Source organism: Gymnodraco acuticeps, unplaced genomic scaffold, assembly GCF_902827175.1.
Source record: "Gymnodraco acuticeps unplaced genomic scaffold, fGymAcu1.1, whole genome shotgun sequence".
Taxonomy (NCBI): Eukaryota; Metazoa; Chordata; class Actinopteri; order Perciformes; family Bathydraconidae; genus Gymnodraco; species Gymnodraco acuticeps.
Window position 1 is genome coordinate 3915531 of NW_022991180.1, and position 144179 is coordinate 4059709.

The following is a 144179-nucleotide window of genomic DNA, read 5'->3' on the forward strand; positions in this document are numbered from 1 at the left end:
GTATTTCACACACATTAATGTACCTCCCAGGCAATAATCCCAGGCAATAATCAAAGGTTAAATATTAGCTATGAGTTGTGATTCAGTGTTGCAGATATGAATGGATATACATACATAGAAAATCTCTTATTTTGCTGCAATCTGTGGCTTTGAGGTATGCAGAAGTCCAGGCGTAAAAGATGGCAGATGTGCCTCTCGCCCTTATGTCCTGTACTGTATCTGTGTGTCTGTCCGTCTTTCCCTTTGCTCTCTCTCGAGACTCAAGCTCTCTGCAAGATGGAACTAAACATTGGGATGTACAACCACCATGGATGGGCTGATAACAGCTTTCAATGATTAAAGGTAACTTATTCAAACAGCATTGCAATACATCCTTGGGATATACAAAGTCATCAGATGTTCATATTCCATTCCATCTTTGCATTATTTTCCTTTTTCATTTCCATCTGTTATTATAATCACCTTTTTCTGCATTAGCCATGTTTTGTAATCAGGTGTGTTGAAACTGGGTCATTTATATCAGGCACATTTCCAAACTCATTTAATTAATCCTTAAACACATGAAACCAAGAGGCTGTTTTCATAATAAATATACCCATCTCAAATATTGCACTAGTAGGAAATTATTTAGAAAGTTCCTTTTATGCAAATTAACAACATCCTTAATGGAAATTGAGTATTTGACCACTTTAATTCTGGCTTTACACGCCGAAGACAGTACTGATTAGGTACTAAATCACTTTATTTGTATTCAGAATATAGAAAGCATCAAGATGTTCAAGGAAATGAATGCACCTTTTGATAGACCGGAAGGCATGGAGCCATGTTGTATGTTATCCTGAATCACAGCAGATCACAATGACATGCAGATTTTTCCAGAGCTCAGTTCATAGGCCTCTCTTTTAAACCCACTGTATGAAGACCCTGGACTACTAGACCAAACCGCAGAGTTGGAAATGTTAGTGTTATAATGGAATCAGATTTGAGCTCCTTTGCAGCAACATCAGGGATATAATTTCATCAGTCCATAAAAGATTTAGAGAAACTTGTTCATGCCTTCATCTCAGCAGGGTGGACTCAAATAACAGACCCTTGTTTGGTTTCTTAACAGATCCCTGCAACCCCCTCCAGGATGCTGCTGCAACAACTTTTCTCACACCCTCACACTGACCTCCTTACAGAACTGTTTTCAGTGATGGTTTAGTTTATAAATCCTTTTACAGCTTAGGGCAAAATTACATCACTGATATGCTCGTATAATATAAAGCCACCATGCAGACCCCTTAGATCATTCAGAAGTCAGCTTGATATGCCTCGAGTCAAAACCATAGACTGTATAAAGGTCAAAACCCAACAATATGTTGGATTTAGCCACTGCAGACCAAAGAAACCAGCTTCCTTATTACCCTCTATGCACCCCAATTTTAACCACTTTCAAATCTAAATTACATTTTACGTTATTCTCCTTTGATTGATTATATTCTCTACAGCACTTATATTTTCATTATAGCATTTGGGGACATTTATTACTGCTCTGAATTATTACTGTACTTATTACTCATGATGGTTCGAATATCAAATCAAATAAAATCAAGTTTTATTTATATAACACATTTATAAACAATTTTTGGTCAAGCCAAAGTGCTGTACATATAATAAAAATAGCCTACAGTAGAGACACTTTACAGCAAATACAACACACTTTACAGCAAATACAACTATCTGTTATATCTGTTAAGCTCGAACCGTAAGTGAATCGCTGCAAAGTCTGCAGAAACCTCTAGTATCAGTTTGGAATATTTGACACCCTAAACACCTTTGTAATGATTAAGACGGGTTGAGCGTAGTCACCCTGCATTATTTTTGTTTTAATAATGAATTGTTTGTGTAATTTTTTGACTTAAATTCATACTATTTCAAAATGTTTGCATTCATTTCAATGTAGTTATTCTTTTTATTTATTTATGCTGACGATGATATCAGCCGTTCATCTTCCCCTCTCATTAGTGAAGCTTACATCATAGTGAGGTCTGGCATTTCACATACCGTATGTTCCTTAAAGGTCAGACATCACCAGTGATAACAGTGATGTTAGGACACCTCATACAGAATGCCACTGTCTCTAATGCTATAAATGCAATTAATATATGGCAATAGACACATCCATGCAGGAACTACAGATGGAAATTAGAATGAGTTTTTTAGATTAATATATGTTTGTACATGGCCCCTGATATAAGAAATGTATTAATAAAAGAAAAACAATCTAGCAGGGTTATACACTATAGACGTGCAGTGAGTAGCCTAGACCCAAGCTTTGTTTTAAATAAAGGCTGTCTTTGTTAACTAATGTTACTTTAATAGTAAAAACGTTTTTAAAAATGTCAATAAACTGTAATTCAAATATTTTCCTCTGGATTCAGGATTCATAATCAACCTAGTTTTGTGTGGTATTTTAAGATGTTGTTCTTAACTTTACTGGGTTTACTATATATATTTATTTATACATGTATTTACATTTATATATATTCACACATATATATTTAGAAATGTAGACATGTATTTATTTAAATGTATATGTAAATGCAGATAAATGTATTCATTTATATATATATATATATACATACATACATTTATATATGTATATATATATGTTTATGTATATATAGAAAAGTAATTCATACATATAAATGTATATATATATATGTTTGAATTACTTTTCTGTGAACGCCTTAACTGAAAACTCAAATTCCCACAATGCACCGGTCCATTCTTCGTCGACGAACAAAAACGCGGAAACAAAAGAAATAATCAGTTTGTCAAAACAAATAACAACGAGTCGGCATAAAGTGAGCGTAGCGGTAGCTGTCAGCTCTTAAACTTAACACCACAGCTTCGTTTGACCGATCTGAAAGACTTCCCATGGCTCTGAAAAGAATACAGAAGGTAAGAATTCGTCCTCTTTTATTTAATGTACAGAAAAGGTTAGGGCGATGCGGAAACGTCGTTATAGCGTTAGCCAGTCATCCGTCTAGCTTGATAGCATCTGTTTGCTAACCTAAGGCGGTTGATTATTGTAACGTACCTACGGGTTTTTGTACATTTTTTACGATAGATTTAGCTAATTAATTCACACGGCAGATTTTTTACGACAGAGAATCTGATATTTATTCCACTGGTGATGTCTTTAACGCTACACCGAACCCAGTTAGCGATAGCTTACGTTGAGCAGTTATACTAAAATGAGCTAACTTCAAGCTAAGTGGAAGCTAAATCTGGCCTAGCAAACGAACATGGTGAACGCCCTGTACGTTTGTGTTTCTGGCTACTTGTTAATATGATTGAATTTCCTCAAGTTTTAGCTACTCGTCCGCTAACATTGGTGTACAGTTAAACATACTATATTCTCGCTTTTAGGCAGCACATTTAACGTTACAATGCGAGCATATCTTTCAAACTCATAACATTTGGTTTATTCCACTCAATTATTATACAACAAAAACATGTACACTTTACGCAGTTTTCGTAGCCCGTGATGAGAAGAACATGGTATTTTACCTGCCCCTTATTAATAAAAATGAAACCGAAATCAAAAGTCAACCCAACAATCTACCATCAGCAAAACCGGTTAACTGACATCTTCATACTGCCTAATTATTCTTTCTTTATATGTTTTCTTAAACCTAACGATCTTCATACAGCATAAAAAAGTACCCAAAAATGATGACTTACTATTACTATTTGTATAGGAGTTGCAAGACTTGGGAAAGGACCCCCCTGCCTCATGTTCAGCTGGACCTGTAGGGGATGACTGTAAGTGTGAGAATACGTAACATTTTTTAATGTTTAATCTACCAAGGTCATTCTTGTTATCAATATTGTAACAATGTTCTCACGGATTATGTTATCCTCTTTGTTTCTTTTAGTGTTTCACTGGCAGGCTACCATCACAGGACCGGTGAGAGTTTTTCTGGATTAGTTTCCTGGATTTTTTTTAAAACCAAGTTTCTTCTGGATCTCTAGAGACAATAGTGTTTTATGTTGACTTTACAACCCTTTCTGTTCTGTATGGAGAGCACAGACTGGCACACTCTATCCCAGTGTTAGTCTCTAAAGCTAATGGCATTACTTAGACAATAGGAAGGGGAAATACCATAATGCCATTTATGTTAGCAAAGAAAAATCTGAAAACTATCTTTTGAATCTCAATACATATAATACAGTATTTTATTGCATACATGACAAGGCATTATTTAACAATCCTTTTCCTCATTATTTTCTAGAATGACAGCCCTTATCATGGCGGAGTGTTCTTCCTTTCTGTCCATTTTCCCACTGACTACCCCTTTAAGCCACCAAAGGTAAGATTGTTTTCTTACAGATTAATTTTAGGTAAAATACATCATTTTTCACTGTTTTCTAGAACAAACAATTAGTCAATACAAGATTAAAAGGTTATGTGATCTAATAATGCTTTGTTTTTTTCATAGCTTGCCTTTACAACGAAGATCTACCACCCAAACATCAACAGCAATGGCAGCATCTGCCTTGACATCTTGAGGTCGCAGTGGTCCCCTGCGCTCACAGTATCAAAAGGTAACTACTCTCCATTTCACCTGTACATTAAAGTGTAACACATTTCTACAGCACTGTGAAGAAAACTGTTTTTTATGTCAGCTTAACTTTGAAATCACAAAGGAATGTATTTTTTTTAATAATATGATTTCACACGCTTATGGGTAAATTAGGAGCTTGAGCTAAAACAGAACATGGAAAGGGAATGCCAAAGACGGTTAGGTGAATTGGAATAAATATAGCCAGGAAGGGAAGCTCTCAACACAATTGGATTCTTCCAAATGAATGATTTTCAGTCTCTATGGACACGCATTACAGGATTTTCAGGGTTGATTATCCAAGAATAAAACTAAAGCTGTGTGCTTTTGACATTTAGAAAATTGTGAAATTGCAGGCTTTGTACTGTATAATTGGAGAGGGCAAACGGGGGATGTTCAAAAGTTTTAGAACCTAAACTTTTGGGATTTGGCTTTAAAGGTGCATGAAATGAAAGCTTGTTTATTTGCGTTTAAATTGGAGAACATGTTCAAAAGTTGTTCAAATTAATTTAAACTAGGGATGCACGATATTGGTTTTTTGAAACCGATACCGATAACTTCCTGCTTCTCAAGACCGATACCGATAACCGATAATAATATAATATATATATATATTAAATGTACCTATAGTTTTTGCACACCGGGTGGTAAAAAAAAGACTAGTAGTGAGCAAATGACATGAGCATTACTACTATGAACAAAACAAAGCCAAGAACAGTTTTGACTCTTCAAAGTGACCATATTTATTTTCCCAAATAAAGTTCTTGCCTTTTTCAAAAGCCTCGTGGATAGGTAAAAGCCCCGGTGCCTTTGCAGCTGGCTTTGGATTCGCCGCTAGTTTAACAGCGCAGGCGTCTTCGTGCGCTTTTAACACACCATCGTAGCGATGGCGATGTTTCAGGTGACTAATCAGGAAGTATTATAGCTCGTTGCCTTTTTCCCTCCTCGTGGAACTTCTGCATTTGTTAATACAAATAGCAAGCGAACTATCTAACTCTGAAACTTTGAAATAGTCCCATACTACCGACGACATGTTTGTTTACTGTCCTGGCTTCACGGCCGCACACCATTTATGTCACAGCCAGGCATGAGTTAGGGAGAGCTGGATTTGTGAAGAACTCCCCTCTTCCTAAACCACTAATACCACAGTACTGGCAAAACGGGAGGAGCCAAGTGAAAAACAAGCGCCCCTCATCCCAATCCACCCACACCGCAGTACTTTTTCTTTTTTTTACCCAAAAAATATATTGTATATTATCGGGGCTATTAATACTGTTATCGGGTTTATCGGGATGACGTCATAATTCCTAATATCGGACCGATAATTATCGTGCACCACAAATTTAAACCTATTTGCATAACATTTTCTTTTTTCCTTCCAGTTTTATTATCTATTTGCTCCTTGCTATGTGACCCGAATCCCGATGATCCGTTAGTCCCAGACATTGCGCACATCTACAAATCAGACAGACAAAGGTGAGTACAAATGACCCAAAATGTGGAATGTGGACACACTTGAATTCATCATCTATTTTGGAAATACTCATCCTGGTTTTCATATCTCCTTAGGTACAACAAAGTAGCCAGGGAATGGACCCAGAGGTATGCAATGTGAGGGACCCAAGTTTCAGCAACAAAGACGCATCCCTGAACGGCTCAGAATATGACAGTACTGTTTCAACTGCTCATTCACACTGGTTCTAGTTGAGGTGTTTTATTAGCTTGAAGCACGTTCTCTACTTGGACTTTACTTGACTTTCCTGTTTTTACTGTTTTATTTTCCCCTTAAATTGGCGTCATTATTATTATTATTATTATTGGTTGTGGTGAGATGGCCTGATTTCTTTTAAGAGATATATATTGTACAAGACCATACTGAATTTATTTTTCATTATTTTTCATTAAAGACATTAACCAAGTGAATTGCAAATTGTTTCTTGGCAACATGCATAAAAACCGAAATTATGAACCATTTGGCATTAAGTGTTTCATTCTGTGAACAGTACATTTCTATTACCAACAAATTAGTTGCCCTTACTTCTACTATTCACATGGCCACTAGGTGGTAGCCTTTAGTTTTTACAGCTCAAACCTGGGCAGTCAAATATTCTTGTTTGTCTTACTTTTAACTCACTTGCTCTTAAAGCCCGTTTATTGAGTAGTTATTCATGTGGATAACTTTTATAATGTTGTGATTTAGCAATTAAATTCATAACAAATGTTCAGTCCATTGAAATGAGACCATCCATTATATTCACCTCTACTGGTTTTACACACAGTAATTAAGCAGCTCATGTCTTCTTGATGTCTACATTACAATGCAAATATGCTGATATTAATTGAATGACTGGCATGAACATATTTAATCTACATTGCTATGTTGATGTGACCTCACAAAACTACTGAGGGCATGTATTGTCCTGATAGTATAAGGTTGACCCTCAAATGTTTAACTCTGATAACCTGCAAGAGGTTATCAAAGTTAAACACTTGGAGATTTGACTTTGTCATACATTTTAAATAATAGATGACTACCTTAACCATTTTGGGTTTAGATTAAGATATCAAATGCCAAAGATATCCCACAATTTGAGAAAAAAGGAGAATGATTTTCACAAGACTAAAATCAAGTTGATGAAGTGTACCTTCCAAATGGACAGAAAACCAGGTCCTGTAGTAACAAGGTGATTTTGCTTTAAAATTAAAGCACCAGCTTTCAAACTAAGGTTAATATCAGGCCATATATTGAAACTCAATCATTTCCTGAACACAGCCGGAGTATAATCCTGGAATTGTACAGGGACTTGGAAATATTGTATTGCATACATCTCTGGCCTCTAGTTTTTGTATAACTTTATATGGCATTAGCACATAAACAATATCTTTGAATTTTACCCCTTTTGAGGCTGTATGGCATAATGTATGATTGCTCTACATTTGTTTTGGTTTCTCTTTCCTGTATTGCTTCCCTTCACCCACTCAGGATGTGTAGTGTTTCCTCTACAAACCAATAAACTGGTTGCATGGGGTGTTATTACAAAGTGCTGGCTAAGTGGGGGGGGAAAGGCATAGAAATATTCATTTATACTCAGGCCAAGCCTCTCTTTATGTTTCATGGTTTATTTTCATATCTTGTGGTGTAAAATTAACTTGTAATATAATCATCATAGCTCATAATAACTGTGCTTTTGTTTGCTACAATTGGCTATCATAGCTGAACAGTTTCCCATAAATGAGATATAAAAGTTGTCTCATAGACAGAAAAAAACAGTGACTTTTGGAGACTAACCAGGAGAGGGAAGATGTTTTAAAAAAAATATTGTCTGGGAGGAGCCCCACTTTTTTTGCAGGGTGACACGTGAAACTTTCTCGAAGAGTTGGTTGCTATGTTTGCAGTGTGCATTAGGAAGCTCTGTTAACTCCATACACGACCTATAGCGAGAGGAAGAGTGTGCTTCTGCCTATTTTTAGGAAAGTCTGCCTGTAATGGGGGAAAACGAAGGGGCTTAAAGAAAGTGCAGAGGAAGGTCTCAATCGCGCTGCAATGATCCCGCGCAACACCACGCAGTGACGGAATAAAAAAAAGTTTACAGAAGTTTACCCGTTTTGCTTCAACTCGACTTAACTTTGTTTTAAAACGCAGTGGCCACTGGAGAAGTTGCTGAGCAGCGCAATGGCTGCCCAGTGCGACACTTTAAGCGGATACTTGCAGCAGTCGGACCAGGGCTCCAACAGCGAGCGCAGCGCCGACTCTCCCCTCCCGGGATCAGAGGACGACCTGAGCGGGCTCCATCCGCTGCCAGACCCGGAGTGGACCGAAGAGAGGTTCCGGGTGGACCGCAAGAAGTTGGAAGCCATGTTACTAGGTATGATAAACTTAGTAATTAAATAGAAACATATCAGTAGCCTATACTGAAGTATTTTTCAATATATTGCATTTAATCTTTTTTTATCCCGTCTCTTGTAATTGTAGGCTGTCGTTGTTTCCGAGTAACTGCACACGTTTGCAACCCTCTGACGGCTCTTTGTTTATGTTATACTCGTAAAATGAAATGTACTATCCATAATTAGTACTTTTTGTGACCTAAACATAGCAGGGTTCCATTTTAGCATGCTCAGAAAAGTTGACCATGTCATGGTCGGGCGGCTGTGGCTCAATGGATAGAGTGCTGAACTTCGAATCAGGGGCTACCAAGTTCGAGTCCGTCCGTCAGTCAGCATGTCGTTGTGTCCATGGGCAAGACACTTCAACCCAAATTGCTCCTGTGGGGATTGTCCACAGTACTGAATTGTCGCTTTGGATAAAAGCTTGGCGATTGGGCTTGACGAACCAATTAGCTATTGGCTTTCAATTAGTGATAACTTGTCAAAAGCATAGGTCAAAAGTAAGTTATTTGTTACCCAAGGAAGTAAGTTGCTTGATTACAGTCATATTTGCGTACATTATTTCGAAAATAAAAGTTTTATGGAAGGTTAAAAGGGGCAAAGACAATAACCATAATTTCTCTGATGGAAGTAGTAGCATGCCCCGACCACATGCTGTCGCTGTACAAACTGCATGGTGTGCATTTGTTTATAGAAACTGACCTAAACATGCAGTCCGCTTACTTTTCAGTAAACTTGGAAAGTCTGTAAACAAATATTTAACAAGGGACATTTTTAGGGTTCAGTCCGCCTCTAAACAAATCCCAGATTGCTTAAAAGAGGAAAATCTAATTGTTAAACATCATTGATTTACTGTATTTTTTGTTTTTGTGATGCATTTGATTCCCAGTGACATTTATTCAAATGTATACAAAAACTGATGAGAGGCTCATTAAGACAGGTCAGTCTCTGTTGAGAGGCCCCTATACTCACAGATTGAGGTCATTTATCACATTTTTCAACAGTAAAACGTGGAATATAATTTAAGAGACTTTGGGTAAATGGGCTAGATTATTTGTCATTTCCACGAATGCAGAGAAGCAGCCAAAACATTCTTAGGAGGAACATCAGTCCTAATCATTCAATGTAATTCATTATAACAAGCCTGATTAATCGTGCTGATGAATAAAGCTTTGAATTTCATCGGAGTAGTTTGGGGAAAAGCTGTTTTTTTGTTAGGTTAAAGTTGTGATTTAAATTAGTGACTATCATTTGGAGTAATCCTCAGCAAGCGCCACGTCTTGAAGTTAGTTTATCCTTTATCCTATACACACAGACACAAGTAGTTCCCCTTGAGAATGTCCTGGTTGCTGCTCCGCTGCTCGGTGCATTCCTCAAAGCTCCATGTCATCCCTAACTCTTCCAGGAAAACAACTTAACCAGAGGCCGGCCCTAAATCTTAGTGTCCTGGACAAACCGTGCGCTATGTCCTATAAGAGTCTATGTGCATCTGTATGTGTTATGTATAATCTATCCATTCTACCGGGTCTTTAAAAATGTGTTAGTTTTGTCTCGTATTGCTGCCAACATCTTGTTTTACAATTTCTGCATCATGACGTCATGGGCGACATTGCTCATGTTGACATTGCAGCTAGGTTTGTGGCTGCTGTCTCCTGGCCTTCTGGTCAGTCATTGGTTCAGGTTTAAATACCATGCTATCTCAACTGTGAAAGTGCTTTGACCTTTGGCATCTGGCTGTCAGGAAGAATCCAGGATGTCTGGTCGCATTGTATGTAGCTACACAGTCACATATGTTGAGTTGTGCACATGATCCTCCGATGAGTTCCATAAACTACAGACATATTGTAGATTTGTTTCACTCACTAGATCAGGTACTGTACTAAAGGTGTAAATGAAAATCTGATGAATATCTATTTTAGACAGTTCCATTTGGGTCAGAGCTCTGTAACATCTGGTTCTGTTTTGATTGGATGATCTTGTGACTTTGACGGGGTACATCATGTTCTGAAGGCCACAATCTGGATTCTCGTGAAATCATTTAATAGGTACTCCAGTGTATTTTTGCTCAGTGTTTTATTGTCTGTGACTGTATCCCTGGCTTCTCTTTTCTGGAAAATTAAGAGCGCTTCACCCTCGGCAAAGAGCCACGGTTCAACTCATGTTGCGATCACTTCCCAAGCTTCAAAAGCTTAGCACCTTGACTCTTTACCAAGTTATGTTTGTGCGCTAGTATGTAAAGAAACGAGACCAGATTCAAATTAGCCTGCATCTAGTTATTAATTATTTCACATTCAATCTGCCAGTTGTTTGTTTGATTTATCAATTGAATAATTGACCACAAAGCTCATCAAGAATTCCCAAAACCAGAGTTGACGTCTCTAAATGTCTTGTTTTGTCTGACGAGCAGTCAAGAGCGCAAAAGATATTCAGTTCATAAATAAAATATTAGATAAACCAATGGAGATTTCACATTTTTGCTGAGTATATGGCTTATAATTATTGACACTATCAAGTAGTTTATCATCATTTATAGTCTTTAATTAATATCCTGTTGATTGTCTTGTCATTAATGGAATGATTGTTGCAGCTGAAATAAAAAACAGTTACTACAGCATTTCTATTTTTGTTATTAAACACAATCTTGATGCATGGATTACATTTGATTGATGCAGTTCGAGTTAATTTACTTACCAGTATATGATAATCCAGTTTATTGATCAAGTCCCTTAATGTGGTGTCCACTGTACCGAACTCCTGATTGGCTGATCAATGCATTAAATCAATTACCTTTGCTGTCTCAGTGTTGACATTGTTTAGATAAGAAGATGGCTAATTTCTATGATTAGGGTTTATTTTGTGACGCAAATAAATGGACAAATAAACCTGAAACGTGTTATTGCCAGATTATAGCTTTGGTCGTGCACCTCTTGGCCGAGAGTTAGGGTAATTTTAAGTTTTACAATACATAACAAAGGCAACCTTTTACTGAAGGGCAATCAAATTGCTCCACTGATGACGGATGCTCCCTGATTTTATGTGGTGTATTATCTCATAGAAGATCTGTGATGTTGCTGTGAAATCTCTTTAATCCCATTTTATTTATGTCACCCTCAGCATTTTCACTATTTGGTTTATTTTGATATGGCCTGGGACATCTGATTCCCTCTAAGTGCCATACTGGCAATTATATTGGCTTTTAGTCTAATGATAAAGCTGTCTGTACTCAGAAAAGGGTCAGTGTGTTACATCACAGCGATAAAGAGCCATATAGTCAGGGTACATTTTGGAGAACAAAAAACCCAGAAGCACTCTGTACACATTCAAATATTTTAGCAACTCACCAGCATCTCTCCAAACAGAAGTCAAATCCCAGTGTACATACTTAAACTACTCTTTTAGTTTGGATCTGCCATGTTTCATGCCCCTGTTCTGGCTCTATTTTCATCAGGAGAAAATGGTAATAGTTAACTACTTAGCAATTACAAATGTACGGTCCCTCTCATTGGCAGGGATGCAGGTTCCTGGGCGTAAATCAGCAAATAGAGTGTAAACTGACAACAAAATCTCACCCTGACAGCCATCTGAGTTTAACTGTTGTACTGTTGGCACCCTAGGATACAACTCTCACATTAATGGCTTGGATACCTCGACACAGGCATGAACGCTTGAACGATCGCTTTATGTGTTCTGGGAACCCTGTAAGAGAACTTTTGTGCCTTTCTTTCGCTTTCATTATGGAGATAATAGATCAGGAGCAAGTGTGGGAAAGAGGTAACATTTCTCCAACTACAGTGATAGTGTCTAAATGTGCATTGAGGTGTTTTTTTTTTTAAGCATACAGGCCAAGTGTTTTCAATTGTAGGTCAGTTTGCTGAACCTGGCTGTGGGTTTCCTTGCAAAGACTAGCAATGATGAGTTGTGTGGTGTTTGTGAGGGTGTTTGGGCCTGCTGCAGGGCCAGTGTGTACACACATCGTAACAACATGTTTGCTGAGTAACTGCAACAGCAACCTACAATTAGGTTAAGTGAATCATTTTCTTCATTGAACTCATTTGTTTTCCCGCTCCTTAACCACAGACTATTATTAGGTAGCTGTGTCTCAGACTGGGAAATACTGTTACATAAGGTATTGAAAAAGTACAAGGTGTTCACAGGTATTCTCAGTTAGAAGTGATAATGTTGTCAGTGCTGGAATATTGTATAAAACGGGCCGCTTCTTCACCTCATGTAGTATGTGTAGGGGAATATTATTCTAGTTGTTTAGGATACATTTCACACACAACTTTATTTGCTGGAAACACAAATTACAAGTACATTTATCTGGAGGCCAGTGGAACTCTGCCTCTGGGAAGGAAAAATTGCCCTCTAGTAAAAAAGTAATTATAATTTTGTACTATTTTCCTCCTTTTTATTATTTAGAGGATTATTTTTCTGGCTACCATACCCACATAATGAGGGGAGTATGTGTGAGGGCCTCATCCTCCTCTTCCTCCCGGGTGCTGAGTAAGACTCACAGACAGGAAGTGAGTCTTGTGGGGAATGTGCTGCAGGCTTTCTCTTCTCTCTTTCGTTCTCCCCCTCTATTGCTCCCTCTCGAGCATTCAAACACTGCTCTGTTGTTCCAGCTTCCATCAGATCGTCTGTGGAGCTGTTGGACTTTCCCTGATCTTTATCCTGACACTACAACACAATCCTCACCCCTTAACCTTAACAAACCCAGGCACAATCTGTATTGAAAACACTGAATTCTGTATCTCAACCAAATGCTTTTAAAGTGAAATAAAAGATGGAGAAGAAGGGAACTTTGAGAGAAGCCTTACACAAATCACCTTTTGGAAAAATGCTGTGAAAAGTGGAAAACAATAGACGGTGCCAGCACTTGAGAGGAAAATCCTATCTGGTGTATAATGGTGTATTCCCTCAGATGAGGATGACATCTGTCATTTTGAGAAATTGTAATGTTTAAACCAGATCCTGACTGGATTCTTTACAAAATGTATATGCAGGTTGTTAATGTGCCAAAGCAGCAAATGTTCTTATTTCGTAGTTGTCGACCACGAGAAGAGGAGTAAGTACTTCCCATTCCTTTTTTCCAGTCACGTTGAGTGGGAGGGGTCCTGCATGGCGTACATTAAAAGGAATGCAAAAGATATAAAAGAAAAATAAGCGTTGGATTGCAGAGGTATATCATTTTCTATTTCAGCAATACTAAAGTTAGCTTGCTACGCTTGCTAGGGCCAGAAGTTCATGTTTAAATGTTTGTGTCATATTATCAAACTCTTTCCCTTTTTGTGTCTCACATTTTGAGAATTACTGCTGTAGCGGTCCAATGGAAACCATTGTTCTGCAAACGGTCAACTTGAACTTGAACAACTTGAAACTTGAACAACTCAAAACTTCACTTCTATGCTTGTAAATATATTACAGGAATAAAAGATTTAATCTGCTTAAGGTTATGCAGAATGATATTCACCTGCACACTGCCGGCAATACAAATCTTTATGGAAAGCAGACGTATACCAGAACATTCAAAGAGTAAATGGTTGGTTGAACTTCATGTATTTGGCCAGTCCCTGGGCTTCGCTCAGTACCCTCTGGCCACTTTCCCCCTCTCTCCCCTTTCCTCTTTCTTCAGGTTTTACTGAAACATGCTGATACAATTATACAATTCTATTGGACTTTGCTTACACGTTGAATTCCTTCATCCTGGGCATGATGAAGCTTTCAGGAGCTGTAATATAATTGAGCTTCAGTCGGCGGAAAAACCTGTAATTCATTACTCAAGGAAATAAAACCAGGAGTCCTATTTCAGCCGTCCGAATGGAGCTGGAGTGCTGTGACCCATTTCTCTGCTCCTGTAACTGTAAAAGGGCTGAAATGAATACCTGTTTTTCTACGTCGCTCAAAGCTCTTTTTCTACAACCCTTTTCAAAGTGCAGATTTACATTCTGTCTGGTTTGCGGTTGCTATTTTAGAAACTTTTCTTGGGGACGGCACCCTTGACTTATCCTGCACGCGTGCGCACTCACACACTCAATACATGTAGAAAGACACACACACACTCACACATACACCACCCAGCCCTTGACCACTCCCCCCAAGAGCTTTCAATGTTTATCTTTGGAGAACCTCGGCTTTTGGTTTGTTGTTCTCTCTCCTCATTCAACATCTGCCTTTTCTCCACTTGCCTTTATTGTAGAAAAAGCATTTTTATAAAAGTACCTTCTTGATCGAGCATCGGCTGTTGCCAGAATATTCTTTACTTGAACAAAAGAGAAAGAATGAAAAAAAGGAGTTTGTCCAAGGGCTGGGATTCATAAAACACTATAACTGCATTATGTTCATCTCCTTGAAACTGCTCTGTTATGGATGATTCTATTGGACATATCATGGGGAGATAACTCAGATGTAGTATTAAAAATGCGGTAATCAAGGAAAGAATTCCCATCACTAAAATCCTCCACAGATTCCTAATGTCTCTTCAAAGGAGATAAGTATGACCCCATGATTGAAATGAATGTGAAATGTCAATGATTTCCCAATAGCACAATGTAATGTTTACAGTGCAACTCTCCCCTGTTAAGTGAGAGTGACTCCCTACGCTCCATGGGGGATCTCACACAGTAGATACCAGGCACCAGGAATGCACAGCGTTGTGTAATCACTTTCAGCGTTCTCACAAGGGAGATAAAGGAGGAGATGATAACCCAAACATATTACTAACAACAGCTTGATGTATTATTTCCTGGACTGCAAGATCCTGCTGTAAATATGCTCCTTTGTAAATAAAATGTGCTGTTGTTGTGAAGACATAATGAACCGTGTACGTCATAATGTAAAAACCGTTAAGGATGTACAACTTAATAACTATTTCTAATCACGTTAGACCTTCTCATTCATGTAACCTGGGCTTGGTGAGTCTGGTTTCTCTAGCAGGCTGTCATCATCTGCCAGAAAGTAACATTTGGCACTAAGTGCATTTATTTGATGAAACAGTTGCTTGGCAACCCTTAAGGAGTTGAGAGAGGATAGCTGTTTCGAGTACAGAGGGAGACCTCTGCGCAAAATGGAAATGTTGTTCTCTTCGGTTACCAAAACTAGAGATGTGAAGTGGTTTAAAAGCATTAAGTTATGAGGTTTAAACGCGTGAGTTAATACCTGGCGGGAAGCAACATTTTATTTTCAGATGCCTGCTAACCAGCTTTGTGAATTTTTTTGTCAAAAACTGAACTGTAGACAACCCTCAGTATCTCAGCTGACATTACATATTTAATCATTCAAGACATTAAGTTAATGGTGAAAAATCATTTGTTGATATTACTTGTTAAAAAAAAACATGAAATTGTTTTTTAATAAATTATATTTATTGTTAATTTGTTATATAATGAGCATTAAAATATAATTTGTCAAGAAACCAGCTATGGTGCAAAGATAAAATATGTTTTACTGAGCCGCAGACCTAGTTATTTATCCCAGACTGCTTTACAAGTGTCGATAGCGAGTGTGAAGTAAATCCTAAGAAGCAACTATTAGCTTAACAAGTGATCTCACAGGACAGATAAATGGCATACCAGTGTAATCTCAAACAATTTGTAGAAGGAGTTCTACTTGTCTGTCACAGAAATATTAAAAGCCTCCCATTTCTCCTTTAACATAGATAAAGAAGTGTTGAAAGCCCAAGAAGCTTCTCTGGCAGTGTTCACATGAAAGATCACGTTAAGAAAACAGCCGGTTCAGCTGTAACTGTAAACCTTACCAATCCTGACTTGTTGATTAGATACCACTGTAGTCTTGGAGAAGCAGTTCAAGATTTTCTCAGGCATTGAAGGCTTTTGTTTAGGGGACAACTTGTTTAGGGGCCAACTTGCGTAACGTATGCCAAAGCAGTTCTCAGGGACACTTAAGTGTTGGCTTTTGTCTATTTTAATTTAGACGTGACGCCTATTGCTCCCAACTGCGTGTCAGCTGCAAGGTGATACACTTGAAACATCCCGTCTTTGAAGTGAGGCGTTTAGGCTTGATTGATGACAACAGCCGGGGGGGCTGTTGTCATCAATCAAGCCTAAACGCCTCACTTCGTCACTGCATGACAACCTGACTGAATGCTAATGAATGCACTGTTTCCTTTATAGGGTAAATGCTTACCTTTAAAACCACCTTTTTCATTTAAAGGGCTGTGTGTCAATGTGTGTGTGAGCGCGATCGAAGTGGATAATATTAATATGAATACTGTGAGACATTATAAACTATTTTTACAGAAATAACAGTATTTCTGGTTGTATCAGACTTGTTGCAGTGAATTGTCTTGTATTTTAGCCCTTGATAAGCATTTATAATTCACTCAGAACTTCCAGGAAATATGCTATATCAATATCGCAATGTAACAATACACACATTCAAGTTTCATCCAATTGACCAAGAGTGAATGAGTAATATTATTAATTGATACTGATTAAGCTGTTGATAATAAGTCAGTAGGTCTTTATTTATTTTACATTAAACAGTAATGACATTATGAAGGTTACGTTTTGACTGCAACATCTGTTGTTAATCACTAATTGTTGTTGATTGCGTATTGTTTATAGTATTCAGACATTTTGTCTAAAGATCTGGATTTAGGATCAATAAAGTCCTGTGTTAATCACGCCTGAAAACACCCTTTCTGCTAATAACAATAGAAAAGTGAACATTAATGAGCATGGGTGCACTGCTTACCCAATGACTTTCCTGCATTGCGTGCGTGTTTGTGTTTTGCTAGGTCTCTGAGGCCCTCTTCCTAATATCATGTTGAAACAGCTGAGAGCTGCTGTGTGCAGGGAGGGAGGGGCATTGGAGAGCTAGTGTGAAAACATCATGTTCTCCATCTCTATATGGTAAATGTAGTTCTTCCATGTTATGGTAAATGTAGTTCTTCCACACTAGCCGCTGTGATCACCGCCAAGAGGCTCTTAAGTCTTACAGTTATCTCACTTTAGTAAAGGCATGTGAGCATGAGGTGGACCGAGACGTCATACCTTTCATGGATTAGAGTTGTCATATGTTATGAAATTATATCCTGGGGAAAAAGGAGTTGTATAACTTTTCTAATTGAAAAGCCTGCGTGTACCTTTCTCTGAATGTCCGTAGTTTCACCTTAAGTCCTCTTGTGATTATTGCCAGTGCAGATGATTGTGTCTAAGCAGCTGACTTGAATGAGTCACTGATATAGCTTGTTGAAGATAAATGGATATTGGCTTACATCTGAGCTATGAGGTATTTGCCCTATTGTTATTGGAAAGTCTTTGTGGATTTGTCCACCTTTCCATTAAACCTGGATAGTGTACTGAAACTAATAGTGAAAATATTCATGTCAAGCTGTCTCATTTGTTTTTTTACGATCTGTCTGTATTGTTTGCTTTAATGTTGCATGTGTGGATTAAAGCCATGACCGTAGGAAACAACGCTGTTTACATTCCTTCAGTGTCAAAACAGCGGAATCTCCCTAAAAGTAAGTCTGTCCACAAAATAATGGACACCAGACCCTGCTCCATCTGCCATCATCGAGGCCTTTATGCTTTTACACCTACAATTTCTTAATTTAATCCTTACTGTGACAGTAATTAGATACATTAAATAATTACATGGAAAGAATTAGAGGGTGTGAAATCAGATTAACCGTAACCATCATGCTTTGTCGAAATTATTAGACAATTGAAATGACTGCCTCAAATTAGTGCCACATTATTTGCTCCATATCTTTGAAAGAAAAGCAGAGAGAGAATTGATTGCGACATGTGATATGTGCTCAGGGGTCTTGTGTCGTTTTTCAGCTGTGATGTCTTTACAGTCTGCTGTGCTGGAAGGGAGGAGTGCTGCATTGTCCTCGTATAACCTGGGCCATTCTAGCACTTCAGAAACAAATGAGACAAAGCATTTTTAATACAAATCCAAGCTACTAAATGCTGAAAAATATATGTTTTAGTAGGGATATTTTTCTCAACACTAATGGCGCATTTCCACTGCAGCGGGTAGCCCCGTTTAAGCGTCCTTAATCGTCCTCAAGCAGCCAGGCCAGTTTTTGGTGGCCTTTCCATATAGCGTAGCACCGGCTAGCGGGTACTTTTTCCCTCTTTTTCCCTCTTTTTCCGGCCCCATAAAATCGTGGTTCCCTCAGAGCAGGGCCAGGGCTGAACTAGTGACGTCAACACTCTCGACTGCTGATTGGTCAGAGAGAATCGTCACAAGATCGCGCGCGAGTTCATCCCTAGCGTCGCATATATATCTAGAAGCAAGCTTGCAGCATTTTTATACACAGCATTTTTGTAAACGGAGGAGCTACAAAAATGGCAACGTCAAAGAAAAGCACACCGTGGTCGACCGAGGAGGTGACGATGTTCCTACATCTCATTGGGGATGATAAAATCCAGCGGGAGCTCGACGGAACAACTCGAAATGTGAAAAAAAAAGCCGATCGCCCCGCCTACACTGCGTTGCTACCCCAGGTCCTAAACTGTGATGGAAATGCGCCACGCCCTCGGACGGCCAGCAAGGCAGCCCGAGGCCTGAGCGAGGACGCTGGACACTTAAACGGGGCTACCCCGTTGCAGTGGAAATGTGCCATAAGTCTTAAGGGAGGCTATAATTTAAATGTGGTTTCTCGGTTGACAGACAAAATAATAGGTTGTTTGGTTATCTAAGTAATGAGGCAAAAGCTATGCAATTTTGTGGTAAAATGTCTGTCAATTATTTGAGAAAATGAGCGAAACTAATTTAAAGAATCTTAGAAGAATACAATGTGAATTTGAGAGCCACCATTTTTTTTAATGTTGTGGTTTCAGCATTGAAAAGCATTGTCAGCAGCCGACATTCAAATGGTATATGTTGATCTTGAATGCAACAAAAAATCTGTCAGCAGGGATCACAAAATATTGGCAATGTCAGTGAACTCAAAAATGCAAAACCATCATGGCGGTTTTTAAATGATATCAGATTTATCTGCAGTCATATGTTTATGTACAATTAACATGACACGTAACATGTAATGTAATGTAATCAGTTTTCTGGTTGGTAGGAGAATGACTTTTTCTCTGTAATTCACAAAACCTGAAGTCTACATTACCCAGAATGCAGTTCAATCCCCAACAGTTCAGTCATAGATTTGTTTGTGTTGTGTGAATTGTGGTCCTGAGCTGATGGCCTCAAGCAGAGATGAGGAGCGGGCTTCAGAGGAAGAGCTCAATAACCCAGATCTGTTTCATTTTCAAATTTTTCATTTAAATGTTTTTCAACTTTCATGTTAATCAAAGAATAGTCTAGAGTTTTGTTTTCTGTAACTCCTCTTACCTGTGTAGTTGGATGATCTAATTTATTCTGCCACCATTTTTATGGTACTTGCAAAATCGATCACTTACCTGTTCTTAATCCCAACCAACAAAGCTCTCATTGGCTCAGTTTTCAAGCAGGGAAACATTAGATATGTTGAACCAGGCTTGTGCTTGTGGTAATGAAGGAGATCTGTCTGCCCTCGAGATAGCTACAAGAGCTTCAAGTAGCTCTTGCCTCGTAGCAAATTCAAATCTTAAATTGAAAATGTTGTCATTCATTTTAAGAAAGCTAAACTCCTCTGTACCTTTGTAACCTGTAGTACAGTACACATTTAGAACAAGTGCTTCTTACGATGGGACTGTCAGTTCCCATATCGTTGAATATCCCATATCTCAGAGCAGACACCTTGCTGTCTCTGCTCTCCCACAGCCGGCTTACACACCACACATGTGCCAACAGGATGTTTTGCTCTCAGCACATGCTTCATGTTTTCATTCATGTTCCATATCGGATTCTTTTCGGCTTACTGAGCTCACATGCCAAACTTATTTTTGCAGTTGTGTGTGTGATTATTTGGTTTACAACACATTGTATTAATCAATCGTGTCCTGAATCATGCAATTAAGCCTAATTTAACCTTATTATTTAACCTTAGCGTTATGACTTCTAATTTAATAGTACTGACATAGTAAAACAGCAAACACGTTTTATAGTTTGTGTGTTGTTTTAATAATCAGTTGGCTTCATAGTCTGCTTGGAGGAGAAGATTAGATATTTGCTCGTGTTTATGACTGCATCTCCCAGTGGAGGCAAATAAAGTACTTAAAAGGAGAAGTCCTCATGTGTACAGTAATGCATGTCTGCATGTTTAATGAGAAGAAGTGATTGCATTGTCTACAATGTAGTGTTCCTGTGGAAACATGTGGATAGATCCTGTCAAAGTATAATGGCATTAGGAACGCTTTGAATGCAGATAAAATAGACATTTGAATTCACTCTGGCAGTGTTTTTGAACTAGTATTAAAATATAGTTATCGTGCCAATGCTACCTGCACCTGCCTGCCCCGTTGATGGTGTGTGATGTTCAGTTAGTGGCACTAATTGTTGTTCTGTGTTTGCTGAGCGTTATAGATGCAGGTTTGCTCAGTCACATCGTTCCGTCTGCCTGACTGCATCCTCAAAACTGGAGGCAAACAAACAGCAGAAGTTTTTTTTCTTAATCCTTTTCAGTAACTGTTTTCTCTGTGAATAATAACAGACCTCTGTTACATATCCAGTAAGTATACAAATTAACGACAGTTCAAGTAGAGTTTATAATTCAATATACTGTAGAAAACAAAGTGTTACTTAGGAGGGTATTATGACCTGTTTGTTAGTGGCTTTTAACCTAGCACACCATGTTTTATATCTGTCTTTTGAATTGGCGACTGAAAGAGGATTTACTTTAGGGATTTGCTTTGATACTTGATAAAATAATAACACGGACGGAAAGGCCCAGTGAAATGCTCTACTTACTGTTGGCTGTTGTTACACTTTCTTTGTTTGTCTTAGTTCTTACAGGAAACGCCAAGTCTTTTATAAACTTGGATAACTTCAGGCCACGTAAGAACAAGTAAGCTTCAGTCAGAGCTGGTCTTAGTCATCCTATGTCAAAGCAGAAAGTCATCTTAACTAAATATTGGATGTAAACACTTACTACTACTTAGGATCATTAGATTAACAGAAAATATTAGATTTTCCACCCACATTGATTTACTCTGAGCTAGTGCTGTCACTAAGAATAACTCCTAACTCTGTCAGTTACTTTTTAATCCTTTAAGTGTCTGTCTATTTCCCACAGCTTCATATTCTTAATATTTAAAATTAAATATGTTGATGATGGTTATCATATGAGAAAAAGAAAAAAATGTGTACTAACACAAACAATCAATTATCGTTGTAGTTTAATTTTATCTTTAACAACAAACAAAGAATCTTTTCAGCTCTAGCCCTAACCATTTTTTTTTTTAATGTGTGATAAACTCAGTCCACATCAGTGTTTACGGCTTGCTGCATGCCTTTTCCATTTACTCCACCATTTCTGCACAGCATCTGGCCGTGAGCCGAGTGAATCACTGTGCATCAGCCACTCTAAAATGACTGTAATTTAAACAAAAAATCTGAGGCCCTTGAAGCAGCTAAACAGGAATACAACATTGCTTTGGCAACTTTGTTATTTTCCCTTCTGTGACATTTTCCATCTGTTGTTGCAACTCTTCCATGAAGTCCCAACAGTTGGCATTTTCTTTGGTCAAATGTGTTTCCAAAGCAAGCAATGCGTTTAAAAAAGATTGGTATAATTTGATGTGTCGTAGCTCAATGGGTTGGCAATATGTATCTTTACTTTGTGGGTGATGTTTTGAATTAGGTATTGTCTTATTTAAAATGTAGGCTAAGCTGGTAATTTATCTAAAGTGCTAGTTGTTGGTGGGCGTATTCCTTACGTCTTTATAAATAGACACTGAAATGCTGTTAAAGGGTTTTTTCACCCATACCTACATATACCATCAGTTTCAAACCAATATAGATTATTCATACATTTCCCTTCTGTTGATATTATTCTGTTGTTGAGCGATGAGCCAAAGAGTAGCCAGCATCTGTTATCAGTGTAATGTGGTGGTGTGTGTTTGATGTACACAAACTTTATCTGAAATTGACTTACCCTTTGAGCTGCGGCAGAACTGTCTACTCTCTTTGTCTTCATTAACTGCGGCCTGCACTTGTTTACTGGGCCGTGTGCATAAGTACACGCATGTGTTAAACGCTCATGATGTATCGCCATAGGCCGTAATGTCGGGTCTGGTGGAAAATGAAACCGTGTTCAGTGAGGGTTTTCATTTTCTGTGTTGGGGCTGTTGAAATGTGAAATTGATGGGTAAAGTCATTCTGTAACAATGCCTCTACATCGAGGATTCACATCATACAGTAGTGTGCACTGCAGTCCTTATATTATTTCTAAGGAAAACAGATTGTATAGGTATAAAGATTAGGTGAACTATATATACATTTATCTACAGCTGAAATATGTGCTTTGCAGAATATAAAACTTTACTTTTTTGTAAAACAAATGCCCTGATAAGATTTCTGTCTCTGTTCCAAAAGAAATCCCCTTTTCCCTCCCTAGCTAATATTTGCCTATATATGTTCACCGTGCAAAAATATATACTTTTTAGTAGAGATGTCACGATCCGAACACGTGATCGGGGATCGGAGCCGATCACGTGATTTTTAAAAGATCGGAATCGGGAGGAAAAAATCGGGGATCGGGAATTATTTTTATTTTTTTATAAAATATTTTTATTATTTTATTTAATGTTACAAAACTAAAATGACCTTGTTCACGTCTTGAAGTCATCCTGAGGCCTTAGTTTTGGTTTAAAATTACACAACATCATGTATGTGTTCTCTTCTTTTGGGCTTGTTTTCAGACCTGATTGCTTATTTCTCTCAAATCTGGCAACAGAGTGGGCGCAGTGTCTAATAGTAGCAGTAAGCTAACGAGAGGCTACGTTCAGCTGGTGACTCGGGAGTCAGGACAGAGAAAATGTCAGGAGTTTGGAAGTATTATAAAATTGAAAGCGAAGGCAGTGTAACAGCCAGATGCAACGTTTGCAAGGCGGAGGTTCCGCGTGGTGGAAAGAACAGAGCTACGTTCAACATGACCAATCTAATACGCTACCTGAGAAAAAAACCCCAACAACACGATGAGTACACAGCGGCCACTCAGGTAACGGTGTTGCAGTATAACTTGAGTCATGACAACTGGCGACATTCTATTATTTTCGTCATAGGAATCCGGGGCGTGTACATTGAGGACCCATTGTTGACTTACCAGGAAATAAACATGTCGATCGCCTCGTTTGTCGTTTACGTTCATCTTTTGCTATATCTGCCTTCCTACGATCACTTTGATGCACATTCAGTACTCGTATGTGAGGTTGTGGGTGAGAGGTGGATATCGTTATGCTTACAGGGAGGTATCGAACATTACAATGTAGGTGACTGTGTGGATGCCTGTTCAAAATATTGCAAACTTGAATAAATCATTTAAATTATATATTTGTGTCCGACTTTCATTTGTACATCATTCTTAATGTGATGTATAGTAGCTTTGATAGCTGTCCATACCTTCAGACAGCCTAAAAGTAAAACACAAGTTGTTTATTCACAGCCCGAACGCTCATCGAGATGACTGGATCACTCATGACAAGTTGTGATCAGCTCCGATTAAATTGTGATATAAATTCTGTAGCTATTCTCCAGGGAGCATGTTTTTTTAATGAAATACCTGTATCCCTCTCATCACAACAAGACTCTATACTGTGCAGGAAAAACAATTAGGCTACATGAAAATAACCTTGATGCATGGGAATGAAACACACAAACTATCTTCCGTGCTATAGTGATATGTCACAGTAACGGTCAACCACAGAAAAGTAAGTCCAGCGGGGCACAAGTTGAATATATATTATATACACTAGTTCTATTATGCCTTTAAGCCTATACATTTAACCCATAAGAACCCGGACCCATTTCTACTTTTGGGGAAATTAAGGGGAACGTCATTTAGACTAAATAGACCACCTAGAACACACCTTTCTGACAAGTAACCCCCCCTAGTGTCAAATATCTGCGCTTCAATGGTAAAGTAACTCTTATTTATAACTTAATTAACGAGGATGATTTTTTGGTTTACATTTGTTTGAACATACTTTGAATTGAAGAATAAAGAATATGTTAACTAAATATAATTGAATCAGCTAAATTAACTGACCAGATCATAATCTTATTTCTAATTGTGCATATATGTCACTCCGGGTTTACTGTGAATGTTTAGGGCTAAAGTCCCGATGTGACACCAGTGTCACAGCAATATTTATGGCATTTGTTTCATATCAATTTAATCAAGAAATGTTTCCACAACAGGTTAAATGTAATCAGAATACCTTTATTCGTCCCACAGAGGGGACATTTAAATTAGTTACAGCCGAAAAGAGCCGAAGACAGCTTAATGTTTAACAAATGGCATGTAAGCATTTTTATTCTTAAATGGCTTGAATGTTAACTTTAGCAACAAAAAACCTTTCCAAATGTAGCTAGTTCTGTCACATGTGTTAGCCTGGCACATGGACATCTTGTACATGTTGTTATAGGAACACAAAAGCAAATGACAAGAACCATGACCCACCAGACTGTTCAGGGTGTGTCACTTAGGGACTTCATGAGATAAAAAAGGCTGAAGCTGTATAAGGAACTTTCCAGAACATTTACCTTTCATGTGACACCTGTGTCTTAGCAATTCTGTCTGCCTTCCGTGTTGCACCATGAGGACCCACTGATATAAAATGCTTAACTGCCTAAGTTGCAACTATGCACTTTTTGGTGGGCTAAGCCCCAACTTGACATATTTTTGGCTTCATTTATAGTGCCTGAATGTAAGTTTAAATATTATGCAATGCAAAGTTTTTCTTGGCCTACATTACCGTTATAGAAGGAAAGATAACTATAGGTTACTTGCGTAACCCCAGTTCTCAGAGTAACATGAAGTGAGATGTCTCACTATGGGATGCGCCTCATCGCGGAGCAAACAGAAGCATCAATCTCATTACGCCAATCCTGATTGGCTGGAGATCTTGACGTCAGCGTCAGGGAAATCACCCCCTATAAGTAGCTTGCGCCACAACGCATGCGCCATTCAAAATAAGCACCTCTTCTCGCTTCACCATAGCAAGGAGGGCCGTCTGGTGAGACATCTCACTTCATGTTACTCTGAGAACTGGGGTTACGCAAGTAACCTATAGTTCTCATTCATAACACTCCGTTCGATGTCTCACTATGGGAAATTGTAGCTCCCGTATTGCCAGACGAGCTTATCTCGAAAATCACCAAACCAACCAGAACTTAACAGGTAGAGCTCTGACTCAACCAGGTGCCCAGCACTGCTTGAGTCACACTGGGAGCAGAACGTCCAGCCTGTTAGGAGGCGGACAAAAGTGAGCGGCGAGGACCAGCTCGCCGCTGCACCAATGTCTTGGATGGGAGACATCCTGGACAGAGTCCAGAATGCAGCCAGACTCTGAGTCGAAAGAGCTCACGGACCCGAGGGTGCCTGCGAACTCTGACTCGTATGAGCCCCAAAGCAATTGCTTCCACAGACCAGTGGGAGAGCCGTTGCTTAGTAACAGGCTTGCCCTTATAAGGGTTAGCCCAGGACACAAGGGGTTGGTCATTATGACAAAGCACCCTTGATCTGTCCCTGTACGTGCGTGAAGCACGGGCTGGACACGGCAAATCCGGCCGCTGTTCCCCGGAGGAATACAGTGGCGGGGGGGATGCCTTAATGTCAAATGTGGTACCCGAACCAACCGCCTTAAGATAAAGGTAGGGTTGGGCTTCAACCACACTCTGTTTGCCCTGGGGCAAACTGAGTGCATGAAAACTGTACAGATAGTGCATGAGTGCCACTGGCTCGCTTGGCAGCTGCCAGGGTCAGCGCCATGTCACACTGTATTTAGATTGTACCACTCACGGGCCAGGCCCATAGAGCCAAGCGCTCTGGGTGTGGGTGAAAGATCGCCCCCCCCGCTTGGGACAGTATGTCCCTGCGTAGTGGGAGCTGCCATGGCTGCCCGCACAGCAGCTGATATATCTCCGCTAGCCAGTACATAGCTGGCCAGTGCGGAGCTATCAGGATAAGTGTGTGACGTTGCTCTCTCACTCTGGCCAGAGTTGGGGGTATCAGAGCCAGGGGTGGGAACGCGTACAGAAGGCCCGGGGGCCAATTGTGCGCGAGTGCATCCACGCCTAACGGTGCATTTAGATCGCGCATCGAAAAGAACAGCTGACACTGAGCGTTGTCTTTCGATGCGAACAGATCCACCGCGGCTCTGCCGTAACGCACCCACAGCTGGCTCACAATCCTTGGATGTAGAGTCCAGTCTGCATAAAGTGGTATACCTCTGGACAGTAGATCTGCCCCGAGGTTCCTCACTCCCGGTACGTGCGTCGCTCTCAGAGAGAGGAGACGCCTACCGCTCCATAGGATAAGTTTGCGCGCCAGTGTGTGTAACTGGAGAGAACGCAAACCCCCTTGGCGGTTAATATACGATATTGTGGTCATATTGTCTGTCCTCACGAGGACGTGATGTCCCCTGAGGAAAGGCAGAAAGCGTTTTAGGGTGAGAAACACCGCTAAAAGCTCCAGGTAATTTATGTGCGCCCGCTGGAGGTCTCTGCTCCAGAGACCCCTCACCGGGCGACCTTCATAAATACCTCCCCAACCTGTCAGACATGCGTCCGTGGTGACCACTTTCCGTGAAAGGACAGCACCCATAGGCACACCTCGTACTAGAAAAGTCGGGTGCAGCCAGTGGCGCAGTGCCATTACGCATTTCACAGTAACCATCACTCTCCGCGCGCCATGGCGCGCAGGGTTTAGTTTTAGGGCGGCCACCCAGCGCTGAAACTCCCTCATGTGTAAGCGTCCCAGTCGTACGACCAGGATGGCTGACGCCATGAGCCCCAGCAATCGCAGGCATGATCTGAAGAGAACATGTTTGCGCAGCTGGAAAAGAGCGAGACAAGCTCTGAAAGCTTTCACTCTATCCGCTGACAAGCGAGCTGAAAAGGGCACCGAGTTCAGGCGTAAACCCAGGAAGAGTATAGTCTGCGCGGGGCACAACATGCTCTTCTCTGTGTTTATTATGAAACCCAGGTTGAGCAGGTGCTTTACGAGGACATTTGTCTGCGTAACAGCCTCCTGCTCCGACTGTGCGAGAAGCAGCCAGTCGTCCAGGTAGGTCGCCAGGCGAATACCCTGTTGTCTTAACAGGGCTATCGCGGCTTCCGTACATCGTACAAACACCCTTGGACTGAGAGACAGACCGAAGGGGAGTACTCTGTATTCATAACAGATCCCCTGAAATGCGAATCTCAGATATTTCCTGTGTGGGTAATATACTGGGATGTGAAAATACGCATCTTTCAGGTCGACTGATGTGAACCAGTCGTCTTGTCGCACGAGCCGCAGCAGAGATGTGTGAGTGAGCATTCTGAACTTATATCTTCTTAGATATTTGTTCAAAGCCCTCAAATCAAGTATTGGCCGAATTCCGTTCCCTCCCCGTTTGGGAACGAGGAAGTACTTGGAATAGAAGCCGCCCTGACTCTGCTCGGCGGGTACAATAGATATAGCCCTCTTTTCTAGAAGAGAGAGAATCTCTTTCTCCAGAATATGGGCTGACTCTCCTCGGGCCTGCGAATGCAGAATGCCCGAGAAGCGAGGGGGGGTGACGGTGATTTGGAGTCTGTAGCCCCGTGTTACTGTCTTGAAAACCCAAGCAGATGATGTGAGCATCTTCCACTGCATGCTCCTTAGAGCCAGTGGAGATGTCACATCTCTTCCCCTCTGAGTCTCTATTTGTTGTGTTATGGGGCCCTCTAGTGTCTGAACACAGTGGTGCCCCCTTTCGACAATCCCCACCGACACTGCGCATGCGCATGACGGTGGTGCCTTCACAACCCCAGCCGGCACTGCGCATGCGCGTGGCGGTGGTGCTTTTAAAACCCCAGCCGGCACTGCGCATGCGCGTGACGGTGGTGCCTTCACAGACCCGCCTGTAATCCGCCTTTTGAGAGATGCCGAAGCTGCTCTCAGAAGGGGAACAGTTGACGGGCTGTTTATTGGTTTTATTGTTTTTCTTATCATTTTTTTGAGCTGCGCCCTCGGCCTGAAGCCTGGATGCGTCAGCGGCAAATGTTTAATGACAGAGGAACAAACAGATTTGTGACATGTGTTTTTGCGGACTTGAGGATGGTGTTGAGGCATCTCTCGAGGCGGCGGGAACACATTTAGAGCTGGGGAACCGTGGACTTCCAGCTCTGTCACGGAGGGGAGAAGGAGGGGCTGTCACGCCGCTCGCTTCTTCTTCCTCGCCTGCTGGCCGAAATTCTGGGTTGGCTGCGCCTGAGCTGCAGCCGGAACCGGAGATTTTCTGGGCCAGCTCGCCCTCGTCTCCAGCCTGGGCTGGGGACTCGGGGCGGGCTGCGACCTCTGCGTTTTCGGTGTTTTAAACCGAGCAGGGTTCAAGGCAGCTTGGGCGAAGGACTGCTGCTGCGAAGGCAGCGGCTGGACCCTTCGAGGGAGGCAGAGGTGGAGTGCCTCGTCCTCCCTCTTTTTCGACTCATACCTCCTTTGCATGGAAGCAAGAGCGGAGCCGAAAATTCCCTCGGGAACGATAGGCATATCCAGCACATCCTCCTTTTCCCGGTCTGGGAGGTTGGTGAGGTTGAGCCATCTCGCTCTTTCCTGCACCACCATGATCCCCATTGCTTTACTCGTGGCCTGGACGGCGCAGCGTTGGACACGGAGACAGATGTCTGTGACCGCCGCCATCTCGTCCAGAGTGGCTGCACCCGGGTTACCCGACAGGTCCTCGCAGAGCTCCGCTTGGTAAGCGGTTAGCAGCGAGGCCACATTCAGGGCCCTGGCGGACAACGCTGCGGCTTTGTAGGACCGTTCAGTCATTGTCGACTGAAATCGGTCCGACTTTGCCGGCAGCGTGGGGTTCCTGCTTGGTGACGGGCCCATCCTCGGTAGGAGGTGGGCTGCTACCAGCGGTTCCATGGGCGGTATGCGGAGCAGGCCGAGCTTCTCCATTCCGTCACAGTCTAGGGAGGAGGCACCCTGGATTGGGACCTTGTTGCTGAAGGGCCGGTCTCTCCACGAGACCGACACCTTATCCAACATCTCCGGGAAGACCGGAAGGAGTTGTCTCTTTGTCCGCGCTGCTTGGGGAAAATGTTTCCCTTCGTAGCGGGACCTGGAGGTCTCCTTGGCCATTTCAGGCCACGGGATGTCGAGTCTGGCCGCAGCGCGTTTGCACACGGCCTGCAGGTCCATACTCAGACAGGGCGAAGCTGGTATGCTATCGTCTGGGAGAGCAGCCCTCGCTTCAGGCTTTGCAGCCTGAGCCGATGACATGAAGATGTCCTCTTCATGTTCATCCGACTCGGACAGGAGGAACACCGAGGCGTCCTCTTCGTCCTCGTCGTAATCCAGCTCGAGGACATCCTCCGCGGGTGAGACCATGGTGAGGTCTAACTGGGAGCCCCAGCTCGGTAAAGCGTGGGGTCCCGTTCCCGCGTGTCTTGCCGCCACCGGGTCCCGGCCTGCCAGGGCGCGGGAATCCGGTTCTGCGGCCATCGCAGATACTGAGCCCCAGACCGACATGGAGAGGGGTTCACTCTCTGTGGCAGATGCCCCCGCGTCTTGACTGCCGGCCGGCAGGTCAGAGGACATGGGGGGGGTCCTGCTCCGACAGGCTAGCTTGGCGTGCTAGCCGTTGGCGGAGGCTCTTTACGGTGAAGCGGACACAATGTCCGCACGAGCCGGGGTTGTCGATAGCGCCTCGGGCGTGTTCCAGCCCGAGGCAGGACGAGCAGACCTGGTGTGTGTCTGTGCCCGAGATCTTCAACCCGCAGCCGCAGAGTCGAGCCACCGAGTCGAGCCACCGAGTCCCTGACTCCTCTGGTGTGAGGGAGAGGGGCGTCCATCTTGTTCGCCTCGTGGCGTGGAGAGGACCCGCTCTCAACAGGTAGGTTGGGAGAAAAAGAGGTAACCACCCTGTCCTTAATCCGGAGAAAAGGACGGTGTGGGTCTTTTATTCCCAGAGAATACTGACTGGTGTGGCAGTATGCTCCTTTTAATCCTTTCCTCCTCCGTGGGGAAGAGAAAAGAAAAGACTTCCTCGCTACCGTGGTGTCGGTAGTGAGGGAGCAAGCTAACGCTAGCTTGAAAAAATCAGACCTAGCTTACTTTCCGGGGAAAGAGAGCGGCGAGGTCGATTTCAACAATAACTAGCGTTAGTAATTACCGTCTTCCTGCGAAGCAGAAGGAGTAGCCGGCAAGCGCCCGTCGACCGAAATGGATATTTGGGTTCAGTCTGTGGACCGTGAAGCTTGTCCGGCTACCATAGAGATGTGCTCTGAAGCGAGAAGAGGTGTTTGAATTGCGCATGCGTTGTGGCGCAAGCTACTTATAGGGGGTGAATTCCCTGACGCTGACGTCAAGATCTCCAGCCAATCAGGATTGGCGTAATGAGATTGATGCTTCTGTTTGCTCCGCGATGAGGCGCATCCCATAGTGAGACATCGAACGGAGTGTTATGAATGAGAACAAGGAACATTAGCTTGGCCTACATTACCGTTATAGAAGGAAAGATAACAGTGATAGTTATGTTTCAGAATAACCTTTATTGGAAATTGTTAGAACAATCTCACTCGTCACAGGCTTGAGCTTCAACCTCAGGATCCATGTGTCTGTGATCCTCTCCAGAATGGAAGTAGTCGTCACATACAGAGCATCAACTAGTTCCTGAACAGTGTCCTTCACATGCTGATATCCAAGAGAGGGAGTTACACAGTCACAAGATGGAGGAATAGAAAGCAGTATTCAATGTTTACTTCAGATTAGCTCCACGTCAGAAATGATCATGCTTGTCATATGTCCATCTCCATAGAGGCTGAATCATCATGTTAATCACATAGCTATCATATGCCTCAAACAGTCCTGATGCTCTTTTGGTAAAGTAACTCAAAAGTAGGCTAATATAAAAGTAGTGTAACTCATTACATTTAAGAGACAGTAATATTGTAATGTAACGTAGGCTATTACTTAAAAAAGACAGTAATAAGTAATTGTATTACATTTTGGAAGTAACTTGCCCAACACTGCAGATGATCCAGTCATCTCGTTGCTGCTTTCGGGCTGCGAATAAACAACTTGTGTTTTACTTTTAGGCTGTCTGAAGGTATGACCGCTATCAAAGCTACTATACAGATCACATTAAGAACAATGTACAAATGTTATATATGTATTCAACTTATGCCCCACTGGACTTACTTTTCTGTGGTTGACCGTTACTGTGACATATCACTATAGCCACGGAAGATAGTTTGTGTGTTTCATTCCGATGCATCAAGGTTATTTTCATGTATGTAATTGTTTTTCCTGCACAGTCTTGTTGTGATGAGAGGGATACAGGTTTTTCATTAAAAAAAAACAGAATTTTATATCACAATTTAATCGGAGCTGATCACAACTTGTCATGAGTGATCCAGTCATCTCGATGAGCGTTCGGGCTGTGAATAAACAACTTGTGTTTTACTTTTAGGCTGTCTGAAGGTATGGACAGCTATCAAAGCTACTATACATCACATTAAGAACGATGTACAAATGAAAGTCGGACACAAATATATAACTTAAATGATTTATTCAAGTTTGCAATGTTTTGAACAGGCATCCACACAGTCACCTACTTTGTAATGTTCGATACCTCCCTGTAAGCGTCACGATATCCACCTCTCACCCACAACCTCACATACGAGTACTGAATGTGCATCAAAGTGATCGTAGGAAGGCAGATATAGCAAAAGATGAACGTAAACGACAAACGAGGCGATCGACATGTTTATTTCCTGGTAAGTCAACAATGGGTCCTCAATGTACACGCCCCGGATTCCTATGACGAAAATAATAGAATGTCGCCAGTTGTCATGACTCAAGTTATACTGCAACAACGGCACTGAAACAACCGACACTTTCAGAGACTTTTAAAAGGAAAGAGAAACTGCCCCAGAACAGTGAAAAGGCCAAAAAAATAACAGCCAAGATAGCTGAATTCATCGCGTTGGATGACCAGCCGTTATCTGTTACCTTTTTTTCTCTTAATGCATTGCATAAAGATCGGATCAGGAAAAATTGGTATCGGCAGATTGTCAAAATCAAATGACCGGAATCGGATCGGGAGCAAAAAAAGGTGATCCGGACATCCCTGCTTTTTATTTTTATAATTCTCCCTGTGGTTGCAATTGTGATGTTTTGAAAATGATAGGGCTGCAAAACACAACTACTCACTTCACAATTGATCAATTTGGTAACTAAAACAAAAAATGAGGACAAAGGGTCATCATCATTTCCAAAAGAACAAGGAGACCACTTAAAATAGCTTGTTTTTACCCACCAAAAGTCCAAAACATTATTGAATTAAGATATTGAGTTTCCTATCATATAAGACAAACAGAATCAGCCCATAGTTACAATTGCGAAGGGGTAACTAGATATGCCTTAGCCTATTTGCATGAGAAACAACTTACACAGTTAATCCGTTGTAAAAATAGTTGCTGATTTATTTTCCGTCTCAATTGATTGGCTAATCTTGCTCGGCCAACGCTAATTTAAATATATACAGTTCAACGGTTCATTGGATATAAAAGCATTGTCTTCATAGGATGACTTTGATTTTTTTTATAATCATAACATCGTTCTTGAGGCAAGCCTTTATGCCTGAACTGTGCAACCCACAAGAGATATACTGCAGCTCCTGACCCAGATTCGCTCAGACAGCAACAGATCCACCTCGAGAACGCTGACTGCAACGCATCATTAAACCTCCATGTTCTCCCGAAAGGCAGAGGAACATGAGAGTTCTCCTTGGAGAGCAGATATGTATTTTGCATCAACAGAGCGGCCACAGTTGAAAGGACTTGCAGATGTGTTGGAGCAACGACTACAGGCCTCATTGGTTTTGGTCGTTGGCGCTCTTGTTTCTATCCAGCTTACCGTATCAGCTGAATTTCTTGGCTATTTCACGTGAGAATGTGACTAAGTGCTTATTTTGTTTACAGGTGCTTTTGAGCTTTTCATATACTGTAACCCCCAATGACCAAAGTGTGTACAGTATGCTGACAGATACATTACAAAAATGTTAAAGCCTTTTAAAGAAGTGTGAAAGGAACACCAGTTGAGCTAAGTATGGTATGAAATACTTCATTAACTCTTTCTCTCCAAAATACCCAAGTATTTTCCCTGTATCCATCAATTTGTTACACGGAAGCCGTTTCCCATCTCAAGGATTATAGAAAATGACTGTGAGCATTCCTACCTATGAGCAGTATCAGGATCCATGCCAAACACAATATCCAAAGAAATGGAGATCCACCATAAACACTGCTCTGAGTGAGGATACCGTGACATTGAGGTGACTGGATAATCGCTCTGTGATTGAGCTGTTAAGGTTACACTGCGTATAAAAACTGAGTTGGCTCTATGTGGTTTGAGGGATTTATTTGTTCTCTTTCTCTGTCTCATTCTAGCTGCCTCTGAGGGGAGAGTGAACGGCGGAGAGGATTTCTTTCAGGAGGTGAGTGTGTAGTCTGCACTTGGACGGTGTTTACTTTGTCTATGTGTTGCGTTCAAGCCTGCCGAGCATCACTTCTCTCTTGGTGAAGGGAGCAGATGTCAGGTGCTCCTCCAGTCACTCGCAATTACAAATCAAACCAAACAAAAACAACAGAACGATGCTGACGCTGAATCACTGCAGGGCTCTGATCCTATAACACAGCTGACACAACACAGTGAGCCTTTCTCCCTCAAATAATACACCATATTACACCAGATCATTTATTCAGTATTACATGAGAGAGAAGTTGAACACAGGCATGCTCCGGCCAGCTCTGCCTTTTCTTTGTCACGGATTTAATTAGTTAATTCTCTAAAGCCTCATTACATCCAATAAAACTAGGATCTGCCTCGGTGAACTTGAATAGTCTTGAATGGTTTTTCACATCACAACTTGCTCACATTGTGTCATTGCTGCTCCAAGATCAGTCAAGTGTGTGACCCTGTGTGGAGTTAAATATTCACTGTAGATGTTGTATAGTTATTTTTATGAATCAATTATCTTTTACAAAAGCTACAACTACAAGGATTAGTTTTTAGTACTTTCTATTAAAGCCTCAATTTCTCCAACAATTAACTTTGAAATGAATCTACATTGAATAACCTTTTCCCCAATTAAGAAATTATAAATGTATGCTGTCAATAAGATACATTGCTTGTCAGCACACTAACAACCAATCACATAACAGCATTAATCTGTTTTCTAACAATTATATGGCAGACCTTTTCAAACATTTCACAAGAGAATATTTTTGGGTTATTAATAATGTATCTATTTAAATAGATTATGTCTAAGATGAAACAGTCCTTGTTTTGTACAGGTTATACATCAATTGAAGGGAAATTAAAAGATTCTTTAGAAAAGTGAATGTAATTAGGATGATAAACACTTTTGCCATATTGCTCAACCCTAACACTGACACAGTTCATTTGCAGTTATCATTAAGAACATCCCCTTTGGTTTATTTCTTGTTTAAAATCCAGCTTCCTGTATACGTTAAATTCCCTCCATAGTATGTTAATGGCCTGTAATGAAATACATGATGGACAGCGGTTTGTTTTAGCATTCCCCTTTTGTCTATTTTCCGTGTTTGGTTTTGGAGGTTAGAAAGCTGAGTTTAATGTCAAAGAAGGAGGCAATTTAGCTGTCTCTGAAGCAGTTTTCTAAAACCAAGTAATGCAAACCAGGCGCCTCGAAATTCTCTTCCTTTTGGAACAAAGACTCAACAAAGACCCTTGATATACTGTAGCTCTGTCTCCACCTTTTTTGGTCAGGATATAACTGTAAGGTTTTAGATATCCAGTGTAGGTGTCTAACTCGTTACACAAAGATATTCTGACAAACTAAGGCTGTTCGTGTATTGACTTTCAAAGTCACATATTTTAAAGTCTCTGGCTTGAAAGACTCTCACAGCTTGTTCAAAGAAACAGAGGTTATTAGAGGAGAAATTGTAAATTAGTGTGCAGCTGTTTGGGTTTGCATGCTGGCGAGGAGCAGTAAAGTGCTAAAGTCATGTTTTTATTGTAGAATTTCCATTTGGATAACTCTATATAGTTTCCCTCTGATAGCGTGATCACTGTACATGCCCAATTAAAGTCAGGAAAATAAACACTGAGTGCGCCTGTGGAACGGTATTGTTGAAAGAAAATGGATGAGGTGTGTGAAATACCTTGGAGTTGCTGAAAATGGAAACTCTTAGTTTGGCTGCTTCCTTGCCCGTCCAACACACCCATGTACTTCACACACTCAGAGAGACTCATAAAGCACAGCCATAGCAACTCTCTCACTAGGGTAAGGTAATTTTTGACGCACAGGCTTTTAAATATTAGCTCTGGGAATGAGATTTAGAGTTCATTCTCCAATGAGCAACATAATGGTCCACCCCCACATTTTCTCTACAGGCGGTGGTTGATGAAACCCTCTTACTCACTGTCTGTTGGACTTCCTTTGAGTCCTGAGCAAAGCTTTTATAATGGAGCACAAACAGTCCTTCCTCCTCATGTTGTTGATAAGAAAGTTGAGAGGAAAGCAGAAAGAGTGGGACCACAGGAGGGTGCCACAGCTGGGAAATAAGCATTGTGCAAGTCACTCCAGCTCACATGGGGAATCTGGCCAGCTTCATGTCGCTCTTTCTGTACAGTCTTGTTTTTGCCTCCTAACTCTTCCTCCTGCTCTTCCCTAGATCCTCCTCCCCCTCCTGCTGTTATTTGATAATTGCATTTCATTAGACCGATGCCTGATGTGTCATTGTTATCAGTCTGGTATTACGAGGGATTTCTCTGCAAATTAATTGCTTCAAGTGAGCAGTTCATCGTACGGTTGTGCTTTGCCATTTTTGGATCGAGGACTGTTAGAGTGTAAAATCATGGCACAGACCACTAAGCTGTTTGGAGAGCTGTGCAGAAGTTGAGCCGCGGGACAGCTGAGTGCCGAGAAGCTCGGCTGGTGAAGACGATAACTGAACCACAGAAGAGCTTGGAGTGGATTTGAGTTGTGAGATGTCTATGAACCTCTTGCAACTTGCTCTCTGATCCCCCTTCCATCACTCTTTCCCAGGAGCTGTGGCTCTGTAAATAATGCCAGGCGGGATGTATAAGTGCCAGTTCACTCAGATCTCAGGCCAGGCATAATTCATTTGCTCTATAGCACTGAAGCTTCTTGTATTTTGCTCCTCTTGGGAAAATAGGAAAACAGTACCATCGAAACATAATGACAAATGTTTGTGTTTTTCATAGAGGTTCAATTAGTTTATATTGCTTTATAGTGTCGTTTTAGTTGTAGGCATAACTATGCATATGTTAGTAGTAGCCCGAGGTGTTAGGGGCTTTAGCTGCGAGTTAGCACTCAGGTTGTTAACATGAACTCAGTTATGGCTGTGGAGTCTCGTGGGGATGTTTCAGTGCATGCTGTTCCCTCAGTCGGTCTCCTAACTCTGCCCTCTTTACACCCCTCTGCAGTCCTCTGTGTCCCCCTCACTCACTCACTCACACACACACACACACACACACACACACACACACACACACACACACACACACACACACACACACACACACACACACACTCAATCCAGCTGAATCAACAGCTGCACCATTGCAATGCAGACCAGGAAACATGCCTCTGCCATGTTGATTGCTGCTGAGCTATAGTAGCACACACATCCAGAGGTACACACACAGTCACGTGTGTTGAACACATGTGCTGTCTTTCAGGAACTTGCCTGTTTGATTTCACGTGAAGCCCTTCACGGCTGCAGCTGGAAACCTATCATCGTGCCATGAAACATGATCAGAACCTTAGTCATTTATGTATTTATTCATCTCAGAAAGGGCGGGGTTGTTGAGAAGAAAGGGTGAAACCCTAAATATATAGGTAACGTAATTTGAGCAAATATCTTGACCCATTTGAGAGGTATTTGCAAGCCCCTCCATAAAAATAAACGGCTTCCACCCTTTAAAATGGTGTGTGGTCTGTCAGAAATCAGTCCCATCTGCACGTTGCTGCCAAGAACAGCAATGCTGGACAGGAAACAGGTCTCTCTGAACAAAACTCTTTCAGAGAAAAAGTTGATGAGGCATAGCCCCTAAAGTTTGATCATTTAGGGAAAGTATAATTGGAGTTATTTCAGATGTGTTGCTTTTGTCATTTTTATCAGAAGCTTTTACTTTACTGGGTTTTCTAAACTGCGTAGCTGCTAAAAAAAAGATTGAAAAGCACATTTCCATTGCAGCTTATCACTTTTTAATGACATATGTGGAACTCTGCCACACTCGTCTGCCATCCGCCCCCACGTTGCCACTGTAATTCCAACAGCCTCTAAGAGGTTGCGGAGGTGTCGTTTCTCTAACGTGTGGATTTTGTCAAGGAGGCGTTCCATTTAAAACCAGAATCATGTGTCATTGTCGCAGGAGAAGAAGTCAAAACAAGGGACATTTGGAGGCAAAAGAAAAGGAGTTACTTCTTATCACTGGGAACATAATGTCCTTTTAATGTTGTTATGATACTTCCAGCTGTTGGTGTGGGCACGTGACTTCAGTTTATAAAGAAAAAAGTTAGCATTAAGCCACAGGGTTTTTGTGATTTATTATGCTTTTACCAGATGACGGTGGGAGGGTGTCATGTTGTACATTAGAGTAGCTTGTGCCTCAAGGTAGTAGGAAACCTAATAACACAGAACTCATCCATTTTGGTTTCAGGCCTACATTTTAGTGTGTGTAAAACCAATCTGAGTGAATAGACTGATAATATTATGTTGGCACTGACTATATTGCAGATAGGAGGGAATGTTTCCAGTTGGAGCACATCAATGGGGGTCATTAGCATGCTGGATGATAAAAACTATTTTCAGCTTAGTCATATTAAATGATACCACAAAAGAATCCTTAACAAAAATAGTTGAGCGAGCTCATCTGAAAATAATTCTCATTTTATTTCATAATTGCACAAAATGATACTAAAATTCCTTTTGTTTTTGTGATTCACTCAAAAGAAACTGAGTAAATGCAGAGCCACACGCAGGATAGAATGACTGATAGCGTGTTTCTCTGCTGCTAGAACATGATGATAATACTCAAAGAAATCCATCTTGAGCTTAAGAGAGTGAAGGAAGAATGCAACAAAATATTAACTGTTGTACAAATGTGTTTTGCAATGATTTTGTTGGCTTAAACAGATCTGTTTTATGAGCGTTTCTGAGCATTGCAGAATCTTGTTTTTCTAAAGAACAAAGAAACTGCCTTTTTTTAAAGAAGAATTGTGTGTCCTAAAAACAATGAACATCTTGCTTTAATGAATCAAATGGTGCTGTTTAAACTAATTGCGTTTAAGCTTGCTCTTCTAGTGGCAGGGTAATGGCCTTAGCAGCTCATTCTGTTGCTCGCCTAGGCTGTCCATTTGTGTATGTGATTATAGGACGTTATAGGAAATCAGTGAGGCTTGAAAGGGCTTCCACTCAACCATCATGGACTCTGAGTATATAGCTGCAAAGTAAAGAGAGGCACGCATCAGGCCTTTCCAAGCTGTCTCTCTGTTTTACAGGTACGTGAGACTGACAGTGGATAAACTGTCAGAATGTGTTGCAAAAGATGCCAAACAGACCACGCTGCTTCCAGGAGAGCATATGGAGGAATTTAAGCACTTCCCTTTTGGATTTGTGCACCACATCCCATAGGAGTACAGGCTGTATTTGTTATTATTTGGCAAGAAAAAGTAGCGGATATATTTGTAAAAAAAGATATATTGAAAGCTATTGATTGCTGTGCTATTTAACGTCCTATCTTCTCTGGCAGTGCTGATGGCTGTTAATCCACCTTCTCTTTCATTTGGGGCTCATTGCTTAATGCACTGAGCCACCAAGGAAAATTAAGTGCTGCTCATCATGTAATGAGTGGAAGTCGTCCTCGGGTGAATGATCACATGGTCGAGGCTTAGAGAAATTCGAGAAATTCATATCTTCACCCTAAAAAGACAAACGCCTGGAAAGTAAAACCAACAAAAATGCCGCAGGAACTTTTTGAGAAAACAAGACTTGTTGAAATCCAGAGCATAACGTTAGGAGAGATCATTTCGGGTCCTAATTTTTTGGAAGGTTTGACAGTTTTTCCTACTTATTCTTTTTTCCACTCGCATCAACCACTCGTGATGGCGGGCATTTCTCATGGGGCTTGTTTGTGGATCTGTAGCCAGGAAACCAAGCAAGGTGAGCTTCCTGGTGTTCAGGGTGGGGAATAGATTTCCTCTGATTGGAACGCTGACAGCGTCTTGACCAGCTCCTTGCTGTTTTTATTTTGTGCTGCCAGCAGTTTTCTTTTTTCACATCCTTGCATGTGCTTGTGGTTGCGATGACGAGACTTGTCAAAGAGCTCTTACATAGATTGTTGTTGGCATTTTTCACATGCACCAAAGCCAAGTGTAATGTTTTGTTTTTGTTTTTTGGGGTGGTGTAAGGGTGGGAGGATTTGGTAGTTGAGCAGAAACAAAGAAATGTCTGGAAACATCATATTGGCTTATATCATCAGACATGTTGAAACTACTATTGACTTCTCTGGGTTTCATTACTTTTACTTTGACCATTCTAACATGCTCCATTTTACATCATCATTCATTTTAACTTGTTTTATAGGTTTACTGAAGAAATGAATATTTGTCAGTACAAGAGAAGCAGTAGTGAACAGTTGTCCACACTGCAAACCAAGCCAAAGCCACATTATCAATCAATCAATGTTTATTTATATCCTCCTGGGACCCAACCCATTGAAAATTTCCACTGTAGTGGACATTTTTTTAACATGCATCTCCTTTTACTCTTTTGAGCTACTCTATCAATCCCTGATGTGCTGTACAGAGGACATCCTGATCTTTCCAGTGATATGTCATTGGTAAAAATTGCATGCTGGGAAGTTCCTCTTTCTTTTCATCCAAAATGGCTGGCATACGAAAAACAAAATTGTATAGAAGCAGGAGGAGAAGTCAAATATTGTTGAATAATTGTAATTTTTACCATGAAAATCATATATATTATTGTTTATTAACATGTGAGGAACTATATAATTAGTTCTGAAAGCAATTAAATAATTCAAGTTTTCAAATAACAGCCCTTTTATAAATGTCCATTCTAGTGGACGTCAGGAACATCTTCATGGACTTTATGACTCAATATTGTTGCAGGAGACGGAACTGAAGCAGACATTTTCTGTACCAGATAGCTCAGGGAGATTAATATTTTGAGCTCTCAGATGATGAGAGAGATGAGGCTTTCACACCTGGGATAGAAGAGGGTCAAGAAGAAGGGGGGGAAAGATGCAGGAGGCTCCATGAGCGCACAGATAGATACATACACTGTAGAGACAGATAGGGACGAGCTGGAAAGACATGGCCAAGAGTAGCACTTATGTCTTATTGTTGTTTTTATTTTAAGTGGAGCCATGAAAAATGAGAATTGCCTCAGGAATGCAAGCTTTGTTTCTATGAGCATGGTCAAATGGAGACCACATCCATAAAACTAGTCAAAATGACCCTACAGCCCGTGCTGACTGGAGTCAATGAGGTACTTTCCCACTACATTGACTACAAAGTCTTTGAAGATCTGGAAAGATTCACCAAAAACCAAACTAGTTTTTTAGTGACCAAATAAACAGCAATGTTCAGATCAATTACTTATTCATGTTTTAAATAAAGGTGAATGTATTATTGTATTAATATCACTCTATAACCATAATACGTTACATAGTCCATCTGTTAATTTTGGCTGTCTTTTCAAACTAATATGGTCCCGACGTCCTCTACAGTGGACATACTGTAACATTTTAAAATAAAATAAAAAAAGTCTAAATTGCAAGATGTTTTTTTAACCCTAAATAGGTAGGAAATCACAAAAAAAAGGAAATTGGAAGACACTTTTTTTCCTCGGGTCCCAGGAGGATATAGCCCACTCTATATCACAAATGTTTGTCTCAGAGGACTTCACAGTTTGTACAGAATATTAGTATGACAATACAACACCCTCTGTCCTTAGACCAGAGTCCTGCACGGGTCTGATTTTCAAGACCCGCTCCCGCCCCGCACCCGCGACGTGCAATACCGAACCCGCCCCGCTACCCGCACATATTGCCAATTAGTTCCGCAACCCGACCCGACCCGTCGGCACAAGATCCGCAACCCGACCCGAACCCGCATAGCCTATGAGCAGTGAAAACATGCAATTATTAACACACGCAGTTTCATATTTGTCTCAGAAAGCGTGGGATGTTGGTTATTTCCTCCATCTAGGATGACACCAAAAGCCTCCCAGACGTTGGATTTCGCTCTTGAGGAAGTGTTATTGAAAATGCTGTATTCTCCGCTAGAGAGCTTCACCTCAGCCATTTCGAATGTGGCGCGCACAGCAGCAGATTGATGCGCTGCAGAGGTTATGATTATGCGCGGTCCCGCGGGGGGGAGGTCTGAGGATTTTAAACATTAAACTAATTTACTATTATTTTAATATATTTATTATGCAATACCCGCGACCCGACCCGCATCATCTTTGTTTTACCCAGAACCGAACCCGGAAAAAAGCGTTTGAAAAAATACCACCCGCGAATCACCTTTTTTGCAGATCACCCGTCGGGTACCCGCGGGTACCCGACCCGATGCAGGACTCTGCCTTAGACCCTCACATCGTACAAGGAAAAACTTCCAAAGAAACCCCACAGTTTAAAGGGGAACATGGGAGAAACCTCAGGGAGAGCAACAGAGGAGGGATCCCTCTCCCAGGACGGACAGACGTGCAATAAAAGATAATAGATTTACAACATAGGTAGTCCAAATGTTTGAAAATGCGTGTGTCTAATAAGACATAGACACGTTAAGACAGAGTAAAGGACCTTGATTATCCTGACTAGAGCCCAATAAAATGTGTGTATTTGTCTGTCAACACACTGCCAGTATTGATGATTGTGATAAGCTAATGTCAGCCCTCCTTCCCTCTGTTCCAGATCATGGATGAGACCCAAACGCAGATAGCCTGGCCGTCCAAACTGAAAATCGGAGCCAAGTCCAAAAAAGGTGACTAGTTTTTCCTTTTCTTTATATCCCTTTGTAACCCTTTAAGATGATATTCCTACAGGATCCATGTACTCCTAAACACTTTTTCCCTTATGCAACCATACATAATGTATGAATCGGTTTTAACCTGCCACAAGTCCACAAACTCAGGCAAACGTTTTTATGACTTCCTTTAACACATTCTTGAAATACTGTTGCCTACTGTGTATCTAACAGAAATGCAAAGTCCACAACTAATTGTAAAGATGTTTAACGACAAAAGAGCAAAACTAAACCTGATGTGTGAATGTGAGGTGACAACATAGCTGTGTTAACTCTCCACCAAACATAGGTTAATGACTATTTGTCAGTGTTGCTTTAACCAGAAATATGTTCTAAGGAAAGTAATTGGTCTCAGATGGACAATAAGGAAGTGTTTCAAGGTTGCACTATCATTCATTATTTAAAAGTTGAATTGAGTCTGAAAACATGAAAGCCAGTAACTTTATCTGTGCTAAGGAATTTGTATATTTTAGCTGTGGAGGAAGAGGAGGGTGGGAGTTGTATTGAAACCCGCTCGTTCTTTGGCCGAGTTGTTCTTGTTGCACTCTGTTACCAATAAAATATTATCACGGTTATTTAAAGTTCTTCCGGGAGGGGGTGAGACGGAGTTTGAGGAGTAGGTGTAGCTGTGCCCGTTTTGTTGTCCTCAGGAGAATTGCCGGTGTGCGTCTTCAAGCCAGATGTGGAATCCAATGACATTATGTAACTTCCTCACTCGCTCTGTATAGAAAATAGTTGACGGGGTTACATCAGAATCTGCAACATATTTTCCTCTAGATACTTAATCAACTGTAAACCCTGGCAAGCCACTCACACACAACCATCCATTCATCCGGGTCATTCATTCACAAAACCTGCCTCCAACACCACCTGGAAATGATGTTCTGTCGACGATATTTAAAATTCTGAACCATGACTTGTAGCCTGATGGATTTTTCCCTGTGTTGCGTAAACTGAGAGCAGCAGAGGGGAAGAATGTTGGCTAATCACATCTTACAAGCGAATGATTTTGTGGTAGAAGAGACATGTAGATTTGACCATCTGTTTTCGCAACCTGTACTCGTGAGAGGGAAAGAGAGAGTGCACGATGGCTAAAAAAAGAATATTTGACTCCTTACAGGGTCAAACCAACTTTCTCTGCCCCTAAAATAGCTGATGAAGTGCTATAGTTGGTTCAGATTATTTTGAGTTAGCCTAATCCAAACTCATAGGGTGTGAGTTTTCCCTGTTTTACTGGAATTCTGCATGAGTGCTGTCTTTTATGTTAGGTCTGGAATTGGTTACACCCTGCAGGATACCAGCAGATGTGGGGGATTTGTATGTTTGTGTCCTCTCCTCATGCAGGGCCAAAATCTACGGTATTTATCACCTGCAGCTAGCTGTCCCTGCCACCTGCATAAGTGTGATAAGGCTAGTTGTTAGCCTCTGTGTTGAGCCATCATCAGCACTCTGTTACTGATTTAATACAGAGAGGAGCTAAGTCACTCACACATGACAGGTCCATGTTGCTCTGAGTGACAGAATGGCCAATACTTTGAGATGTCTTTTAATGTATCAAGCATGTTTTTATCTCTGTTTTTTGTCTTTCTACTTCTTCTACTTGCCAGTTGTCCGATTCAAACTTCCCGCAGATGTTCTGAATGAGAAACGCCAAGCCAAATGGACTTAATTCCCTTCATTTGTGTGGTATTTTCGAATGTAGTCCTCAGCTGGAAAAATGCTTTAGCTTTGCCAGCACGGAGCTCTGGGTCAAAAGGTTTCTTCTCCGTCAAGTGGAACTGAAATGTGTGCGACTGAAAACATTCAAGTTTTGCAGCTGCAAGTTTACTCTTGTTTTTGTTTGCTTTTCCAGCTGTTGTGTGAGCCAAATTAAGACTTAAGGTGTTAATTTTTTATTCCACAATCAATCATCGAAAAGGAGCATACACCACACTCCATTGAAAAAATGCGGGGGTGTTTTACATCACGACTGCAACACTCGTTTAGGCTGGCTAATATTTGCCAGATGTGCAGTGCAGGTCAGTCACTGGAAGGACCATACTCCCTCTAATGGTCAAAGTGGGTGCCACAGGAGGAAGTGGAGACATTTCTATTGTTCACAGCAACAGCTGTATGATGGGAAATGTTCCTGGAACCAGCTCTGAGACTGCGATGGGTCTCTAACCACTTTTGCTCTTTTTTCTGTTTCCTTTGTTTTGTTTTTGTCTCAGACTACAGCTTTAGTTCCTAACCTTCAGGCCTTCAAAGAGCTGTTGTTCCGCTCCAATGAGATCCAGCATCTCTTGTAGTGTGCGGTGACATTTCCTGACCCCTGTGACACTGCTGGCACTCTATGGTCCCCGTAGACTCCATTAAATATAGAGCTGAACCCCCTTCACATACCTCTAAAAACTGAATTTCGTTTTAGCCATCCCATGTTCTTTTACGTTCTACAGGAGACTGAGATCATGTGTTCTCATTGTATTGTGGGGCTCCATAGAGAGCTTCTTGGTTTGGCTTTTGTGAGATATAAAACATTCTGGAAATCAGAAACGTCCCATGTCATCACAAACATATGTCCTGGCCATTGTTTTTTAAGGGTTCTTATTTTTGTTCTGTTCTTTGCTCTTTGAAACTCAAAACATGCTTCCATGGGGTTTGCAGAGTTCCCAACGACTAAGAGTAAACCTGCCTCAGTGAGTCCTGACTGGAGCCCATACTGTAAATCTCAGATGCTTTAAGTGTGTGTATGGGGAGGGGTATTCCTGGAAGGCGGCTTAGTTGACTTCCTGCTGCTCAGTACAGTTAACACAGAGGCGATGGACCATGAGTGTGTAGTACATGCGTGTGCACATTTACATTTGTGTGTGTTCATGCATTTTCACATTTGCGTTCTCCAGGGGTCCAACATGCGCGGAGCCAGATGTTAGCTTACCCAACGCTACACAAGCATTAGCTCTGAATGCTTTTGGTATGCAGTGTTTGGTTATTTTATCTGAAGTATTAAGAGGCTGGCAAGGCTTCTGGGAGCACAGGTTACTCAAGCTATTGGGACCTTTACTTCTGTTGTGTGACCACTGAGAGCATTTCAACAAGAATTCTAGGAAGTTTACTTTTTTTCTGTAGCGGGGTGCTAAGAGCACACAAAGTGTTCTGAAGGATTTCCCGAATATAATTCCACAGAGCTGCACTCCTCCTCCTCCTCCTCCTCCTCCTCCTCCTCCTCCTCCTCCTCCTCCTCCTCCTCCTCCTCCTCCTCCTCCCATGGTGTGGTTGCTCTTCGACTTAAATGAGACTCGGCAGATATCAAAGCAGCAATTACTGCTGCAGAGGTATTCTCTGACCTGCTCTAATTTGTTGACACATCCAGACTGCTGTGTCATGTTTGGATACATGGATTTAAATTGTGTCCCACACACCCCACGTTGTATCTCTTCCCTTTTGTATCAGCACTGACACTCTCACACATAATAACATCCACAAGTTGAACATGCCTCTCTCTTTAATGTCTGCATGTCTCTTTTCTTCCACTGTCATTCCCTGCAGATCCACACATCAAGGTGTGCGGGAAGAGGGACAATGTGAGGGAAGCCAAAGACAGAATTATGTCCGTCCTCGACACAAAGGTACGGTAAACATCTTTATCGAGGTAAAGATAAGACTGTGTGTCATTCTCCTTTTCACTCTCTTTTTCTCGCTGGTGTTCAGTTCGCATTAATGTATTTCACCTCGGCTCTCCCACTGGTCAGTGACAGATTGCACACAGCAGTGTGGTTTAAACTTGGCACTTATCTGGCCAGATACTCTCATCCCAAGCCTTGTCAGGGATTGTGGTGTGTGTGTGTGTGTGTGTGTGTGTGTGTGTGTGTGTGTGTGTGTGTGTGTGTGTGTGTGTGTGTGTGTGTGTGTGTGTGTGTGTCCGTTGCCATGGAAACACAAGAAAAATTGTACCTCGGCGACTGCGCTGTAGCACCCCCTGGGGGCCTGCAATCATCTGTGCACTTTGGCCGACACAAAAGAGCAACACATTATTGGCTTAGTTTATACCGTCTTGTATGTCTTTGTCACGAAAAGGCCATTTATTTGAGTCTGGCAGACAAAGATATTTATTAACGCGACTCATTTATTTTAATGTACTGCATACTTTGTTGCTTTTTGCCTCTTTTCAAAAGGGCTGCAGCATATGCAAGTGTTTAAAATAGGGCTTTCAGTGAAGCAGCATTTATAATAAGAGGAAACCAATGGACATACACCAAAAGCCTCTTTCTCTGCCAATTTCTTTTCTCTGACCTGCCAATCTTGAAAAATGGACTATGTGGTTTCAAGCCTCTCAAATATGAAGGTTTCTTGCTTTTCTCTCTTGTACTGTATATCATAATAATGTTCTGCTGACAATAAACACATTTAAACACATCACCTTGGATTGTGAGAACGACAGTGCATTTCTCTAACTGTTCTGACATTGTATAGACCAAACAATTAATTATTAATCTATAAAAACAACATCAGATTAATCGATAATGGAAAAAATGTCGGTCGCAGCCCATCTGTAGGGAGCGGAGAGCATCATTTATCCTGGTCCTCCTTTTGTTCATACACTTTAAAATGTCACAGTGATGAAGGTTATGTATTGAGTTTAATAAGCTTTCTGTGATGACTGCAATATGTTGCAACTTGAATGTATTGCATGACACCTTTCTAACTGTATTATGAAGTGCCTTTTCAAATAAACATATACAAAGATGCATCTTTCTCTGAGTACCAAGCTGCACAATCTGAGCATTATAAATCAAAGTTTCTCTCTTTTCTGCTCATTAGAGTAACAGGGTAACTCTGAAGATGGACGTCTCCCACACAGAGCACTCCCACGTTATCGGCAAAGGTGGCAACAACATCAAGAGGGTGATGGAGGAGACGGGTTGCCACATCCATTTCCCAGACTCTAACAGGAACAACCAGGCAGAGAAAAGCAACCAGGTATGTGATCTACAACATGGATTTACTCAGAGGCGTCTCATTGAGGCATCAGAGGTAGATGGATGGAGCGAGTGAGCCGTTTCCTGCCAGCTGATCAAAGACTCCTCCTCATCGAATATGTCCTTTAATCTCTTGAACCACACTCTTACACGATTGATATTTTGAGTGTAAGTGTTTTGAATTCTTCCACCTTAAGTGTTTACTGTCATCAGCCCTTCACAATTCACTTTCTCCAGTCGAAGCTCAAGTTGTTCTAAATAGTTGTTTTGATCTTTGCATGCAGCCCTCTAGCCAATTCATTACCTGTCGAAGCATCCCGGGCCAGACATTTTAGAGAGGGTTGGTCCAGCTGGCTGTTTTGATTGGCTAGCCCAGAGGAAGTCGGTGTGTTTTGGCTGGACTGGCTGTAGAGGAGCAGTCGGATCCTGCTGTAATTAACTTTGAAGTGTAGTGTGAGGAGTTCAGCAGTGCACTCTACCAGGCACGACATTAGATCTCTATCTTGGCCAGGTGCTCTGAAGTGCACACTGACAAGCCATTCAGTTTTAAAGGTCACTGATTTCAACCCTATCAGTGTGGATTTTGCATAATAAGATATGCCTGAAGTCATTATTCTGTATCTCATACACTGTCTGACCCCTCCAGTCTTACTCTGATGATGCAAGTCCGGGCTGATAAGTAGCAAGAGACTCTTTTTTTAGGGCTAAGACCACTTCGGTTGTTCCAGAAGCTTTCTGACTGCAGCAGAGCCTGGGAGATACAGTGCAGATACAGAGCATATTAAAGTGCAGTGCTGTTATATAAGCATATATAGATAGAAGTGGCTACTTACCTTTCCTTTATACTGCAGCTACTAGGATTCTGGCTTATTTTTCAAGCACTCTTCATGTTTCCTAGAATGAAGCATAAAAGGGTTTTTCAAGGCTTTTCACTGTGTATACTGTATATGCATAGTATGTGTGTGGTTTGTTCATTTGGCAGAAACGGGCCAGAGATGAAGCAGACTGCCGATATTTATGTTTGCTTGATCATTTCATTTTAATAAATGATGATTTAATGGCCTCCTCTCTTGGTGGTTGTGTTAAAAAAAATACTTCAATTGTCGAGGCCATTTTTATAATGCTGTGTTAGTTTGTGGTTACTGTAATTGTGTGGTTCAAGAATATAAAACATTACATTAACTGGAAATATGTCACAATGGGGTTTCAGTTAAGAGGAAGCCCTTAAACCTCTCCTGCTTTCATTATATTTGTTCTAGAGTTTTTCTTTCGACTTATAAATTAAGTGCAACTGTATGCAGCGATCCGAGCCATTATTTGTCTTGGATTGGTTTTGAACTGGCTAACTGATTTACATGTACCTTTTTATTGTGAACAGGTGTCCATCGCAGGGCAGCCAGGAGGGGTGGAGGCCGCTCGAGTCAAAATAAGGGTAAGTTGGAACCCAGCCGATATATTTTAAAGGGATACTGCACGCAACGTTTTAAGTGTGTTAAACGAATATTCCCTGCAGGCTTGTAAGTATTTCATTTTTGACCTTTTTGAGGCATGACAAGCGTGGTCCTCTATAATTTTTGACAATTGCAATTGATTGTATTATCAGAGACATTGACAAGTACCAACAGTATATTTATATCTCACCCTGTCAATAAGCCTCACCTTCTTGGCAAAAACTGTATTGTTTTTGAAGTGGTGGAGAGACAATGCACAGTTTTACCCACTGCTGTCACCCATGGCCAAAGCATATCTCTCTGTCCCAGCAACATCAGTACCAAGCAAGAGAGTTTTTCCCACAGCAGGGGATATTGTAAACGCCCAAACATCCCAGCTTCTACCTCGAAATGTGGACATGCTCATATTCCTAAAAGATAACCTTGATGATGCTGAGTGAGTGAGTGAGTGAGTTGGAGTTGAGTTACTTGAAAAACTAAAGTGAAACTTGATTTATTCTATTGCCGGGTCTGATTATTATATTGTTGACACTTTAAAATACTACTATCCTACTAAAATGCTGTACAAATCAGATTTATTATTTAATAAAGAAAAAAAATTCAAGTAAAAAATTCACATTTTTTTTCTTTATTTTTCAATATCGCGATAAATATCGTACCGTGGACTTTTTATCGCGATATTATCGTACCGTGAGTTTTTTGTATAGTTACATCCCTATTGTTTATTCTTTTCTACTATAACTGCACAGCAAAAATAATACTAGCAGCAGAGAAAGAGGGATGCTGCTTGACTGCAGTGTGACAGAGATTGATCACAGGAAAATAAAAGGAAAAAAGTCCTGCTGTTGTAGCTTTCTAACCTGCTAGCTCCTGAAGTTCATGTTTACAACTCCACCCACCCTATTTCCTGTTCCCCCTGCCTTTGGCAACACTCGCCTGGCCAATTTTGGACCGCAGTGCTTGTCTCCTGCTCTTACGAAAAACAACTCACAATCCTTGCCTTCTCATTAGCGATCCTGACTAACCCTTTCCAACTCATTTGTAACCCTGAAACGCTGTAGTAGTTTAGTCGTCCAAAGTGCATCACTCATTACAGTTACTTCCTCCATAAACAAAAAATCGGATTTACAGTAAGACAGCCTACTTCTCTTCCTAATCCAGCTGATGTGAGAGCTCCAGGGTTACAGTAGGTAATTGTGCACTTCAGGCAAAGTTTCAGCGCTTCCTCTTAGCCGCAAGCACCATTCCTCCTAAGCTACTCCCAGACCACTTCTACCAAAACAATTGTAAAATACAAGCTCGAGCCTCGGCTCCTTCGCCATCTCCAGCCAATTTCCAGCCTCTTCCCTGTCTTCAGTTTCAGTCTGACTGGAAGCCCGACCTCCAGCCTCAACTCTGTTGGCAGACGACCCCTCTGCTCGTGTGAAGTGTTAAATCCCTGAACTTTTGCTGTATTTCAACACCGCAGCAGAATGCTACAGCGAACACGTTCCTCCACTGTGGACTGACCAAAACTAACAACGCTTGTGAGAATGACTGAGTGAGTGGAGTGTGTGTGATGGAGAGCGAGACAGAAGGTCATGCTGGATATTTTTGCAGTGTGATTTGGCAAATGTCTGCATGTACGCATACCCCCACCTCTCCAAGCTCATTGCTTATTTTCATAAGCAGCACGCCGCAACCCAGGCCATCAAATCTTTTAGCTATGGGTGAAAAAAAGGATAATCAAACCAAACTGTAGCAGTGTTTTACAAAGAGGTTTATAATATAAGCTGTAGAGAACCGCAAAGATTGTTCTGGCCTCCAAAAAACACACAGTCAGCGGATGACGAGGGCGGATCAAAGCACAGGTTTCCCTCTCTGTCAACTTGGCTCTTTCTGAAGCAGACCTTGATACTCACCTCATCCCATGATTCCCAAATACCTTGTGTGCTGTTCCATAAAACACTCAAGTCTCACGACTAGACAGTCCTTCCACACATAGCCTTTATTATGTACGCGCTTCATCACTTCATTTGGAGCCAATTTCCCTTAACTGCGGTGAAGGAAAGTAGCCCATAGGAAAGATATATTTTCTAATAATTATTGAACTTTTTACTTTATCAGCACTGGCAGCTCATTTCCTCTCAAATAAAATATCTGGACAATAATTGGCAGTGATAAATCTGTAAATGTTATCAAGTACTGTACGTTTTGAAGTGTTTCCATTTTCTGCTACTTAATAATTTTACTCCACTATATTTAATTGACATAATTAAATAGTTTCTGCAGTTTCAGATTCAGTACAGAATATGAATCTAATATAATTATAAAACCAATAATATATGATACTAATACTTGTGTGTATTAGTTAAGCATGAAGATGGATAATTGCAACGAAGGACCTTAACTTGAAAGAGTATTACTGGTTACTTTTACATTGAATATATACCACTCCTCCTGGTGGTACTGGTCAACATATCAATACTTACATACTACCTTATCCAGAGTGTCTTTAAATGTACAGTTCTTTGTACTTGTCAGCAGTCTCCCTATTAGCGAGTTCTGCTATTTTACAATGGCAGGTATTTATTTTAGCACAAATTTGAATACCAAAAAAAACCTTTACTATAGTTCAGTGTTGCTTTAAAATAATAGCTAAAATGTGTGCTTTCTAGCTGAGAGTAAGATAAGATAGAGGCTAACGATATTCTCATCCAACTCTTACAAATAGATTTAAAATCTTTCCCAAAATATCCAACCACTGCTATCAAATCAGTTTGGAAAAAGAGGAATGAGGGGATTTTGGGAGTTTGTATTGTTTCAAAAATCAAAGCACCACATCATAAAAAGCAGAAAGAGTTTACTCCAGTTTGTTGACCCCCTACGGTTGAGGTCTCCAGTGAATAACAATATACAGTGCACTGTTAGTTTGGTTCTGGGTGGCCTTAAGACCACATCCTCCCCCATCTCTCCTGAAACCAGAAGTCAGGGCTGGTCTCCCTGAGGTGGATCAGCGATGAATGTAATGTCCCTTTAACATTCAGAAATACTACAGTGGCCTTGTAAGGTCTACTGTATTTCAGAGGCCCTCTTGGGTGGAGATGTGTTTGAGTCTGAAACAAGTCGGTTGTTGAGGTGATGGATTCTCGGGGGGGTTTCTTTGAGCTTTCAGAGGTGGCGCTGACAGGCAGGTGATGAAAGGTCTGGCTGGTTGCTTTACCTCGAAAGATATTTTTCTTCATCTCTCACCCTTATGCCGGGAGAACTGAGGCTTTCTAACAGCGCTTTCAGATTGAATTCATGTGAAACTCATATGTGCCAGGTAGACTTTTTGAGAAGAAAAAAAGCTGACCACCATATAAAAATCAGTCCATTCTTCATTCAGAACCCGACTCCTGCTGCTCTGCTTGTCCTCTCTTGCATTTCCCTCAGTGCTGACCTACATTTCTCAAGCCCTGAGAGAGCGAGTGCTGAAACGTGATATAAATGTAAGGCCAGGCGCATATGGGACTGATCAGGGATGCATTTCTTTGGTCAGAGCAATTCATGCTGCTTGCCCTTCACTGGCAGCCAAAACCATAGTGGCGCTCTGCCCAAGAGCCAGTGTTTGGATAACATTGTGTGCGTGTCTATTCATTCTCTTCTTTGTGTGTGTGTGTGTGTGTGTGTGTGTGTGTGTGTGTGTGTGTGTGTGTGTGTGTGTGTGTGTGTGTGTGTGTGTGTGTGTGTGTGTGTGTGTGTATGTGTGTGTGTGTGTGTGTGTGTGTGTGTGTGTGTGTGTGTGTGTGTGTGTGTGTGTGTGTGTGTGTGTGTGTGTGTGTGTGTGTCTGTTTGATTTCTCTCCCATGCATGCATAAGTATGTGTATGCTCGAAGCGAGGACCTTTCTGTCTGCCTCTATTTTGTTTGAATGGCTGCTGTGATACAAATGACAAAGGCTGATGTATGAAACTGCTCCTGTGGTTACATTTAACGACTTGAAATTAATGTATGCGTGTGTGCCAAAGAACATGCTGATTTTTTTGCCAAACTTTTAAATAAGTGTGTGTGAATAATGTTCAAATCTGTAGCAAACTTCATGTAACAAAGGATATCTGTAATGCTGACACTGCTGACCTCGTTTTAAATTAACTTCTCTGGATTTATTTGAGCGGACAGATTTACATTCCAAGTTTTGCCACCTTATGCTAAAGGCACTGTTGTTATGTCTGTATGTCAATTCACATCTGTCTCTACACTATGTAAAGAAATCACCATTTTCTTTCGTGTTTTTACTTGGTGCCATATGGTCTTAATCATTCTGAGTGACAGCTCAATGTGATAAAACAGTGCCTGTTTGTGATTTTTGTTAAAGAAATCTAACATTAAATGTTTTACTTCCTGGCAGAGGATATGGCAGCATAATGATAAGCTATAATAACTGCAGTATTTCAGCATGGTTTAGGTTTTTTTTCCTAAGTAATTTCACTTTCTTTTCCCTCCTCTCCTTAAATCCCCCCATGTTGTAGGAGCTGCTCCCTGTTGTGCTGTCCTTCGAGCTTCCTGCCATCATGCAGTCGGACCCCAGCTCCCCCACCGTGCAGCACATCTCGCAGACATACAACCTCACCGTCTCCTTCAAGCCCTCGACCCGCCTCTACAGGGCCACCGGCGTGGTCCGCGGCTCGCAGAACAACACCAATGCTGTCAAGGTGAGGAGGGTCTCCAAAATGTGGTGTCATTACTGCATAGTTGAGTGAATAAGCAGTAACCAAAACCCCAACATATTCAAATTTAAAAACCCATAAAAAAAGAAAAGCATCAAATATTCACGTAATCTGAGCTAGTTTGCTTGATAAGTGTTGAAACGATGAATCAAGACAAGATTGTTGTCAAATACTGTTCTGTCATTGTAATCATTGTTTTGTGCATTATTATTATACAGTACATATAGGCCCATCATTTCAGTACATATTGACTATATGACTCACATGATTTTGTCATCAAATTATTTCGATATTGATGCTCTAGTTTCCATTTTACAGTAAACCTCTATATGTTTAATGTTGCAATAATATCAACAATATAAATAATGTTTTTGTTCGGATGTTTCCCTTTAAATTGGACTGAGGTTATGAGGGGGGCAAATCACAAAAGTTGCAGTTTCAACACTCCCAAAAGCCAGTGTTGCGTCAAAATTGCTTGAATAACTAACTGAGCCCTGACCTGTCATTTCAGCGTAACAATATTTGAATTAATACCCTCATTCTTCCCCAAACGTTTACATGGCGAGCCACAGACCAAAAAAAGGTTTCCAGAGCTGCCGCATGTCGAGGCCCACCAACACTGTCAGTGTTCCTCACTTTTCTTGCTTTAAGTGCCTTATTACTTTCAGCACCACAGGGGCAAGAGAGTGCTGAGAGATGTTTGGTTGCTTAAACTGGACAGCTGCTGGTTCAGCTCTTGAAACACCACCAAGTCCAGAAGTCTCTCCTGAATTATTATTTTTTAGATTGTGATATTTCTTACTGTCTTTCCAATCTGCATATTGTTAATGCATAAACCTAATGTATTCTTTATGTATTGCATATACTCACAGATGCGCTTCCTTAACATCTTAGTTGCGGCTAGTTAAAGCCTTCCAAGGATTATTTTATTAAAGTTGTGCCAAGTGTCCATTATAGAGCCTCTGTTAACAATGTGGCACCCAGTTCTGTGCCAGCGAATGCATACATGCATCCCTGCATTTATTTATTCATATCCGCTACTGCACTTACATTTGGATTTGCACACTAGTGTACATTTAGGCACATTTTCTGTGTTCTGTGCACATGCATAAACTAAATAGCACGGCCCCTGAGTGTGTGGTAGGTCGGAGGGGTCAGTCGGGATCGGGAAGCATGCCAGATGAAGGCGAGTGTATTAGAGGAATATGTGCACTATGTCATGTGGTGGTGTGAGACCCTTGGATTGCCCAAACCGCTGTGGATGCTGGCCACAGTGTGGATTCCCTTTGCACTCTGGAAATGACTTGCTTTACTGGGCCAAGTGATGTCGTGCAGAGGCATAGCAGAGACAGCGAGGAATGAGAGTGTTCAGCAGGCCAGCAGATGCAGTGGAAAATATAATAGTTTCCATGGGTTGTATAGAAAACACTGATGTGATGGGCTATATGCCCTACTGCTCGTCTTGGTGACTGAAAGTTTATGTGGTCTGGAAATTGCCCTACTTGTGATATTGTTCCAGCTTTTTAATGTAATTTCCTTTCTACTTTTATAGTCTTGTGACAAGTCAGTAAATTGACCATAATTTATTCTTTGTTTTATTGTTGGCAGATTTTATTTTAACATCCGCTGGACGTTTCCCACTATAAGCATGCACCCAAAATGATATTAAACTCACTTTTATATTGTATACTCCTCATACAAAATGAAAAATTGTTATAATCTGAATACATGATGGCATGGATGTTATAGTTTTCATGTAAAGTAGGATTGAATACACATTTACTTCTAATCATATTATGATTTTGAAGCCAAAATGATGTTTTTATCCAGAGTTTTTGTGAAGACATTAATAGTCCTGATACAATGAAAGATACTGATATAGGTGAGGTTAGCATCTGGCTCAAAGCACCCTGTACCTATGCGTAGTTTAACAGACTGCTAGAAGGAATGTATAATGTATTTTTCAACTGTTACATTGCCTTGTTCCCTTGCTTCCCCAGAGGGGCACGGCTCTGCTGCTGGAGCACTTGGCGGGTGGCCTGGCGAGCACCATCTCAGTGACCACCCACCTGGACATCGCTCCCCAGCACCACCTCTTCATGAAGGGCCGCAATGGCAGCAACATCAAGCACATCACTCAGAGAACCGGAGCCCAGATCCACTTCCCCGACCCCAACAGCCCCCAGAAGAAATCCACAGTCTACATCCAGGGCACCATTGAATCAGTCTGCCTGGCACGGCAGTACCTCATGGTGTGTGTGCTTTCCTTCTTGACATCCACTGGTTGTAAATAATTACTTTAAATTGCTAAGCTTTGTTTTTCGGGGTTAAGGGATTGCATTGGTTTCTTTACATACATTCCACATGTTGTGTGGTAGCTATAATGGTGGCATTGTCTCACTAACATCATCATGGTATGTGTGAATGATGCGTGGGTTTTGAGATGGCTTTTAGGAAGTAAACCATGAATGCCTTTGCGGCTTGGCAAGATTTTCTTGGATCTGCTCGTGCTGCTGAAAGGTCCAGTTGTACAACAATCTGTAGCTGGCACACTATGCATGATTCTTAGCCACATACCTGCATGTGAGATGGACACACACATTTGCGTCAGCTTGGTTTAGGTTCTTAATGTCTTTGCTGTGTACAGATTATCCTTCTCGGTGTTGGTTTGGCTTGCATGTATAGTATATTTTGGGGGATTTAAATTACACTGCCTGTAATTCAGAGGTTAGCACATTGGAGTTTTTTGGACCAGTAGAAAGTGCATCACAATTTCATTTCTGTGTGTTAAAAATGCACTGTGGTCATTCTTGTGTTATTGCCTGTAACCACTGAGCCTACCCTTATCTGAATTACTGATTACAATTGGATGTCTGTTTAAAAACGGTGCAACAGTGATGGCCGTTTAATTACCACTGGCTAAAAAACTTCTGCTGAGCTGTGGCATATAAGTGGTAAACAACTTTGGCTTTCTGTGTGGAGATCCATAATGTGGAGCGGTAATTCAGTAACAGAGGCCTTCTCTTTGTCTGCGGTCTCCCATTTGGCCCCAAGGACATTTAGCAAATGCCAAAGTTGTTGTAGTGGCTAAACATGACTTTCTCTTGGTGTGGACACACAAGAGGGAGACTCTCACTCTCTGTCTGAGTGAGGCTGTACAAAAAATGATTTATTTGAGAAGAGTTAGAGGGGGGAGGAGAAGCATAGAAAGCAGGGGATGGGAGATGAAGTTGAGAAATGGAGGGGAAAAGGAGTAGGGGAGTAGCTGTGAATGCACTAGAGAGGAGTCCTGCTCTCAGTTGTGTGATTTGGCCTCTTCCAGCCAGACTGTAGATTACAGCTTCAATCTCAGGCCCTGTCAGAGCCAGCCTGGCCTCTATACTCAGTTGCTAATTACACCCACTCACAATAGGAACGCCGGCCAGCACTCGGCCCAAAATATAGATGTCTGTGGTGCTTGTGGTGGTGATCATGCAAAACAGATTGCTCTTTGCGGAATTTCCCAAACGCTGTGTGGGATGAACTCAGCAGTGGATCTTGTATTTATTGGTATGCCTAACATATAGGTCTACAAATGGTATAATATAATAAGGAAATATACTGTACCACTGTTATGAGAAATAGCTTACATTACAGGGTCAGGCCCGGAAAGATATAACTCTGCTGCTGACATGAGAAAATAATGGTTTTGTTGCTCATGTACTTTAATTTTGTGTTTCCTCCGCAGGGCTGCTTGCCTCTGGTATTAATGTTTGACATTAAAGAGGACATTGAGGTGGAGCCCCAGTGTATCACAGCACTAATGGAGCAGCTGGATGTCTTCATCAGTATCAAACCAAAGCCAAAACAGCCCAGCAAGGTATGACTCCAGGATTATGCTCCAACTGCATGGAGGGTTTAGGGGGATTTTCCACCAAGGGTTTATCTGTAGAGATGTTAATTTCAGTCTATCACTCAGAGTGAAATGTCTGAACGACTATTAGATGGATTGCTTTGCACAGACATTAATCATGCCCTGAGGATGCGTTCTAATAACATTGGGGATTCCCTTTACATTCCATGTTGAGTCTTCCTCAGATGTCATTTTAAATGCATCATATATACGTTTATTTTAAGTTTTTTCTATAGAGACAAGAATATAGCACCGACCTTGGCATATCACTGCATTTAAAGCCAAAGCTAGTTTGCCATGCCACTGTTTAGATGGGTTTTTAACAACAAAAAGTCAGCTAGCTAGCATGGCTGCAAACTCTTTTTTAAATTAAAATTGGCCTTAAATATAAGTTTGTTTCTCTGTACAGTGTAATACTTACTAAGCATTTTCAGTTGGATTAAAAAGCATATTTGATGAGCGAGAAAAGTGTGATGAATTGCCAGTCTCCATTGTTGCGCTGAAATAAAACAGAGGTTAGTAGCTTATAATGGGGAAGATATTTGAAATGATATAATCCTGTTGAAACTAACCTTACATTTTAGAAGTAAACATATCCTTGCTCTTCACCCTGAGAAAAACCTAGCTGCTGTCTTGCTTGTCCAAAAGCTGGCAGAGAAAGAGGAAAAAAGTCTGCCAACGAACAACTAAGCATCTGTTCTATTGAAGATTTACTCTACTGCAAATGTCACAGCATGACATTGAAATAAATTAAAGATCACCCTGTCATATTTCAACGCTATTTAATGAAATTTAAAAGGAAAAACTGAACCTTATACCAAAGGAAATCCTGCCATACCAACACTGAGAAGAGTTTTGGCAAACCTACACTTGCCACAGTGGGAATCCCAGGCTGCGGTGCATGTTTCTGGGAACACTAAATATTTCTGTTACAGCTTGGATATTCCCACTGAAAAATAACCGTCTTGTTTTGCGTGTTTTCATCTTAATTAAGTGGTGAATTGATGGTACGCGCATTCACATTTCATTAGATATAACTGAATTAGTTAAATACTTTTATCATTTCCATATTGTGATAAAGCAGCAACTGTGGTGCACCTGTGTTCAATTTAAAGCCACCCTCTGATGGTCTAATGTTGTTCAATACATATTATACCTAATCATATTTCATAACTTGGCCTATAGTGTCTCTTTGAGGTGCCCACGTCCCTTCCTGAGCCAGGGCCCAGTGCCCAAACCAGACAGGCCTGTAAGGACTGATGTGGAGGTGCCAGAGTAAACACCGACCCAGCCCAGATCCTCTTAAGAACCCTTCACTTAAACATTTTAACGAGGTGACAGCAGTAATCCAAAAGGCTGTCCAAATGCGTGCCAGAGTCTCCGTGCTCCCGGCACTTTGGCAGTCCCTTAAAGGAGGGTGTGTGTGTGTGTGTTTCAGAGAGACTGATCATAATAACAATCCATTTTTCAACGCTGGCAAAACAAAAACAGGGCATGATTTGTGCTCACGTTTATTTTTATGTAATGTTTATAAAGGGTGAGGTTTCTACTCATGTGGAAAATGTAGAAGTCATTTAATTTCAACTTTTTTTTTCGTGTTTTATTCAGTTTTTTCGAATGGTTTACAGATCATACTGCCGCACACTGACAAAACAAAAATGCTCAATAAATGAAGCGATAACAACTTAAACCGAAATCTAACAATAAAGCTTAAACCTCTTAAATGAAAACAATAAATTAAAGAGATTAAAATATTTGTTTTAACCACAACACACTACTGTGGTGAGAATTGAGAAACCATGCATACAATGATTCAGTAATTTCTCTCACTGATTCAAATCCTTCCTGTTTATAATTATTCAATACTGATTAAATGCCGCCTTGTATAATAGTCATTGATTATCTGTCTCATATTCTCCTCACTGGTATCAATTAGCGGAATATGATTTGTTATGCTATTAATTAAGGAACACTTTAGCTCCCATGTCTCCTTCTCTCCCCCACACTGCCTCGATGTGTATCCTTTCAATCTACCCTAATTCCCTCTTCCTTCCTCCCCTTAATGTTTGACTCCCCAACATCCTCCCTTTTTCTCCCTATCTCTTTTGCCAACATTCCCCCGCCATATCAATCTCCGCCTCCTCCCCTGTTTTTCCTTTTCTCCTTCTCTTTTCCCCCCTCGCTCCATCCTATTCTCCTCTTTACTTCCTTGTCCACTCCACCTGTCTTTTATTCTTTATTCATCATCTCTTTCTTCTCCCTCTCAGTCGGTGATAGTCAAGAGTGTGGAGAGGAATGCAGTGAACATGTACGAAGCCCGAAAATTCCTCCTGGGTCTGGAGAGCAACGGGGTGATGTCCTCCTCTCCCTCTGTGGCGTTGAATCCCGCCACCAACCTCCCGTCCCTCATCTGTCCCGTCGGCCTGGACATCCTGGCCTCAGCTGGCCTGGGGCTGAGCAATCTGGGTAATGACACTTCCTAACTTGTTAATAAATTGCTACTTGAGTTTCTCCTACTTTTTCCACGGTGGACGGAAAAGATAAACTAGTGAGGAAAGATAAGAAGTGGCCCCATCTTTTTGTCCTTGCAAGAAATGCATTAAAGATGAACTGTCTTTGTATGGGAAGTATTGTCCTCATACATCATTGTCGTTCACAGGTGTACCAGCAACACACACACATCCATTTTAGAAATCTGTGAGCCAGATCTCCTCAAAGCCTGTTATCGCCTGGTTAACACAAGTCATTTTTTAAATGGAAGGTTAAAAGATCCTCTCAACATGTACATAAATCACAACCGACGGGGTTTAGCATTATCATCGATATGTGCTTTACAGTAGGAGATGTCTGCAGGACTGAGCTCACTATGATAGTATGAATTTTACGTGTGCAAATCTCTGATCAGCCAACCATCTCAAAATAACCTTGATACAAATGTAGTTGCATCCGCTGTGAATGAATTGCAAAACCATGAATCATAGGATGACGAACGGTTATAACTCACGTAGGAGTTTGTTTGTCTGCAGCGCTGACCTCAATATGAAGACGCAGAGTTCAGCTGGGAACTGCATTTTTTGTAATTTGATTTCAGTATAAGTAGTTATATACGATAAATATTTATCTCAAGTTATCTGCTTTCAGTTTTCATATGATGCGTGTTTTTTGGCCAGACTTTCAAAACATGGAAATGAGGACGTGATGAATTATGCATCAAGGCAGTAGGAGAAGAAGATAGAGGAATAAGCTGACAGGAAGTAGCTCATGGCACATGCCAGCAATAGATCCATCACTTTTTATCTGTTTGAAGATAAATTGTTTGTTTTGTATATCTTTACCATCAAATGCTAGCCAGAGCAACTCTACATGATGTGACTTAGGAATTTCCTTTCGATGTTTGAGAGAATATGAGTTTAATATCGTCAATATTATCTTTGTTTCTTTTTATTAATGTAATGTCTGCAGCCATGAGGTTATACGTATGTAGGGCATATGGGGTGAGTAGGCACTGATATTAGATCTTTAATCGTGTTGAGGGTTTTCTTGAAATCAACGATTTTTTACAGGAGTTTGGCACGTTTTGTCAGATTGTATGACCTTGCGTGCTGGTATTTTATGATATTGTTCAAATAACCTTTATTTTATGTCCTTCAAATCCCCATTTACTGTGGTAGGAAAATTAAATAGATATACAATTGGCAACAAAAACAACAATGTGCCATGCATTCCCAGTACAGTAGGTTTCTCGCCATCTCGTTTAAACCCAGGGGCCCGGGGAGAAGCTGTGGACGACCACATCCTTGCCTTTAGTAATTGCTACATGCTTCTTTTCCTCAGATTACAGGCGAGAAAGCCAGAAGAAGCCCTAGCCTTATTCCTGGAGCCAAACTAGCCCTTTGTTAAAGCCACAGACCTGCTTCTTTCTGTTTTCTTACACTGTGTTTGGGTCGAGACACCGAGCACCACATTGTTGGTGCTCTCAATAACATGGGTTTTTTGGGCATGAGGACACGCAAGATATATACTTTCGCATCCTTGTAGAAATCTAAGAAATTCCTTCCCTCGTTTGCTGTCTGCTTGATGACAGTTTGATGGAATTCCTGTTAAATAGCTGGGAAACCGCGATTATTTTTTCGAAGGACGTATTGTAACATGTGATTAGCTTGAAAAATGTCTCTGTGCTTTGACAGGACCCACCACTGATTTATTCATCTCCCCTTTCTCCCCTTGCTTTCTGTTCTCCTCAGGTTTCCTTGGTGCGGCGGCCCACTCCCTGGCCAACTCTGGTGCACCAAACGCCCTCCTCAACAGCCTGAACTCCTCCATGAGCCCCCTGCAGCCCCCGAGCCCCAGCACCCCCACACACTCCCCCTCTCTCTGGCCCAGCTCGCTCACCAGCACCCAAGGTTTGTATAAGATGTGTATAAATTTGCATGGGTTTTCCCATTTTCCCAACTGTTCACTGTGAGTCAGTCTTCGTCCATTTGTTTGAATTACTCTTATATTAAGGTGGAAATACTCAAATCACAAATATAACTTCAATAATTGATATTGTTTTATTTTATTTCATATTGTTAGATAGATAGACAATAGGCAGTCATGTACAGGTATCAATGATTATCATACATATCCCTTGTACAAATCTTAACGTTTTAATGGTTAATGTAACATTCTGCACCGCTTATGTTTGTCAGGCTTCTCCTCTCAGCTGATGCTGCACCCTGCAGCCCAGGCCACGCTGAACAGCATCCTGCTGTCAGGCGTTCAGGGTTACACACAGAATACACCTTCCCCCCCGCCTGGCCTCGCCCCCATAGACAAACAGTCCAACGGGGTCCCTGACTGCAAGGGCTCCTGCACGCTTAATGGACATGTCAAGGTTGGCTCCTTTATTCCCTGTATGCGGCAATATTATTTTTCACTTTTTTGTTCAGTAAATCTCATTTGTCCTGTATGTATTTTGCTCTGTATGTTTATGTCCATGTGTGCATTCGTGTATAGCATGCTAACTCAGTCTATGGGAGGATAGCAACTGCGTCAATTGCAGAAACCGTTTTGAGTCCGGCGCCATGTGACTCTGTCCAGGAGGCCAGCGGACACAATCCCTCAGAACCGCGGTCCAGCAAGTCCAGCCCAGATGAAGGTATTCCTCTTAAGCAACTCTGAACCAACCTGCAACTAATAATAATATGTGGTTGTTGCATTTTTTTGCGGCCCAACTACAGTATTTGCTCTTATTTTATATAAAAAATTATATTCTTTTATATCAGAATATTTTCAGAAAACTAAAGTAGGTGTGATATTGTTTGTGCTAAAATAACTTAATCTAAAGGTTTTGAGTCACCCGCCCCTGTTGCCAAAGCCCCCGTGCAGCCCTGTGCACGCTGTTCAAACCACAAAACATCTGTAAAACATTTTAGTGCATGGACACACATTAGTCTGTGTCCGTTGTGAGTATATTTAAAGATTATATTTAGACCTTAAGAATGCAGAAGTTAGTGAAAGCACATGTAGTTCCTATCTTATCTGATAATCACCTCTATCCACAATATGAAACCTTTCCTGTTCTTATGCAGGCAGAGTAACCACATGCCTATCACCTGTAAATGTCTTAATAACTAAGTGACTGCCAGTATATTTAAACACTTCAAATATATTTTAATATAAGATTAATTGGATTTTAACTATTTTCTGTGGCAATTATTTTTTGGGGTCTAACTTTCAACTCTCTTAAGAAGTTATTTGTAACATTCTACTTATAGAAGAGTCTTGCCCACTTCTGAGTGGAACCTTGGGCTGACAATATTTTTGAGCTGTCAACATTTTTGACTCTGCTCGATCGTGCAGACTTTACATAAATGTCCAATCTACGCTTTTCCACTTGAGATTTATGTAACCCTTAAACCCACTAAGAGAGAAATTCCTTAAATTAACTTATTTCAATTTCTCTGTGCTGTTCTCCTAACCTCATTCTCCCTCCGACTACATTTATTGAGTTGGAACGGAGACGGATGAACTGCTGGTCTCCTAGTGGTTCAGAAAGGCCCTCATTGCCTCCGTGTCTTACACTCGCGGTTTTCCCCTCAAACTTTCCCTCTCACGCGTCTCGTTTTTCCACGCTGTTTTCTGAGCTGGTCCTCCCCCAATGCGGTGTGTCCCGGTAAGGTTTCCTCCCCCTCCCTTTCCTCCCCCTGTGTCCCAGAATGTGTTTGGACTGGCTCGCCCAGTCCGACTCCACTCCGCTCTGTGGAATGAGGGAGTGCAGGGGGAACCGTTAAAACATTAAACCCCAGAGAGCCTTGTTAGATTGACTGACATCATATTATTTTACACTGTGCAGTACATCATGCACATTCAGCATACACTCACATCCTGTTACACAGAGTCAATTGGTGGGGGAGGGGTTAGGGACCACTGTAATTACAGCTGCTGTGTTTTTAATTAATCCAGGATCCAACTGGTACCTGTGACACTTAAACACATGAAGACGTACATATGCCCACCAAGCTACACACACTCCTTTGAATCACTCATCACTCAGAACAGACTCACACTGTATCGAATGATGTTTTTCTTATTTTACATTTGAAGTTTCACATTATGACTTCCCTTAAATAATAAATACTCAATTGGAATACAGTATTTCATCGGATTCAATTAGTATTTGTTTATTAAATCAACTATTACAAATATTTTTACAAATAACAAATATCTTTTCGCCAGCGCATGCCTCGCTTCTGTGTGCGTCAAGCGGGGTAGCAAACATTTATTTGACAGTAGTGAAAACTTTTTTAGATAAAACCATGTGAGCTTTGGAAATAATTACATCTTGGTTTTTTCAGTACATTTCAATTTTAGACACTGCAACACCCTGGAGTTATTGGAAACAATCACACAATTTAAAGCATACTATCCGGTCACTACTGGAATGTAATTAATGTAATACAATACCAATGATTTTATTAAAGCCTGATTGTAACACTAGCACCGAGTTAAGTACTGAACACAGAAATATTTAAATCAATCAGTTCCAATCAGACCTCTCTACTATAAGTAACCGTGGGTTACATGATCTTTAGATGCAACTGTGTAGAAATACTGGGTTTAAATAGAAGGAAAAATGCTGCGCAGCATTTAAATGTTGATTTCGGATTTTTTTGTCAACGGTGGCAAAAGTGCTTGGCAAACTTTTTTTTTAAATAGATGAAAAAAGTATTAAGCTATAGTTGTCATAGGACTTTGTATCTTAAATTCATTTTTTATATTAAAGTATGTTTTGTTTCCTTCAGGCTCTGACACATTTGTGGAAGTGGGCATGCCCAGAAGCCCCTCTCACTCAGCCAATGGGAATGAGCTGAAACAGATGCTGGCTTCCTGTAAGACGTCATCAGGGAAAAGACAGGCGGTGGAGCTACTGCAGGGCACCAAGAACTCCCATCTACAGTATGTCTGAATATAGAGAGCATTTACAGCTTGGAGTGTTGCTTTTTAGCATCTTCTCTACGAAATTGCACTTATTAGAATCAAACCAAGCATACTTTGTATTTTAGTCTCACAAAACCAGGGCCACATGCACCCTGAAATGAATCAACATGCAGGCTGTTCCAACCAGGAAACATGTGTAAAACATTTCAGTGAATTCAGACTTCAAATGTAGTATAGACACACATTAGTCTGCATCTGTTGTGAGTATGTTCAAAGATTATATTCAGCCCCTAAGAATGCAGAGGCTAGTGAAAGCAAATGTAGCTCCTAGCTTATCTGCTGATCACCTCCTATCCCAAATATCAAGGCTATCATGTTCTTATGAAAGCGGAGCACCCACATGCCTATCATAACAAACTAGAAGATGACACAAAGTGACAGAAAAGGTTATTTTTTTCTTATATATAGAGATTTAGGAGTATGGGCTGTTATATTGACTTGGTTACACACACTCACCCCGGATAGGATAATCAACTGTATCCCAATAATGAAAACTAGTACGCTCTAAAACCTGATGACCCGGGAGCTTTAATAGCCTTAGTGATAATGTGAGGAGATGATGAGATGAAGGACTAGATTTTCCTCATTCTCTGATACAATAATCCTGTGTAATCCCCCCAGCTCTGACTGTCTGCTCTCGGACGCTGAGTCCAGCTCGTCGGACAGCCCTGTGGCCGATAAGAGAGCGCCGGGCAGCGAGCGGGCGGCCGAGAGGGCGGCGCAGCAGAACGAGAGAGAGAGAATAAGACTGGGACCACAGACATCCTTCCCCAACATGCAGGTATACACACATCAAACACGCACAGCATAAATAAAGAGTTATGGGGTATAAAAAGTAATCAAAGAATAAAACGTTCTGCTCTCTTTTCAGGAATTTGACTATGAACAGAAAAAGCTCTTGGCAACCAAAGGTAAGTTGACATTTGTGTCAAATAGTACAATGTGATTAGTAATGACTGGATGGGCCTTGTGTGAAGACAGAACACAGAGGGTACATTTACATTGTTACAGCAGAAAAGAGCCAAGCTTAATGTTACCTAAAGCATGCATAACAAAGTATTAAAGATAAAAATAAGTTACACATTTTACAAAATACACACCCTGTAACAGTTCTGAGGATTTAGCAGCCAGGTATATATTGCACAGTTTTTAACGGCATATATATCCTGTATAATATATATATATATATATATCCTGTGTATATATAGCTAAATGGTAGTGGTTCTATTATTTAAACATACAAAACCAAAATAAGTTAACATTCCTAGGCTTCCAAAGATGCTCTGTGAATTATGTATAAGTTTGTAAAAAAAACAGTTTCCTGGAAAAGACAAACGGCTGAAAACTGTAGCTTTCCCCCTGCAGCTCTCCCCTGTCTCTTAACTTCTTTGAGTTGCTTTGCTGTGTAGGCAGTTGTTGTTAATGCTGGAAAATAAACTTTTTTCTGCAGGATTTTCTGGCATTTTATCAGGCTTTCACCATCTGGGACTTGTATGTGCATTTGGTGCCAATAGGAACACCCTCTCTCTGTAATGACCAAATGTCAGGGTCATGGGCTACATTTTCTTAAGACAGAAAACAGAGCTCATCGGAGGTGCAGAAGTTTAGTTTTTCTCAGACCACTTTAATTACAGTATGCTGAAAGGGTATTATGGAATGTTTTGCCCATTGACGCCAGAAAGACTTCCTACCTAATATTTGTATTGATAAAAAAAAGTGTAAGCAGTCTATACTGTGCAACATGGACAACATTTAAATGCTTAAAAGCATACAGTGAATTCAGGATAGATTTACAAAAAATATTATTTTGTGTTATATCTTTTTATTGTATCACAATATGTCTGTTTTTACACAGCTATGTTAAAGAAGCCCGTGGTGACCGAGGTGCGGACCCCCACCAACACCTGGAGTGGTCTGGGCTTCTCAAAGTCCATGCCAGCCGAGACCATCAAGGAGCTCCGGAGAGCCAATCACGTTTCTTACAAGCCCAGCATGAGCACCACCTTCGAGGTGAGACTCACAGACAGGCAGTGTTTACTGTTCTCTTCATCTCATAGATTTTATTTGTCTTACCTTATACAATTTAGGTATATGTTGTTGTGCCCCTTAATGAGATGCAGTGTAGTCACTCGGAACTCTTGGTTTGAATTGTCTTCCTTTTATTCTCTCTCTTAGGATTCCCCGCTGTCCTTGTCTCGATCCAACAGCCGGGAAGGCCTCGGGAACGGCAGCGACTCTGAGAACTGGCGAGACAGGATTGGGGGCTTGAGCGGCCTGCCGGGTCACCCCGAGTTCCCCCTCGCTGTCAGCAGCCCCAAGAGGAAGCAGAACAAATCTGGTCAGTACTTTTTGTGTTCATGCTAATATGCCAAACGTGCACATCAGGCATTGCAAACCGTGTAAGCATCCTCTGCTTAGAGCAGACATGTCAAAGTCACGGCCCGTGGGCCACTTCCGGCCCGCAGTACAATTATATCCGGCCCGCGAGATAATATATCTAATGTCATAATCATCATATAACAACTGGCCCGCCGGTGCGCAAACCGCTGATACTGACATCACAGGCGCGGGAGATTCACCTTCTCTTTCTATTGTACTCATCACAGGTCAGAAGTAATCTACGCTCGTCACTTCTAGTTACATTTTTATTAGCCTGTCAAATGAAATGGCCAAACGAAAAGTGGACTCTGAAAACAGGGGCTTTCAAGACAGGTGGGAGTCAGAGTATATGTTTACCAGTATAAGTGGTAAACCAGTTTGTCTGGTTTGTGGATCTGGCGTGGCCGTTATTAAAGAATACAACATCAGGCGGCACTATGAGACGAAACACCAGGACAAGTACAGGCGAGTGGACAAACAGCAGAAAGTGGAGGAGTTCAAAAAGACTCTGGCATCACAGCAGACTTTGTTCAAAAAAGCCAAATCACAAAGTGAGGCTGCCGTGAAAGCAAGTTTCATTGTGGCCGAAGAAATAGCTAAATCAGCCCGGCCGTTTACAGAGGGAGAGTTTGTAAAGCGGTGCATGATAAAAGTGTGCGAAGTCATGTGTCCACACAAAAAGCAAGCATTTTGAAGTGTAAGCTTGAGCAGAAATACTGTTGCTGATTGTGTGTGTGAGCTGGCCAACGATTTAAAAACACAGTTAATGAACAAGGGGAAAGACTTCGTTGGCTATTCCCTTGCCGTGGATGAGAGCGCTGATGTGACAGATACAGCGCAGCTGTCAATCTTCATCCGTGGAGTAGACTCCAGTTTAGGTGTTACAGAGGAACTTTTGGGGATCAAATCTATGCATGGCACAACCACGGGGAAAGACATCTTTGAGGAAGTGTCCAAATGTGTCAATGAACTGAAACTGCCCTGGGACAAACTGACGGGACTGACGACAGATGGAGCGCCTGTGATGCGCGGTGAAAAGAACGGATTGGTGGGGAGGATGCGGGAGAAGATGCAGCGGGAGAACTGTGCCGGTGATCTGACAGTGTATCACTGCATAATACACCAGGAAGCGCTGTGTGGTAAAGCTCTTGATATGGATCATGTCATAAGCACCGTAACACAGACTGTAAACTTTATCAGAGCCAGAGGCTTAAATCACCGACAGTTTCAGTCTTTTCTAGAGGAAATGCATTCCGAACATGGCGACATTCCGTATCACACAGAGGTGCGATGGCTAAGTCGAGGAATAGTTCTGAATAGATTTTTCGAGCTACGTGAGGAAATCTGCACATTTCTTGAAAGCAAAGGGAAAGACACCACAGATCTCCGGGACGAAAAGTGGCGATATGAGCTGGCTTTTCTGTGTGACACAACAAAGCATCTCAATGCGCTAAACCTCCAGCTTCAGGGGCAGGGCCGTGTCATTACGGACATGTATGACGCAGTGAGAGCATCCCAAACAAAGCTGCGCCTATGGGAGACTCAGATGCAGCAAGGAAACTTTGGACACTTTCCGTGTTGCCAAGCACTGTCAAGCGATGTGTCCACCGCTGTTCTCCCGACTGCGCACTTTGCTGCTAAACTGAGCGCACTTGGCACGGAGTTCAAACTGAGATTTTCCGACTTTGCAGCTCAGAGATGTCAATTTGAACTGCTCAGCAACCCGTTTGCAGTTGACGTGGACAGTGGACCTGTGAACATCCAAATGGAGCTGATTGACCTCGTGTAATGACACACTCAAGGCAAAGTATCACAGTTTCCAAGCTTCCTCCCTGAAACCATGCCTCAACTCCGCCTTCATGCCGCTCAAATGCTCTGCATGTTTGGAAGCACATACCTGTGTGAGCAGCTTTTCTCTGTAATGAAGATGAACAAAAGCCCCCACAGGAGTCGTCTCTCAGATGCACACCTTCACTCCATCCTGAGGGTTTCCACAGCACAGAACCTAGCCCCAGACATTAACGAACTGGCAGCCAAGAAAAGATGCCAAATATCTGGCTCATGTGCATAAACTTTGGCATTTACATGTACCAACTGCTTTTGTATAGTGCACCTTTACTCTAATCTACAACTGTTACTGGTAAAACTAATACAGCACTGTGATGTCCTCTTATTATTATTCTTTGTTCTACCTTGAGAAAAAACAGCAACCTACTATATTTTATGCCTTTTGAGAATTTCCTTTATGTTTAATCTGAAAATAAAACGTTATTTTGCATAGTAGCTTGCTGTTTAGTTTTTCCTCAAGTCATGAACATTTACAGTTTTCAGTATTTAATTTAGGTTAACAGTAATTACTGTATCAAACTCAATCTATTTGTACAGTAATTTGTTACAGTGTACCTTAATATGTATCTGATAAATATTCACTTTATCCAATACCCTTTTCAATAAATGTTCACCCTGTTTGGCCCTCGACGTACTCCCAGTTTTTAATGTTGGCCCTCTCTGTGATTGAGTTTGACACCCCTGGCTTACAGCAACAGAATATGTTATTGCAGTTTTGGCATTGATGGGAAAAATTGTTTCACAGAGAGACTCCAAAGATTCAAGTGAAAAGGTCAAGTTTTTCCTTTTATTTTGAGTTTGATATCTGAACTATTCAGTATGAGCACCCTAATGGTTTGACTGATTCAGGTACCTCTGTCAGTCCTTTGTTGTACTATTTGTTAAGTTTAGGTTTTGCGAATCTTCCTTAAATCTTCCGTTTTACCAACCTAAGATAACAGGAGATGTATTAGTCTCATCGATCTAAAGTTGCAGCATATTAAATATTGTTTGTAGACTTATACATAGGTCTACATTTGTTTACTCATTTAAATGGTGGGATTACTTTTTGCTAAACTTTCTTTGTTTCATTGTGTGACTCAAAATGCGATTGCTGAGGTGTTGATAAATCATTTCTGCTTCTCTGCTAACTTCCATATTATCATTGTGTTTTTCTCATGTTTCCCTCAATCCCCTGATGGACAGCTGCAGAGCATTACCTCAGCAGCAGCAGCAGCTACATGGACTGCATCTCCTCTGTGACCGGCAGCAACGGCTGCAGCCTGAACTCCTCTGTGAAGGGCTCCGACCTGCCGGAGCTCTTCAGCAAACTGGGCCTGGGGAAGTACACGGACATCTTCCAGCAACAGGAGGTACTGTAGAACGAACACCCAATTTTTACAGTGTTATGATTTGAACCAATGCCATCTTCCAAAAAAGCAAAGATATTCCGGTGTTTTTCAGCCTCTCAGTCCACAATTAGATAGAGTGCTTTGAAATTTGCTACAGCAGAAATTCCCATTACATTTGCACATTTTATTGGAAAGGTTACCCTTCCTCCTGCTTCTAGAGCAGGGGTGGGGAACCTTTTTTCTCTCAAGGGCCATTTCAATTGTTTCAACATCCTCCGAGGGCCGTACAAATGATTGACCTCTGCTTAAAAATACCAAAATCACAGCCCATTCATTTGGCCTTTCTTTCATGCTGTGCAAAGAAAAAGCAACCTCTTAATCCAGATATTTTACCATGACTCGCGCATGCATGCACGTGCACGGTTGTGGCATGACCACCAAACAGAAAGATATGGACACAAGATGTGTGCAAATGTATTTTTTTTTTTAAATGTTGAAGTTAAAAGCATCAATCTGGTGCACTTTGAGAGCAATATTAGGAGATCTATGCATCTCTCAACACCCATATGAAACAGAACTGTAAGCAGATTTTATTTTTCTTTATGGATATTTTACAAATCACTCCCCTTTCAAACTGTATTCTTGTTTATTAAATTTGTTTACTGTCATATAGTATTTTATACCTGTTTACTTTATTCTCTTGTTTTTTTATAACTATAATGATCATATAAAGATGTGCCTTTACCTCACTGGTTGGAGAAAAAGCTTCTTATATTCGTTAACATAGCTAGCTAACCAGATGCTAATAACAACAAAGTTATTGACTGTATGATCATCAGTATGACGCCACTGGGCTTTCAACTAAAGACACAGACACGCAGAAACTGCGGCATGTGTACGGCTCCTTATGGGTACTACAATTTCTGAAGTGACGGAGCGACGTTCTGGTGCTCTCCGTCAGACGAGACATATACCACGTGATGACATGTTTTGTCGTGTTGTGTTCAAGGACCCTAACCTTGGCCAGGAAAAATAGGCACTCGCTTGTTTCATTCTTTTGCGGTCTAGATTTCTTTAATTGTTTTCTTTTTTGCATGTGTTTATAAATTACCTCGAGGGCCGTACCAAATGGTCTCGCGGTCCGTATACGGCCCGGGGGCCGGAGGTTCCCCACCCCTGGTCTAGAGTGCATTGCCCTCTTGAACTCTTAATCTCACTCAGTGCAGAAAGTTGCATTATACTGTAATGTTTAAATGAATGTATCATACTGTAAATCTTACAGAAATGAATGATTAGAAAGAAATTAAGGAATGTGCTTGAATGGGTTTGCCATAATTGATGCTGTAATAAAATGACTCATCATGGTATTTTTAGGGTTGCAAAACAACATGAATTTGCCAAATTTGGGAAATAGTAGTGTTAAATGGACTTATTGCTGCTTCCAGATCGACCTCCAGACGTTCCTGACTCTAACGGACCAGGACCTGAAGGAACTGGGCATCACCACCTTCGGAGCCCGCAGGAAAATGCTGCTCGCCATCTCAGGTACCTACAATCGCACAAAATACACTAAGTATAAATACATGTACAAAACACAATCGTGTATACAATGTGACTAAAAGGGCACATGCAGAAGCGGTATGCTTATATATGACTATCCTAACATTCTTATTAATTTAAGCTACCCAGAACATTGTTATTTTAGAAAATTCTAAATAATATTAATAATCAATTGTTTTGAGTGCCACAAAATAGCTTCATAATCCCTTTTTATTCAAACCAAAAGCAAATTACACGGCGTTTAAATGATGTTAACATTATTTTAGCCTATTCTATGGTTGAAAATACACACATCTATACAGTCTGGCAGTGACTTTGTTTTAGGTCTGACAATTATTTGCCTTTTTTTAATATACTGAACTTATATTTATTTTATAGTCAAAGATGTAAAAATAGTGTGTGTTCGTGTCCTGTATATCGCCCCTTTTGCCTGTTTTTCTCTGTTATCAACTGTCTGGCACAACCTAAATTGAAAGGAAAATACAGTGCAGAGAGGCCTGCATGAGACCAGCTCTGTGGGGAAACGTTTCCTTTTTTGGTTGCTGATAAGTACTGATAGCAGCTGGAGTCACATCCTACCGGCTCCTGCTGGAGGCACTTCACACAAATTGGCTTATGTGTTTCATTAATGTTCCTATTTTGTCTGTCGCTGCAACGAGCGGGAGTGGAGCCCAGCTGTGAGGAAGGCTCCAACTGACAGAGGTCATCAATACTGCCAAGCGCTAGATCTGAAAGCTAGAGGTGGCCTTTGTTATTGGCAGACTAGTAGAGAAATACAATGTGGAATGTTGTAGCTCATTTATCTGTAATGATACAAGAGAACCAATGCAGTAATTTATACCGGCAGGAATACATGGGATTAGGGCTCATTCTTCTCAGATGAGTGTGTTGGTGTTCCTGCAGTTGCTCCAGCTGCCTCCCTGATGCAGACTCTGTCCTGTTGTTCCGGATCTAATGGGAATGTTGTGGGTGTCACACGTCATTACTGATGTCATTCGGACTTTGTAATAGCTGAGGTTGTTAAGCTGTGTAAATTAATCATACTCATCTTGGGATCATGAGCTTCCTGTCGTGGATATTCAGTAAAAGTTCAGAAACTCCAGACCAGAGCCAGAGTTGACAGTAAGGACAACAGGGGGAAACAGCGAGGCCGGTCCTGTAATTATTAACAAGGCGTACGAGCCAAGGCCAGAGTTGGTTTTGCTGCCTGACGCCTCGGCCAAGTGCAGCTCAACTTTCATCTCACTGACGGACTCTGGGGCTCCAAACCATGAACATGCATGCCTCTGTCTGTCTCTTATTCATACTGTGTTGCCTCTTATTATAAAGAGATACAATACCAGTCAATTCAATCCAGGTTTTAACTTCCTGCGGGTCTGCCAGTAAAAAGAGCGCTGGGGCGAGCTGCCTGTCTCCAGTAATCAGACTGAAGGTTTATGCTGGCAGCGACAGAACGCAGGTATCATGTGAATAACTCAGAGATGCCATGACGAGACATTTTTATGAAAGCATTTTGTCTGCTGAGTAAAACCCAGATTTACTTTTGTTTATCTGAGCAGTCCTGTAGTGATTTGCATCCAATTTTCTTGTCATTGTTGATGAATGGAAATGTTAACATACTCTTTCATTGTGTTTAACTTTGATTTGCTACAGCTCCCTGCAACAGTAGGAGAGGTTGGTAAAACTTGTTTGTATAACATTTGCTACTGCTGATGATTTCTGGTGCTCTTTTCTTACCACACAGAACTAAATAAAAACGGGAGGAAGCTATTTGAGCCACCCATCAGGTCCTCCTTCCTGGAAGGGGGAGCGAGCGGCCGCCTCTCCCGCCAGTTTCACGCAGACATGGCCAGCATCAGCGGGCGATGGTAGAGCCTCTAGGCCGTCCCAGAACCGTCCATCATGGAGACCGACCTCCAGTGATTTCTGTGCCTCAGAGCCCAGGTTCCAGTGGCTGTCTTCCCTCCTTCAGCTGAAATAAGACTGTTCAAAATGTTGTCGTTGCCATATAGTTATATATATTAAAAAAAGCCATAGTTTTACCTTAAGTGCCAACAAAAAGGGATTTCTCAGATACATGAGGTTCAGTGTTCACTCCTTATAGAGCCATTGAGTCTGTTTGGAGCATTTTTATATGAAGGTTTGTTGATGAAGGGTACTGTCCAGTATTTCGGTCTACTTGTTGTTCAAGGGAACAGGCAGAATGATTAGTACAATCATTTTACACATTGATACTACCTGCATTTGTATTATGCTGTAGTATCAGTGACATGCACTTTAATAATACTAGAATTTTGCCTGTGAGAGCCTGATTCCTTAGATTGAAATACTAAGTATGCATTTTTTGTATTGACTAAAAGCACAGTTGCATTTTGTACCAAAACCAAATGTCAGCACTTACCAGTGAGTTTAGGGCACCACAAAAATAAAGTGCAAAGTATGTCAGCATGCCAAAGTGTTGAAAAAATCTACTTAGACCAAATATACCAAAGGAAAGTATCATTGTGGCCTTTGGCCTTAGGCTGCCTTAAATGTTGTGATTGGTAGACATTCCTCCGAGGTCAGTGTTAGTGTCCCACCGCTGTCTGTTTATGTATTTTTAGACAAAAAAATCTAATATTTTTTACTCATTATACACTATAATTTTATTTGTTTTGTATTACCATTGTAGGGGAACGGGAGGGATGTTTAAGTTTAATCAGTTTACATTTGTATTTTATATACTTTCATGAATGGGTTTTTATGATTTTGTCATTAGATTGTTTGTTACTTTTAGTTTTCCCCCTGCCTTTTAGTCTTTGGAGCCGTAGTGTGGCTGTGCCATTACACAGCAGCAGAGGCATGAGTCAGTTCGGCTCAGCTTTGAAGGCCTCTCTCTGATTGTGTCAACAGGCATCGTTCTGTGGTCTCCTCCTCTGTTTGTTTATAGTACATGTTCTTTTGTCTCATCCGTTATTTGTCAGTTGGCCTCCCTGTGGCCCCTTCTGTGGGCCGATAATCTCACAAAGCATCCTCCATGTATCCGGGACATGAGATGCTAAGCTAATACTCTGCCTTTTTTTTGTCTTTCTCTACACTCACTGTTTAATTCAGAACCAGAAAATCCCTTACAGATCAAGGTCATGCCTTTTGTAGCAGAAAGTGCCAATATACATAACAAGTTTTTACAGCGGGGAGATATTTTGTTAAGAACACTAATATTTTAGTCTGTCTGTGCTCTCCGAGAGGAGGTGCGTCGCACAAAAGAATCTGTATATTCACAGCCAAATTGTTCTCACATGAGGGACACAAACAACAAACCAAAGTCATCAGAAGGACTGAGATTTAAGATGAAAATAAATAAATCTGGAATTGTTCTAGTATCAGGCTGCAATCTAATATCCAGGAAACCTGGGTAAGCAGTGTTTAATGAAGGGACAGGATTAAGCATGCAGCATCAATGTTTATCATCAAAGCCTTTGTTTGTTCTGGGCTCCTGTATTATGTTCGCTCAAAGGAAAACATCCTTTTCAAACCGTTCCTTAACTTTGGATGACTCAAGTGTTATTATGTGATGTTCTTAAGATTGATCTAAGGGTTTAGCCAACAAACCCATCCATCTTCCAAGGTCTTGAGCACTTTGTTGGGAAAATGTCTTCATATTTGCAGTATAAAACTAAGAATGAAGAATGTCTTATTTTGATTTAAATGACAGTATTACATTTATTAGGTATGTAAAGGACGCCTCTGAGATATTATGACTTCACATCCTGAACATTTACTTTGCCAAATTTGACAATGACAAAAAGTAATACAAAGTCCTACAGAGAGAGGTCGACCTTTTTTCACCCATTCGATTCACAATGATTCCCTTTTAGGGAGATTTGTTGTTTATCATTTCCACTTTTAACCACTTTCCACACTCCCTCAAATCTGATTTGAGCCATTCTCAATGTGGTTGTCAAGTAAATAACACTAGAAAAATAATGACACGGTTGCCAATGCCAACCAGGTAATTGCCTGCCCTTTGCTCCCCTTGATCTTGAGAAAAGAGATGAAGAGGGAGGAAGCTGTTTGAGAAAGAGATTCTTTATTCTGAGAGGAAACCTGGGGTCTTTTCGCCCACTCATCATGGTACTACATTGAAGCTGTTGAGCACTGATTCTCCCAGTGCTGTGACTCGTGTTCCTGCCTAGCAGACATTTGTTTTCATCCTCCACTTGTTTTGAATGTGTTTGCTCTGAGGGCAATTGAGGTTCTTGTTTTGTCAAGTGAATGTTGTTAACATTTGGAAAAGTGAAGGGACTCATCAAGTCAAAAGTTTACCGCCATGCTTGTCTAGTCTTTACCCTCGACAGACCAGTTTTCTATTATGTCTTTGATTTGTTTTATTAGTCATATTGTTGTTCCCAAAGGGATCTTTTGAAGGAGTCTTTGTACTGCAAGCAAATGGTACATTTATAATAAATGTAAACCACTAAGGAAATGATGTAATACATAACTTTTGTACAACTTTTTTCATTTTATGCAGCCATTGTTTTTGTGTCAGAGGTACACAAAGTTCCAGAAAATAATGTGTGTATAAACATTGCCATGTGGCCAAAGCTCTGTTCACTTTGGCATCTGTTGATGCTATTGTTATCCTAACTGTATTGTAGTACAGATACAGAAACAGGACCTTTTTGAGAATCTGTCAAGCAGGCAAAAAAACGTTTGTTCAAACATTCAAATATTATGAAGGTATTAAATGTATGCAAGAAAGACCCTTTTGTTTTTGGTGTCTGTATTTCACACTTACAAAACATCAGTCCATTACTGTCTTAAGTGTCTTCTTTGTAAACTCAGAATGAAAGGAAATTAATAAAAGTTCTAAGCTATCAGGAAACAGACTTCCAGTAAGTGTTAGATCAGGGGTGTCAAACTCAAGGCCCGGGGGCCAAATCCGGCCCTCGACTTCATTTTATGTGGCCCGCAAGAGCTTGCAAATAATATAATACGTTTATTATACGGTCACATGCCACTTTACAGAATCATGTTGCCCATAAACTACATGTCCCACAATGCATATCATTTTGCGCACTGAAGAGACTTGCAATTATTTGCCCTAGATTTCTGCTTTCAGACGTTGCTAATGATGAAGTTATTACCCTATCCGATAATAATCCAATGCAGTTCAAGTAATAATGTAATATAATATATTATTTTATATATTTATATAGTTACAACCGGCCCTTTGAGTGCAACCATAACGCTAATGTGGCCCGCGATTAAATTGAGTTTGACACCCCTGTGTTAGATGAAGTAACCTTTCGCAGAATGATCACAACCAGCAGATCAGCAGCACACAGAAACGGTCACTGCAAACTGGCAGAGATATTATAAAAGAACTACTGCAACAGCCCAGGGTCGGCGTCATGGGGGGTCATTCGCGGGCCATGCCCCCCCAAATGAGTCACTGTGCCCCCCCAACGCAGGGTGGGCAAGCCTTGCCACTGTGCCGTTTAAAAAAACAACAACATATAATTGAAAGCGTTTCCACTAAAGGTTTTTTGTGTGAAATACGTCAGAAATAAAGAATACAACATTTAAAACACAGCCTGAGCTGTGCTCACTGCTGCTCTCTGATTGGTGTGTTGCTTGATCAATGACCCCCGACCTTTGTTTTGTTATCATTACGTGGCTGTGTGTTCAGATGAAAGCCCGGTGGCGATCTGTTCATCTGTTACACTGATTATACAGTAAAGCCATCGAAAATAATATGATATACAGTACAGTACAAGTAGCCTACTTCTGGGTCTCTGTGTTTCATTCAAGCTCGGCTCTGTGTGTGTGTGTGGCACGAGCGCATTTTGTGAGTGCGCAAGTGGTAACGTGGAATGTTGATGTTAGCATGATCTGGTTAGCTAGCTATGCTAACGGATATAAAGAGCTGTTTCTACACCAAGGTGGAGGAGAGTCCTCTCCTGTCAGATTGAGAGGATCGTATAACCTCAGCTCAGTGAGGTAAGGACTCTCTCAGTGTTTAGATAGTTAACTTTAGTGTAGGTTATCTCAGTGGGTCTCAAACGGTTTGGTCACCATTTATGTAAACAAGTATTTGCGAGAAACACCTTTATATGATCATTATAGTTATTAAAGAATAAGAGAATAAATAAAAAAACGGGTATGAAATACTATAGGACAGTAACACAAGAATACAGTTTAAAAGGGGAGTGATTAGTAAAATATCCATAAAGAAAAAGTAAATCTGTGTACAGTTCTGTTTCATATGGATGCTGAGAGATGTAGACTATCCATAGATCTCTTCATTTTGCTCTCAAAGTGCACCAGATTGATGCTTTTAACTTCAATATTTTTAAAATAATCTTCCCGGGGGAGCATGCCCCCAGACCCTCCTAGAGGACGTTAGGTCCACCCCCACCTAAAACATGTTCACATGGATAGGATACTAAATACATTTGCACACTTTTTGTATGGTGGCCTATGTCCATATGTTTCTGTTTTGGTGGTCGTGCCACAACCGTGCATGTATGCACAGGTCATAGGTGCGCTATACAATAGCACTACACCCCTGCAATGGGTGTGAAAAACAATATACTTTACAGCATGTTTTTTGAAGTTGCGTTGGTGTTTGTGTGTTGGTTGTTGACGGCAGTGTGTGCCCCCCCTTTGTAAATGATTGCCCCCCCATTCGATTTGTTCTAGAGCCGACCCTGCAACAGCCACTTCAGTGTGCGAAAAAGTACACGTCCCACCGTCCGGGACGTGTTATTTACAATATCGGACAAGTAGATCTGTCAATTTACTTGTCCGGCGGACAAGTGACGTTTATTGACAAATTATTGATACATTCAGTTTACAAAAGGCAGAACTCATTGGCAAATTGTACGTGACCGCCATTGTTCGTTTAGAAATGTTAGTTTCGGTTCTGCTTGTCGATTCCTAAGGAAATGCATCTCGCCACTTTCTGTACAGTTAGACGGGGGCGGGGCGGGGCGGGGCGGGAAGTGTAGCACAGTGGCAGGGTTGGGAAGCAAAACTCGGTTCCGAGTAGGAACAAATAACAATTGTCCGGCACCGCTATTAATAAGAGTTGTGAAGACAGGAGGCGAGGCCGAGCCCCGCGGACTGCAGCTCTCTCATATGCTCCGTATCAGCTGATCGCTGCACGGTGCAGCTCAGCGTCTCTCTCTCTTTCTACACACAGCGGATCCGCTGCCCGTTTAACAGCCTCATCTTTTTCAAACTTTCTTATGTTCTTTCTCTAACGCGTAATGAAGGTTATTAAAGGTGGGGTAGGTACGTTTCAGAAACCGGCTCGAGTGCACTAAAATTTGAAAGTACACAGCCGAAAATAATCCGCCCCTTCCTTCAGACTTCCTTACAGAGCACCTCCTCCAACACACATGAACGCGCAATGCACGCCCAATTACGGCACGCCCAATGAGGGCACGAGATACATTTGTGCGTGCACGAGATGGAAGGCTGACAGACAGGGCGGCCTGGCTAAACGGATTGGTCGTGCTTTTTACAGTATTACAGCTTCCACAGATGACATTTTTGTATGGATTTTTTGTCAAAGCACTTAAGATATTGATTGCTCTCGGGATGTTAAGAGCATTCCATGGAATATAACAAAAAGTGTATCTCGAGCCGGTTTCTCGAACTTACCTACCCCACCTTTAAGCGTTTTAGCTCCTATGTTGTTAATATTGACTGCCATTTCCTTTATGAAGTGAAGCAGCCTCCCTGTCTGTGTCCTCGCGCTGTCCTCACATCCCCGGACCCCCAGACTCGGAGGAGCACAGGGATGTCAGTATTGTTTATGAAGCAGGGTATAGAAAGTACATTATTGAAATGAAAATACTATTTATTTACTTTTACAAACAGTGAGCAGCTGGGCAGCTGCAGCATGTGTATTGCAGGACATGTGTAAGCGTATTTGAGTTGTAGAAAAGTGCTAGGCCTATAGGCTATACATATAATGTATTATTATTATTAGATTATGCCCTATGTGTTGGACATGTGTAGTTGGACTCTGTCTCACAGGCAGGTTGCAGTGTAACATCAGAGGAGACTGGGCCAATTGTACATTCTCAAACTGCACCACTTAGAATAACTAAACAATGCAGAGATTATTTTTATATAATTGTATTCAATAACTGTAAGAAATTAAACAGTATGAAGTGATTTGTAAATAGGAATACAGATTTGACTTAATGTTTTCATAAATATATTTTTCTCCCAGTTTGACTTATTTTTACCCTCTCAAAGAACCGGAATCGAGAACCGAAAATAACCGGAATCGAAAAGCAGAACCGGAATCGTTAAAATCCAAACGATATCCAACCCTATGTGTGATGCAGTAAAATCTTACCGCTCACTTACGTTAACGGTGTCGTAAAAAACGTGGGAAAATACGATGGCGAAGAACAAGATCCAAGTGAAAAATGTAAATTGCCAAACTCACTTGTCCATGGACAAGTACTCTCTAAAAACGTTTTCTCACACTGCACTTGTTTTAATGTCATTTCATGAATCAGCCTATTCTTAAAGGCTGCATAAACACACTGAAAAAGTAGCCATAAAGAATGAGGATTATAAATATTAAGCCACACACTTTAACTCTTTATCTCCTGTTGAAATCCTCACGTAGTCATAATGAAAAACAGTTACATACTCAACACCCAGTTTCCTGCCGTGTTTACCATGCCGTTCATCCCGGCATGAGTTCTAATCCGTATCGTCTGGATCTGCTTAATCCAACAGAATGAATCTGCTGCACAAGATGAGGATTCTTGCAGGGACAATATATACTGTGATGCAGTGAACAAATTCATTTTAAACTCATTCTCGAGTCTGGGGCGCTGAAATTACTGCCCATCTGTCCAGGCTGCTGTTAGGATCTGTCTGTGTTGGTGTTTTTCTTGTCTTTTTCTATCTTTGGGTTTCCTGTTTTATTTTGTAAAGTGTTCACCCCCGTTTCCTGCCTGTTTGCTTTCTGTCTGTTTCCCTCCCTGATTACCCGATTGTGTTCACCTGGTGCCTCTGTGTTTTCTCCTCCCTCCTCACCTGTCTCGTGTTTATGTGATTAGTCCTGGGTGTATTTAAGTTCTGGGTTTTCTGTCTCTCTTTGTCGGGTTGTCTTGTGTAATGACCAGTTCATCGGTGAGTGTTCCGTTCTGTCTCTGTTTATTGTATATTTGTAGCCTTGAAATAAAGGAGTTATTTTCGTTATATCTGCATTTGGGTCCTGATTCCTGCACACCGTAACATTACAACCCGACCAGAATATGGGCCCAGCAGATCCTTTTGAGCAGGAGCTATTGGAGTTTTCCTTTGCTTTGGATGACTGCTCGTATCTATGGTTGGGAGCGTCCAGGGTTCAGCAGCGAGAGGCTGTTCTGGCAGAGGCACGCCGGATTACTATGGAGAAGCCAGGTGTTATAGAAATAATTATCATAGACGCCAAGATGTGACGTACAGGACAAACCTTGATGTCTGTTTACCTCCTTTAAGGACACAGGCTGTTTCAGCCAATAATGTTATTGTTCCCATTCTGTGACCGGTCAATACTGGGTCACAGATGGTCTGTATTGTGGGTACACTGGGACACTTCCTTCTCTGTTGTCTGCGGACTCCAGGGCATGACATATGCAAGGCCATAAGTGGCGGAAGCTGGTAACTTAGTGTGCCCAAACTTCCTAAAGCTATCTTATCAAAACATGTTGATGACTCTCTGCGAAACCAGTTAAATGGGCTGGCAAGAGAGAGGCTCTCCAGAATTGACGTGGCAACCCACCCGGGCAGTCTCACCGTGACTGCCGTGACTTGTGATGTGAATACTCTGGTACCAACTCCAAATAAATCACAGTGGTTTGACATCAAAGCTCCGACTCTTCCCGTGTCTCCTTCCTGAGTCGGTGACTCCACTGCATGCTACACAGAAGTTCCCTCTACACCAGGCTTGGTTAAATTCTTATCGGGCAAGATTTTTGATTTTCTCACGGTGTGTTATCCCCTGCCTGATAGTCCCAGGCCTCCCAAATCCCGTTTTGATACCACACGCATCGGTGTGGTCCGTCTGGCATCAGCCCCTGCTTCTCACCCAGTGTTTGCTACAGTCCAGGAGCCATTCGCTGGTACTCGTCTGGCCTTTGGAGGTCCACGAAGCCTCCAAACGGCTCCTAAAGGAAGGAGTCGCAAGGCCAGTTTGGCAGCACGAGCCCAAAGGGCCAGGGTTCCAGAACCAGTTCAGCCCCCAGCAGCCATGGTTCCGCGCTCCAGTACCATCCCACATAGCCATGGTACCGTGCTCCAGTACCACCCCACACAGCCATGGATCCGTGTTCCGGTTCCCTGCCCAGCAGCCATGGTTCCGGCTCCAGTGCCGGTCCCAGCAGCCATGGTCCCTGCTCCAGAACCGGACCCAACAGCCATGCCTCCATACTCCGGTACCGGCCCACGCAGCTTTGAGTCCATACTGGATTACCTGGCTTACACAGCCAGGGTCCAGGCTTCCGCTCCGGGTTGGTGTTTTTCTTGTCTTTTTCTATCTTTGGGTTTCCTGTTTTATTTTCAGTGTGCAACTCGATTTTGACAGGAAAGCTACTGGAGACTTCTAGAATTGTGTGAGTAACATTGTGTTTTTAGACTTCTCTGTTTCAGAGTGTGTACTCTGTATCAATGCTCTGTAGTTGATCTGACTGGAATTGTGATTTTAAAACTCAAAACCGCTACAGTATCTGTCAGGCAGAAATACTAATAGATAAATTACCCTCCCACTCAGGGCTTTTTGGAGTAGATCACATCATGACCTACTACAAAAACCTAGGGGTACGCAAAGATGATTTCAGTCTAGCAAGGGTAACAACAGCAGAGGTACTCATTAAACTGAGCGCCCTCCAACCTAACAAGGCCACTGGCCACGACAATATCCCCTCCAAATTCCTCAGAGACACAGCAACCCCCATCTCACCAGTCATAGCTCACATAATTAACCTCTCCATAAAACAGGGAAAAGTACCCAAAGACTTCAAAATTGCAAGAGTAACCCCCCTGCACAAAAAGGGCAGCAAATTGGACCCAGGCAACTACCGCCCTGTTTCTATACTTACCTCCATCTCGAAAGTCATGGAAAAAATAGTATATGAACAGGTCGAAAAGTACCTCGTGGAAAAGAAACTAATCTATGAATTTCAATCTGGCTTTAGAACATCCCACTCCACTGACACATGCCTTCTTTATTTGAGCGACCACATCAAACAAGAGGTGGACGAGGGCAAGTACTGCGGCATGGTGATGCTGGACCTACAAAAGGCTTTCGACACTGTCAATCACCCCATTCTGATTGACAAGCTAAAAGCAATTGGTTTTGATAAACTATCGGTGAGCTAGATGCAATCCTACCTGGAGGGGAGAGAACAGATGGTGGAGGTAAACGGTACTCTGTCCCCCCCCCCTCCCAGTGAGCTGTGGTGTTCCACAAGGAAGCATATTAGGTCCGTTACTGTTCCTAATTTATGTAAATGACATGTCATCAGCATGTGACTGCAACTTGTTCCTGTTCGCGGACGACTCAGCCCTGCTGGTCTCTGACAGGAACAGGTTGCAGGTTGAAAAAACCCTCAGCTCCGAGCTCGGCAGAATCTACACCTGGCTCGCCGATAATAAATTATCATTACACCTGGGTAAAACAGAGTCCATTCTCTTCGGTTCGAAACATAATCTCAGCAAATCCGACGACTTCTCAGTTGCAGTGGGCGACATTATTGTCACAAGTAAGAAGGAAATTACATACCTAGGATCTATTCTTGAGGCAAACCTCTCCTGTGACAAAATGGCATCCAATGTAATAAAAAAAGTCAATCAAAGAACTAGATTCCTATACCGGATCTCCTCTCTGGTAAACAAAAACACCCTGAAAACTCTGGCAGGAGCACTCATTCAAGGGTACTATGACTATGCTTGCACGTCATGGTACCATAGCACCTCCAAGGCGCTAAAAATAAAACTTCAAACATCGCAAAATAAACTGGTCAGACTACTGCTTGACCTTTCATCTAGAACCCACCTCACCTCTGCCCACTTTGACAACCTAGGATGGCTTAGAGTAGACGACAGAGTACAGCTACTTGCAATGGGCCTGGTCTACAAGATCCACTACACCTCTATGGTACCCATGTACATGTCAAAATTCTTCCCAAAGGTCAAGGAATACCATGATCATAACACCAGAGGGAGCTCCACAAATCATGTGAAACCCAGATTTGTCACAAAAAAGGGGGAATACACGTTTCGCAATTATGCCACATCAAGGTGGAACGCTCTTCCCACAACTGTAAAGGAAAGTAAAACTATACTTACCTTCAAAACCTCTCTTAAAGAGCACCTTCGGGGGAGAGCATTGCAAAACTGGCCCCGGTAATGGTACAAATCTCAACCTGTCGTTCAATGGACAGCTCCCCCCCCCCCCCCCCCATCTATGTATATACTCGCATTTTAGACTCTGTTACTAACTGTATATCTGTAGACTTGGTATGTTTTAAATGTCCGGTTAGGATGTATTAGAACGAAATCTAAAATGAAAATTGTAAACAAGCAATCTGTATGTAAAAAAACCACCTGTATGTAAATTGTAAATAAGCCATCTGTATGTCAAATATGTCTTATATGTCTTAAATGACATCATGAATTGGAAATGGGGGACCCTGATGTAAACAAGACGAAAGTCTTTCTCTGGTCTGCATCCCCTTAACAATTGTATGTTTTGAGCTGTACTGTACTGTACCCAATATACAAGCTGTTAATAAACTTTTCAATCAATCAATCAATCAATCCTGTGCTCAGGCAGTATTATTGAAAACCTCAAGAGGGCAGTGTTGCCACTTTAAATGAATCACTTCTCTAGAAAACCATGGACAATGGTTACTCAGCAACAGATTCATTCTGTAAAATTACAAAAATACTGGTTGTTCATTTATGGGATTTAACATCCATGCTTAAGAAACAATGCAATGTAAATGCCATTGACTTTTGAGACGATAGTATTTGTGTACAGTGTCATCTTTATTTGTTTTAACATCAGAAATCAGTTTTGGGCATGTAGAGACATGTATTTAAGGGTGTGTCTGTATGTGTGCGTGTGTGTCTGTAACTGCATGATTTTTAACAGTATACAAAGCTCTTTCCAAGCAGTTTTTTGCCTGAGGTAAGACAGTTGATTATTTTTTAGATTTCATTTGTAATATGATTTGCTCTAAATCTAATACGCAGACCTCTTGGTTCGAGGAAGAAAATGGCAGAAGGGAGAGCCTCTCATCCAATGTAAATGAGTCCAACTGAAAAAGGTGGTGCCTGAAGTTCAACGTGACTCATTCACTCATCCTCTGTCATTATTTTCCACAAAGAAAACAGAACGCCTTCATGTTAACACCACAACACTGAATAGGATGTAAATACTGGTGTGTTGAGATGCATGGGGGGTGATGTGTAGAAAGGATGTTAAGAAAACATTCATTATAGGACCTGCTGCCAATTTCTTAAATGATAGATATCAGAGCTGAAATGAAATATGTTCTCCTTTTCCTTATAATGTTTGATCTTAAAGAATATCTAGCTTCCACAGGAAAATGTAGTCTTACATTCTCACAATCTCACATGTTTCAAGCATAATTGCTCTAGAGAAAAGCTATTACATCACAAATCAAAGTCTCTCGTCGCCTCAGTCAGGGCGATTATGTGTACGGCACAGCTGGCAATCATGCCCAGCAGGACTAATTTGAATTTCATGTTCTATTGTGGGAGACGGACAGAGTGATAGACGGCTAAATTGCAGAGAAACAAAGTGACAGGCTTTTTATTACTAACCAACCATGCATTTATTCTGCATCCTGGCAGCCTTTTTTCACATGGAGACCAGCAGAGTCCACAGCATCACATATTGTTCCCATGAGCAGCTTGCCTTTGCAGGAAAGGTGTAAATGAGAGGAGCTGTGAATCTACCTCACCATACCTGGCTCTTATCCAATGGACAATATGCTCACAGTTTCTGATAAGTCTGGGTCATTACGTCTGTAGACGTAACATTTTCTCTCCTTTGTCATACAAAATTACACAAATCTGTAGCTGTTAATGCATTCATTTGCATGCTTTCAGTGAAAGCATGTGCCCGTACCATGCAATTGTACTGTATGCTCATTGCTCGCCTATATTTTCTTTTTGATAGCCCACACAATTGTTATTTTGATTTCAGCCTTTTTCCAAATAGAGGTCAATCAGAAATCATACTTTTCGTTATAATGGGCCTAATCAAATGTGCTTTCTTTTTTTTTTTTCATTTACAACTCAATCAACTGGCTGAGGGTAGCCTACTTAACCCAGATTCAACCTATCCCATAATACTCTGGACTAATAAAACGTCTGTGTTGTTGATATATTATTAATCATTATTATAGCATTATTGTTTGGGTAAGAATATCAGCCTCAGCATAGGGATTCAGGCTTCGCCGTTCCAGAGTAAAAAGAAACTAACTGGATGTGGGGAAGGTGCTGTTATGGTCGTCAGCGCTAGCTAATAAATTTGTGTTCAAAACAATGTCAGAGTCAAGAATTAGCCAAGCAAGTTTTTGTTTTAATTCAAGAAAGAGACAGTCCTCACAGTCCTTCCCTTTGAAGGTGGGTTTTATCTATAGGAAGAGACAGGAAGTGGAACTTTGAGTGAGTAGAGGCAATAGGCCTATATTTATTTGTGTGTGTCCTGAACTAGATAACTTTTTTTTATAAGACAACGATTTATACATTGTTGACAACGTACAGTTTGCAATGTATACCCAAACGTAGAATAATGCTAACAGCAACGTTAATGCTAGCAGAATAGACAAGCTAACGTTTTTAACAGTTTCTTTACAAATGCCCACTGACTCTAAATCAATACCAGATAGGCCTACTTCAACTATCATTTGTATTGGGTTTGTGTGCTTCTTTTACTTTATATGAATATTTTTATTTATATTCTAGTTTTTTTTTTGTGTCTTTTATTTTCAATAGCTTCCATGTCATGTGACCCAGTTACTCAAAATCATTGCAATATATACCACTGGACGAAAGGTCAAAACAATTTCCATCTCATATTAATCCTCCTTTTTCAAATGAATATTTTGATGCAAATTCAGCATTATTCTGTTAAAAATACGTGATTTTGTTCTCAGGAGCCGTTATGTGGCCTTATGACTCAAAATCAATGCAGCATTGTTTTACTACATTGGATATGTTGAAGATTTTTTACTGGATATTAGTTCACCTTTTTAATATGAATATTTCATTAAATCAGCAGTCTTTCAAATTTAAACTCTTGGTTTTTTCTAATTGCTTTTTTTCCCTAGTTTGGCATCTGTCAACTGCAGTTACCAATTTGATTATATATTTACAGTAACCAATTGAGTTGTTGCTGTCAGAATATGAAACCTAACCTCTTTGGCCTTCTGTCAGCTGTCATTTCAGTATTTGACAGATGTGACCAACCTCCACCTCCGGTTTTCATTAGAGCCAGCCCCAGAGAGTGTCGCAGCTTTGAGTCCATCTGTTAAGACTCCATCCGAAGGTATTATACACCGTGTGACAACAAATAACAATATCATGACGAGGAATAGTGGAATAGTTCAACATTTTGGAAATGGTCTTATTCACCTTGTTGCCACGAGATGGATGTGAAGATTGATACCCCTTTTATGTCTGTATGCTTAATATGAAAGAGACCCAGAAGTGCAATTTAATAATTTCAGAAAATGCCACGCTAAGGTTAAGCTTTTCCTTTTTTATTTACCCTCCTCCTAGTAACTCTAAATTAATAACATCCCTGCTTTTAATCAGTCTCTTCTAATTACAATTGTGGGATTTTGTTTGCATGTTGTTCAACAGTGAATTTAATTATTCATCATATTTAATTGTAACAACCAGCATGAAGGGTGATTATGTTTCATTCTTAAAAAGCTCAGATAAACTGGGAATTCATTTGGAGACCTGAGAAACTCATGGCTGTTATCAATCAACCTGCAGCTATGAGCTACAGCCAGCGCTCACACTGCAAATCAATGACACGCTTCGTTTGCTTTCCTCAGACAAATGTGTTTGTGGTGAGCTGTGGCACATCCACTCATATTGAGCCCTGGAGACTTGGTATTGCTTTCTGCTAATGTAAAAATGTTTTGGCCTGTGCTGCATATACTGCCTCACCACTGACCTCTTGGATGAGAAGTGATGTGTTGTGACCGCAGGGTGTGTGAGATAGAGCAAGATGTACTGTAATTAGTGTAGAGCAAATACAGTAAAAGCGATATTGTACTTTTTCTATATCCTTCACATTTTCAAACCCATAACGCCTGTTTTCTAAGTCCCTCACTACACCTATCTCCCTGCTATTACCCCATCTGTCAGTGTGTGTCCACGTGGCATCTAAGCACAGCGGAGTGAACAAATCTGAGTGGACTGCCAATACGGGGCACACCATGACATCCAGTGTATAAGCACAAATGCACCCTGAGTAATATGCACTTCATGGATTTAACAGCAGAGAGAATGTAGGAAAAGTGACGGAACGAAAAGGGGATAAGGGGCGAGATTGTGAAGTGTAAAAGAGGTAATAGCATTGGAAAGGAAGGATGTAGGTGAAGATGAAGAAGGGGGAGGGGATGGACTGGGTGTGTGTTACGCAGGACACAGTGTCGCTCTCCCTCGTCCTCCTGCAGCTCTAGACACACTAACGCATGATGACTCTGCTGGGTGGAGGGAGGGATGGCAAAGAGGAGGATGGATAATAAGAACGCTCCAGAATCGGTCGGCCTCCTCCTCCTCCTCCTCCTCCTCCTCCTCCTCCTCCTCCTCCTCCTCCTCGCCAGTACCAGATAAGCGCAGCAGGCAGAGCAGGGAAATGAGGAAAGGGAGGGAGACAGGGCGAAAAAAGAGATAAATGATGCTGTACATAATGATGAGCTTTTTTTATTATAATTTGGCGTACCATTTACTGAGCTCTAGTTATTTTTGTTTATGTTTTTCAAGAGTGCCCGTGGACCTTTAATGAGCTTACTCACTGGTTAATGCAATTACATAGTGGATACAGTCATTTAAACAGATGCTGTGTTCATCTGTGGATATCACTGCAAAGCTCTTTAGTAATCAATCCATCTTAGACAGCAGGGGGGCAGTTGGACAGATGCATTATCAACTTGTAAAAGCAAAATGCTATATATAACTTTCCTACACAAATAACTGGTTTCAAATTACATATAATGTTCATCTGCTGATACTGTATCTAGCAGCATCTTCTCCTCAGACACAGATGCTTCTGTGTTTTTAGGGGTTGATCTGCGTGCTGACCTTCGCTTTTAATGAGGTGTGTTTCTCAGGCAGGGAATTTGATGCAGCGTTGCCCTCATGAAATCTGAACTGGAATAAATGCAGGCACTTCATTGGTGCGTCCTTTACTGTATGTTTCCTGCTGAATCTGAATGTCACAGTGATTATGAGCTTACTAAGATTTTAATTCCCATGCCTGCTTTTAAATCCTCCAGTGTGCACGAAGAAACTCAGCAACCAGTTTTCTGTCTCTGAAAATGAATATTAAAATGGCCACATTGCTCTTTGCTATTGTGTAATCCTCTGTCTCTCTCTGTGTAACTTCAGAGGTGATGATAATGCTGTGTCAGTGTGCCTCACAGGGCGCTGAGTTAGGGTGGCGTCCCTCCTATGATTGCAGTTTAGCCTACAGTACAGTGCAGCAGTTTCGAACAGCATGAGGGGTCCCATGGGCGCAGCTACATAATTCGTGGTCTGCTAAATAAATAAAGACTCAAGTCTCTTCGGGGCATCTTGCGTAACACTGAGACTGACAAACAGAAAGTGACATTGGCTCATTTTGATGCTCCCCTATGAAGAAACAACACCGCTGTAGAAAGTGCAAGAAACATGAATCTATGATTATCAGAAATTACTTTGTCATTGCCCAATGGTGTTACAAGAGGCGCCTGCAGTGTGTTTTAGCCACAGTGTGCACTTGACCTTTTATGCCTTGGCAATCATGTGCGAGCCACTGATAAAAAGGGTGTAGTAGGGGAGATAATTATAAACAAACACACCCCACACAGCCACGCATTAAGCATGGTTTCTGGCTATGAACTCACGGGGTCCTGCATTTTATTATGCTGATTAAATGCAAGAGGGGTCGTTTATTTGATGGAAAGCCATTGTTGAGGCGGTTCGTTCATTCATTATGTCGCGCAATATGTCAGAGTCCCCCAGCTCATTATGGTGTGGACCATTTGCACCTGCGCTCATGCGATAGGGCTACACCAAATAAGGACATGTGAGAGACCCTTGTTGGGATGACGTGAAATAGGAAAGAACGGGAAGGGTTTAGATCAAACTGGAGGGGGAACACTGAGTTAATCTGGTTACATAAAAAGCTGTTGAATGTGCGGAAGGTCTCTGCGCTAATCCTCTGAAGTATTCATGTTTAACTGTCCCGCGGCGGAGTGACACGCAGGGCACACTTGTGGCTCTGAGGGCACAGATGCTCTGCATACATGCTGCGCGTTTTAAACAAGATACATGCACAGGCTGATATATTAGTGCTTCGTACATTTAAACGCATCTCTGAAGGAGCTTCTATGCCAACGTTGCAAACCCGAACTGGCGGCTTGTGCTGATCGCGCCCGTGACGATTCCGCTGACGCGCCACTAGCCGCACCACCCAGGAGACGAGGGGAGAGCAGAGAGCGACGAGAACCGGTCTCTCTTTCTTTTCTCCTTCCTCGACGAGCGTTGACTGCAGCTGTGCAAGTCCCGTGGACGATATTAAACTAGCGTTAATCCCAGCATCACCCAGGCTGCAGAGATGGAGGTACCAGGTTTGGCGCACAACATCAGTCCATTAAGTCCCTGCGCGGGGATGATCAAGGACTTGAGCGCATTACAGTTATGCGAGAGAGATGGTAAGGAGAGGGTTTTTCACTGGGGTGTTTGCAAATAATATCAGTGCATTAGCCTATATTTTACATTTTACAGACGTTGCATGCATACAGTCTGCTTGCTCATTGGTTTTAGCTGCATGTTGCCTTATTGTGTGTTTGAAGGGAGCAGGGGCCGGTCGCTCCGCTGGTTCCCTGCTTGGAGCGATGGTGCGTGTGTGGAATAGCTGAGTGTCTTTTCAGTGGCAACGAGGTTTGTTCGGATGACCGGGGAGTTTGCTCAAAACTAAACATGCAATATTATTTCAGCACCATTGGCATGGACAGAGATCGGCAGTTACCCCGCCTATAGCTACTGCTTCTTGTCTTTATCTCAGGGAGTTACCATAATCAATTATCTGCACATGACATCCTGCTTATTTATGATTGAAAAATACGTTTTTAGTCTTATATTTCATCCCCAATTTACGAGAAACTGTCTCTGCGTTTATGCATTTATCATCCAGATGCATCCATGCTGGATAGTCTGTGGTTGACTTCATGAATTTGAAAGTTTTTTGGATAAAAAGCATCAAACAAAGAGTTGATGAACATTTTTCACTGATTTCAAGGAAAATATAAGCTATTTTTATAATGTTATAACAGATGAGCAGTTTTTACAGGAGCAGGCTAAATCCTGGTGGTTAATGGTGGGGCGGGAAAAAAGCAAGTCATCATCAGGAGAGAATGAGAGCTGAACATGGCTGCACCTAGGGCTGCCTGCACCCACGTGTGCACAGGCGGTGCAGATCCACACACCCATCAGTGCAATTACACACAACTGATTCCCCATCTGATCCATCGTCAGAGACCCCTCTTTAATTAAGATTGTAGATTAAGTCAAATGTAATGAGATCACACCTTGTCACAGCTGAATGGAGTTGATTGGGATTTTTTTTGCTTCCCTAGATTTTGTTCTTATCTGTTGATGGATTGGCCAGTTGTGCACTGGTGGAATCAATGGGGTGTCTTCATTAAGCAAAAGACCCCAGCATCTAACCACAGTGCAGTCATTGTATCACACCGCCTCATTTTCTCATCTGCCATGGCTGCACCTCATAATGTAATACAGCAGCACACCGTTTATATCCTCTTAGTGCTTTGCTGGCTTAATTCTGAAGCTGTAATTTTAATAATGGCATGGGGCTGGACTTTTCTAATGGATCTTATGACAGGGTCGTGCTGCAGGTTTTCTGGTTTTTGCACTGCCACTTTCCTATTTATTAAGTGGATTACCCAGTGTAAATAGTGTCTCTGTGTCCTCGAGACACCCACATGCTCTGTTGATGGAGCAACACAGTCACATTGTCCACCTTCTGTGCAGATTCTGCAGGACAATTGGTGTTTGTGGTATAACAGAGTACTTTCTAGAATTGTTGGTTCAGATCATTCATGTACCGTAGATGGTGTGCTTGAAACATATTATCATTTGTGCAGTTTTAGGCATAATGTCATTACAAAATCAATGCTAGAGCCCTTATAATGTGCCCATATTGCTCATTCATAACTGTGGACAACATACTTGAGCTTCATGACGAGGCAAGATAAATTATTTGTGAAGGATACGCACCTTGCAATGGACTAGATCCCCTTTATTCAGTAAGTGAAGTGCTGTGTAGTGATGTTAAGAGTAGTGTTCCTTTTATTTTTGACAAACCCCTCAATGTTGATGTGGCCGTTTCTGACATTAAATGACTTCCAGTAATAGTAGTTAACAATTCCCTACCACACCCTATATTGACAACTGCATATTCCACTTTTAGCTTTCTTGGAACCACTTGGTCAATACCTACGTTTTCCCAAGGACAGTATTCATTTCGGATCCACATCTTTCTAAATGTAGCTCCGAAATCCATCAATATTTAATTGTCAGCATCAGAGGCTTTGCTGACCAAGCAAATGGGATGCAAAGAGCTCCAGAAGACCTACTATCTCTGTGGGAAAAAGCTCTCTCACACACACAAAGGCACACACACAAACACATACACACTGAGGACTGTGTGAGCATTTCAATGGTCCAAAGAAATAGAGGGATACAAGTTGTTCCTCTGTGTGCCCTGCGTTAGAGGGGGTGTTACAGCCGTAATGCTAGTGCCGGGGGTGTGACATGAATAAGTGTAGGGTAGGGAATGTTTTGCTTATGAGTAGTGGGACATTTACAGACACTGTTGCTGGTGGACCGACGTCTGGGGACACACAGAAGTGCCTCCATGATGTTTTACTGGTTTAAATAATGCTACCAATCTTTGCAAGGCTGACTCATACCTCCATTTTGATTTGATATCCACTGTAAATGCGTAGTTACAGGGGGTAATGAAATACTCACTACATGGCTTGCATGGCCTTTGTGCCGCGGACGATGACATAATTAAGTTGTCATGATGGATGGCTGCCATTTGTGCAAGTACTGTGTCTGCACTGTCTGAACTCTCTCTGCTTGAGACACTGCTGCCGTTGCTGCGACCCTCCCCCCCCCCCCCCCCCCTCCCCCTCAGTCTGGCAGTGTGTTCCCATGTTAGCCAGACAGACACATGGATAGATGGTAAACAATCAATGTTACCTCAGCTCAGCCAGTGACTGTCAAGTTGAAGAAAAGCCCCCTCAGTGCTGTCGATTACTACTTGACAGTGGCATTGTTTCTTCGAACGCAGTGCCGCATCACTTGAACAAAGACATTTAGTTTTCAGCCCTGTGACAAGAGATGTTGCAAGATTACGCAGGCAGTGGGCTAAACTATTGTAAGGAAGTGTGCTGCGTTTCTGATATCAGCCATGCTATGTGGATCTATGGATGGCATTTGTTGTCTGTTGGTCAGTCTACTACTGAAATGTCTCAGACTGAAATACCACAGGCATTAAGTGGATTGCTTTGAGATTTGTTATAGAAATACATAGACTCAAAGGATAAAGATGTTGGTAAGTCGTTTCCTCAGCACCACCAAGAGGTAGACATTGTTGCAGAGAGGTTTATGAAATGTCCTAGCTGTATTAACATGGGTTGCTTTTACCTTTTGTGCATACATCCATGTTCAACTTTGTGGATCCATTTATTTTTCATCTATTTCGATTACCTAATGACGTTACCATTAGCTTTGCTTTGCTGCCAGTTATCATACATTATTATGCTCTCATGCAAATCTAAGAAGTGAAATACCATGTTAGCATGCTGATGTTAGCTTAAAGTATCACTATGTCTAAGCAGCACGGTCTCACAGAGCTGCATGGCTGTAGACCCGAGTATTGTACAGAATGGTTCACTTCTGCAGCGCTTGACCAATATGGTGCATCATGACACAACAGCAGGCCGGACTAATGACGTACTGCATCGTATGAGTAAGCTGGCATTTTAGCTTGGCGAGTGTTCAGTATGAGCAGTTGTGTACCATGACTGTGTTGGCAAGAGTTACAGGTACATAATTTATGCAGCCACTCTTTAGCAGCGTAACGTATTTTCTTGCAATTGACTTTGCTGCATTTCAGACTTCTGAACATTCTTAAGAGGGACTGCAGAGAAGTCTGAGCATCAAAATCTGCAGTCGAAGGATTAAACATGCAAATGAGAAGTGATGATTCTGGTCATGGACGAGTTTCGAAAAACAGTTCGGTACTTCCTGAAGGTCATCTATGTTAATTTGTATGAATATTGATGGGTTGATTGTCTAACTAAAAGTTAATTTGATCTGTAAAGGTTGTGTTATTAAAGTGTCTTAACTAGGTTTTATTGGTGTGTGCAAGGTTTAAGTCTGATAAAGAGCATTGTGTCATCTGCCACCGTCATCTGCCAACAATACTCTGCAGATTCATTTTTCAACATTAACCTTGACTGAAATGAAGAAGTGTCGACCTTCAGACGGCGCAGTGAGAGTACATGATGCAGGCGGCCTGAAGTTAAATCAATTCCCTCTCCTCTCACCGGTAAAGAGAGTAATCAAGTCGGGTTTGACTGGAAAAAACCCTACCACAAAGAGCCATTAGGATCGCCCTACGTATGCATGTCAACAGGATTTGTATCGATTCTCTTGCATCTATTGCTATTCCACACTGGCATTTCACTGCATGCAGAACAACAGGCCAATACCCTATAAGGTTCATTTGATAGATCTTAGCAGAGCGTCTTTCCATCCATTCTTTATGATGAGATAGTTTTGCTATAGGGCAGATATTTCTATGTCCTTCGTATTGATGCTCAAGCATGCATGACGCTGCTCTGTCATCATCTTGAACCCCCTGTCCATGTCCTGTGCATGAGTAATCTGCACTCCTAAGTAAGGCCTCACAAAACTCACACTCATTTTGCTCTATGATGATGAGGCAAAATCCCCCACCGCCTCTGTCTCATGCACAGCATTTTAATACTGTGCTGTAAATAATACGACACATTCATTACGGTGGTGTAATGGCTTTCGAGATAGAGTCATGACTCAGCTAAATTAATATTAGCTAAAGTTGCACCCCTAGTTCAAGTAGAAAGAGCTGAGGTGCATAATGAGGGTTTAGACCTCCTGTGTGAGATTGTAAAAGGTTTGCCTGGCTCCCTTACCGCCTGACCTTCATCTTGCTTTGCTCTTACTCCTCCATCTTTCATCCTGAGCTCTCAGAGTCCCTGAGAAGTCGGAGCGCATGCAAAGGCCCTTTATTTACCTGCAGGCAACGCTACCAGTAACACATTACATTCATGACTCTATTCGGATTCACCAAAAGAGCCATCCGGCTCTAATCTGTTAGTTTGTATTCTCTGTTCATGCCACTTGTGTTTTATATTGGATTGTTAACAGTTAATAGTTGCATGTTTCTGTCTACCTTGTGCATTTTCTTAGATTCGTGCTCAGTGAACTTGTTTTCCCCGATAACATCACTTTTAGCTTGACCGCGTAGCCGTAAGAGTATTATGTAAGCAACATATCTGACTGCATTTGTAATGCTCCACTGTGCCTGGGTGATGCCTCCATTTGCAGGTTGATTAGGAGAGTGAACAGGTGCTAAATCAGCCCAGTGCAGTCACAGGGAGCTGGGAGGGCAAAGACCTGCATGGGGTCTCCTTTCAGAGTTTTCATGGGAAACATCAGTGTTGACATTAACATTTAACAACAAGGAAGTTACTATGCTTCATTTGCAACACAGCAACAGAGATAGCAGGTTTTTCCTCTATGGTGTTTATGTTTTTAAACCTAGGATGTTTTATATATGACTAATGATGGGTGCTTGGGATGAATAGACACAAAAAAGCTATCTTATTCTGCAGCATAAAAACATTAATTGGACATCTTGTGATAAAACGTCCCATAAGAATTGCGATAATGTCCACATTTGTAATACACTTTTACTTGTCTATTACTCTTTTTTTTCTTTTTTAATAATAATAATAAATGATATTTATATAGCGCCTTTCAAGGGACCCAAGTACATGGTGGACAAACAAAACAAACAGACAATCAAAGGGCAAACAAAAAATAAAGGAAGCCGGGGGACCAAGAAAGGGCATTTTTAAATAAAAACTTCACTTCAAGAAATCCAAGGCTATAGTTTACTTCTCAAGAGTATATTTCCTCTTCTCTTCAAGCAGGTGTCGGAGAATGACAGCAAGCCGAGTCTGTTTCTTGTTTTTGTGATAGGTCAGCAACAGAAAGTCTCAGGTGGGCTGTTACAGTGCTGACATCACTATCTGCTCCGTGCTGAATTGCTGAAGCATTTTCTGAGCGAGGTCTGCTCCGTCGGGGCTGCATTGAACCTTTCAGTCTGAGCCACACTTATCAGCTCAGTGGGCTTTAAGTATAATGAGATGGGCCTTAAATGCGGACCAGCAGGATGAGATCTGTTCGAAACGCAAAGCATAGAGGTGTAGGAGGGCCTGCATTAAGTCAGTAAGACAATCATGGTGCAGTTCGGCTTAGGATGTAATTGCTGGCCTTTTAAGTATTCCACATATTTAGGAAAACCATAAATGCCACTAAAATGTCATTTACACTATATGCACGAAGTCCAGATAATACATTCCGAGATAGGGTAAGATAGGGTGTAAAGATATAAAAAAAAAAACAATCCCAAATATTTGTCATCACTGAAAAGTCATCTTTACAATCTAGATGTAAAAGTGCACAATAAATATACATGGTATGATTTAAGCACTTAACAATAGGAGGTCTTTCTTTCTAGGTTAAAGATGATTCTTTTTGGTAATCAGCTAGTATGATAGGACCTAGGGATTAAAGTAAGCCGGGGGTCCGGTCTGGTGGCGAAGAGCATGCATTGGTCTTTTATGGATGTTATTTTAAGAGAGTCATATAAGTGATGTCTTGTAAGAAAGCTAGGATAAAAAAGCAAGTTACACATTGGGCGTAGGAATGACCTTCTCGTTTCCTAAAATGAATCAACCTACAAACGGTTCACTGGGAGTGTTGTGTGGAGGCGAGACAGGAGAGTCCTCACAGTCCAATTATGGGATAACTCTTTTATACCGCCCTCTCGCAGCTGATGAGCGGAGATGGATGTTCCATGCTCCGCTGCTTCTGCCATTGTTTCTCTCTGAAGAGTCCAGCCGTTTGTATGTGTTACTCCCAAATTCTTGTATTTACTCACTCTCGTGTTTAGACCCCACTTGCCCTGCCAAGTGGGCGTACCAGCGTGTGACGCAAAGTCTGTATTCATCCTAATTCTACAAAGCTCTCATTCAACCCTCGTTTTGGCATTTCCATTGGCCTCAGTGTGCACTTTGGGTTTTAAGCCTCTTCTACGAGTTAAGATACTTGTACAGGAATGAGATTAATGAAACTCAATTGAATTTAAGATGTATCAACATTATTTATGGAAAACAATGGCCTTTCTATTTAGGCCAACTAGGCCAGATAAAAAAGAAATAATTCTTCTTAAATGAAGGGCTGAAGTTCTAAGACATTCATCAGCATTATATTGTTATTCCAGATTCACCTGCATTGTGCTAGAGGAGGACTTGTACTGCTGATTATAAATGGATCCATCTCTTCGGAGAGTAAGGAGATTCAATAAGCAGCGTTTGAAATATTTAATGCTACGTATGTTCTGTGGAGCAGGTGTGTGTGTGTGTGTGTGTGTGTGTGTGTGTGTGTGTTCAGGGGCTGATGTGTTTCCATGGCAACATATAAGGTAGTAAGCGATGCAGGCAGTGCTGAGGAAGGCTGTAGTATGTGGGGTTTATGGACCATAAGACAGAGAAGAGAAACAAACCATATTTATACGGTCTGAATAAAAGCTGTGCAGAGATGCAGCATTTCCAGCTGTATAATGATTTAATGCGTTTCTCAGATAATAAAAAATCTGATTTATGATCACTCGTAGATATCTCATACAACTGAAGTTATTACAATCCCGGATTCAAAACGGATTTGAAAAATAACAGACCAGAAAATGACGTTTGAGTTTTTTTTTACAATAATCCTACAGTAAATATGAAACATATAATTTGTAGTAATAGTGACGCTGGTTTTGGTGGCTCCCTGCTAGACTTTGGATAGATTGTGTGACTGCGATAGCAACCGTTTAAGATGCAGATATTAAACTCCACACGTGTAGTTGTCAAGTGTTATTATGGGCGTGGTCCCAAAATAAGGTATTTTTGTGTCTGTGGACAGATTTTATTACCAGCCATGCAAGATGCAGTCATGAAGCCGGATACCCACTTAACCTTTTTGTCTAATTTGTTGTCGTGGTTTGTGTCATCCCATCGCAAAGTGCTTTAGTAGTTTGGCATATATTGTTATACTTTTTGACATTGATCATACCAAACATACTCAATGTTTTTTCGATTACACAGGAAGTAAATCCCAGGATGGCAGCATGGAGGCGCTCCCTGTTCCTCAGAACATCAAGATCAGCAACATCACCTGCGACTCCTTCAAGATCTGCTGGGACATGGAGCCGAGCAGCAAGGAGCGCATCACACACTACTTCATCGACCTGAACAAGAAGGAGAACAAAAACTCTAACAAGTTCAAACACAAGGTAACGCTTGAATCAGCACTAATAAACTGAATTTAGAAGATAACGGTACGAGAGAAGGCTCAACAAAAGGCCTGTTGTCTCAATTAATGCATTTGCTATGTTTCATCAAAAGGAAAAAAATATTTCAAGGTTTTGTGTTTATGTGATTCAATGTGTGAGAAACTCACACTCAGCCTTGAGAGCACAAACTAGGCAATGTGCCAAAAGAATTCAAGAAAATGATAGTATTTGGGAAAGCATTTTTTTCACTCCTTCCTTGGAAATTAAAATCTCTTTTTCAGCAGGTACCTGGCCTCTTAAGCAAAACCTATTTCTAGAACATTGAATACAAAACATAATCAAGCACACCTGCTGCAAAGTAAAGACCAACTAAAAACCAAACGCAAAATCTTTCTTAAAACTGTCAGCGGTGTAAAATTGTAAGTATGAACCCAAATGATTCTCATGTGATCATTTTACAAAGATATGAACAGAACAACAGACCATACAGTACAGTTTTAAAGAAAATAGACTCCACTGTGTTCTCCAATTAGTTGTCCATAAGTAATGTACATTTATAAATAATGCAATTCTAAAGATAATTCTGTTTTAGCATTCAATCTGATATTCTCCATGTCTCCACTTTGTTGGCACCGTACATCGCTGTGTCTGGGCGGACTTACAGTGAATGATATTTGTCCCCTCCATACTTTAACTCTCCAGCATTATCATAACGTGATTGCTAAAACATCTGGAAGAATGATAAACCCTGATGATCGAAACCTAACCGATGGATTTGATGCTGAAGCGTGAGACACATGTTCACCATGTTTTAACCAAAGATAACCTTTAGTTTCCTGCTTGAGGCAAAAAGACTCCTTTGAAGGTGGATCTGTTCAAAGACTCTGAGCTCTAATAGGCTAATATCACTCACTCTGCCCTTTCGGTCGGAGAGTAATTCCTCCAGCAGGATGACAGCAGCTCCTTCAGTTCACCGTCAGTCAACACTTGTTTCCTCCTTCCTCTCCTCCTGCAGCCACTTCCTGTGTGTCTCCTCTCCCTAGTAGCGAGCGACCCCATGTTAGTATTTTGATTTTGGTGACCAGCAGCAGTGTTGGTCGATATGCTGAATCTGTTGCTAGGCAGGGGCTACCGGTCCAATCAATAGGCTGCTAAGGCCCATGGATGCTTAAGGGGGGTGAGGAGAGTACAGAACAGTGTGCATACATAAAGAAAACAGTACAGGTATAAACTGCAGTCTGCCTCTTACATAACATGTTCAAAGGCATGTCATGTGCGTGCTCATGGCTTTAAAGGTGTCCTATTATGCAAAATGCACTTTTTCATGTATTTTATACATAAACATGTGTCCCCTCTGTGTTAAGAGGTTGTGAAAGTTTCAGGAAAAAAGATTCTCTTTTTGTCCAGATCCATTTATATAAAAACCTGTCTGAAAATGTGCTGATCAGATTTTGGCCACTTTGTGATGTCATAAGGATTTTTTGGCTTGTGTAACCATTAGCCAATCACCAAACAAGGTAACCCCCCCCCCCCCCCCCTTGATGAAAAACAGTATAATAGGAGACCTTTAAGGAAACCATAACTGGAGTTTCCTCCTGTTTTCCATTCCTCCCTCCAGGATGTTCCCACCAAGCTGGTAGCCAAAGCCGTCCCCCTGCCCATGACGGTGCGGGGCCACTGGTTCCTGAGCCCCCGCACAGAATACACCGTGGCCGTCCAGACCGCGTCCAAACAGACCGACGGGGACTACGCCATCTCCGAGTGGAGCGAGATCGTGGAGTTCTGCACCGGCGGTGAGTAACGCACAGCTTACTGTACCACGAGTACTCGCTTCTCAAGATGTGTGACATCTGAGCAGCCTTTGATGTTGTTTGAGCTGAAGTACAGAGCAGAATAGGATAGGGCACAATATGAGGGAGAATATTAAATGGAGGCTAATCTTTACTGAGTGGGGGGGAGTATGGATGTAGGGGGTGGAGGAGGGGAAGGGGAGGGCGAGTGGAAAAGAAGGATTAAAGGAAGGAGGGGAGCTGTGCTGTATATCTTCTGATGCAGAGGTCAACAAGTTCAACATCGCTGGCTGCCGGCTTTGGGTGGGGGAGGGGAGAAGGGGGAGGAGATGATGGTATGGGGGTGGGTAGCTGCGAAAGGGATGAGGAGCATTCAGGGCCGTCCCTCCCTACAGGCTGATCATGCAGACTGCGTGGGGCCTCACCTTGGAGGGGGCCTCATCTTGCGGAGGGTGCCTCAACTGAGCCGAAAATGCGGCGCACCTATGCGCTTATGCAGCGCAATTAGTGTGGTGCGGCACGGTTGCTCCACTAGCTTCCCCCCTGTCCCCCCGTCGACGCTCGCGAAACAGAGGGCCTCATCATATAGCTTTGCGTGGGGCCTCATGTTGGCCAAGGACGGCCCTGGGAGCATTAGAAGCTTGGGTAGTAGTGATAGTGATGCGAGGCTTGACTAAAGAAAAAGGGAGGTCTAAAAATATGTCTGAAGACTTTTGAGAAATCCTCTTAATAGCCGTCTATCATTTTTGTTCAAGGTTCTGTAGCATTTCATGAAAGTGGGGAATTTTATAGTTTTCTATTGGTGTGCTTGTTGGAAAATCAGAACATTACAATGAAACTTTATTATATACTTTGGAATAAATCCACACCCATTTGGCAATCCTTCTTTCATGCTGGAGCGTATAAGGACGCCACAGGACTAAAATGCTGAGTCATTCTAAGCTATAAAGATGAAGAAGCGCAGTTCATGTTCCATCCTATCCAGTGCACACAGTCACTCTTGTTCCTTATAATTAAATAATTACATTTCTACTAATTTCCAACACTGGTTTCCGATCCTCCTGATGACAGCTTATTCAGTTTAACTCTGATCTGTGATGCGTCTGTTTTCCAGATTATTCCACAGTGCACCTAAACCAGCTGCTGGTGAAAGCAGAGGTCATCGCCGGCCGGATGCTGCCTCTGTCTGTCTTCTACAGGAACCAGAATAAAGAGTACTTCGACCATGCCAGGTAAGCCGCTGTACTTGCATTTTCATAAATAATTTTGTAGTTCAAATATAGTTGAGTCAGAGTCTGTTATTAAAGAAACCCCGAAAACTGTGTTAACACATTGTATGTGCGGCTAGCTTTCCTTCCTCTTTTAGTTTGTTGCATTATGGTAATTTACACTATTATACAACACTTAGCATTTCAACGTATTCTTGCTATTTGTATGCTATTTCTGACGATAGATACTGTATATCCTATTTTGATATGCTTCCAGTAACTTGAACATCACATTAAATTCACAGCTTTAGCATCTGGTGGCTTTATAGACCTATAGAGACTTGAGATGTTATGTGATGCTAAAATGACCTTTAAGCTAAGGCTGCAGGACATTTAGTGTTAACATACTGCTGTGATAAGACTTGTGTGATGGTAATAAAAGACGATTGATAATGAGAACATTGCAATGTAATGCATCCATCCTAGCACTCAATATTACAACGTATATCACTGCAGCACCTGTATCTCTGCACACAGCAGGATCCCCACACTATAGGCTAATGTGTACAGACAATGTGACAATTAAGGCCATTGAAAAGTATAGGTTTGTCACAGTGTAACTTTCTTTGTATATAATATGTGATACAAACTATACATTTGATGACTTTCTTTGTAACGTTGTATTATCATTTTTTTTAAGGCATACTATACTATTAGTTTTGTATCATAATATATTCCAATGTTATGACATAGTATACTATTACTTTGAATGACATTTTTTTAAATAATATATGTCGATACTTGTTTTATGTCATGCTATATACACAATGACATACTATCCTATGATATTCTTTGTGACATGCTGCACAAAGACTTTTGTATGACGTATTTACTGGGGCTTTACAACATGACGTCATCTGGGAAGCCCCCTCTCTTTTGTTGCCTCGGATCAGTGCATTTAACATGTGTCTGGTAAACTGCACCACCATGTGGGCGGCAGCAGTACTGTCTACCCCTCGATGAGGCTTCTGCTCCAGTGACCCGGGGTGGGAGATGACTAATTCCATAATACCCTCAACAAAGCATTAATTATGGATGTAATTGCAGCGTCTGAAGTGATAGCACTGTAATTACAATTCATAATAGGCGCACAGATTTACTCTGTGCTCGAAGACATGCAGCTACAACACAAGCCCTCATCAATCTTGAATGTTTATTTGTCGTTTTGTTTCTGAAAGATGCTTTTGTTTCCTGGCAGTTTTTGAGTTGAGCATGCTTTTCAAATTCATAGGTTTTATTGTCATATAAGCTACAGTGTAGAAATGGCAAATTAAATTCTTATGATCCGAGCTCCTCCAACAATGCAACATATGAAATCAAATTTAATAAAACACACCGAAGTGTAAGCAAACACTGAAATATAACGAAGAAAATGTAAAGTTGGAGAGGAGCTAGAGACACGGCAGCCATCCCCGGCGCCATCTTTCTTTTGGTCACTTCTATCAGACAAACTGGGCTAAGATCATTACAGATCCAGAGATATTGAAACTACAGATCCTCCGGCTGCATCTGACACATTTAATCAGTTCGGATCAAAACAATGTGCTGCTCTTTACCATTCACATGTTTTTGTTCACAACCAATTTCCTTTTTCCCTACCCTCCAGGGAGGATCAGGGGAACATGATGCTGCAGGCGGTGAAAGACAACAGCGGCAGCCACGGCTCCCCCATCAGCGGCAAACTGGAGGGGGTTTTCTTCAGCTGCAACACAGAGTTCAACACGGGCAAGCCCCCGCAGGACTCCCCCTACGGCCGCCAGCGCTTCGAGGTGAAGGCCGACTCGCTCTTCAACCTCGACACCAACCTGTACTTTGGAGACTTCTACTGCATGTACACGGCGTACCACTTCGTCATCCTGGTCCTGGCGCCAAAGGGCTCCGCGGGGGACGACTTCTGTAAGGGGAGGCTTCCTGCGCTGGACCTCTCCAATAACAGTTTCCTCACCTGCAAGCAGGAGGAAGACGGGAGTCTGGTGTTCCATCACGCCCAGGACGTGATCCTGGAGGTGATCTACACGGAGCCCGTCGACCTGGCGATAGGCTCGGTGGGGGAGATCAACGGGCACCAGCTGATGAGCATGTCCACGGTAAACGCCAAGAAGGACCCCAGCTGCAAGACCTGCAACATCAGTGTGGGACGCTAAGGATGTAGAGGAGGAAGGACTGACCTCTAAACACACAGGAAGACCACATGTACTGACCAAGCAGACCAACACATGCATGAAGCAGCAGATTTAGTAGGCTCCCAGACATGCAGCATATCTGACACCGCTCTGTACTCTGAAAGAGTGGACGATACAAAAAAAGAGGAAGGTACACACTCTGACACCTACACTGCTGTCTCCTCATCTGAAAAGGGTTACCCTAAATGTTGAAAACATAAGCTAAGATATCACGCATTACTGAGTCATAGAAACCTGGGACACCAACACAGCTCATCCATCCTGCAAGTCAACACTGAAACCCTTTAACTGTAGGCTACTAACGGTCTGCTCCTATTCAATTTGCTGTTGTTACTTTATACACTTGTTTTGTTAATGCCTTGTTGTATTGTTATCCTGAGGGTCGCGTCCACTGTCTGTGTGGACGAGCATTTAGTCGTTTCCTTTGACTGTTTATTGATTCAGAACTGTTTTCTTCTCATTCTTCAGTAGAGCATTTCAGACTATTCCTTTGTACCTTCTACTAGTGGCAAAGACTGGAACGACAATTTTCTAGGGCTGCAGCATCGATAGTCATCTTTCTTTATACCAAAGGTATTCAAACCCAGACGTGAAACTGCTGTGGAATCTTAACAGAACTAATGCAACAGCCTCTAAAATGAAAAAAAAGCATGATGCAGCTCTCTGCAGCATGAAAGCTGTCAGCACCTCTACCATAGCAACCAGCTCTGCTACAGCCGCTTTGATTTAAATGTAGTCTGTGAAAAGAAAGAAAGTAGAACCATAAACTGTGTTGAGCAGAATAAATGTGAAAAAATATTTATTTTTATTGATACATTCATATATAGAAAATTATATAAACCAGAAGTGCACAATGCCGAAAGCTCTGATCATTGTCAACAACTGCATTTAGAGGGAAATAACTTCATACAAGCAAAGTGGGGGGGTACACACCAATCTGATAGCAGAGAGAAGTTGCACTACAATGCCAAGCTTCACCAACGTTCACATGTTTTCCAAGGTTAACATGTCAATTCAATTCAGTCACAATTATAAAAATATGAATGCATATCATAGCACAATGTAGGATTGAAGAGCAGACATGTACAAACACGACAGGATTGTCTCATTGATTGCATTTAAGCTTACACACTGTTTGCCAAGAAAGCACTTGTTTTTAAGAAAATGCCGTTTCCGCTTTGGGCAAAGCTGTCCTGAAAGAGTGTTTTTGCAAGGAAGAAAGCAAGTTACAAAGTGGCATAATGTGCGTGAATAAAATAACTTGCATGTAACAAACACCAAGTTGTTACAGCAGTCACCCCTGACATAAATTAGTGCTACATTAAATACACTTCTCATCAGGTTTATATTAAGATGCGTCATAATGACAAAGGATCTTTTGGGACAAACCCGCAGTCATGCTGCTTTTCATTAAGATGGTCACCAATTTCCTCAGTTTTCCTCATGTAAAGTGCGTCAACAGAAAACGACATAAAACAAGACCAGAACCACAAGATTCAGAACCTGATTTTCATAAAGGATTGAGTCCGATAAAGTCCCACTGTGAGTCACTCAGCTGCTCTTGGTTGAGTCCCGTTTACTGAGCAGGGCCTCCAGGAGGCGGAGCTTAGCTTTGAGGCTCTTATACTGGCAGTACTCCTCCGCCATTGGCCCCCGGTCCTCCTTCTGACAGAACCTGTTAGCGAAACACAAAGAAAAAAAGAGGCAAAACTTCAGTAGTTTCCAACAAACTGCAGCAGCTTCCATAACTGGTTGATAGTCCCTATGTTGCCTTACTCAGATAGCTTTGTACAGTGTGTATTGTAATCTTACTGTATTTACTTTGGAGGACTAACATGTACAGTACAAAGGACGTGAACAGAGCAAACGTCTATCTCTTCGTCTCTTTCCCGAGCTCTCTGTGCGGTATTAACGTGCGTGCATTTCACTGTCGTACCATAAGATGGGATTTCTTTTGTGGATGTTTTTTCTTTGTTTTTCACAAGGCATTGTTGAAAACCAAATGTTTCAAGTTTATTAAAAGATAAAACAAAATTCAAAAGCCAAGTAGTTTTTTTGTGTGTGTGTGTGTGTGTGTGTGTGTGTGTGTGTGTGTGTGTGTGTGTGTGTGTGTGTGTGTGTGTGTGTGTGTGTGTGTGTGTGTGTGTGTGTGTGTGTGTGTGAGACCTTTACCTGCCAGTCTGTGTGTGGAAGTTCTCCTCAAACTCTCGGAGCGCTCGGTGAAGTCGGTGCCTCTCTGACCGCGCCGTCCTGAGGTGATCCAGTAATTCTGGTCTGTAAAAGAGCAGAAAATAATGTCTTAGTTCTTTTAGATTGTCTAGACATGTGTGCATTTAAAGTTAAGATGATAACTCATAGTTTCAAGCAAGAAACAAGCTCTTCTTTGAAAACAAACTTCCTGTTAAAAATTCCTGCAATAAGGCATGGGACGACATCACAATCTGAGATGATTATCCTGGTCACGATACATAGGATATAGATCAATCAATATTTATTTAAATGGTTATAAACACACACACGTACGTACCTGGAAGCTTCATGTAGTGTTGCCATGGTGACGATCTGTGGCTGGAAACACTTCACCTCCTCCAGCGGGGACACGAGAGGCGTTTCAGACGTTTCTAAAGAAGGAAGGTGCAGCGAGTCGTCTGAAGACACACAGCGAGGGGGCTTCAGTCGGAGGGGCTGCAGCCTTGGGCTACGCTGTTTGGGATGATCTTCATCAGAGCCCTCCTCTTCCTCCTACGTGAACAAAGAGGAATCACTATTCTGTCGTTGTGAACACAGAAACGCAGGGAAAACACATCAATGTTGAAACTGACTCTGTTCAGCTAGTCCTGAAATAGCTTTTTAATATTTAATTGAATACTACTTCGTCATAAACTGCAAGATTTTAGCTTTATTCATCTTGCCTTTAGCTAAAACTGAGGTCTAACAGTTTGGTGCAGTTCTCACATCTGTCCACTAGAGAGCAGCAGAGAAACACTTCTGTGTGCCAGGGTCAGATTTATTTATATATATATATATTAACATTTATTTAGCTGATGCTTTTATCCGAAGGGACTAAAATACACTTCAATACAGTAGACATAAGTGACATAAAGTGGGCTTGGGTTATTTCCGTTGCGTATCAGACTCCATCATTCCTTTCTTTTTTGTATGCAGTATTAGTTATACTCACAATGGTTGGTATGACTGTGGCAGCAGCAGCAGCAGCAGCAGCAGAGAGCAGCAGCTGCTTCAGGAGACGGTACCGGTCGTAAAAAGGTTTCATCAGAGTCCGCTCCTGCCTGGTACTCTGGAGGAGAATGATACAGAAACCGATTATTCAATGAGAAGTGAGATACAGTACCAAAGTGGAGCCAGCTAATTAAAAGACATGAAGGAAAGTCTCACCGGCCGTCCGTGCAGACCCTCAAAATGCAGCAAACACTTCTGCAGGCTGGTCTTCTCCAGAGTCATCTGGAAATGGGACATCTCCTGCACAAACAGCCACAGATAAATACATGTATGCATGGTCAGAAACACTGACAATGAGATCACCAAACATATATTATAATTGATGTGTTTGAAAGTGTTTCTGCTAACCTTGACGCTGTCGGGCAGGCCCAGCTCTCTGCGTCTCTCCTTCAGTCTGTTGGATATAGTATTGACCGTTTCCTCCACGTTAGCTTTGATGTTGCTGTTGTTGTTTAGCTGCTGCAGCTCAGTGCCTGTTGGTGCTGCCTCCTTCTGGTCTGAGTTGGTTCTGCGTGTTTCAGATGACTGGTTAAAGTCTCCCTGACCTTTCATCCCCCCTTCTGATTGTCTCAGCTTCAGCTCTGGAAGAGGACGAGAGTTCAGAACATTTTGAAATTAAAAACAGAAACAATTTGAGACGTTGGTTGTCTGGTAAACATATTTGAAATGGTGAAATTATTCTGTGATGGATAGCAATCTAATGCATTTATTCAAGTACAGTCATAATTAAAATGTTGTAAACTTCTTTGTACTCAACCAGACATATTTGACTTTTTAAAATAAGCTTACAAAATTACAATGCGAAACATGTGCATGCAAACTTTTTTTATTTTGTGACCCAATACAAAAAACAAGTGTTGAGATATTTGAATGTAATGGAATATTTATTATGTTGTTGCACTGGCTCTGAATCAATGTCCTTCATCATTAATTCATGTGTGTGAGTGTGTGTTTATGGTTATGAAAACTGACCTTTAAGCTGCTTGCGACTCTTGATGAGCTCCTTCATCAGTCGGGCCACCTCCGGATGAGCAGTCTTGTCGTTGTGGGCAGGCTAAAAGAAAAAGAAGAAATACATACAAACTCAGAGACAGAACAGGGTCTCCTGCATCACCTACCAAGAACTCTTTACTCTACTTTATCCCCTGGTCTGGGCCAATTATAATTGTGCACCAACATGCAGCAGCAACCAGTTAATAAAGACTGAGTAAAATATTTACATTTTTTACAATTTTCCAATGTACCAGCAGAGGGAAATATTCTCCCTTTAATAATGTTTGTTATAAGAAGCCACAGTATCATTTGAGAACGTAAAATAACTAATTTACACACGGTAACACACACACACACACACACACAAATATAATAATAATAATAACAATAATCCTCCCCATGGCTCTGTGTGAGAGCTCATTATTGGCTTAGGAAAAAAACACTGAGCCTCACACTCTGAGGAAATAAACTCCAATCAGATGATGACAGAAGAATCTCGCTGACGAAGCATTTCCTGTTCCTCACCTTATAGTGCTTCTCCTGTTCAAAGCACTCCTCAAAGTGCCTGATCCTCTTCTTCAGAGTGTGAATGTGTCTGTTGAGCGCTGAGACGGAGACAGAGCCCTCGTGTGGCTCCGAGTGGACACTGCTGCGAGTCCTGAAGACAGCAAGAAGCATTCAGTTCCATGGTAAAATAACTCATAACCTGCATGTTAACCTTTCATCTCAAATGAAAGGCATTGAAGAAGCACAGCAAATAAATGCAATGTCCCACCCTCCTGTCTGTGTGCCATTATTCCTAAATAACGTTTTTGAGGAAACAGTTGACTCACATGCGTATGTGCTGCGAGCAGGGTGGGGAAGGGGCCGTATCGGGGTCCAGGTTGTAGCGCAGGCTGTGGCTGAGGTTGGGGCAGCGTGGGGAGGGGACGGGGCAGTCGCTCAGCGCAAAGCGGGAGAGCAGCGGGCTGGTTTTAGGGCCCGGGAGGATGGGCAGGGGGTCGTTTCCTGAAGACCCCTCAGAGAGCAGGCTGGTGTACAGGACAGGACTGAACTCTGAGGAACCAGGGGAGGGGGAGTGCCCTGTAGGAAAGAAGAACATATAAATGTACTGTTAATCTATAACAACTTTGACTATTTCTCATTTGAGTTTAAAAATGTAATTTATAATAACTTAATATAGGAGAACCGACGGGACAAAAGAGATAAATGTAAGAGAGGGAGAGACATGGTCGATGGAGGAGATAGGAAGCAAACAAAAAGGCGTAAGGTATGGAGAGTAAAAGACAAACATAAAGAATGAGAAGAAAGTATTTTGAACACCGTTTTTTCAACATCTTTGCTGGGGAATACACTTTTTTTGTTTTTCTGACAATAACAGTGAACACACATATCTGTTATAATCTGTATGGTAATAAAAACTACACTCAATTGTATGTTTAGCCAGCACAGAGACATGGAAATAAATAAATAAATGTACAAATTCGTCATGTCACAGGCGGCTGTGCGTTGATGCAACAGTAACAGCATCATACCTTGATATACTCGACTCATCAAATAAAGACACACCCAGCTCTGAGATAGGATGAAGCTCAAAGCTCGCTGTCAAGCTTTATTCACTGTGAGCCAAAGGAGTAACATCATCTAGGACAAGGCTTTAAATGAACAGATGATGAATCAGGCACTATAAATAATAGCACTAATACATTATGTACATACTGTATGTTGTACTATATAAAGTGTGGCTCTTGCGTTGAGAGGGATATGGGTTTGATTCTCTACAATGGGAGCTGAAAATACCTTGAATTGATTTGGCATGGTAACATGATAAAAGTGGATACATTACATTATTGGAGATAAGCTTTTACAACACAAAAGAGATCGTTACCACTGTTTCTCGGCACTTCATTGCTTTTGACTTACCAGACTGCGGAGAGTCTTCCCGGTCCTGAGCTGGTGTGCACGGCGGCGAGGGGAGAAGCAGCTTGTGGGTCAGAACCAGGCTCTGCTCCTCAGTAGAAAGAGGCTGTGTTTGAGCAGGGAGGTAATCCTGACCTTGGGGGTCTATAGGGGAAGACGGGGGTCCCAAGTCAGCCTCCAGGGCATGCATCTTGAGAGAGGGACTCTGGAAACAGAAGCAGAACATGGCTTCAGCGACAGGACAAGTCAGAGAGATGTTTCGTAGTCTGCGTGGAGGAAGTCTTCACATGCTGCTCAGGAATCTTCAGAAGTCCTGTAAAAGCATTTAGCTCCTTTATACGAAGAGAAATATTCTGGCAGGAGTGTCGTCGGTAAGAGAGTGGCAGGAAGAGGTGAGACTTGTCCTCGCCAAGAAAAGGAATGAGTCAGATTAAAGTGTATACATCGCTTTTAGCAGGCTGCTTTCGTGGGTGGCTGGAAGTGCGAGAGCAAAGGACGAAGTAGGATCAAAGTTATTGAAAAGCAAAAGCCAGTCCGTTACAAATGGTCATCACAATCAGCACATTCCTCTTCTGACTTGCTGTCGTGCATCAGCATACAGCGTGGGATCCCTGACGATCATCACGCAGTAATCCCGTTAGCAGTATCGCTGTGATTCTCAGATCATGTTTGTGGGTCCGCCGGAGTATTGTCCTCACAGAGAATCCCTCACTTCCACATGGCGTTCCTCCCGACCGGCTTTCTGCTACTGAGCTGCCTCCACATGGATTATTCAACATGCAGGAGAGAAGGGGGGGCGGTGGGAATACCGCTCATGTCGGTGCGTGTGGTGTGGGTGTGTGCGCAGGGGAGGAGAGAGGCGTGACGAGGCGTTTCCATGGCAACGTTGTCAGAAGGAGCAAGGGAGCCTATTTGATGGAGCTGCAGGGAGTCGCGTAGTGTCTGCCTCCGTATGTGTGTACGTATGATAAACAGAAAACAAAAAAGAATGTTATTGAGCTGCAAAAGAAACCTTAAGAGCGCAGGGGGAAGGTGTGAAAATGATAAGGATTTCAATCAGTTTCTATTGTTCATTTAGGTGCTGTGACATCATTCTCAGCATCAGCAGCAGCAGATAAGGGCTCGGCTTCGTCTTCCTCGCCCTCCTCGGCTGTTCATTCATAAAAAAAAGCACTGCTTTGTGCGTCAGAGAGAGGGGGAGGAAGGGAGGGAGAGGCTGCTATTTCTGAGGCAAACACCCACAGGCAAGCAATATCACACTTATACACACACAGGTACATACACACAGGTACATACACACACACTATCGCTGGAGGTATCAGCAGTCCTGTTGTCATAGATACCCTCAGTCTAAAAGTGATAACTTGTGAATATAAAAAGACCGTGGGGAAGGAGAACTTACGTCATGGCTGATGTTTCTGCCTCGGCAATCATCGTGTCTGTCAGGAGAACCTCCTCCTCCTCCTCCTCCTCCTCCTCCCTCCTCCTCCCTCCTCCCTCCTCCTCCTCCTCCCTCCTCCTTCCTCCTTCCTCCCTCCTCCTCCCCCCCTACAGTAACAGACAACATAATGGAGCCTCATTCCCAGAGGACACTTCCTGACACGACCAGCGTGGGCACACCCACGAGTACACGCACATATGTAGGTTACAATGACACATAAAGAGATATTATTTAGTGTGGGGGAAACTTCTGAAGCAATGGAGAGTCAGGACTCAGAGAGACACGAGGAGAGCTGGAGCTTTGATGTCAAACACTGGTGGTTTATTTGGAGTTACGGCCGGAGAATTGACAAAACAGGTGGTGTGTCACGAGTTGACGCAGGGGCCGGTTGCCAAACCAATTCTGAAGAACTCTTTCTGCAGCTCGAGGTTTTAACTAGTTCGGAGTGTAATAATCAACATTCTTCATCAGTGAGACTAAAGCCATATGGACCCTGAATCTAAGTAGAGCTCTCGTCCACAGAAAGAATGTATGCCAGGGAACCTAAACCTTCATCCCTGTCATAGACTGGCAACAACAATGCGCCCAAGCTGCTCCTCCTTAAGAGAGATAGCTGCAATACCCAAGGCCGTAGACCTATGCCTTGAGAAAAGAGACAGTAAAGAGAGAAAACGATTAACTGTGTCGAAGGTTGAATACTTAAGCAAATTATTCCCGAACATTGACTTTTAAAATAAACTTTTTTAACAGATTGAGGTTATTTTTCTCCAATGAAATTTAAAACGAGTTTCTTTAACTAAAGTCAAGACCAACAGACTTTCACATTTCACTTATTTTGTATGCAAGTCATTTGTAAAGGTGGGACAGCAATCTCTCTGTGACTCTCCAGGGTGTATTTTAATAAACTAAATGTATAATGTTATCATGGGTTAATCTGGTAACCCTGATTTATGTAAATCATTCAACAATATCATATCAAATATTCCCTTTTACACTGTCTGTGCTCAGATATTAACCAGGGTTGCCAACTCTCACGCATCTGGCGTGTGACACACGCGTTCACTCTCAATCTCACGCTGCCCAAACTATTCTCACGCCAAAAACAAGATGAACCAGAGATCGTTTTTGGTTTGTTATTTAAAATGTTGAGTTGACAGCTGCTCATGCTGTCGATCTGCTCCCTCCCCGCCCCCACCACTCTTAACAACGTTAACAGACAGCAGAGCAGTGGGAGCCGGTTGGTCAATCCCCGACCCGTATTGCGCATGCGCAGATCTAAGAAATGATCAAAAGTCAAAGGTTGCGTTCCGATAATCCAAAAATCAGCTCCTAAATTCTAACCCTATCTCCTATTCCTTGACCTCTGAGTGAAACGTCACGGGGTTAAGGGATAGTGGATAGGAGAATTCAAAAGGACTTAGGAGAAGAGACCGCGGTACTTTAGAGAATCCGAATGCACTTTCACTATCTGACGTGTTTATGATGCGCCAGCGGACGTCATGAATGTGCGTCTGCTGCTGTGGGGAAACTATGGAAACTACAGTTTTCTATACAGCGGACTACAACATGGATGTTTAATAAGAAGGAGGGACTACTGTAAACTCATCTAGAGACTCTGCACCGTGCTCTGATGCTGTTGCTTTATGCTTTATGAACGTGGACAACAGAGAAACATATTCTTCATGACCAAAGTTGGAATTGAAATAAAAAAGGAAAGTGAAACTTATGCTCATCACCCTCTCCCTCCGGTCCACATTAATACAAATGATCCCAATACGTATGATTGTATGAACTATGAAAATATCTTAAAATCAATACAAATGTATTTATTATAAACGTTAGTCCTTAACACCTATCACTGTGTATATCACCATTCAAACATCTTTTAAAAGTTGAACAAACCCCACACAGCTCAGTAAACACTGTGAAATGTTGACTTTATTTGATCATTTCAGTAAAAACTAACGTTCATATTTCTCTTTTTGATTATAATACTGATGAACGTTCAGAAAAAAGCACTTTGGCAATTTACCACATACGTTTTAAAATGCTTAATAAGCACCGTAATTTTCATGATATAATTTCTCGGTCATAATCGGTTGTTTCCGTGAACGGCCGACTGTTGAGTGACGGCAAATGCTGCGGCTGCAACGCATTGTGGGGCAGCATTTTCTCCTCTCTTTTCGGTTAGGGAGGTCCAGTGGTTCCTAAACTAAAGGAGGTTATAAAGGAAGTTTGAAACCTCCTTTCCTTTCATTTGGAGAATTGGAACGGCACTTATCATGGCTGCCAGTGACGTACTTCCGGGTCATTTCACTCCGTTAGGAAGGTTCCTAAGCTAAATGGACTATTGGAATGCAACCAAAGTCTGCTGCTTATTGTTCTACTAGGCCAAAATAGAGTCAAAGAGTATATGAGAGTGAGAGTGTGTTAATTAATATATTTGGCAGTTTGGAGTAAATCTGTAGATTTGTTTGTGTTTCATGCGATAATTAATTTTGTTGGATACATTTTCCCGGAAATTATTGCGATAAACGATAATATTGTTGGCACCGTTAGACCACTGACATAATGATAATATATAATAATAATTCAAGTATATCCTTTCAAACTGCTAGTCACATCCTCATGTAAATGGCAATTTATCGAGGTCAGAAAAGTTATCGAGTTCATTTTTATTTATCGTACGATAAGTAAGTAAATGAATTGCTTATCGCGACAGGCACACAATAAAACAGTGGAAACAAACATGTGTTTGACTTTCATTAGTGAATGAAACTTTGTGCCCTTTATAGTCTGTGTCCAATATTGTGTATTAGCATATATTGTATATATATATATATCCTATATATATGCTAAGGTCCCGCTGCTGACACGATAGCAGTCATTTAGTGCGCATATGTGTAATTAAACCCATGATATCAAAATCTGACTCCAGCCAGGCACCCAAAGTTGGCAACCCTGTATTAACTAAGCATTCATATCACTTTATTTGTTATCCAGTATCTTAAGAGAACTGACAAGACAAATGCTCTTTCTCAGTGACTTTTTTTTTTTTTTTAAATATATATTAGTGCATTAGATCTTTCTGGCTTGCAAGCCCAAGGCTACACACTCTCAGACCGGGTCATTTTAAAAATGAATTCACTTAATGGGAGCCTGTGGAAATGTTCTCTGAGATGGCAGTTTCAAAAAGTCTGTTTACCTTCTTAGATTCAGCGGTTTGGGATCCTGCTTTGTGCTTTTCGCAGAACAGCATCCTGAAAAATAAAGAAGTGTCAGCAACTGATTGAAAAATGTAATTGTATTAATAACTAGTTTAAAAAGAGAATGTGAAAATAAACACTGTTTCACAACCCATGTGATTTTATTGCCGATTATCTCTGTTAGTTTACTATTCATAGACAATACTGCATGAAATGTGCTCCAAGGCAGCCCAGCGCTTTGTGTAGCTCTGAGGCAGACGGTCATCTGGCAGAGCCATTAAGGTTAGGCTTATTCATGTCTGACACTAATGAGGCATAATTTAGAGGACCTGCCCTGTGGCACGGGGAGGCAGCAGCACAACAAAAAGTCACCATGCCAGTTTTGGGTCGACCTAATCCGGCTACTTAGTCTGCTCCATGTGAGCCCCTGTGGCAAGGCAGTGTTATTTGGACTGGAAATATATCAAAACCATGACTGTGAGCAGCACTCGGCTCTGACAACATACTTCTCAACTGAACTGAGAGGAACCACGGAGCATCCAAAGGAATCAGATAATACTCATTTAGATACATTTAAAAACAGCTCCAAAATACTATCATGGCCCCTTTTATTTAGATACTTTTCTTTGATTTGAGATTGTGTTTTCAGATTAAGTTTTAAAGGTAGGGTAGGTAAGAATGGAGAAACCAGCTCGAGTGCGCTAGAATTTGAAAGTACACAACCGGAAACAATCTGCCTCTTCCTTCAGACTTCCTCACAGAGCCCCTCCTCCAACACACTCGAACACACACATGACCAATGAGAGATACGTTTGTGCACAGATGGAAGGCTGACAGGCAGGTAGGCCATCCAGTTATTTTAGCCGGGCCGGCTCAGATGATTGGTCATGCTTTTTACAGCGCCACGGCTTCCACAGATGAAATTATTTTATGTATTTATTGTCAAAGCACTTAAGATATTCATTGCTATCGGGATGTTAAGTGCATTCCGTGGAATATAACAAAAAGTGTTTCTGAAGTGAATGACCTACCCCACCTTTAACTGGCTGATTTAAAAAGGGTTAAATGATGGATTCTTATTCCACTTGGATGTTATCTGCCAAGACCAATGAGCAAAAGATGGCTGCTGGCTGCTCTAAAACAATAGAGGAAATCAGGACTTCCGCAACATGTCATGGTGTGTAGTCTTCCTGCAGTAATGTTCCTCTCACCTCTGTGTGCGGTGAGTCGGTGTGATGCTCTGTGATTCAGAGGCTGTGCAGCGGTCTGAAATAGAAGATTTCTGCACCGCATCGGTGGGAGCCTGAAAAACAATTCAGTCCATGATTAAGAACCGTTCATGATGAGGTGAAATCGAGCTAAACACTGCATAAGATGTATTTTGCTGTACAAAAAAGGTGGACCAAATGTCTATGGTTATATAATACATTTGAAAGATAACTGTTATTGCTGAATTATATTTGGCTTTCGAGGGGAAAATGGGGAGAAAGTAGGAATTAAGAAATACTTGAAAGTAAAGAGAAGAAAAAAAATCAGTGAGTGCTAAACTAAGGTGAGGAACAAATGTGCTTTCTTTCTCTACCTCTTCATCCTCCTCGCTCTCATTCGGTAGTGGCACCGTGTACTGTGAAGAGGTCCTGTTGATAAAGAAACACTCAATAAACTAGAGGAGTCACACAATTCCTGTTCCAAAATGTTTAAGGATGAAGTAGATCGGCAAATGCTTATCTTCTTAAAATGTAGTAAACACTTGCAACACTTTGGTTCCCTTGGTACATCATTACAAGGTGACCACTTGTGTGTGGCAACAAAAAAGAGCCTACCGTTGGGTGGTACACTTCTGGAGGCTTCTGGGTGGTCTGCTCTGGTGAGGGTGTCGCTCTGGCCCGGGGTCAGAGGGGGGGGAGATCATCCAGCCAGCCTCTGCTCTGTCACTGCTCTCCTCCAGAGGCTGCTGGTCTGGAATCAGCTTCTGAAGGTCAGCGCTGACGTCAGAGCTGGTTTCACAAGCCTGTGTGTCAGGACTGAGGAGAGACAGAAATAGAGAGAGGTGTGCACAAACAGGAGGAGGTGAGGAGATAAGGAAGTATCAGTTTCTAATGAGGCATGCTTTTTTAAAGGCTTCGTAAATTATATATATCATAACATATGAACAGTTCATAAATCACAAGGTCCTTTATGGATTGATCAGTGTCAAGAAAAATGATATGAATAAAATGTTGGTACAACCCGTTATAGGGGCCTCCGAATAATTGACACAACTTTATCAATTGACTTCAAGGCAAATTGGAAATGTGTTGTGTATCAGTGAGTCTGCATATCTCAGGACTAACAGGAGTAGATGTCCAACAAATGAAACCTAGAATAAACTGCTGGCCTCCGCGCCAGGTAACATCCAGCAGGTCACGAATCAGCAGCGTTTAATCTGAAGCTACACTATGACACATGAAGTTCGGATGAGATGCTCCAAGCAATAACAAGCACGAGCGATTTGCTGCGACGTGAACCAAAAACAACCCGGTCACGTTCCTGCTCAAAGCGCTGTATGACTCCAGATCTGCAACCTGCAGCACACGGGTTAGCAGCCCAATGCTGCCTTTAGGGCAAACAGCTGAATGCATTATGAACATAACTTGCTTTTCTGCTGCAAGGCCAACTTCCTCAAACAAGCTCCATCCTAAAAAAGCTTAAATAAAAATAAAGGTTTCAAAACAACTGCAATCTAATGTTAACACTGTTGATATGCTAGATGTACACTTTAGCCTCTGCTTCTCAAACCGCAGATTTATTTATGTGTATTTGTGTGTATTCCTGCTAGGAATAGTTATATGCATTCTTGACATTAAGCAGCTACATTGAGTCTTAGACGTGCTTTATCTCACTCACTTGTGGAGGGTTGCAGCCCTTTGGTTGTTATCACTGAGGCAACAAGAAAACATCCTTCGCCAAAACATCTAAACTCACAGCGGTGTAGCATACAGATTTACACACGACAGTGGACAGCTTGCTGCCTTCAGAGGACAGATCATTCCAAAGGTAAAAAGAAAAGAAAGAAAAGAGGATGACTTATTGATGGTCAACAACACACAAGTGTTCAATTACCGGTGCACACACTCACTCATATGTCACAACTTCACACACATACACCATTACACATAGTTCCAACTCAAATGCTAACATACACATACTGTATGTACTCGGATAAAACAGCACTTAAATATATACAAATCACTACAATACAGCAGAGCTGATATTTACTGGCCCTTTGAGTATAATGTTGAAAAAAAAAATAATAATGTTTTTTTTTATTTTAGATTTTTTTTTTTTTTGGGCCAGAGTGCCTTTATTCCAGAGAGGGTGTTACATTGAGAGATAGAGGGGAATACATTGCCTGAAAACTACCTACTGTAGTGACAACTCCTGTCATTTATTGCATCTCTGCGTGAATGATTAGATCATTTCACCTAAATTAAATCAAATGAAATGATGTTGATGGTTAAATTAGCTTCACATGTAGGCCTACTGAGTTATGAACTTGCCATTTAGATATATAAAGGCCTTTGATTTAATTAAACACAATATATGCACTCCACTATGCTGTTGTAGTATTTACTGAATCTGAAGCTCTTAATATGATTGCTCATATTTCAAGCCATCTTTTTCCCGGCCCCTTGCATTGGATAATTTTCATCAACCGGCCCCCATTCCAAACTAATTGAATAGCCCTAATGTCACACTCAAACACATCAGTATAAATGCTGACTGATATTAGCATTATCTCCTGATGTCAACACTGGTTTAAAAAAGCAATAATTACTCATGTGTATTAACCAACAGACCCCATTATTTAACATATGTCTTGACATTTGCTGTATATTACTATTGATGAAAAGTAGCTTACTAAAAACCCTCTGACCTTTTTCTCAGAACTAGATCTTGTGTGACTGGTAAGACACAGAAAACAGATACCTGTTTTGAAATCAAACCCCCTGTAGGTATAATTAGACTCGAATCAATATTGGCCTGTGAGACGTTAGTGCCAGACGTCAGCATAGAGGTCTAGACTTTCGGGGAAAGACCAACATCCCAGTGACAAAACCCAATCCGACATGTGCAGAAGCAAATACCAAAAAAGGGCCAATTTGTATCTGTTAATGCCAAATGTAGTCAAAGGCTAACATTGTTAACAAAGGAACCATGAGGAATATGGCTACCTCTGTCTTTCGCTGCTGGTCTTGAATTTAATCATTATTAACCATTAATCATTATCATTTAATAATCCAATCATCCAACGTTTTATAGTTATTTAATCTTGCTCTGACTGTGAAAGTGACAAAGTTGCGTGCCTTAGATTTCAGACAATATATTCTCTATTATCTAGAAAGATAGACAGTTGGGAGGAGGCAGCATCTTCTGCCTGCTAACAGATGAGAGTGGGAAGCTGTTAAATGAAAAATGATTGATATGTGTTAGCTCTGTGAGTGTTAAAAAAACAAAACACTTAGAAGCGATGAGAGCAGGCATGGCAGAACCTTTCCTTGCAGCTTGACTGATTTTAAAACAGAGAGAAAAAACAGCCATTTGGCAGGCGGGCAGCTGGAGTGCATCAACGTGAGCTGTGGAAAGAAATGGAAGTGTCCGTCTTTTTTCTGTTATGCAAAACCTGGATGGCCAATAACCCTAGTGTACACACACACACACACACACACACACACACACACACACACACACACACACACACACACACACACACACACACACACACACACACACACACACACACACACACACACACACACACACACACACACACACACACACACACACACACACACACACACACCACACACACACACACACACACACACACACACACACACACACACACACACACACACACACACACACACACACACACACACACACACACACACACACACACACACACACACACACACACACACACACACACACACACACACACACACACACACACACACACACACACACACACACACACGTTATGCAACCTGTTGAACCTGTGCTCTTTAAACTGAGACGTGTGAGTATTTTAAAAATACAGCCTGATCAGTCTTAAATCTGGCTGCCGTGATGTGCCATATCTTCGTAAACCCTCATATCAAATGTTGCCGGTAGTTCACAAGGATATTATTAGCAATTCCTCATGCTTGTTTGTTTTCACTTACTGTCTTAATTACCTGAATTCCACCGATGGCAGATCTGTTTCATAACAAATGTAACCAATACCACAGAGCATGAGGTGAAGCGTCTTTATCTCCATTAGCTTCAGGCAGAATTCCCATCAACACATTAATGCCCCGGCCACACGAGGACAAAAACGCCCGTTGCGTTACTGTTTAGTGTCATATAGACCATTCGGCCACACGAGGACGACCGCATACGGCACTAAACGACTGAGGAAACGATAACGGGTCCCAAGGTGGATAGAACGGCATACGCAACGCTCTGGGGGGTCAAACAGCTCCGTGTGTGCGCCATACGATCATTTTCTGATAATGATTGCGCAATAGCCCCGCCTCTCCCCACCTCTGCTGCTCACCTCCGCGTACCCCGCGCCATTGCTGATGTGTTTCGCCACCAACAACAACAATGGCGGATCGCAGAGTTACTATCGTGCTCCGGACGCTACTGACCATGCTACAGTTCTTTGTGCAACATCTACAGCAGACTTACACATCCGGAGGGGATCTTACTCGCTGCTTTTGTGGATATGTACTGCAGCTTCAGCGATCATTTCCTGATAATGATTGCGCAATAGCCCCGCCTCTCCCCACCTCTGCTGCTCACCCCCGCGTCAAAGTAAACTGCACACTGAATTCAGATTATTTATCTTTCTCTCGATATGGACATAAACGCGAGTGAAGTCTAATCTGACAGGACGGAGACACCTATCAAACTACCTAAACTAGTTATAAATATGTTTATTTTTACTGTCGGCCGGGTCACTCATTACTGGATCAGCTGCTACATGAAACAGACACTGGCGCTGTCCAAAGAGAGGGTGGAAAAAGAGAGGCTCCGTGTATTTTTATTATTATATTATATAGAGTCATTATTCATTTGTTTTAAAGCTCAATAAATAACAAAGAAGACCTTTGACCGGCACTTTTATAATTTTGTCGGAAGATTTAAACTTTAATACACGTTGACTGGCGAAAAACTCTGCCCGGTTCCCTCGGCCCCCACCGCGGAGAATAAACAGAAGGGCAACCATGACAACCATGCTTCTTCGCTGCTTTTGTGGAAGAAGTTACAGCGCCACGTACAGGCTCCTGCATATGTACTGCAGCTTCTCCAGCGGTTGGAGCTAAACGGAGCGGTCTCGTGTGGACAGACACTATCCGGATAACTATTGCGTGTGGACGGAAGCTTGTTTGCGATTGCGTTTGCGTTAATCCTATGCGTTTAGCCGTTTTCGTCCTCGTGTGGCCGGGGTCTAAGACACCAGACACACAACTGTACCCATACATGGTAGACAGCCACACAATTAATCAGCAAGTGCAAGGCCATGTCACATGCTGTCTACGGGTGGACGAAAAAAGAAAATATATTAATGACATCTGATGTCTACAACCTTGTGGCAACCCTTCAGGATTTAAAAATAGCACCGTGGCCTCCGAGTTCATTATGAGTTGGAAACGTTCCCCACAAGCAGATGTCAGCTATAGTATGTAGATTAGCTGGGGAAGCAATTCTTCCACCCATCTTCAATTAAAAACAATGTGATTTTACATTAGTCATTAGAATGAAAGGCAGCTTTACAGGCAACTGCACTTGTTTCTGTTGACTACAGATACTGGATGTGTTTCTGCCGAGGGTTTGTGACACAGTTGGACATCTTTTTTGACTTCCATGAGTGAAAGAAACCTCCAGAAGTTGGCCCTAATTCACTGTGAGTGATGTTTAGTCTCAGTGATAGAACCATCAACCTGACAACTGGCTAAACGATGCTGGAGTGAAATGCTACAGGGGAAAAACTCCTACTTATTCTCGCAGTAGAATATATCTGAAGGGAGAGGATTGTTTGTATTCACACCAAATGAATGTTCATTGATACATTAACTGTGGCTAAGGCTCAGTTGCATGAACATTAGTAATTCATATCTGTATATCTATGCAGTTACAAAGTCACTGATGGTACCTGTTGAGTTGGAAACGCCTCTGTATTGTTTGGTTAACACCACTGCTCGCTGACAGTGAAGCGGTCTCTCCCTCCGGCCTCTGCACACTGCTCTGCTCTGAGTGACAGCTGCTGGATTGGAGCTACCAAGGATAAAAAGGGTTAATACTCACATCTCTACAGAGGCAACAAAACCTCAAGGTCAGGGACTGCAATGTAATACAGTGTTCATGGTTATACTGGACTAAGGCCAATCATTATTTATAAAGAGTATGAAATGACTGATATTTACACCATAGTTTGGCAGTACTTACCTGCTGTATCAAACACCTAGTAGGGTAATAAATCATTGAGCATGACCTGGAATAAAATGAGCGGTTCAGCTTCATGGCTATCATGTTCAGCAGTAAGTTTGCTGCAGGTCTGATGGTGCAGATTACATTAAAAAGGGCTAAACCACCAACAAATCTCTCAAAACTCACTTATTCACTCTCGCTTTCAAACTCTGATAAACACCCTATAAAACTCCCATGTGCTATTATTATCATTTTTACAAGCCCACTGTGTTATCTCCGAAAGCCTGCAACCTTATATGAAAATATATCTATGAATAATCTTAGTTACCACAGGCAAAACAACCATTTTAAGACCTTTATAAATGTCATAGACTGTGCACAGATGAGATAGTTATGTTGTTGATAAAGGCTGTGGGCTTGTTGATTATTTTTGCATTAAAATCACAAAGTGTAACAAGACAGATGACAACAATTGATCAGTGAGAAACCATTTTTGATGAAGGATATAAAAAAAAAAACATGGTTCACCTCAAAGTGTGAAAGGGCAGATAGGGTAGGAGGAGGGGGGGAGGAGGAGGAGGACATGGAGGAGGCCACTGTGTCCTCGGCTGGGATTGGAAATAGATCCTGGTGGTGCCTCAGGAGATGGTGCAACAGGGCATTACACACATTCTGATCGTCCAGCATCCTGGGTCCCGCAGGAACACTGCATACAAATACAAATATAATGTCACACATACAGTACAGTACTGTGTAGTGCAACAAAGATCATGGAAATGGGTCCACCTAGTGGAAGGAGGCAGCAGTGAACTGAGATAAACTGCTCAGACAGTATGAGGTAAATCAAAGTCTTACACTCGGGAAAGTCCATCACCGATCACCCACTAACCAAAATAAAAAAGTCACGCTGTACACGATTGTGTAATTTCACTGTGACGATGACAACTTTCAAATTTCAGAGATATGTGCAGCTTCTGGTCATTATATTTACAATACAGAGATAAGCGCCACCTTAAATAGTCTCCACATGTTTACCTGGAAGCAGCTATTTATTTAGATAAACATGCTTTTGTTGACATCATCCACTTTATATTAAGGATGTTTATAATGTTTGCATGTTAGGTAAAGGTTAACAGAGCATACATCCAGGGAAGAGCATGTGAAACATGTGAGTATTAATAGATGTGTGTTTACATGGCAGACGAGTCACGGGGATGACAGGAGAAGTGTTCCACATGGATTACATAACGAGGAACAAGCTGTTGGGAGTCTTGGTTGACAAACATGCATGAGTTATCGGGTGGGGGCCAAATAAGCTGTCACATATGCTGCATGGCACGAACATGTGCTACACTGTCTGTCACACCAAGTCATTTATGTGGGTTTGATGGCAATATCATTTCAATCTTGGAAAAAGCAACAGAAAAATAAGTGGGTTACGTTAAAGTGGTGTTTACATTATTTTGCAGCATGTATCCGTCATTATTACCCCAATGTTTACTAAACCATTACACTATTATTCTCTTTCTATGTGAGATGTGAATGTAAATCCAGAAAGAAATGCAAAGGACAGTCTCCAACTCTCTGCTGCTAGACCCACCCCTAACTTTTTCCAAGCATCTAATGCCAACTCTTTCTTCCCCTTAGCTATAATCATAATCACATGACATTTTCCCTTCAAAAGCAGACTTGTATGGTGTGACTAACACCACATTCCACTGACATGCTGTTCACTTCTGGAACCAAGCAGACATAGATAGACTGGGAGATCAAGGGATGGGGGCAGTTGAATGGGTGTTGATGACGTAGGATATGTCCTTTGACTCCTTTCCAACCATACAAATCTATTTGTCGAGTGTGTCTCCCTAGAGGTTGTGGTTGTTTACAATGATGGCTATGTTCTGTAAACAGGAGGGGGAGAAGCTGGAGATAAAATCCTGATGACATCTTTTATAATCAGTCGGATTTTTGTGTGCCATCAACTGCATCCACACCCATTTCCTTTAGGGACAAACGTGAATCCACCCAAACTTAGTGGTGCAGAAAAAAAGACCAACTGAAGCTGGTAAATGGGACCAGAACTGGGTTTGTTTGATTTCATGAGAAACTAACAAAGTGGGTTTTTTCTCTACATCTGTATTTGACTATGACAAACCATAACCATTGATTGTGCAGGAAACATCTGCACTCTCATTTGCTGACCTTTACATTGTTCTTGATTACACTTTTAGAGAAATCCAGCTGTATCTTTCTTCAAAACTGTGGGAAAAGCAATATTTTGAAAAGTCTAAAAAACGGTTTTAAGCTTAATGTCAGAGTAAACACACAGCGTACTGATTTGATTAGAAGGACATTGTGTCCAAGTTCAGGTCTTAAAATGTGGCCGTAACAACAACTTACTGAAATATGCAAGGCCCGAAGATTGTTGCCAGATTTTCCACAGGCATGTGATTATATTCTCTGTGAGCGGCCACTCTGGACAGGAAGTGGATGAGGTAAAACAAAATAGTGAGGTTGTCATCAGGCAGGTGGCAAATGTTTTCTCTCAGAGACCGGTTCATCTCTGCCTCATTTGCATATCCTTAAAAATAGACAAACACATCACAACATTAATTAAACTGAATTCCGCATGTATGGATATACAGTTTATAACCAGACTCAGAAAGTTGGTATATTAACATACCGGACATACATACTAGCACTTCTGGTCCAGATATGAATTTCTACTGAAGAATTTACCAGACGATTTAGACCTCTTAACTCTGCTGTTTACACTTCTACTTCTTTGCAAGGATTTGTTTTGAAGATGAAGTGTTGGAAACATGAAAACCTTCCAAGAAATACAGAGTCTGCCAAACATTGGATTAAGAACAACAACCATCCTACAAGTTCTCATTCTGGCTTTAAATATTTGACTTTTAATCTAATGCTTCAAGACACAATCATCAGAGTTTAGACTATCTTCAAACCAGGAGATAAACTGTTTGTATAGCCATTATGTTACTGATTGGTTCACTTTATTCTGCTCATTTTGTGTGTTTGCTGCTGTCATTTATATTTTGTTTAATCATTTAAATGTATGTTGACTTGGTTTTTATAACTTCTCTTTTTTTTTTTATCTTAAGTACTAGAGAAGTCCATTGTTTAAGGCTGTGCCTTTTTGACCTTTCCTAAATCAAATCAAATAAATACCTTTGAGGCTCAGAACCAGCTGTTTGCGCTGGGGTTCAGGAACTATGGCGATTGGCAGCTCCCTGAGGAAGAGTTTGAGGAGCGACGCCACGGTGGGGACGTCTCCCTCATGCTCCATGTCCACCCTCTCCCCACAGTCTGAGCGCTGCCTCAGCTGCCTGGTCCGCACAGCAGACCCACACAGGCGGAACAGCCCTCTGTGGTGCAGTCCTGAGGTCAAAATCAAGTACACACACAGGTGATGTTTGAGTATTGTTTTCCTTGAGAGACCAAGATAATGATGAAGGATATGAAGGGGGAAGGGATGTGCTAAAAAGGGACTTTAAGAATAGCATAGGACTCATGCAACAATGAGCCTCAATTACCATTCTTATCCAGGAACTCCACCATGTCTCTTAGGACAACAGGTATTCCATCGACCATCTGCCCGTCCTCTCGCAGTGTTTCTAAGGCAACGGCAAACACACACCTTGCGGACAGTTCAGGCTTTGAGACCAGGGTGAGGGCAGGGGGCTCCGGGCTGACCTTAGCACTGGGCCTCAGGATGCTCACTGAGGACGGGTCGCTCTGCATGGAAAGAGGACATACATGCAACAGCTGATTCATAAACAGAAACATTACTGAATAGACAGAGGTGTTAGAAAAGTAGTGAGTTTTTCATCTCCAGCGTGACTTACATTTGAATGGGGTCATTCATATGTTCCCAGGGTCCTTATTGTAAGTAAGATATAGTGGGCTATGCATCTCAAGTTGCAAAATAACAAAGACAGAGGCATTTTTCAAAAGCAGGTTGAATGGTTTTATGCATTCAGCTGCTGTGTTGATATGACTGTCTAAAGTCATGAAAACGGTCTTGCCTGTAGATTTGATTGTGTAGGTTTTAAGGAGTACAACTTCAATAGGCTATAAGATATAGTGGATCATTTCAAGAAATACAGAAGCATTTTGGTCTGCTTTAACATGTCATATTAAGAGGTTAAATTAGCTGGGGAACAGTGGAACAAAGTGTCCACTTCTATTACTTGACCAATGTCATAAATGTGAAAACGCTTGCTGATTATCAATACAATAATACACTCAGTGAAGACACAATGGCATATTTATTGATATCGACATCTTGATATCTTTATTCTTGATATTGAAATCGTCAAGTCCAAACATTTAAATATTAGATCTTGTACTAAGTAGAAGTATCAGAGTGAAGAAATACTATGTTACAAAAGTCCTGCAATCAAAATGTTACTCTAGTAAAAGTACAAAGAATGCAAAATGTCCTATTTCAGAACAATATATATTATATGTTTTGATTATAATGATTGATGCATTCATTTGTTTATCAAAGCTGGCTAGTTTTAATCACTTTGTAGACTGTAAGATAGTTAGTGCATTAAATCCAGGTGTAACTAAATCTACATTTAGTGTGGTTTATATTTCACATTAATAAAATCTGCAAAGTAACTAAAGGGACTTACTAAATGTAGTGGAGTAAAAGTACACGATTTACCTCTGAATTGTAGAAGGGTACAAAGTAGCAAAACATTGAAACACTCAAGAAAAGTACAAGTTTCTCAAAATGTAGCCCAAGTGCAGCACTTACTAATTACTAAAGTAAACACCACTGAATAAAGTTACATCCATTAGATACATTTCACAACAACAGCTGTCTTTCTGTGTGGTATTTCATGAAAATGAAACTGCTAAGAAGGTAGTCTGTTTTTAATACTTATATTAACAAGTACAAATGCCCTACACAAGGTGTAATCAATTGGAAAATCAACTGGAAAACACGGAGCCATGTTATAAGACAGCAGCTAGTGTTGCTAAACTTACACAGAGTGACACAGAAGCGCTTGCTCCCATTTTTCAGCTCACCGCACCGGGACTACTCTCCATATCTCAAATGTAGACGTATTTCTCCCTCTCCCGCGACATAAATAATGCTCCACTCTCAGAAACTCCCGGGAAGTCCAGCCAACAACGACCCATCGTTCTCACATCCAAACGCTAGGCTTGCAATAAGTAATACATGCTGTTAGTAAAATGGTTGGGCTATACTTCCTACCGTAATGTTAGCTCCCTTGATAATTGTTTATGTTGCTAGTCACGTGACGAGTAACCATGGGGACCGGTGATAGGGTTGCCAGGAGAAGGAGAAGCAGCTCATGAGGATGAAAATGGTCGACTGACTTTGTATGAAAGCTGATTCCCCCGGGAGCAGTGTGTATGTTTCCTGTTAGAGGAGGTAAAGTGGAAGCGGAAGGACGACATGTTATTTTATGTTTTCATGGGAGATTTGCCAGAAGTGTGCCCCTGCATAACAAGTGCCACATTTAAAAAATAAATGTCTGTACACTTTTGTTGTGGTCTAAAAAACACAATACAAATAATGGAAACGGAAATGATAAAAAAGGAGTACTGTAAAAAAGGTTATCATTTAAATATGAATACTAACTATAAATAAGAACACTTTTTATTATGTTAATATTATAAAAAAGAAATGAACAAATTATTTTTGGTGGAATGAATTCAGAATTTAACAAAGAAAAAAAATAGATTTATTTTTTAAATTAGGCAAACACCTAATAGGTATGTCACACACTTGACCGTTTTAAATGCAAATATTTTATTGGCAATTTTTTTCATTTTTTTTTTAAATAAAACAATAATATTCATGAATATTGTAATACTGGCATACAAAATAAGAATGGCTGGGTATCTCCTCTAGTTCAGTACTATTTCTAGCTTATCTAGCTTTACCTTGTAAATACTCTCTACATCACAAAAAGCTATCGTCCCAGATTTACCCTTGTGCCTGAAACTGGAACTATCAAAAATACATTTGTAGTGGTGTATTTAGCAACATTCAAGTGATTCTAAAAGCCTATTGCAATGTCTTCATTACAATTATTACCACAATAATCATCTTCCAACATTAAAAAAAAGAAGTTTTTTACAGCTCTATGGCCTGTTTTGTGCATATATAAAATGCAATAGCACATAGGACTTTACAAACTATTGCTAATATAAAAGTTTATCAAACAATCCATAGCACACACATACAAACCTGTGCACGTGTTTGACCATGTGTGTGCAGACAGGTACACACACAATGCACACGTAAATATATAGCACACACAACAATAATGGGAAATGGGAAAGGATCAGCCTGGTCAAAATGAATCGCCAGCAGATGTCATGATAATCATGCCACAAAGAGCAACATGCTGTTAAGTTTGGAAATACAGTAGGATCTCTTCATTGTCTTTACATGTTTTTGAATCAGCATAACTTTTTCAAAAAGTCTCTCATTCCTAGAAACACGAGGTATGTGGAACTCAAAATAATATTTATAAAGCAAGGTTTTTGAATTGTTCCAACAGGCATTATGTGTTGACAGGCATTGCCTATCATTGATGCTTTGCAAAGTTACATAGTGTAAGATATGAAGTATATTAAAACCATAAAAATGTGTTGCTAAAATGATGATTATCAAAAAGCGCTCCCTCTCTCATCAATCCCTGTATATTTTCTGTTCCAGTAAGATTCCTGGGAGAATTATTTGTGCAGTTTCAGAGTGGTTTGAAATGTTCTCATTGTGTTAAATTAACAACCAACAATGTTTTTCTCCCAGGTAATATGAACAACAATATGTCTATTTTTAAGAGCTACAGCGAAGAGAAAATAAGTGTTTATGTAAACACAATGCAAAATTTGGGAGTTGAACAACATTGTTCAGTTCACCTCGTAAAATGAGGCAATAATTAAAGTCAACACAGGTATTACAGTCAAACCTATAAAAATATCTGCACTATTGTTTGAACCTGAGAAATGCAGGCAACGTACAGAAGAAAGGCCTGTATTTCAAAACCTCTGGCAAGTATTTTGGTATATTAGAACCTGGCAGCAAAGGTAAGGAGGACACCTGCAAAGTCAAAGAAATGAAGTCCTCCCAGAGAAGGTTTGGGTATCAGCGGAAAATTGCTTGGCAGTAGGTGTGAGATATGAGTCTTTATGAAAGGTGTTTAAACTCAGGCTACAGAGGCAACTTTGTCACAGTTGCTGGTGTACTGGACGTCTGGTCTGTCACTCTCAGAGGACTTGGCGGACTTCCTTTTCCAGCAGGGCAGGTTTAGCAGAAGGAGAATTACCGCTCCCAGCTCCACACAGCCCCCACTGAAGTAGAACGCCAAGTCATATGACTGCGTCCAGTCAAAGAACCACCCTGGAAAGTGATGAGAATAAACAGACATTGTGAGCAGAGTCAGCAGGAATTCTCAGCACATACAGCAGTCAGCTATATTAAGACAAGCTGGCTCTATTGAAGTCAACAAGCCCTTCTACTTGCTCTGCCTGTCTGATTCAAAATGTGTTTTTTTGATTGTCTCTTAAAACATGGCACAATGTTAGTTTTTTTTAACAGAATAAAAATATCTACAGACCTCTATCCAACCAATACAATTGCAAATGTAGATAGCCTTCCTACCTACAACAGGGGGTCCCAACATGATCCCAAAGCCCCCGAAGAACATGAGGATGCCGTGGGCTTGAGTCAGTTTGTCCAAGCCAACGATCTTAGTGGTAATGTAGGAGGTGAGAGACCAGTTTCCAGAGAAGAAACCCAGGACGAAGGACAGGATCTGAAGTCCCAGATAACTCTTAGTGAGAGGGATAAGGAACAGTGTCAAACCTCCAGCAAACATGGTGAAGGCATACAGAAAGATGCCATTAATCCACTTGATGTCCACCAGCATACCCAGCAGTAGTTTACCAGCACAAGAGGCGATAGCCCCTATTGATACCAAAGGAATGACACTAACTTCTTCCATGAGTCCTTGGCTCATCGCCACATCCTCTATAAAGAGCACAGGAGGGAAAGCCCCCAGACTGAACAGAAAGATGCTAATGCAGAAGGACATCATCGATTGGTCCTGCATGATCTCATACATGGAGTGCATGTACTTGGAATAAGCCTGCTGCTTCTTCTTGATGACTTTAATGATGGCCAACCCAGCCAGGAAGCTGCCTTTCTTCTTCTCTGTCTGAACGGCTGAGTCTTTTGTATCAATGGTGATAAGCATCTCCTTCACCATCAGAGATTTATCTGGAGTGGTTGAGGTTGAACCTGCTATGATTGTCAGGTCATCCAGTGGGGGCTTCTCGAAAAGCTGCTCCTCTGTGTTGCGTTCCAGGGCAGCCTTCTGTTTGAGGTAGTACCCTGGCATGTTGAGGGGCCTCATGAACCCAGCGCAGGCCATGAGGTTTAGTGCTACGGCTCCGATGATCAACAAGCAGCCATCCAGGCCGTACATCACGATCAGCTCGTTCTGAGCGGAGGCATATATGAACGCTCCAACACTTGTGCCTGGTGAGAAGAGAAAGATAGAACATTTATATTTGTGTTAGAAAGAGACATATTAATCTGTAAAAAATGAAGCCACTATGTATAGAATCTTAAATGTCTTAATCTAACACATTTTAAACACAACGGCATACATATTTCTTTCTGTAGAAATATTTGACATCTTTATAACAAACTGGTACAAAAATTATACTTAAGCTTATTAATGTCTTCCCAGATTGTAACCTTTTTTTGACACAGCCACTTGGGCCGACCTAATGACTTTAATAACATGAAAAAGTAACTGAACTAAATAAGGATGAATAAAATGTCTGCCCACAGCTTTCTAACGACTAGTCAAAATATAAATGTTGACTAGTCAAGAAAACTGTAAAAAATCTTTAATTATTCTATAATTATTCTTAAATGATTAATTATTATATCTTTAAGTAGAGGGCTCTGTTTCACCTTTAACACCACCCAACAGTGATATCACAGTGTACTGACACACCCTTGAGTACACTGACACATCATATTAAGACTGTGAGATTGCTCAATAGTTCTGAAATAATAATGGACTGATTAAACTGTCCCATAGCTTCAAAGTATATGACAACCTTCCCAAACCATTAACATCCGAGTTTTGATTCCAAACCAATCCAGATATAGGCACTGGTCACCAGTGCCTTTGCTGCATTACAGATGTTTACCTCAGCATCCCAAGGCTCCCAGCAGCTCATACATGAAAGAAGTGAGCATGGAGAAGTGGTGTGCACCCAGTGATCGCAGGGCAGGGGGGGCAGAAGTACCTGTGGTGACAATGCCGAGGGCAAGGCCGCGTCTCTTGTCGAAGTATTGACAGGTGATGGTCAGCGTGGCTGCGTACACCAGACCGCAACCCAGACCTATGTAGGACAAAACATAAAGACAGACAGAAAATAATTCCCATTAGCTCAGGTTAAGGGGGGGCATTCAAGTAAAATGTGTTATTTAAATTCCAAAAAGTGTAAAGGATTACATTGTTACGTTGTTGTTACATTGTGCTCTTTGTATTTAGGTGGATTCAGGAAATCAATGCAAAGGTGTATGGACAATGTACATGCATCCGTAAACTTGGGGGGCAATGTGCATGATTTCTTGTTCAGTGTACAGTAAGTAGTAAAAGATTAAAAAAAAAGAATATGATGGAGCAGTAAACAAGCTGCAAGTGTATGTTCAGCCACAGCTATCATCAAAGCGCATCTCTAAAAATAAATAACTGTCTTGAAATATGCATGGCCTCCCCTATCAGAGATGCCCCTTTGAAGAGGCAGTGCCGACAGTGAGGGGGTTTACAAGGCTTAACACGGCTGAGCTGTCTCTTAATGCGTGATAACAGGTGGTGTTGGGCAAACACCGACACACTGGTGAGGCTGCGGAGGCTACAAAGGGTGACATGGGGATCAGGCTAAGCCATATATATATTACTTTTCTGTCAACATGCCAAAAAATACAAACAACAATGTCAAACAAAGAGGTGCAAGTGTCACGTCTCAGTGTGATTCTACATGCTGTAAGTGGAAATGGTATTCACTTAAATGGTAATATAGGAGCTAGTCAACTTTTTAATGTTGCATAATAGTCAGAGTTGACATGTACCCTGCTTCTTTAAATGATTATACAATGTGCTTCAAGATTCTCATATGTAAGAGGGTTAAGAAGCTTAGTAACCTCCCATGACAAAACATCAAACTTATTATTTTTCTCACAATATAAAGACCCAAGGCTCTACCTGAGTGTCTTTGTGAGAGTATTACAGTGTTTCCAGGGGTACTTGAGGATGACCATCAAGTGGTTCCTTACCAACCACGATCCCATAGGAAAAGATGAGGAACTGGACATTGGGAGCAAAGGCACTGAGCATCAGGCCGCCTGACACCATTACTCCACTGAAGATGGTCACGGGACGAGCCCCAAAATTGTCAACACAGGCACTGCAGATTGGACCTGGGAGAAGTTAAAAGGACAGGGGCAAAGAAAAGAGATGAAAGGGGGAGAGATACAAAGAGGGGATAAGAGAGAGACAATGGGAACAAAATTGTTTATAAAACAAAACAAAATGATGATATCAGGCAGCTTTACTTGTTGTGTTCTGTATAAAGGCTTCCTAAAAAAACAAAGATTACTTGGCTCATTCATCATGCCATTTTTACTGTTTCCTTCCTTGCTAACCGGGGGAAGTGGAGCAGAAACTGCAGCGCTGCAGCTGTCAGACAGCTGGAACAGGCTTCCAAGACAATTGGCACGGACCAAAGCCGGATCTGTCCAGTCATGATTTCCACATAGACCCTTTGAGAAAGTAACCGGGGTAGGGGTGGGGGCTCTGACTTAAGCGGAAAGACAACTATTTATCACTGATCCTGTTTGCTCAACACAATCATGGAGCTTTAAAATAATCTAGACATTACTGAAGGGTTTGTTTGTTCACAGGCCAGATTTTACTTTGAATCCACAGGTTCAGACTCTTCTCTTTTTCTTTATGTATTAAGTTTCATACACATCACGTTACTTAACAAATACACTGTTTGTTAGCTCTCTGTGTTTTCTCTGCCAATCTGTCCCCCAATCTGTCTTTCTTTGCCTCCCTCTACAGTCAGAGTAAGGGCAAAGTGATCCTCCCACATTCATAGGATGGATCACTCGCACTAATTCTGCTCTCTGAGAATAACAATTACAGCAACTCTGCTCAGGGAGCCACAAAGTTCCCATCATTTACGTCATTGCCTTTTCTCTCTAGCCAACATGATGTTATGCATTAACTCCCTGACACCTGTAGTTGATAAAGCTTTAGTAAACAACTTCCTTGGTATTTCACATGGATGTTATTGTTAAGACTTTGATCAAGCATCATGTGTCAGTTATCATTGGTATCATGTGACATTGAGATTGAGATGGAACACAAGCCAAGTGTAAAGGTGAGTGTTTTCTGCTCTGCTAAGCAGATTTGGTATTTCTTCATAAATGAAACGTCAGCAGATATATTGCCCATAAGCAGGGCCGGTTTTTGGCATAGGGCGCCAGATCTGGGGGGGCGCTGCGCTGGTAACAACATTCATAATTAAGTAAATGTAACACCCTTTTCACCCCGGTTTCACGTTTCATTTGCCCTGTACGATGGGCGCTGTAAGTGATGAAAGTGGGGGATGTTGGCTTATCAGGCGCCCGCAACTCACAGCCAAAGTGCGAGTGAGTGTGGGAGTGAGCGAGGGAGAGAGGGAGAGAGAGAGAGGGTGCACCGGTACCGGCGCTGTTGTTATTAGCATCTGGTGCTAGCTGCTCTAACGGATATAAAAATAAGATGTTTCTACAACAACGGTGGAGGCTGAGAGGCTCAGTGAGTTAAAGGACTCTGAGTGTTTAGATAGTTAACTTTAGTCTAAGTTATCTCAGTGGGTCTCAAACGTTTTGATCACAATTTATGTAAACAAATATTTCAAAGGTACTTATAATTATTGGGATAAACAGGTGTGAAATCATTTCACTATAGGACAGTAAACCAAAAATATTGTTTAAAACTGGAGAGATAAAAAAAATATGCATAAATAAATAAAGTTAACTAGGTAAAATAAGATGTGAATGAACAACAAAAATAAAATAACTTTTAAATGTTCAAAAGAATCGCCAGCTAAAATTTCACCTAGGGCATCAAATTGGCTAGAACCGGCCCTGCCCATAAGTGTTAGTCATGCCAAAACACCAATTTACTGCTGAGCATGTAATTAGCAAATGCCAGAAACAATCATCAGAAGGAAAAATAGTGCTGAAAGATTTTTAATTTTTTTTCCCATTTGGCTCTATCTCTGTGAAAGGACGCTGTAACATGACTTCACAGCTGTATCATTACTCTTGCTAATCTAATTAAACTGACGTTAAGTTTTGTCTCTTTAACCCTATGTTGGCCCATGGGGAGGATCATTGCATTATTACAAAGTTCACTACTCACTTGCTATTAGCCCCACTCCGGACACCAGGGAGCCCACCCAGGCCGTCATGCCTTTGCCCTCCTGGAAGGCATTCAGCCACTCGGGGTAAAGGACGCCCACGGACTGGGGTGATCCATAGGCCAGGAGCTGGGCCATGAACGAGGCGCAAACAATTGCCCATCCCCAGCCTCCGTCCAGCACATCAGTAGAAGAAGAAGCCATGACACTGATGTTTCTGCTGCCCCCTGGGGTCTGCTACAGCTCAGGCAGAGAAGGGGGTCCTGTGGATGACATAACAACAAACATTCCATTTGTAAAATTGACAGGAAAATTATTATTTTTCAAATAATCAGCAACAGTGTTTATACCGGACCTCAAAAATGTACACTTACGTGTAGCCCATAGACTGTAGCCTTGATGTAGTAAAGGCTGCTGCAGCAGTTAGCCTCTGCAAACAGGCTAGTCACCTGTGAGGTCCTGAACACTGACTGACTGCAAGTTACCCACTGACAACTGGCCCTTTTGTTCCTGTCTCTATAACCACACCTTAGAGGAGGAGAAAGTAAAGAAAGCTGCACTGCTTCGAGCCCCCCTCCTGCACCTTTAACCTGCCTCCTCCATGAGTGAGCGTTGACCCTTAAAGAGAGACTCCACTGTGCTGACTGATGTTTTAGAGCTCTCTTATAAATAATTTGTAGCCCAGAGCAACTTCAGACATCACTGTAGCAACATCAACTCCTGTTGGTCACACTTTGTTTACAATGAGACTTCCTTATGTGGGGTTGGTGCAAAGCTCCTTTCAGATGTGTTTGCTTACACAGCAGGTTTACAGCATGTTGACAGTAAACAGGTAACTTTTCATTAAAGTTAAAAGACAACAATATCCTGATGAAAAGTATTGTAGGTCTTCTTTAAATTCATGACATCTTCTCTATTCCCTAACAACAATAACCGTAGTTTCTGACCATATGTTATCTTATTACTTCGATACAAACCCAGGCACACATAGCTTGTTATTCTTGTTATAAAAACACATGCGGCACTCACCTCAGCATCTACAATAACAGCAGCAGGACCCTGCAGAGCCGCGCGCTCTGCGGGAACTTTCCATGTAGGATGGTTTCGCCAATAAAATCCCTTCTTACAAAATAACTACAAAAGACATAACCAAGCACGCGGATGCTGCAGAGCTGGGATATTTGATAGCCGCGTGTCAAGTCAGAACTCTGCTTCAATAAGGCGCAGGGTTCATCCTTTCCTGTGCTTTGTAGCGGCGACAAAACCGGTTCAAAGCTGTTCTTGCTGGTCCTGCAGCCGCTCGAGGAGGAAAGGCGCTGCTTCCTCTTGCGCGCGAGCAGCGCACCGCACAGCTGCTTGTGTTTATGGCTCAGACTGAGGACTTGTTGTTTTCTCTAAACTACATCGGAAATGTTGAGTATCAGAATAAATGCACACGTACATACACAATAATTAACAACCACAACAACTGTTTACCTGTAGGTTTCCGGACCAACTCAGATTCTTATAATAAAGCACTTCAAAAAGAAAAAGTTAAAATAAGAATTCAGTCTAGAAATCATATAGGCTACACATCTTTAAAGTGAATGAACTCATCTTAACATACTTGTGTCAAGCTAAAGGCATTGGGTTCATGGGTACTGACGATGGAGGGCTGGTAGGCCAATGGGATACTTCTCTCAGGAACATTGTTTTTACTGCCAGGAGTCCAGTCTGAACCGGTTGATGGATGTAATAGCAGCTCCACAGTGCACCGGCAGTCCTCTTCCTGGCTGATTAAAGAAAAAACGCACAAACTATTGAATGAAATCACAAAGCACTAAAACCTAACAAGAGGTTAATCAAGTCTTATTGAATATGAGAGTGGTCCAGAAATAGGAAACAACATGTTGAGAGCCTATGCTACTAAAGAGTTAAAAATAACCTGAGGGAATACAAGAGAGGATGGATGACGAAAGGATATACTTAGGGTTCTGGGTTGATTAGGAATATGTCAATCACCTTTTAACACAGAATGGTCAAATTAAATAGATGTAGGCAAGGGAAAAAAAGGGAATGATAAACCTACACCCTGAGAGAATAGCTTTAATTCTTGCATTCATACTGATTGGGTAAGAGCCGAAAGCGCCGTGGTCACATTGCTGCAGCAGCATCATAAAGTTATGTGTCATCATGTGATTGCACCCATTCTCATAACCTCAGGTCAGAAACACAGTGGAACCAAGTCAGAAGGAAAAAAGTCAAGTAGGGCAGGCAAGAGAAAGATGAAAGAAGAGGGGCAGAAAGAAAGAACAGGGGAGGGATGAAGAGAGCAGGTCAAACTGGTTTTAACACTCAATGCACCTTAAATTCTTCAGGAACTTAGATGCTTTTTCCCATAGTTGAGGTCTGCTGCCAGGAAGGGTCTTACAGAACAGATTTAGGCTTCCTAATCCCCTCCTGCCGGAAAAATGATGTGGAAAAAGAACAAGGGAGACACAGTTAATTGTACCCTACACTGGCATAGCATTGACATGTCACCCTAAACCAGTCTCAACCAGATGTAGTGCATGTGGGGGACAATGTGTTGGATGTGAGGGTTGGGAGTGAGAACAGGAATGACACGCTAGGAACACAATCAATGTTGGTGCTGAATTTCACATGCTTGCATTAGCTATTCGATACATTTATTGATATATGTACATGTTCACACTGGTGCCACACTATAATAATACAAGTGATATGGTGGAAGCTTTGCAAAGCCACATTGTTTCATCTTTTTTGTTACTGCCTTACATACAAAACCGATTCAGCATCTCAACACTGCGATGGCACAAAGCACAAGAATAACGTGCAAGTATAACGCTAGGAGAAAATCATTTGGATCAGCACCCTTTTTTAAATAACCATTTTTCATATTACACTAGTGCTTACACTGCAAGGGTGGAGAACACTGTCGACCTATATCATTATTGGCCTTTCTAGGCTGTCTGGAATAACAGTCTTATCAATTATTTCCCATCCTTGTCACTTCCTGGAGGGAAACACTGTCTTCCTATCAACTTAAGAACACAGAGGCTTTGGTCGAGTCCACGTCGAGTCAGAGAAAATGGCTTATTTCTATCTCAATACTTTGACATTTAAAGGGGCATGAGAAATGCAATTTGTTGCAATCAGATTTAATTAAAAAACCAGGAACCTTGTGATATCATGCCCTCATCGAGAAGATCAAAAACAGCGTAATTACTTATTTACTTTTTTCAAATATGGATGAACTATTACAAAAACGTGGCATATACATCTGTTCACTGGTACCAGCTGTTTGGTATTCATCATAATACTGTTTTCATTTTCTCTTTGTGAAATCTGATGTTTCAAAATCTTATGTCACAATAACAATGTATTGAGCAAATGTGAAACATAATTTATGTAAGAACATATTGCCCCAACACACACATATATCGCTGCAGAGCTCACATTATTCCTTCAGTCCCACAGCTTTACACAAGCTGATGTGATATTTTGCAATTTTAAAGTGTTTTCTCTGACACGGGAGGAGCAGCAGCCTGCTGTTCTTCTCGGTAAGAGGCTTGGCAGGCGTTAACATACAGAGCCACCCTGCAGTCTGGATAAATGTCTCTTGGTTACGGCCGCTGAGCACCATAAAGCTGCAAAGGGTCAAAGGCCCCTTTAGCACCCAGCAGGGCCACCCTGAGTCTCCAGCCCAGATTCCTACTTGGATTAGTTCAGGTTGCTGACTTCAGCAGCAAGAGAGCACTGCGACGTGGGAGAAAATCACAGGGAACGCTCAGCAAGTCTTTGGACAAAGATATACTCATGTCATGATGGGGTGGATTTCCTGTGAATGAGCTAGTTACCTGCAGAGCCCTAATGGACGCCTAATGTGTTGCCCAGGCTGTCATCTTTACCACAGGTTATTGCCCCCACATTACAAACGTTTACCATGTTAAATGATCCTGGAATGATTGATATATGGAAAACACTCCTCAGCCAGTTAGAACCGGTGTGAACCAAACCAACGAGGAACTGGAAGTTACATACTGGCACAGAAACAAGAGTCAATGGAGCAGCTTTTTTTAAGAGGCTTATAACATGATGCAGATGTGTTGCAATAGATGAAGAGAGCTGACTCTGCAGTGCATTGCTAACTTTATTAGTTCACCACTCATATTTCAACACATACATTTCAACGTCATCTTTTTTACATTTGATCATAACATGTTTTTGTAAGCATACCCAGTGATTTATTATTTAATCTTAAAGATGACATAATGCTATTGTCAGATTCATATTTAGTGTGTCTCTACTCTGATATTGATATGCTTTAATGTTCAATAAGTGCTTAATTTCTCTCATACTGCCTGTGCTGTAGCACCTCTTTTCACCTTCTGTCTGAAACCAGAGCCCAGTCTGCTCTGATTGGTTAGCTGGCCGGCTCTGTTGTGATCAGTCAACCGCTTAGAGATGTGTAGGAAAAGTCGAGCGCCCTTGGCATATCACGTACAATGGGTCAGACCGCTAGCCAATAGAAACGTGAAATTAAAATAGTGATGTCAGGTGGGAGAGAAACTCTTTATGGCGTAATTTTTTATCTTTGCAGACCATTTACATCCACGCAAACCTATACAAATGCACCACAGGGAAGGGAAGACCCCAAAAAAGCAAACGAGGGCCTCCAATGTATTGTTTTTATGATTGGCACAACAACATGTCACAAAAAAGGGTATGCGGTGCAACACGTTCTCCACATACTGACAATAGAGACTATAGGCAACTTCTTGGGATCCTGGCTTAAAGGAAGGAAAAAAGCCAAATATCACATTTAACATTTAGACATAAAGTCCTATATGAAATTTGTGGCTCATCAAAACATTTGCAGAAACAACTTAATGATATGCAAAGATGTGTCCGTACACATTGTAGCAATTAATATGGCCAAAATATCGAATGGGGAGTGGGGCAAGAGAATTGCCTTCAGGTAACGACTACTTTTACATTTAATTTGGCTCGTTTTTGCTGCAGCTTCAAGCTTGTGTCACGGACACATAATGATGATTTACAAAACAATGGTGGTTTTACTGAGGCCACACTCTTGCACAACAGGTTTGGACACTAAAGACATTCAAAACAACAACAACTGTATAAATAATTCAGACAGTGCATTGTCAAAAACCCCAGCAGTAAACTGAGTCATGATAATAAAACATTCAATCTTACCAGTGGTGAAGTGTAGAGAAGCCTGAGGCGTCTGTGTAATGTGAGAAACGCATAGTTCTCCCATTATGCTTGGGTGAGCTTTGATGGTGCAGATTTATTTAAAAAAGGCACAAACATTTTCCCTTTGAATTACTGTTGGGGTTTGGCAGGATAAAGAGACTAAAAATGTGAATCTTAACCCGCACAATGCTATTAAAACAACTGACAACAAGACAGAGGTCATCATCTCAAGAGCTTTAATCATACATAGAAATGTTGTTCAACAGTACCATTCATTTAGAATGTTGTAGCAGTATATTTAGTGTAAAGAGCATTATGTTTTTTTTCCTTTTTCTAATGAGGAATATCCAAAAGGATGATAGAAGCTTTCAGAAACACACCAGAGAGAGAAAAAGAGAGAGAGACCGAGTACATGACTATGTTGTAACACCTCAGACTACATTTTTAAACACCTTTGAAGGCGACATTTATCTGTGGTTGATGTACCAGTGTCCATTTTGCTGTTTTTTTTTTGTTTTTTTAACTGAAGAGCAGCAGTTTTGAATGCTTTCAGAAACTAAAACAACATTGGTTTGATCAATGCCCAATAACGGAGAAACTCCAAGCATTCCTCTATGTCACCGTTAAACCAAATTAAAGCCGTTCAGCTCGGGGCCGGGGTGAGGACACTGCTGCAGAGACAGAGGGGCTGGGGTGAGCTGGAGTGGAGTACATAACTGCAATCAAGTGTCATATTATAGGCATGAAAAGAATCGACTACATCCATCTATCAGTTTGTCCATTTCTCTTTCCATACATCCATTGATCCAAACATCCAACATATCGGTAAACACAACCATGAAACGTACTTTATGTGCTGTTTGTGCTATCTTAGAAGCGCCACAACATCAATTCCAACCAGCTAAAGTCCCAAGCAAATGAAAAAAACACACATCATGTACAAGACATAAGGTGGAACAAATAATTGGCCTACAAATCCCAGAAGCGATTATTTTTCAGTCCATCCATTCCTTTTTAAGAGTAGTTAAGTGACGCCACGTGTGGATTTGGCAGGTGGCTAGCTTCACCGAGCGTGAGCCGCCATCGTGTTTCCCCTCTAAAACTTTTGAAGCGGCTTCTTTTATGGAGTTGGTAGAGAGTAAGAAACTTGACTTCCAGAGCTGGTAATGATAGAAGCTGCTTTTGCGGTAGCGTCGTGGCATTCAGTGGAAAGAAACCGTGTGTTGCATTAAGGCTGGGAGGGAGGCTGCTGTGCTGCGTGCTGCGACATAGCTGCCGGGGAGGACATGGACTGGACCATGGGCTGAGCCGGGGGCGGGAGCTGGGGCTGAGCCTGCTGGGCCCCCGAGTGCGTATTGGGGGAGGGGGGGGGCGTTGGACGTTTGAATTTGTCGGGGCTGTTGCTTCTTCTTGGAGAGGGCCTCTGTTGGAGAGAGAGAGAACATGTTTGAATACATAAATGAATGTGCTTTATCTTGTATAATACATTTATAACATTACTACAATAAACAGTATACTATTTCACTGTATTTTCACAGTGTTTAATTTGAAATTCGGTTCAGTTTTTCCTATTCTATGTACATTTATATAGACTCCTGCATCAACTAGCTCACCAGTGTTGGGACTAACGCGTTACAAAGTAACGCCGTTATTTTTGGCAGTAACTAGTACTGTAACGCATTACTTTTTAAATTCAGTAACTCAGTTACCGTTACTACATGGTGCGTTACTCCGTTTTTTATATAGTCAGCCAGGCGAACAGAGATGAGAACTGTACTTAAGTACAGTACTTGAGTAAATGTACTTTCATACTTCCTGTGTCACATGCGGAGACGGGCTGTGGGCGTGTTTGTGTTGTTTACTAACAAGACTATCATGGCGGCGGCGGAGCTCAAGTCTAGTTTCTCCACCTGGAGATATTCTCACTATTTCACTTTTGTCGAGCACAAAGAAAAGAACATTTTAGTTAAATGTAAGTTGTGTCTTGGCGGGTCAAAGATCCTATCTACTGCCCAAACCAGTAATTCAAATCTCTTAAAACATCTGCAAAAACAACATGCTGGGACGAAGCTAGTAGCTAAGACCACAGAGACTCAGCCGACGCCACTCCACCTCCACCTAAGCAACAGCGGCTGGATTTTAACCGAGGGACTGCTAGCCAGGGAAAAGTCGATAAAGCCATTGCACGGTATGTTAGTAGAACACATGCAGGCTATTGCTACAGTGGAGTCACCCGCTTTCAGGGAGCTAGTTAGCATGATAGCATGTCCGGGCGGCACACGGCATATGGGACGGAAAACTTTTCCCAACTACCTGGAGAAAGAATATACAAAAATGGAAAGCCAGCTAATATCGATGCAATCCAGATTGCATATAATGCATGTCAAGTTGATCAACAGATTGTATTATTCTCCAATGCAATAACAGTACTGAAATGAAGGCTATAAGGGCATTAATGGGAGCCCTTTTAACAAGTAACGAAACGTTACTTTTCACAGTAACGCATTACTTTTGGGTGGAAGTAATCAGTAAAGTAACTGAGTTACTTTTGAAATGAAGTAACTAGTAATGGTAACTAGTTAGAGGTTTTCAGTAACTAGCACAACACTGTTGCTCACTGACAACATTCTCTGCAACATTTAGCTTATTGTATCTTTTTTGACATGTATATAGTTTACATTGTTTCTGCATTACCTGCACATTGGTCTTACAACAAAATCTTGCACTATTTTATTTCTACTTCGTTTCTTCTTGCACTATTTTCAGGGCCGTCCCTCCCTACAGGCCGATCATGCAGACTGCGTGGGGCCTCATCATATAACTTTGCGTGGGGCCTCATGTTTGCCAGGGACGGCCCTGACTATTTTCATTGTCTTTTAAATGTGTTTTATTGTTTCATCTCTTATATATATTTATGTTGTATTGTTGGATTGATTGATTGATTGATTGGAGGAGATTTCCATTGCCATAACTAGACAATAACGTTTTTAAATCTTGAAACTACAGCATTTAAAACTTGTGTGGCAAAGATGGAAAAAACAAATGGATACAATCAACAAGACAATTGGGCTGGATAACTGCGTAGAGGAAATAAAGGCCGTCTCAGCAGTTAAACAGTGTTTCAGGATTAGAAACTACTGAGAGAGGAAAAAGCTGAGCTATTAGTCATGTACCGACAACTGTAATTCCAGGCAGAGGAACGGATAGAGAAAAAAGGGTTCAGAGAAAAATTAAATCTGTCTGAGGTTCAGTTCTCCACGATTGAATTATTCCCTTGTTATGGTCCTGGGTGGGCTGAGGGGTGATGGGAGAGATGTGGTCTGTACCATCCACATGCACCAAGAGAACATGGATAGATGTAAAATACCCGAGAGGCAGAAAACATGAGATGGAGGAACAACACTTCACAGACCAGTGGGAACAAAGGTCTACGTTTGGGCTGGATTGGCTCCATAGAAAGAGATTAGAGCATAACATAGTATTATTTAGGGATGCTCCGATCGATCGGTCACCGATCGAGATCGGCCGATACTCACTCTCTACCGATCGATCGGTGCTCTCTAAACATGCCGATCGCGAGAGCCGATCGCATGACTTAAAATACATGACACTTTTCTCTGTGTGCGGCAAAACAAGCTCGCCAAAATGGCTTCACCGGTCTGGCATTATTTTAAGGTGTCCGAAAAAGACAGTAAAATAGCGGTATGCAACGTGTGTGAAGCAGAAATCCTGCAGCTCCGCCCGCCGA

The 144179-nt window shown here is 41.6% G+C and overlaps 6 protein-coding genes across 11 annotated transcripts in view; 3 read left to right on the top strand and 3 right to left on the bottom strand.

The window, feature by feature from the left end:
• The first annotated feature begins 2771 nt into the window (after positions 1-2771).
• Positions 2772-6585, top strand: LOC117560786 (ubiquitin-conjugating enzyme E2 D4-like). Its single transcript, XM_034237808.1, has 7 exons — positions 2772-2946; positions 3750-3813; positions 3927-3958; positions 4284-4361; positions 4491-4596; positions 5996-6089; positions 6183-6585. Exons 1-7 carry the CDS (start codon positions 2923-2925, stop codon positions 6226-6228), a joined length of 444 nt encoding a protein of 147 aa, XP_034093699.1. The 5' UTR covers positions 2772-2922; the 3' UTR covers positions 6229-6585.
• A 1394-nt stretch (positions 6586-7979) lies between these two features.
• On the top strand, positions 7980-77108 carry LOC117560929 (protein bicaudal C homolog 1-like). Of its 3 annotated transcripts, none has more exons than XM_034238056.1 (21): positions 7980-8479; positions 33996-34042; positions 42556-42625; positions 46193-46272; positions 47465-47623; positions 49001-49054; positions 53563-53745; positions 55761-56012; positions 57488-57619; positions 59920-60118; positions 61897-62055; positions 62344-62528; positions 62651-62792; positions 64939-65092; positions 65756-65915; positions 66006-66045; positions 66990-67144; positions 67310-67472; positions 70547-70713; positions 72138-72237; positions 73997-77108. In XM_034238056.1, exons 1-21 carry the CDS (start codon positions 8287-8289, stop codon positions 74122-74124), a joined length of 2922 nt encoding a protein of 973 aa, XP_034093947.1. In that variant the 5' UTR covers positions 7980-8286; the 3' UTR covers positions 74125-77108. The 3 variants fall into 3 exon arrangements, with proteins under 3 accessions (XP_034093947.1, XP_034093948.1, XP_034093949.1); XM_034238057.1 differs by having other exon boundaries at positions 70553-70713; XM_034238058.1 differs by lacking the exon at positions 7980-8479 and adding an exon at positions 33787-33880.
• Positions 77109-90711: 13603 nt separating this feature from the next.
• Positions 90712-106480, top strand: phyhiplb (phytanoyl-CoA 2-hydroxylase interacting protein-like b). Its single transcript, XM_034237761.1, has 5 exons — positions 90712-91217; positions 99018-99205; positions 100824-100998; positions 102110-102227; positions 103870-106480. Exons 1-5 carry the CDS (start codon positions 91121-91123, stop codon positions 104405-104407), a joined length of 1116 nt encoding a protein of 371 aa, XP_034093652.1. The 5' UTR covers positions 90712-91120; the 3' UTR covers positions 104408-106480.
• LOC117560757 (protein FAM13A-like) lies at positions 105229-128381 on the bottom strand. 2 transcript variants are annotated; one of them, XM_034237757.1, is made up of 20 exons: positions 127959-128381; positions 126262-126463; positions 125897-126106; positions 125105-125285; positions 123233-123410; positions 122430-122551; positions 117070-117270; positions 116829-116883; positions 116458-116549; positions 115246-115300; positions 110603-110804; positions 109513-109762; positions 109205-109337; positions 108659-108740; positions 108035-108267; positions 107843-107926; positions 107628-107744; positions 106974-107188; positions 106619-106720; positions 105229-106121 (listed from the first exon to the last, which is right to left on the bottom strand). In XM_034237757.1, the coding sequence occupies exons 2-20, from the start codon at positions 126317-126319 to the stop codon at positions 105998-106000; spliced, it is 2694 nt and encodes an 897-aa protein (XP_034093648.1). In that variant the 5' UTR covers positions 126320-126463; positions 127959-128381; the 3' UTR covers positions 105229-105997. The 2 variants fall into 2 exon arrangements, with proteins under 2 accessions (XP_034093648.1, XP_034093647.1); XM_034237756.1 differs by having other exon boundaries at positions 127727-128381.
• A 121-nt stretch (positions 128382-128502) lies between these two features.
• LOC117560758 (monocarboxylate transporter 9-like) lies at positions 128503-136838 on the bottom strand. Of its 3 annotated transcripts, none has more exons than XM_034237760.1 (6): positions 136691-136838; positions 135217-135477; positions 133077-133220; positions 132044-132139; positions 130380-131258; positions 128503-130118 (listed from the first exon to the last, which is right to left on the bottom strand). In XM_034237760.1, exons 2-6 carry the CDS (start codon positions 135416-135418, stop codon positions 129925-129927), a joined length of 1515 nt encoding a protein of 504 aa, XP_034093651.1. In that variant the 5' UTR covers positions 135419-135477; positions 136691-136838; the 3' UTR covers positions 128503-129924. The 3 variants fall into 3 exon arrangements, with proteins under 3 accessions (XP_034093651.1, XP_034093649.1, XP_034093650.1); XM_034237758.1 differs by lacking the exon at positions 136691-136838 and adding an exon at positions 136244-136571; XM_034237759.1 differs by lacking the exon at positions 136691-136838 and adding an exon at positions 135589-136174.
• A 3812-nt stretch (positions 136839-140650) lies between these two features.
• LOC117560849 (coiled-coil domain-containing protein 6-like) overlaps positions 140651-144179 on the bottom strand; it is a 21754-nt gene continuing 18225 nt past the window's right edge. The window contains exon 9 of the mRNA XM_034237929.1: positions 140651-141854. Within this exon, the coding sequence (XP_034093820.1) occupies positions 141660-141854 (195 nt within the window). The 3' untranslated portion in view covers positions 140651-141659. The remainder of the gene's footprint in view (positions 141855-144179) is intronic.

Excerpts from the sequence above, each read along its gene's own strand:
- LOC117560786 (XM_034237808.1), top strand. The coding sequence starts at position 2,923 with ATGGCTCTGAAAAGAATACAGAAG. Across the intron at positions 3,959-4,283 it reads AGGCTACCATCACAGGACCG|AATGACAGCCCTTATCATGG; the intron begins GTGAGAGTTTTT and ends ATTATTTTCTAG. Across the intron at positions 6,090-6,182 it reads TACAAATCAGACAGACAAAG|GTACAACAAAGTAGCCAGGG; the intron begins GTGAGTACAAAT and ends ATATCTCCTTAG.
- LOC117560929 (XM_034238056.1), top strand. The coding sequence starts at position 8,287 with ATGGCTGCCCAGTGCGACACTTTAAGCGGATACTTGCAGCAGTCGGAC. Across the intron at positions 49,055-53,562 it reads CCGCTCGAGTCAAAATAAGG|GAGCTGCTCCCTGTTGTGCT; the intron begins GTAAGTTGGAAC and ends CCCATGTTGTAG. Across the intron at positions 62,529-62,650 it reads CGCTTAATGGACATGTCAAG|CATGCTAACTCAGTCTATGG; the intron begins GTTGGCTCCTTT and ends ATTCGTGTATAG.
- phyhiplb (XM_034237761.1), top strand. The coding sequence starts at position 91,121 with ATGGAGGTACCAGGTTTGGCGCACAACATCAGTCCATTAAGTCCCTGC. Across the intron at positions 99,206-100,823 it reads CTAACAAGTTCAAACACAAG|GATGTTCCCACCAAGCTGGT; the intron begins GTAACGCTTGAA and ends TCCTCCCTCCAG. Across the intron at positions 102,228-103,869 it reads GAGTACTTCGACCATGCCAG|GGAGGATCAGGGGAACATGA; the intron begins GTAAGCCGCTGT and ends CCTACCCTCCAG.
- LOC117560757 (XM_034237756.1), bottom strand. The coding sequence starts at position 127,756 with ATGGGAGCAAGCGCTTCTGTGTCACTCTGT. Across the intron at positions 109,338-109,512 it reads TGCTCGCAGCACATACGCAT|GACTCGCAGCAGTGTCCACT; the intron begins GTGAGTCAACTG and ends TGCTGTCTTCAG. Across the intron at positions 107,927-108,034 it reads GCCTGCCCGACAGCGTCAAG|GAGATGTCCCATTTCCAGAT; the intron begins GTTAGCAGAAAC and ends CTGTTTGTGCAG.
- LOC117560758 (XM_034237760.1), bottom strand. The coding sequence starts at position 135,418 with ATGGCTTCTTCTTCTACTGATGTGCTGGACGGAGGCTGGGGATGGGCA. Across the intron at positions 133,221-135,216 it reads CGGAGTGGGGCTAATAGCAA|GTCCAATCTGCAGTGCCTGT; the intron begins GTGAGTAGTGAA and ends AACTTCTCCCAG. Across the intron at positions 131,259-132,043 it reads CCTCGGCATTGTCACCACAG|GCACAAGTGTTGGAGCGTTC; the intron begins GTACTTCTGCCC and ends TCTTCTCACCAG.